General features: G+C 48.5%; 5 protein-coding genes across 9 annotated transcripts; 2 read left to right on the forward strand and 3 right to left on the reverse strand.

Annotated features, from left to right (window-relative positions):
• Positions 1–24,178: 24,178 nt before the first annotated feature.
• Positions 24,179–27,916, reverse strand: SNAI1 (snail family transcriptional repressor 1). Its single transcript, XM_054218425.1, has 3 exons — positions 27,797–27,916; positions 26,678–27,181; positions 24,179–25,400 (listed from the first exon to the last, which is right to left on the reverse strand). The coding sequence occupies exons 1-3, from the start codon at positions 27,873–27,875 to the stop codon at positions 25,219–25,221; spliced, it is 765 nt and encodes a 254-aa protein (XP_054074400.1). The 5' UTR covers positions 27,876–27,916; the 3' UTR covers positions 24,179–25,218.
• A 3,883-nt stretch (positions 27,917–31,799) lies between these two features.
• RNF114 (ring finger protein 114) lies at positions 31,800–38,548 on the reverse strand. The gene is made up of 6 exons (XM_054218616.1): positions 38,382–38,548; positions 37,626–37,776; positions 36,427–36,533; positions 35,029–35,143; positions 34,014–34,121; positions 31,800–33,788 (listed from the first exon to the last, which is right to left on the reverse strand). The coding sequence occupies exons 1-6, from the start codon at positions 38,507–38,509 to the stop codon at positions 33,723–33,725; spliced, it is 675 nt and encodes a 224-aa protein (XP_054074591.1). The 5' UTR covers positions 38,510–38,548; the 3' UTR covers positions 31,800–33,722.
• Positions 38,549–38,743: 195 nt separating this feature from the next.
• Positions 38,744–46,361, forward strand: SPATA2 (spermatogenesis associated 2). The gene is made up of 3 exons (XM_054217978.1): positions 38,744–39,126; positions 42,010–42,435; positions 44,224–46,361. The coding sequence occupies exons 2-3, from the start codon at positions 42,118–42,120 to the stop codon at positions 45,475–45,477; spliced, it is 1,572 nt and encodes a 523-aa protein (XP_054073953.1). The 5' UTR covers positions 38,744–39,126; positions 42,010–42,117; the 3' UTR covers positions 45,478–46,361.
• LOC128916398 (opsin-5-like) lies at positions 42,359–89,410 on the forward strand. Of its 5 annotated transcripts, XM_054217981.1 has the most exons (8): positions 58,157–61,168; positions 61,349–61,403; positions 68,659–68,829; positions 78,011–78,098; positions 79,739–79,901; positions 80,537–80,664; positions 82,604–82,932; positions 83,761–89,410. In XM_054217981.1, the coding sequence occupies exons 3-8, from the start codon at positions 68,761–68,763 to the stop codon at positions 84,313–84,315; spliced, it is 1,332 nt and encodes a 443-aa protein (XP_054073956.1). In that variant the 5' UTR covers positions 58,157–61,168; positions 61,349–61,403; positions 68,659–68,760; the 3' UTR covers positions 84,316–89,410. The 5 variants fall into 5 exon arrangements, with proteins under 5 accessions (XP_054073954.1, XP_054073956.1, XP_054073955.1 ...); XM_054217979.1 differs by lacking the exons at positions 58,157–61,168; positions 61,349–61,403 and adding an exon at positions 42,359–42,435; XM_054217980.1 differs by lacking the exons at positions 58,157–61,168; positions 61,349–61,403 and adding an exon at positions 62,238–62,817.
• A 2,879-nt stretch (positions 89,411–92,289) lies between these two features.
• On the reverse strand, positions 92,290–121,654 carry SLC9A8 (solute carrier family 9 member A8). Its single transcript, XM_054217977.1, has 16 exons — positions 121,519–121,654; positions 120,557–120,735; positions 118,116–118,196; positions 113,176–113,234; positions 109,574–109,657; positions 108,519–108,620; positions 107,798–107,832; positions 106,586–106,729; positions 105,161–105,299; positions 103,189–103,294; positions 100,233–100,349; positions 98,624–98,706; positions 97,082–97,193; positions 96,428–96,648; positions 95,181–95,327; positions 92,290–93,912 (listed from the first exon to the last, which is right to left on the reverse strand). Exons 1-16 carry the CDS (start codon positions 121,524–121,526, stop codon positions 93,805–93,807), a joined length of 1,725 nt encoding a protein of 574 aa, XP_054073952.1. The 5' UTR covers positions 121,527–121,654; the 3' UTR covers positions 92,290–93,804.
• Between the last annotated feature and the right edge of the window lie 242 nt (positions 121,655–121,896).

The raw sequence follows: 121,896 nt of genomic DNA on the forward strand, positions 1-121,896 counted from the left end.
AAAAGGCAGATGACTTGCAGCTGCTCCTGTGCCAGGGTGTGAGCAATCAAGCCCTGGAGCTCCTGAGAAAGTGTCACTGTGCTTAAACATCACCCTGGAGGCACCATCAGTTACAGGCAGTGTGGCACCCTGAGGTGTGTGTGCCACCAAGGAGGGGCTCCTCCAGGCATGAAGAAATCGGGTGGGTGGCACTCAAGGGGAGGCTTGTCCCTGGCACTCAGCCGTGCGTGCAGGCTGGACTGGACTACAGGAGAAACCCATCCCTGCTCCGCTCCAGGCAGTCCCTTTCCCTGGCACCCTGGGCTGGATGAGCGCAGCCAGGAGGAGTGGATGGCTGTCCTGGTTTCTCACCAACCCTTGGCTATCACAAATGTTTTCTTCTGGCTAACCACAGCCCCGGCCACGTGTGAAGGTCCCAGGCCGCGGGGGAGGAAAGCCTTTGGTGATTTCCTCCTGTTTCATACAAGCTGGGCTCCTGTGAACACCACATGAAAGAGCTGTGAGGGGCAGAGGGCACAGGAAAGGTCCCAAGAAGAAAAAAACTTTGCACCCTGGAAATGGGCCGTGTTGCTAAGCCAAAATAATGCTGCCCAGCCAGAGCTGCCAGGTTGTTTTTCCTAAACCACCCGGGCAAGAGATGCCCTGTGTGCAAGGCTGCTGTGATGCCTCAGTGCACAGGTTTCCAAGACATTTATGGTGTGTGAAACAGAAGTGGTGTCTGACGCCAAACACAGGCTTGGGGTGAGGTCCCTTGTGGGGCTGCACCCTATGGAGTCACCGCGTGCCCCAGAGGAAAGGCAGGAGCTGGGGAGGCCACTCAGCATCGCGGGACAGACCGAGGTTAGGTGGGGATAAAGGGGTTAAAAATCCAGGAAAAAGCTGCAAATGGATTTCACAGATGGCCCTTTAGCCAGGACTGCAAACCTTCACAGGTTGCACGCTCCAGTTGTGGGGGTCCCTGGACACAAGTGCTACCCTGTGGGTGCTGGGACAAGGGGGGCTGGCCAGGTCTCAGGGACCCCCGTCCCCTCCGGCATCCCCAGGAGACGGTGTGGGGTAGAGGCTGGGACGCAGCAGCGTGGCCTTGGTTTCAGCAGGAGGCATGGAAAAAAAGAAAGATGAGGTCACTGCAAAGCGGTCGTGTAGGATGTGATACAGGAGAGGAGTGGGGCGTGTGGAGGAACAAGGAGCTATTGTAACCTTGTAAAGCAGGGGAAAAACCAGCTGTGGGGATGGCAGGTCACCTCCTGCTCACGCCAGACACTTGGGGGGTTAACTTGGCTGAGGTCACGCAAAATGGGTCTGGAAGAGGAGCGGGTAGAAGGAGGTGGCGGAGGCAGGGTGGGATGCTGCGACAGAGGCACAGGAACAGCTTTTCTCTTCGTTGCACCAGCCCTGCCAGGGGGAGGTACAACCTGCAGCCAGCTCAGGTACAGCGAAACAGCTGAAAAACACCTGGCACAGCGCTGGGAATGCCCTGTGTGCGGATCTGCCCTGTTTAACCTCATCTTTTGTGCCCCCAGGGTGTTTGCTGGGCCTTGGGACAGGGCTGCTCGGAGCCCATGGAGCATCTCTGAGGGTGGCAGGGGCTGGAGCCAGCTCTTGGGGACAAAACCAAGAGCCTTTCCCTCCTCCCGCCACCCTTTGGGCGTCCCAATTTTATAGCTGTGGCATGCTATGCCCGGCTGGTGGAGCGTGGCTCCATGTCGTGGGGTTGAGCTTGCCTGCCCTGTGGCCTGGAGGACCCATTGGATCCGTTATCCTGGGATGCGCGGGAGGTGCCCATTGCTCCATCCAGGGCCACACACTGACCTGGGGCTCCAACCCCGCAGCAACCCCCTTCCCTCCCTCTGCCCTGGCACCGCCGCAGCCCTCCCAACCCTCCCATCGCCGTCGCCCCGTCCCCGTTCCTGGCCGGCCCCGCGGTGGCACGGGGCGGCCGTGGCAGCGGTGCTGCAGACTTTCTGTCTGCACGGGGACTTCCCGTCCCCGCACGGCGCTGCCGGCGGGAAACCAAAGACCGGCTTGTTCGGCTGCCTGAGCCGCCTCCGCGCTGACTGCCCTTCTCTGTTCCCGCTAGGAATAATATACCCAGAGCTCTGAGCATAAATTGAGTTTCCCAGAGCCAGGCTGGTGGGGAGACTTTAATGGGAAGGAAAATAAACTGTGTACTCGGCATGCGGGGAGAGGTGTGGTGCTGGCGGAGGGGCGCCGGGAAAAAGCTCCTCTTGGTTTTCTTTTTTTTTTTTTTTTCCCCTGACTTGTTTGCTGAGGGAGCACACGTATGCATGCCCTCCTGTGCAAGTTGTTTGCTTCCCAGGATACCAAGAAAAAGAGAGGCGTTTTAAAGTAGCTGGTTGAGAGCTCTAGGGCCTCTGGTCTGCCAAAGTGTATCGGTGGCTCAGCACCGAGCCCAGCCCTTGGAGGAGACATTTGCTTCAGGAGAAGCTGCTTCTTTTCTCCCCATATTGCTCCTCTCAAGCCTGAAGTGCGGGGCTCCGAAGAGGCTATCGCGGTGTGGGCACCAAGGAGGGATGTTGCTGTGCCGGGAGGGTGACAGCACGTTTCTGATTTCTCAGTACAATGCTGCGATTCAGGGACTTGGGAAAGCGCGTGAGTCACGCTGTGAACTTCCCCGGCCAGTCACCGCTGGGAAACGCGCTCGCATCTGCTCAGTCACCCTCAAAATACCTCCTGCTCGGGAATAATCCCCACCGCTTCTCCCTTCCCACACGCTCCCGGTGCCTCTGGGGCTGCAGCCCAGGGAGGAGGGTGCGGGGGAAGGGTTAGAGCACCCAAGGCGGGGAAACAGCACAGGATTTGGATGTGGGAGAAGAAAAGTGCCTGTGTTTAATTGCTTGGCCATGCATGGCAGTCACCAGCAGCCCTGGGTGCTTTTGAGGCGGCTGGGACCCTCACCCCCCACATTCCCCCGGCAGAAGAGGCTCTATTGACTTAACTCTGGGGCTGCACCTATTTATGTTTGCAGAGCCTTTGAAGTCCTCGGGGAGAAGAGCAGGGCCTTTGGATGTGCCAGTGACTCAGGAAAATCCACCCCCTCTATGACGAATAATTATCCCGAACGGGAGCTGGGAGGCCGGGGGGGGCGGCGGGCATCCCCCGACCCACGGGCAGCCCTGGGTGACAGGAGGGACAGGGACGGGCTTCCCCGGCGCTGAGAAATATCCGCAGGTTTGGGAAAACGTGTTTCTCTTTGAAAAGTTCACTGTCAGCTTTCACCAAAAGTCAGAAACACAAATGGGAAGTGAAATCCCACTTTTATAAAAATATTTGCTTTGAGCTGCAAGGAGGCTTATTAAGGGAAAGGGCGGGTTTGAGTTTCTTTTCAGTGCGATGCTCTGTTCGTCCTGCCCCCGGGGAAGGCAGTCTCCCCGCACCCTGACATGTCCACAGGGCCATGTGCTGGTGGCCCACCTGTGTCCCCCACCTCTACAAAATCTGGCTGAGCCGGGGCGGGCGGCCGTGGGGATCCTGGGGAGCAACCGCGGCACAGCTGGGAGCAAGCTGCTGCACACAGCGGGGTGAATGGTGCTTTTCTGTCCTGCAAAGACCAGCCGACTGCTTGGGGGCATGGGGAGGTGGCCCCCATCCTGCGTCCAGCTTCCTCCGAGGAGAGCCATTCCCCGGCGCCGGTGCCTCTGTCTGTGCCGTATCCTGCTGAGTAACGCCGGTCCACATCCATACATGGGGAAGAGCTGGGCGAGAGGCTTTCTCCCTTGTCAGACCTCTCCCTCGCTCAGTAAATAACATTCCTGCTAACCCTGGTATGTAGAAAACTTTCCAGCTCTCGGGCTAACGTCAGCGCCACGGCTCCATCGCCCGCCCCCCACCAGCAGGGTCTGTGCTCCCCTCGGGCAGGGGCTGCGCCCCGGCCGGACCATGGGGTGCAGCGGGGGGGTCCCCACTCACCCACCCCTCCCGGCTGCATCCGCATGGGCGGCATTTTATTTTTTGGGAAAAATGCAAATCTCTCAGATGACTTGTGGTCCGCTGAGCCCCATCGGGGGTTGATGAGGGGATGCCTGCGAAGCGATGAGTTCTCCGAGTGATTAATGCACCAGCAAAAAGCCTCGGCTTGCGTTAGCTCCCCCAGACCAGGCTGCTCCGCCGCCTCCCACCGAACCCCGGCTCCTCCGCTCCTGCTGCAGCAGCTCCAGGGCTGTTCATGGGGTTAGAAAGAGCCAGGGAGGAAGGGCAACGGGTGCAGGAGGGGACCTGAGTGACCTGTGTGTCCCTGCCCGGCCCTGCTTTGGGCAGCCCGTGGGTGACTGAGGAAAGATTCCCTCCCTCCTGCCCAGCCTGAGCTCAGGCTCATTCACAAATCCTCTCCCTCGGTGTCCGGGGTGGGTTTGGGAAGCAGTGGGAGCTCCCCCGCATCCCCTGGCCTCTGCCTGCCATCAGCTGCGAACCACAACTGCACTGCTGCCCCGTCCTGGCATAAACCACTGGTGTGGGCTCTGCTGGAGTGGCGCACTGTCCCCGTCACTGCGGGTGGCACTTGCCTTTGCTGCTCTGTGTTTCAAAGGCTGCAGTAGACAACATCCATCTAACACAGGGCTGGTGCAACACCGTCCTGGGTTACCCCATGATGCTGTTTACACAGAGCTACGGCACTGGGCAGGTGCTGAGGTGTGGTTTTGATTGCTAATTAAGGCAGAAATCTCTACATCTTCACACAAAGAGAGTTTAGGATTGCCTGGGACAATTTAACATTGTTAATTCAAAGAGTGACACATTCTCCAAGGCTGTATTGAGAACATGACAGGAGCCAGCTCAGGTTTTGTAGGGCTGCTTGGGGTCACTCACGCTGTGCATCAACTAACCGGTGTGGGGGAAGCTAAAAACTGACCCCACGTCCATGGCGGTGGTGAAGACAGCCTTGGCAGGTGGAGGTGGGCTACAAACCATGCAGGATTCATCCACGAGGATCCTCAAAGCTTCTGGGTTTTGGTTCCAGGTGTACCCCCAGCCTGGGATGCAAACATGCCCAAAACGAAAGCTTTGGGCTGTCTCCAAACACCCAGCACTGAGCAGCCAGGCCAGGCTGATCCCCAGGAGCAGGTGCCAGGGCTTCCCCCCCCACCGCTGGCAAGCGTGGCCCTGGCCTCCCGTGGCACCTCCTCAAGCCACTGCCACATGCCGGGGCCACCTCCCTGCAGCCACGCCTTGGCAATTTGGGAAAGTCCCGGCTGCAGGCAGGGTACCACATGCAGCTCTGTCCCACCCCGGTGCTGCTTCCCGGTGTCGCTTCCTACAGCGCCCGCCCACCGGGAGCCAGGAGGGGAATTCTTGCTCTTGTTCCTCAGCAGCCATGCGTTCCCCTGCGAGGGCACGGCGTGCTGGCTGCCTTCGGGGAAATGACACCCTCTTCCCAAAGTGATGCAATGAGGCTCCTGGCTCACTTTATGGCATCAAAGGAAACTCCAGGCTGCAAAGGGCTGAGGAATGAGCCCGCGTGAGGTTGCATCCCAGCCCCGTGTCCTTGGAGGAGGGGGCCTGCCTGGTTACTCCCACCACAGATCCAGGCAAAGACAGTAAAAGGGGTGCTGACGGTCTTGGGGAGCAGAAGTGCTTCATGCTCCACCATGTGCCAAGGCGCAGTTTCTCTGATGGAAAACATGAGTAGGAGCCGGAGCTCTGGGACTCAGTGTGGAGAAGACTCCGCCATCCACCCGAGCCCTTCCAGGCCACTCGGCTGAGGAAATGTGTGCCGAGGGCTGCTGGGGATGGGCCGTTTCCTTCCCTGTGTTTTTCCTTCCCTTTCTTTGCCCTATTTAGGTACGTGAAGATCAGTGGAGGAAAGCTTGGCCGGCATGGGGCGGGGGCTGTGTGGAGCCGTGGGTCCTGGCGTGGGGCTGTCCTCCCTGTGTGAGGCCACCCTGCCCGTCCCCTTCTCTCTTCCTTCAGACAGAGATGCTGCAACGCATCCTCGCAGCAGGTCTCACCCCACACCAGCCCCAGGACCATGGAGCATCCCTGACTCCACGCTTCGAGCTCGCTTTGCGCTTCCCATGGCGGGAAAAGGCCGGATCCTGGCGCAGCGGTCGGGCTGCGCTCCCTCCTGATACGCCTGTGCGGAGTCAGCAGAGCTTTAGCAGCGGGGATCTGGCCCTCTCCGCACACCTCCCTGCCAGCTCCTCCATGAGTAATGACACAAACGTGCTTCTCGCCCTGTCCCCGGCGCTGGGCTGCTCACCAGGGCCTTCGCAGGCTCCGCTCTCACTTCCCTGTCTCTGTTTTACATCAGAGCAGCTCCCGTCCGTCTGTCTGTCTCCTCTTCTCCCCCCGACACAGCTTCCAGACGGTGTTAAATGCCCAAAACGAGAAGCCAGCCAGGCAGGCAGGCTGTAGGCAGATCTGGGGTCAGGTAACTCCCCCGGCACCGCATCCCGAGGGCCAGCCCTGTGTCCCCACCGAGGTGACAATAAGGACATTTGCTAGTTGGCAAGTGCCGAGAGCTAATCCTGCCCCAAAGTACCAGGAAACCACCTGGGGACTTGCCAAGAGGGTGAAAAGAATTGATGGGATCCCCCGAACATGTGGGGCACCAAGGGGGACGAGAGCAGCCCCCTACCCAGCAGCAGCCACTGTCACCTCCACTGCTGTTGGGGATCAGCCGTGCCAGTGTCCTGCCCTGGCTGTGCCGGAGAAGGGCTGGCTCCGCTCGCAGTGATCCCGACAGCGCAGCCCCAACCGAGCAGCTGGTGGGTAACACTTGGCCTGAAATTGGATGGAAAGATGCACTTGGATGAAAAAAGGGGCTTCCCCCAGGATGGGACTGAATGGGAGAACCCTGTGCTGCCCTGTATGACATCCCCCCCCTGCCGCTGGGCATTAGAGGACAGATGTTACAGCTTTAGGCACGACAGATCAACACATGGGCAGTGGGAGACCTGAAACTTTGCACTGGCAGCATAACAGTTCATTTGCTGTGGGTCTCCACAGTGAAATATTTGTCTTAAAAGCAGCCCCTGGAGCTGTAGGCTTGTTCTGAGACGCGCTTGGCTGTTCACGCTTGAGAGGTGGGGGAAGCACTGGGTTTCCATTGCCCGTGGTGATGCAATAACTCGGACAGTGTGATGCAGCCGGTGAGGGGTGGCCGTGGGTGCTGACCACACCGGGAGGGCTCACGGCTGGGAAGTGGGTTCGTGCTGAGCTGTAGTTACGAGGAAGGGAAATGAAAACAAAAGCGTGGTATTTCTAACCATCTCCTAATGTGCCTGAAAATCTGTTGGGCTGGCTGTTTCTGTCGGTATGCCTGCAGAGCCTGGCCTGCTACACGAGCCCAGCCTTGAGACGGAGAGGAGTGGCAACAACAGGGAAACAGCATTATTGGGAGGGAGGCATTAGAAGACCTCAGAGACAAGGGGAAAATGCCCTGCTTGTTTGGGACCCTGGATCTGTACAGCCTTGCGTTAGTGGTCAGTGCAGCGGGAGGAGCCCACTGTGCCATTAACAGCTCAAAGAGTTCATGGAGGGGTGAGGGGGGAAAGAGGGACCCCAGAGCCTGGGCAGCCACATAACCCAGAGCCATCCCTCTTCCCCAGGCTGTCTGGCACGTCTGAGGATATGGGGGACACTGGCCCTTGCAGGTGGGAGGCTTCCCAGCCAGCTGCAGCATGAGGGATGTGTCTCTCTGCCACCACGTTACCCAGGCAATGTGCTGATCCGTGCAAAGAACTGGTGCAGATGAATGACTGAGGTGTGCCTGGGCTTTTACTGATGAGAAAAAGGGCTACCATTAGCGTTCAAGCTGGGATGCTCTGTTCTGACCAACAAAGCTGGGGCTGCTGGTGGGAGCCATACATTATTGGGAAGTGGGATAGATGTTGAAGATGAGCTGCCAGTGTTTGGCTTATTCAGGAGTGTCTGACTGCCAGTAGACACATCTGTTGTGCAAGACACGTGTTAATAAAGTGCCTTTTGTAGATGGATGGCGATAGGAAGCAGTGTTGTGGCAGCTCTGAAAGGTCCAAGGAGTCGGGCACATCAGACAACAACCTGGATGGAAAAGCCATTGGGATGGAGAAGAGCCTGTGCTGTTTCTCCTGATGGTCTCTGGCAGTCCGCTGCTACTGGGGGACCCATCTGTGTAATTGAAAGGGAAGGAGAAGACAGGCCATTTCTGAAGAAAATCCCATGTGCACACCACTGTGGTGCAGGAATCAGCTCTCATATGACTCTCTGGCCAAAATTTGCCCAGGTCACCGGTACCGAGCACCCTCCCAGCTGGCATCCCCAGCCCCCGCGGTGCCCGAGGGCAGCGGGGCACACAGCCACACTAGGACAGCCGTGTCTTTCCCCCAGTCAGGCACAGCGGTTTCGGTGTCAGGATTTATCCTTGCTCACACCCAACCATGAGGACCCCTCCTGCAGACCCCAGCCCCGAACCCCTCAGCCCACCTCCACAGGATGTACTTGGCAGGAGCCGAGCATTGGACCCACAGCCATCACCTGGGGACCCTGTCCTGGCTCCTCCATGCTCATCCTGGGAGTATCAGGGGTCTGTGCGAGGGTTGCCCTGCCCAGAAGGGGCATGTCACAGCTTATCCAAACTCCACAGGGACAATCCAGGTGATGGGGCCAGTGTGGTGACATTTTCACGTGTTTCTGTAGCCCTGGGTCCCCCACTGAACTAGGGGTGAGCGAGACAGCACCCCGAGAGAGCATTTGTGCATTCCCATCTTCAAACGCCTGGGAAAGACCCCCCCAAACACACATCTCTGGGACCCACATGGGTCCTCTCCTCAAGCCCCTGTTGCAGAGGGTGACACCCAGCACCCCCCGCGAGCAGGAGCAGGGATCGGCTGGCCAAGGGCTGTGTGGGTCGGCCGGGAGGTCGAGGAATGTGCTGTTCGCTGGAGACGGCTCCTCTGCCGCAGGGGGGACGGTCCCCCCCCAGCGCGGCGGTGCTGGTGGTCCCCAGCACAAGCAGCCCTTTAAGGGCCAGCAGGTTGCACGGCTCAATCCTCCCTTGTTTGGACCCGCCGGCAGAGCAGGGCGGCAGGCGCCCGGACCCAGGGTCGTTTCCAAAGGCGGTATTTCTCTCCAGCCCTCCCTCTTAGAAAAATCAAACCTTTCCTGGCAGAAAAGGAGATGCTGAGCAGAAGCCTGCGAGAGGGGACAACTGACAGCATCTGCTGTGGCAGGGACAAGGGACGTGGGACACAGGACAAAAGGACCCTTCCTTCCAACAGACCCCTTGAAATGCTGGAGTGGCTGATGATGCTTATTAGGCTTAACAAGTATTAATTACTAATAATGACTGCCTAGGTATAAGATGCAGAGTTTTTTCATCTTTAAACTTCAAAACTCTTTAGAAAAAATAGACAGGTTCACTAAAGCTGTACTACAGATGGGGAAACTGAGGCAAGGAGTGGACTCAGGCTGGCACTGGGTCCACCTGGCCAGCCGGTGGCACCGGGGCAGGGGGGCCGACCTGCAGGGACAGGGCGCTGGGGCTCTCCCAGTAGCAGAAGAAGCTCTGGGGGTCTCACCCCGCCATGGGATCGGTGCTGAGCTCAGCTCCTAGCTGCTTCTCCTAAGCCCTGGATCAGGCTGCATTTCAAAAATGCTCTTAAGTGCTGCTGCAGCCCAGCTAGCGGGACAGGGCTGAGGGGGAAGATGTGGCTGGGGCCTGGCTGCAATCCCTGCAGGAGCCCAGGGATGCCAGCGAGATAATGAGAGGGGATGTTAAACATTACTGCAGTCACAGGGCTATTTATCTGACGCGAACAGAGGCAGCCAGGAATCCTCCAGGGTGCACAGCTCAACTTAGACCCCATTAAAGTTCCTTTTATTCCCTGCGTTTTGGCTGACGTTAAAACAGCGCCTGAATTGCTCCTGCGGGAGACGGCTTCCACGCCTGGCGTCAGGTCTGCTGCTCGCTCCGGCCAGCGGCCGCGGGGCCAGGCTGCCTCCGCTTCGCCTGTCTCCCCCGCGCCCCCGGGTCCCCCCTGCACCCAGCCTGGTGCGGGTGCCGTGGGGGCCGACCGGGGCGAGGGGGGCAGATCGATGGGGCAGGGGGGCCGCAGGTGCGGGCAGAGCACGCAGGAGAGTAGCTGATGTTCCCACTTTAACACCAGCCATCCCGGGACTGGGAGGGCTCTCGGCTCCGGCAGGGAGCTGTGGGACAGGGAGAAGAGCCCGAGACAGGAGGGAGAAGCTGAAGAGGCCGGTTTTGTGGGAGTCAGGCTCGGGCTGCCTGCACACAGCCATCTTCCCTGCACCGGCGCTGCCAGGAAAGGATCTTCCTGCACTCTGAGATTTTCTGGGGGATTTTTTTTTTTTTATTATGCTGAAATAGGAGAAAAAATGAAAAATCTTGCCGAGATCATGCTCTACCTGCACAGCCCCGGGCCGGAGCAGGGCAGACTGAGCAGAGCCTCCCACTGTCATCACTTCCAAATGTCTTTTTAAACAGCTTTTTAAGGAGCTTACCTTCCCAAGCAAAACCTGTTGTGAACTAGAAATGTGTGTAGTTTAAGGGGGCGATCACGCCAAAATGAGACAACTCGGAAACCTTCCAAACATTTTTTGGACCCCTGAGGGCCACCTCCCACCCCGCGCCTCCCTACCAGCCGCTCCTGGATGTGGCTTTGGGGTTACGAAATGACCACAGTTGGGGACAGCAGTGACACGGAGATGCTTTATACGACTGTGCTTTGTACGGCCAAGCCGGGTGCCCGCAGCAATGCCGAGGGGATGCACAGCGAGCGCAAGGTGCCACTGCCGTCACCCCCCATGCCCCCTGCCCGCACAGGCGAGCCGGAGCCAGGAGCCATTCCCTGTGGCAGGACAAGGCAGGAGGGCAGCGGGCCAGGCAGGGGAATTCGGATTCAGAAGTGGAACAGACAATTTCCAAGCCGTCGTGTCGGTGCGCGGTGATGAGCCGGGGCTGCTTCAAAAGGAACCAGCTTTAAATGGATCAAGCCCCGAGCCAAAAGCATAAACACTAGGAGGAAGTTTGGCTAAAGTTAAATCATGTTTTATTTAAAAATCTCCCTCTCCCTGTTGTAAGATGGAAACTCTCCATCTGAAAAGTGAAACTAAGATTGGAAACAGTCCGCAGTCATTAAGTTTATGCTGCTTTTTTTTTTTTTTTCTCTTCGGCTTCTCAAGTAAAATATCAACTGGCTCCACTGTCAGGGACAGGAAACATTAGTAATAAGTTCATAGATTTACATTTTCCCCAGGGAAATACAGGAATATCAGAGATCAAAAGTTGGAGAAAGGAGTTATTTTTATACAGAGTGATTTGCAACCAGCATTCATTGAGGGGAGTAAATAAATTACAGGCCCTTCACTTTGGGGTTGTTTAAGTTCTTTTTCTTTAATGCTGTCCCTTTTAACTACTGTAGAGAGTCTGTCAGGACTTACACAGAGCAGCGAGACTTCCCCGCCTGTGAAAAGGGCTGTTTCCCAGCAAAAAAAGTTACTTGCTGCAATTAGTTGTCACAGGCCAACATCACAGTGGGCGGGTGGGCATTGGGGTGGCTCGGGGAGGATGGGGGACGGGCCAGCCCGGCGTGCGGGGACAACATGGAGGAATGGCTCTGCGGGACAAAAAGGTGCTTTTTGGAGCTCTGTTGGACCCAGCAAGGTGTAGATGCGGGAGCTGACACTGGTGCTGCAGCCAGGCGCAGTGGGATGCACAGCACTAGGGCTATTCAGACCTCGCCTCCGAATAGCGATAAGATGCCCCAGGTCGGGGCTGATTCAATCAGGACAATGGCTGCGGGCGCCCTGCTCTGCAGACAGGCAGGGATGGCCCCATGGGCTTTGCTGCCGCCCAGGCTTGTCCTCGTCACAGCCTGGGGGGTGCCTCGCAGCATCCCTGGCACCTCGGAGTGTCCACTCTCTCCTCAGGGTTCCTGGTTCATCTGCACGGAGCAGGCGTCCCATCCCAGGTACAACCACTGCTCCATGCAGACCTGCTCCCCTGGGAGCCACACCATGGGGGACCGGAGCTCCTGGCAGCTGTGTCCCCCTCGGCCTGGACAGGGGGTCACCCGCTGGGGCTGAACTGTGCCGGCAGGATCCAGGGTGGCAGGGAGCCAGTCCCCCTTGGGGTGGAGACACTGGAAACTTTGACCATGCATTTCGTCTCGTGTCATCAATTAAAGGTGAGGCACTCGCTGGCTGGGCAGGATAATGAATGATGGTTTTAAGTACAACTGGAAAAACAATAAAATACTCTATTAGGGTGACACAGCTGTGAACAATGAACTTTAAACAACTTCACGGCTCGCGGAGCTGCCGCAGCAACACTTAGCCCTGGCGTTTGATGGATTCCTGTGCGGAGTGAGCCTCGCAAAGTGAGTCTCCATCCACCCCAGGCGTGGAGGGCTGGGAACCGCTCTCTCCTTCTCCTGCTTTAAAAATACATCCACATAAAATGCGCTTTAAGAATCCCTCAAGGTTCATTAATGTCACAAGCAGGGGAGGAGAAAAGAGTTGGAAGGCCTTGAAGTACATGTCGGAAACACTCCAGAGAAAACTGTAAATGCTGCTGGGATGAACTGCAGGCTCTGGAGGATCAGTCGCGCTGGAAGACTATTTATTTTTCAGTCTATTTTAAACACTGGACTGTTTCAGATAAGAGTTGCCTGTGGTGGCAGACAGGATCGTGGGACTGGTGTGCAGGAACTCATGCCAGATTCATTTCTGGGGAGTATTTCCTCCCTGCCTTGATAAATCTGCCTTGTCTGCTGTACCAGGTTACTTCCTTTGGAGTTCTCTCTCCTTATTATTACTTATTAAAATTGCCTGCAAATAGCACTTGAGCTTCATGCAACATCCTGTATGAACAATTCATCCTTCTCGTTATCTCGAAGCTGACAATTCCCACCAGGGCCAGAGAGGGTGGGTGGAAAAATGTCTTGAGAAGAAACAGAAATGGCCATCCCTTATTGTGAGGCTGGAGAAACCGCACTGGGGAGGCTGGAGAGGGCAGGAGATAAGTGGGGACTTCCCCCCTTCAGAGACAAAACCATGAAAGGGAAGAAAATGAGAAGAAACAAAGCCAGCGACGCCTAAGAGCATCCTCCCTCGCCTGCTGGCACTGGGGTCCCAGGCTGGTGGTCGGAGGGGTCAGTGAGCCCCCCGTGACCTGACCTTGCAAACTCCCCCCCCTTTGCCTAGATCTTATCTAGAAAATCACTCTCAGGTTACACGGCTTGTTCGGTGCCCGGGCTTTTAACTCCCTGGGCAGTGCAAGAAGTGACTGCAGACGGCAAACCCGTGTCTTCCCTCTGCACGTCCCAGCACGACCGAGCAGGAGAGGCCCGTGTGGGGTCACCAGCCCCTGGACTTTGAAACTGTGCTTGCATTCCTTCCTGCAGGGAATAGATACGGCGTTTTGGTGACCCTGGGCCGCATAAAGGGGGAAGGACTGGGGAGATGAGCTGCTGGCTGGAGCTGGGTGCTTGTTTCTCCAAGTGGTCTGCAAATGGCACTTGTGCCGGGGACAATTCTCCAGGAGGATGGGCTCTCCTCACCCTCCTGGCCTCCACTGCTTCATCCCTGGTGGCACAAGCTTTTGGGATGCAGCTCCCTGGCCCTTGTCTCACACAGTCCTCTCGGTGTGATGTAGCAAAAAGTCCAGTTTGGCTCCCACAAGCGCGCGGCATTGCCATCAGGGGAGCTGCACTAAGCCTAAGACCATTTCCACCCTGAACATCACTCATCGACATGCAGGGGGGATGGAGGCAGCTCCCGTGGCTCCATCCTGCCAGCCCTTCCCAGCCCTGGCCGGCAGCAGCCAGGCTGCATCCAGCCCCTCTGCCGGCTCCCATTCCAAGTCATCGCTGCCCAAAGCAGCCTTTGCTCCAGCCCATGCCCTCCGTTCCTGGGGCCGGGCACCACAGCCCCGCTCGGAGGAGAGGACGTTGCTGTCCTGTGCATGTGGGCTTAATCACAGAGCATCTGCTTCCCATTGCAGCCGCCCAGGGCATGTTTCACCCCCACAGCCTCCTGTGAGGGTGCTAATTTTATATAGGCAGGCTGCCTTCAGCGCGGCCGTCGGGATGGCTGCGGGGCTGAATGGTGGCCCGGGGACATGGAGGGCTCTGCAGGGTGGAGGGGGGCCAAGGCAGTGCGGAGGGATAGCGGAGCCTCTTCCCACTGGGGCGATGGGGGAGCTGGAAGCAAGTCTCAGAGACGTTTGGCCTGGCCCAGCAGTGTGGAGGGGTGCCAGGGACTATTTTCAGAAACCTCACTCGTGGTAACATCCCAAGCCTGGGGTGACGCTAGCCCGGTGTCGCCGGCACCGCCTGACCCATCCGAAAGCCGGAGGGTTTTGCAAAACGACTCCTCACGACTTGGTGATGGGCAGCCCCAGCGCCAGGCAAGGCAGGCATCTTAACTAGCAGTTCCCAGCCACAGCTCGCAGAAATGGCAATTGCTGCTGGTGCCAAACGACAGACAACTCCTCCAGACGTTTTGGAGAAGCCTCTGGAAAACAGCCTCTTCAAGGGAGCTCAATTTTGGCTTTCTAAATTGAGGCTCCCAAAATTACTTTTGGAAGCATTAGCCATTATTATTTTCCTTCTTTCTGTCTAATCACAGTCCTTTCCCCAACACTCGGTGATAACAGGCGTCCAAGCGCTTCATGCCCCCCAGGAGGGGCCATGCACCCTCACCCTCCCCAGCTCCCACAGTGTGGCAGCCACCACGGCTGTGCCGAGCGCTGCCATCCGCTCCATCCATGGGCAAGCCCAGGCGATGCCAAGCAAGAGGAGAGCCAGCAGCACCTCAGCAAGGGGCAGGGGAGCACCACAAACCCAGGCGCTGCCGTGGGCAGCCATTGCGGGAGCTCGGTGCCGAGCGATGCTGAGGGTCCGCAGACCCGGCCAAGCGCCTGCCCGCCGGAGGAGTGGCGATAAGGAGGTGGCTGTGATGGGGTGGGGGTAACCCCATCCCCGCGGCCGGGGACTGCTGACAGCAGCGCGTCACCCTCTGAGAGCACTTCAGGCTGTGCAAGGGAAACCTCAGAGCACTTTGATCTGTGCTGGGGCTCCTTGATGTAAAGCAGGGACTGGGTGAAGGTGGCTGCGGGATGAACCCTTTGGCTGATGCCTCTCCCAGCCGGGGAGGAACAGGGCTGGCTGCCCCAGCAGTGCTGAGCAGCGAGGCAGCGCTGGCATCGCCAACAGGGACTGAGTGGGACCCAAAATGCGTGTGCAAGACCAGGCAGGGCTGGGCTGTGCAGGGATCAAAGGTCTCAGCACCAGCTGCTTTAGGCGATGCTTTGCATCCGCCTCTGCTGTCCCTTGCAGAGCCGCCAAGGGCCACGGCAGACCTTCACCATGCGGGGCTGGGGCCGGATCCTGCTCGGCAGTGCACCCCAGGGCCAGCACCAGGAGCCTGGCTGGGGGCTGACAGACCTCGCAGTGTCTGCACCCCATTTAATGGGGGAAAATGGGTCACGGGAAGAGAAGCAGCCAGGCCTGGTGCAGCTGAGGAAGCTCGGGTCTCTGCCTGAGACCGTGTTGGCAAGACCCCACGCAGCCCAACAGCAAATGGGGCCCTTGCGAAGGGTCCTTCATGGCGCACTGGAAATCCTCCCCGCGGTGTGGCACCCAGAGGCTGGTTTAAATACCCACCATCAGCAGTTTGCTGGGTTAGCAACCAGCTCTCTTCTCTGTCCTCCACCAAGAGCCAGCTAAACCCCGGGCGAAAACACTACCAGCAAGTGTGGGTGCAAAAACTCAGTTTGCAAACCCGGTCAGCTTCTAACACAGCAAACTGCCCCCCGAGAACATTTTCACGCCAGAGCAGAGCCCCGTGTGGGGGGCGGGCGCGCCACGCGGCCGGCTCAGGGTGGGACTGAGCTCTGCGAGTGAGAGCATCTTTGTGCGGCGCCTCTGCCTGTCGTGGTGCATATGGTCCCTATTTATTTGACTTCTTTGCTGCTGGATTGCTTTCAGAATAGTTTTCTGCAATTACTTTAAGTTTCCCCGGTGCAGATTGGGAGTGAAACTTGTGCTTCGGGAGATAAACTGCAGACCGTTTGGCATCAAGGGAAGTTGTTAATTTGCCAGCAGCACAGACAGAGGGAAAATGAAAATGAAGAGAGATAATTCATTCCCATCGCAGCTTGGTTTTGAAAGAAAATAGGGGCTGCGGGCTGGAAAGACACTACTAGAGCTGGTTATTAATGGCTCAGCACTGAGGCCAGGCCAGCAGACAGAAACCCGCAGCCGGCAGAGCCCTGACCCGCAGGTATGCAGGGCCAGCGGGTCCCCGGCGTCCCCATGGGGCTGCTGGTGAGGGTCCCCTGGGAGCGTGCTGGTCCTGGTGCCCCTTCTCATGTCTTGGCTCATCTGCTGGCACATCTGCTCCCTGCTGCCAGGCTCAGAGACCTCCTTACGGCTGCAGCTGCGGTGTGATATTCCCCACTGTGCATGGAAAAGAGACCTTGTGGAGATGATGTGCCATGACTGAGGATGCAGAGTCGGTGTCGGAGCCAGGATGCAATTCCCACATCTGCCCAGCTATTCCCTGCGCTGCTGACCTGCCTGGCTTGGTGCCACATGGTGGTTTTGCACGTCCCCCCCACCCAAGGCTGCAGTGGGGAAACAACTCTGGGTGCCCAGGAGCCCAGGCTCAGGGCTGAGCGTGTGGGGATCACTGCAGGGACCACTCTCAGCACACCCCCACCACGCTGGGCCTCCCACCCGGGAGGATGCTCCTGGGGGGATGCTCGGAGGGTGACAAGAGGAGGTCTGGGGATGCCCCAAGCATGGCCATGTGTGAGCAGGTCCTTGGCACATGTCTACAGCGTGGACCCTCTCTGCTCTTCCGCTGGCTGATGTTATCCTCTGGCCGTGAGCTGGAGCATGCCGGGAAAAGCTTTCTGCATCTGCCTCGCCTGCACTTGCAGCCTCCCTCACGCTCCCTCCCACCTTCCTTTATTTATGGGACAGCTATTTCCTTTTGGAGAGAAGTAGCCAATATTAGGAAATGGCAAAAGGGTATGAAAGAAAACAAGGTGTTTGCTGAAGTCGTGGAAGATTTGCACTTTCTGATGGGTGATGGTGTGTGACGACCCAGCCTTCCCTTCCCCCCCTGCAGCTGGCGAGGACCGAAGTCTCTGCCTTCAGGCACGTGCCAGACGCTGTTTTGGCTCCTGGGATGCTCTAAAGACCATTTGAGGGAAACCAGTTGCCATCTACCACAGCGTTTGCATTTAAAAACTGGCCTTCAGTTCCTGGGCTGAGTTACTAATAACTATTAATTTTTCCAGCAAATGGGGGCCCCATGTTGCTGCCCTCCAGCCCAGTGGAAGTGACAATGGAAGGCTATTGCTGTGAAGTGAGGTTTTGGGGGGGGAAATTTGGATGATATTGATCACAGACAGCAGCTGCCGTAACCAGGGCAAGTAGACTTTCCTACCTCGGTACATCTTTTAACCTAAAATAACTTCTGTGCTTCGGCTGCATCTTTCTGAAGTCTGAGCAATGGTTATTCTTCATGGGGGAGGGAAAACCCCCAAGCCCAGCTCCCCCTGTGGCATCATGGCATGAAGGGGGCATCTGGCTGATGGACGTGCTGGGGAAGGAGGACGTGGCAGGGGTGAGGTGCCTGTGGGCTGGTGTCCCACTGGGGGCTGCAGCAGGTTGAGGCCGCAAGCACTGGCCGTGCAGCAGCCTTGCACGGGGCTGTAGCTGAGGATGCTGTGGCCATCGTGGTCGAGGGATTTGAGGGACCAGGTCCCTGAAGGGCACAGGATCCCACTGGCTTTGAAGCCAACAGGGTAGGCAGGATGTGGGGTACACTTGCCAGCCCCATGGTGCTACCCTGGCAGGGCACCTCTGAGCTGGGAGCTCCCTGCACCTCCGGGTTTTCTCTGTCACCGCCTCGAATGGAAGCAGATACCTTTATTTATAGAGGAAGGGCTCCGTTTCGCTTCCTGCCCCTCTCATCGTGAGTCGCCGGCGGGGCGGGGGCAGCTCCCGCGCTGGCTGTTGGCCTCTCGGTCCCACCGCCGCCGCTGACATCCTTTCCTGACACACATCAGTTTCCTGCGCGCGGCTCTCGCGCCACTTCCTACCCCGCTTCAGTTTCCACCGAGCATTGCATGCCACAGAGTGGAGGAGGCGGGGGCGGCGGGGAGAGAAAAAAGGGTAAAAAATATATATAAAAAGAGTAGTTTTTCTTTCTGCCCCCACTGTGGACTGAAGGGAGGTGCAGGCTGGGCAGGCAGTGCCCGTCCCCACAGCCGGTCCCCCAAGACCAACCCTGGCACCCGCTCACCCATCGCATCCAGCTGGGCGAGGAAGGGTCACAACCCCAGCTGCGGTCACCTATGGTTTGACACCAAAACTCTCTTGCTCACTGGTTGACAGCCTGATTTCTGAGGTTGGTGAGAAGGACAGGTGCTCTGCACATCCCTGAGCTGCTGGGGCTGGGCATTGCTGCCCCACCTCCATTTCTGGGGTAGTGGTGGGATCACTCCACCCTGCCCGCCACGGGGCCACTCTCCAAACCTGCTTTCTGCTTCTTCGGGAAAGCGGGAAAAGCGATCAATGGCTCCAGCCCTGTCTTTAGAAAGTGGATTAGGGCCAGTGAATAGGAACTGTCTCTCTAATGAAGTGCTATTACCAACAGGCTAATTGAGTAATGACATAATGCAGGCCCTTGAAGCTCTTTATAACGGGCCATGACTCTGTGCCACGACACGCCGCCACTTCCTCGCCTTGCCCCGCTCTGCCTCCAGCGCATCGCCGGCAAAGGAGGCTTAATGTGCAGCACCATCCTCCCCGGAGCGGCCACAGACAAAGTGTCGCCAGCATAACCCTGCGTGGAAAATGCGGAGGTGGAGGGGAACCCGGATTAATTAGCTCAGGAGACGCCAATCTCCTCGCATGTGAAATGTGAGCCTTTTTATTGAGAAAAGTAAAACAGGCCTCGCATTGCTTTCAGGGAGCCCAGTAAAACAGAAGGTGATCCATAAATATGTATGTTATGCTGGATTTAAAATACTTTCTGATGATTTTCTAGGCAGATCTCCAATAAGTTACAGCACAGCATTGCTATTGTAAAGCCGTCGGCGCAGGCTGGTAACTCCTGCACTTCTTATTGTGGGGAGGACACGGGTCACTGCTGTGCCTGCGCTTGTGTCCCTTGTGCCCAAGTCTTCATCTTCAGGTGAAGAAATTAAATGTAACGGCTTTATGGCTTTCATTTTTACCCCACTGCCGTTAACGGGTTGTGAAGTGCTGGGGGGTCCGGTGAGGGTGTCTCTGCAAGGGGGCTGTTGTTCAGCGTTACCCATCTCCCTGCACCAGCCGGGGGACAGAGACCCACTCCCACCCCACATGAGATCCCACCCACTGGGGCAGCAGCACCAGCGGCCCCCAAAGCTTCCCCCGTCATCGGGACCAGCTGAGAGCAAAAGGGGAGAAACAACCATTTAACTCACACCCATATCGGGCTTGTCCGTCCCTCCGCGGTCTCCCAGACCCCAGATAGCACAGCCGGGCCGCTGCCACGACATCTGCACAGGGGACATAAAGAGCTGGAGGGTGAGACAGCCCTGGGAAGGTGTTTCTCAGCCCGTCGGGGTGAGCTGAGCTGCCCCGTGCACTCGGGGCAAGGAGTTTGTGCTCGCGTCGCCCAGGAGAAAGCCGGCCTCCTCCGGGAGGATTTACAGCCCGGGTTCTGAGCTGTCGAGGCGTGCGCTTGCCCTGTTTTGGCAGGTGGCTGATGCTTCACTGGGACTCGGTGCAGCCCTGGGGTGGGCATCGCCCCTTGCCCTGCTGGTGTGGGGACAGGCAGAGAGGCACTCGCAGGCAGCACAGACGGGCAGAGTAGATGCCCTCAGAAAGGTGAGCACAGCCGGTGGTAAAGGCCATGGTGATGCTGCAGCCCAGACTGCCTGCACCTGCAGGGAGAAATCATCTTTACTTTCATCCTTTGGCCCCGCTCCCCTTCCCCAGGTCTCCCCAGCTCCCTCTCTCCGCATTCGCCATGCTCTTTGTCTCCATGGGAAGACTCGCACCTCCCCAGCCCCACGCTATCAGTTCATCATCCGATTAAAGATTAATTTGAGATTATTGCCCGTGTCAATAGCCCAGAGCCACAAAAACAATAACTACACCTGCAGCTTGTTTGTGAACCCCGCTCCTTATGGCAAGCTGTTAATGGACGGAGGCTTTCACCAGCGCTGCCTGTTGACAGGGGCTCGCTGAGCCCTGCACCGGCACCTGCTTCTTCTCCAGCCCAGGATAAACGCACACATCTTCCAAGGCCTCCCACAGCCCCAGGTATCTCGAGTGGGAAACCCGCGTTGTCTCTGCTGATCACCCCACGAGCTGTCCCAGCTTCAGCCGTGAAGCTCCGGTCAATCCCTTCCCCAAATCAGAAACAGCCACCCGGCGATTGACTTTAATAACGGGCCTTTCCCTTGGATCCTGCCTGGTTTCTGTTTGTTTATTCAGCTTTTTCTAGGTAAGGTAAGAGCCAAAAAAAGAATTAGGCTGCTGCGCTTTGTAGGGGCTGAGCTTTGGCTGCCTTCTCCTGGGGCTGCACACTCTGATGCTCGAAACTCCCCTCCGGAGGCTGCGGGAGATCCAGGAGATCACGAAGAGAACATTTCTGTCAGGCAGTTTTGCATTGACAGGAGAAGAAAGTGGAAAATGTTTTCCTTCCTACTGCCCTGGAGGTGGGGGGAGGCATTTCGGGGCTGTCCCCCACCTCGAGGTGATCTCTGCTGGGAGCCCCCAGCTCAGCTGAGCGTGAGACGGGCTCAGCGTGTTCCTTGTGTTTAAATGCTTTCCAGCCCTTCTTCTTTTCCCCCTCTTTCTTCTTCCCAATGCCCGGATGCCCCGTCAGGGTTTGCCAAGGACTTTGGGTGCAGGGTGGCCCTGGAGCTGCTTTTTGCCCTCACTGCACCAGGGTCAGGCGTGCCTCGTGCCCATCCCTGAGAGAGATGGGGACAGAAAGGGGCAAAAAAGGCAGTTTTGGGAACTGCAGCCCCCAAATCACGAAGCAGATGAAGTTTAGCCTTTGCAAAGGTGGCTGTAATCCACCCGCTTCCCTTCTTGTCCCCTCTGGGACGTTCCGGATGCCTGCTAAGAGAGGACAATTTCAAATAGCAGTGTGGAAGCCTGAAAGCTCTTTTTAACCCAGTATCTCTGCGTGGGTCTGCTCCAGCTCTCTGGCCCGGGGGGGCCCTGTGGCAGGGTGGGTTTCCAAACACCCTTAATTCTGCATCAGGTCAGGGAGAAGGGAAAAAAACTAGTCCTCTCTGGGAAGAAAAGGCACTTTGTGGTTTCCCCAGAGCCTTTGAAAGGGCTCCAGGAGCCGAGGGGACGTACGTGCTTGTTTAAAGGTCCTGTGGAGGTCCGTGGAAATTAAACGGTGGAGTTCAAACGCTTGACGCCGTGGCCGTGCCACCGCCCGGGGAGCGCGGCAGCCCGGAGCCGGCACAGCCTGCACCCCGGCACCACGGCCCCTGCCAGCAGGGCCCCCCGCTACCTGCCGGGCGCTTGATTGAATCCCGGCTTTTACGAGTGCTGACACCGTAATCTGTTACAGATGGTCACACAAGGTGGTCACCAAATGGTTCCTCCCGTTAATCACCGGCTGCCCCTTCCCCGCCGCCCCCACCGCTGAAACTGCAGCCTGCGCTACCTGGATGAAACAGCCGGGCTGCGGGCAGTGGCTTTACGGTGTGTTTAGTTCCTGTGGCATTAAAATGGGGAAAAAACCAGGGGGAAAACTGCTGAGGTTTTGCCGTGAACCCTCTGGCTTCACTGTGCAGCGCTTGCTGCCTGGGCAAGCGCAGGGGACCAAGGGCAGGGGACTGCAGCACTGCTGCCAGGGCTGCTGTTGTGGGGGGGGTCCTTACAAAAATGAAATGAAAAGGCAATTGCAACTCATCCTCAGGCCCAGCTCCTGGGTGCAATACTCCATCACAGAGCCCCAAAGGTGTCCGGAGGCAGAGAAAGGACAGAGAGGATTGCCCACGTCTGCAGCAGGTTTGAGCTGGACATAAGGGTGTCTCCTCGTGGTGGTCCCCACCCTCTGCTCACCCCAACGGCCCTCACTGGAGAAATAAGAAATATTTTTGCAGTGGGCAAATGAGCAGCCAGTCAGAAGAGGAGGGATCTGGGCCACATCCATCATCCTATGATGGGACAGCAACTGGTCCAGACCTGGGCATAACTTGGGGAGGTCAGAGGCATGACCCCAAACTGTGGGACAGCATCTGAGGGTCCCAGGGGTGCAGGGTGCTTGGGCAGGCTGGGGAAGGGAGCAGATGCAGCAGCAGCCCGAGTCCCAATGGGCCGCGCTTTTGTGATTCAGAACAGGCAGCATTTCTTTTTTTCCAGTGTTTTAAGGCTGCATTTGTGTTTGAATGCCAGCAGGATTTGTCAGTCGGAGCCTAGGCTGTCCTCCACCCATTTTATACCTTCTCTCTAAATGCCTTGCGTCCCAGCCAGGCTCTGGACAAAGCCAGGAACACAACCGGGAGCAGGAAAGATTGCTAAGGAGGAGGTTTTCTCACAACTCTCATCGCCTGCCTAACCACTATTAGTCGAAGCCCATTGAGAGGGAGCTGGCAGGGTTCCCCGGCGGGTGCCAACGCAGGGGAGAAGCAAAAGCCCCTGCCATGCAGGAAAGGGTCCCCATCTGAGTCTGTGACAGCAGCGGCATGCGTGGATGCGGGTGAGGCACAGCCTGTGCGGTGTGGCTGGATGCGCACCGAAGGGCCTTAAAGCGGAGCAGTGGCCAAGGGCTCTTGCACGTCAGAGCCACAAAGCCACCACGGACACGGGCTGGCCGGCCAGCCTGCGCAGGGCTCAGCTCCTACCCACTCCTTCACCCTCCTTCCCAGCTCCTGCAGGTGGTCCGTTCTCAAAACTGGTCTTTTTTTTTAACTATTTAGTTGCTTTTGCGGCTCCAGGATTTTATGGATGGAAAGCTGAAAGTAATTAGTGCCCCTCCCCCGCTTCCTGTTGGGAAAAGGAAGAAAAAAGCACACACGAGCAAACCCAAAACTTCCTGCCCTGCTTAATAATCAAGTAATGAGTCCAACTCGGCTGGGAAAGTCGGTTTATACGGTGCAAGCTCTTAATTAAAGAAGGGTCAAGCAGCAGCTCTGCTCCCTTTTACAGCCGCACACATCTTCCTGCTTCGTAACAGCCCTGGGAGAAGCACTGGGAGCTGGACACCAGAGGCCTGGAGGGGGGATGAGTGCTGGGGGGCACTCGCTTTTATGTTAAAAGCAATGTCCTGGAGATAGCATCGAGGAAATGCAGGGGGAGCAGGACAAAATCCCAGGGCGGGTGGCAGGACCGTTTGCACTGTCCCTGACGCACCCCAAATCTGGAGGTGGCTGGGAAGATGCAAGGCAGGTGGCTTGGGGCATTGGGAACATCTGTACTTTGGGCGCAGCTTCACTGGGACAATCCTAGAGGCAGGTACCTGGGGGATCCCGAAGCACCTGCCCCAGGCTGTGGGCACACAGGGGACAGCCCCACCTGCACACGCTGAAGGGCTCTGCGGTGACAACAGGATGTGTCACCTCCGCTGCCACACCACCCACATCGGGTCACTCACCCAGAGGCTCTGCTCACCGAGGTGCCTGGTGCCTTTGCGTCCCCAGGGAGGCTCCAGGGCCTGCCAGGAGCCAGAGGCAGCCCCGTGGGGCAGCCCCCCCATGCTGTGGCAGGGACCTGCCCCCCAGGCAGTGCTGAGGGACACGGCCAGGCCATGGGCACTCCAGTAGCCCCGTGGGGAAGCCAGCACCCACACGGGCAGGCTAGGAGGGACAGGGCAAGCAAGCCTTTGTGCTTTCCCACATGGAGGCAGGGAGATGCACTGCACCCCCGGCAGCCCTGTCCCCCCCCCCGAGCCTGCATCACCGCACAGCTGCCCCTTCCCCAGGAACTGAGTCAGCCTGCCTTTTCCTGCCCCAAGAAGCGACTGCTCTGCGGATACCTCCTGTGAATGCCACCCACCGTTCACCTGCAACCAGAGGCCAGGAGTGCAGGGTGGGAGCTGGAGAGCTGGGCCCAGCACCCCCACCCAGACCAGCACCCCCATCCCCACAGCATAGGAGGGAGCCGCAACACTTCCCCCTCCATCTGCTGCTGCATATTCACCCTAAGCACCCACAAAACCCTATTATAAATTAGCCATTTTATTGAATATCAATAAACTGTATATAATTATATAAAAAGTTTCATCAGTACAAAATTGTGGCACAAAAATATAAATACCAGTGTACCTTTGAAATGTAAACATCCTCTTTGTAATGATTCCATGAAAACAATGTCCAAAGAAAGATGCATTCAGGAGGCACCTGTCAATACCCATAAATAGGGCTTTTGGCACACACCTGTCGATGGGCAGCCTTGGGACAGGCCACCATTGTATCGGCTGACAAGTGCCTGCTATTAGTCACAGTTCTCTTGAAAAGCAGTTGTTAAGAGTCATATTAACAGGTGCTTGAGTGCATAGCTGCTCTGTAAACAGGGTTGGTGTTTGAAATGGCTACCCATGCCTTTTATGGACACTGTTAATCTCGCAGGCATTGCAAATTGTCATTGTGCTGGGGAGAAGCAGCTGCTTCACAACTACTGGGATACTGTATTATTGCATAGTTACACCTTCTACAGGCGGCGTATATACACTCGGGGCAGGGGGGGTGGGTGTTAACATTTTGTCCTTCATTAAAAAAATATTGGTTCTTAAAAGTTACCAAGTGGTTATGGTAAAAAAAAAAACACCAAAAAACAAACAAACAAAAACACAAAAAAAACCCCAACGCCCCCCCCACAAGCTACATGGTCGCAATATTTGATCCCGGCGGTGGGGCCGGGGTGCAGGTCCAGCCCTGCAAGGTGCCGAGTGCCTCCGGCAAGGGGTGTGCGGGGGGGGGGGGCACCTGCCGAGGGGCTGTGGCTGCAGCGTGTCGGGCTCAGGGCTGCGCCCCCCCGAGTTCCACGCACTCGCTTTGCCACCCACGTTTTGCGCCGGACTCCAGTCCTGCACCCTCGGACGCCGGGATGGGAGAAGGCATTGCACAGGAGGCACCGAGGGAGGAGCGTGAGGGTCTCCAGGGCCGGAGTAGCCACGTCCGGCCCGGTGCACGCTGCGACGGCGGCGGAGAAAACTAACTCCTACAGAAACTAGTTACAGTATAGGTATTGGCGTGGTGAGAGGCCTGGGGGAGCCGAGTCCTCAGCGAGAGCCGGAGCAGCCCGTCTCCTCGTGCTTGTGGAGCAGCGACATACGGGAGAAAGTCCGGGAGCAGGTTTTGCATTGGTACTTCTTTACATCTGAATGGGTCTGCAGGTGGGCTCGGAGATTAGAGCGGTCAGCAAAGGCCCGGTTGCAGTGTGTACAGGAAAAGGGCTTTTCACCTATGGGACAAAGAGAAACGCTCCCAATTAACCAGTGCATCAACACATGGGGAATATCAAAGAAGGAGCCATTCATTAGCCAAAGTTTGCGAAGAGCGCAGTGAAAAGAAGTGCTGGCTGTTATTGTTCGGAGGGAAAGCCGGGCGAGGTATGTACAGCATTCACTCCGGGGAAAGCCGGGGACTTGGGAATTTCCTACTCCCAGAAAAACCTTTCCTATGAACCACAGAAAATTAATGCTGGAAACATCTGCAAGCAGCAAGGCAGTTGCACATACAAACGAAGATACAATATTCGTCTCCTGCCTGGAGCCAAGCAAACCGTTTGCAGAGAGGCAGGAAAGCCAAGCACTATGTGTTAATTATATCATAGCAGGCAGCGGCTGAAAGGCGCCAGCGCCAGGGTGAGTATAGCTATTTCCTCCGCCGAACCCCGCTCTCCCCCTTCTCCCGCCCGGCTCGCATTGAAAAGCCTGGCCAGGGCGAATTCCTCCCAGAAAGACTCTTTTGGAGGAAACAAATGCGTATGCTCAATTTGGAAAGCACAATTAAGTCTTCCCGGCTTCCTTCAGCCATCGTCTTTAGTACGTTAAGAGGGTGTGAAATCAGTGCCAAGTAACAATTACACTGTCCCCGCAGCCCCACAAAGGACGCTCGGGAGATGCATTGTACAGGCAGCCGCGAACGGCGGGGTGGGCTGCAGCTGCGGCGTCCGGACCCGCACCGACAGGCCCGCGCCCCCAGCACCTGCCCCGGGCCCTGCCGAGCCTTGCTGCGGTCCATCTCGGCAGCGGGTGGGCTTTGAGCCGAGCTCATCGCTGCTGAGCGGGACAGCAGGTTGAAGGCCACGGTGGTGGGCAGCCGAGTCTGGGGTGCTGCCCTGGCTGGGGAGCTTGGCCCGGACCCCTTGGTGTGGGCAGGGAGGGATGCTTCGGGAACGGCGGTGCACAGGGAGGGAGTGCTCCAGCAGACTTGTATCCCCAATTTATGAAATTAGGCTGCAGCATGTGCTGTCACGCCGAGGCCGATGGGCTGGCCTGCGGGCAAGCTCGGCACTAACAGCAGCAGCACAGATTTACAAGCTGAGCCTTGACCCTGCGCTCGGTTCCAGCCAAGAGGATATTTAAAGGACATTTTAGAGAGATGTGCCAAGGGGGTTTGGGAAGCCCTTATCTTCCCAGATAACACCCGGCTCGCCGATTCGCTGGGGGCCACGGAGCTGGGAAGCGGGAGGCGATAAGGGAGGGAGGGAGGGAGAGAGGAGAGAGCCGGCGTTACCGGTGTGCGTCCGGATGTGGCCCTGCAGCAGCCAGGGCCGGGAGAAGGCCTTGCCGCACATCTTGCAGACGCAGGGCAGTGTGTGGCTCCGGATGTGCATCTTGAGAGCCCCCAGGCTCACGTACTCCTTCTCGCAGTACTTGCAGCTGAAGGATTTCCTGGCCTGGGCGTCGCAGTGCAATTGCTTGTGCTTGGAGAGCCCGGCGAAGGTGGAGTAAGCCTTGGCACACTGGGCGCAGCGGAAGCGCTCGGCGGCAGCGGGGGCCGAAGCTGGGCTGGGGGGCCCGGAGCTCTTGCCTTCATCTTCCTCGCTGGAGAGTGCTGTCAGGTCCAGGGCGGGGGCCGCACCGCCCGCCGCCTCACTGCCCGGGCCGCCCGGGAAGAGGCTGGAGAGCAGCCCCGCATCCCACACCAGCGGCGGGTAGTAGGCACCGGGGCCGAGCACCTCGGGCGGGGGGATGACGGGCAGCGGGCACGTCTCGTACAGTAGCGGGGTGGCCAGTACTGCGGGAGGGGGTAGCACTCAGCGGGGCCCCTATGCTCCCCGTGGGAACGGGGGAGAGGGGGCCCCGACCCACCCCCATGGGGCTTTGCACCCAGGGGAGCGGGCTGCCCAGCCCACCCCCGGGCCATGGGACCCGACCCCAGGCTAATCCTGTGGGAGCCCCACACACCACCCCAGAGAGGCAAAGGGACCACGGCCCACCCCACTCCACGGGGACTCAGAGCCCCAACCCACTCTGGGGCAAGGAAGAACCCACCCCACGGGGGCTCGGCGCCCCTGCCCGCCCTGCTGCGAGGGATGGGGCAAAGGGGACCCACGCCTCCACCCACACCTGTCCCCCCACACTCGTGCCCACCCCACTGGGTATTCTCGGTGCCTCCGCCCGCCCCGGGGTACCAGGGGGAGGCTCCACATCCCGGGATTCGGGGGATCCCGCACCCCATCCCACCCAAGAGAAACGAAATAGAAAAAAAGAACCCATCCCTGCAAAAAGTGAGTCACCCACCCGCTCCCGTGCGGGGGCATAAGGGGATCCCGTCCCGGAGCCCCCGCACCACCCCACGGAACACCCCACGTGCGTGGCCCGTCCGGTCGCCACTGCCCCCTCCACGCACCGGCCTGGCTCTCCAGCTCGCTGTAGTTGGGCTTCTTGCTGGACGAGAAGTGCTTCTTCACCAGGAAGGAGCGCGGCATCTTGCATCCCCCGGTACCGCCGCCCACCGCGGGGCCACCGCGCCGCCGCGCCCGCTAATATGGGCCCGGGGCCGGGGGGGGGCGTTGCGGGGGCGGGGAGGGCGGTGCGGGGCCGCCCCCGGGCCCCGGAGCCAATGGGTTCGGGCAGGGCGGGCGCCGGGGGCCGAGCCGAGCCACGGGGATTGCCCACGGGGCTCCGCTCCCCGCGGGGAGCAGGCGATGCTCCGGAGGGAAGCAGGGCAAGGAACCATGCGACAGACCCAGGGCTTCTGTGCCCGAGGCGGGGCGACCCGCAGCAGCGGGGCTGGAGGAAGGTGCTGTGCCGGGAGAGTGACCCCCGGGCTCCCCCACGCGTGGCTCTCCTTGTCCCTGCCCCACCGCTGGGGACTGCAGTGCAGATAAGGAAAAGCCCTGCTGCTGGGACACAGCCCGGCGGGGGAAACACGCTTTGCCGCAGGTTATCAATCCTCTGAGAAGAGGCAATGACTCGCGGAGGAGCGGGATGGTCAGCCCTTGCTGACTCCCTCCCCCAGGCAGGGTCAGCAGCACCTGCCCGGACATGCTTCTCCCTCCTGCTGGGCAGGTTTCAGGCCCCGCAGCTTTCCCTCGCAAGCTGCCCTCTGGTTTTCTTCCCTCCTGCCTTCCCCTGGCTCCTTCCCCACTGGCATGGCAGTGTGGGTCAAACAGCCCCAGCAAGGCACGTGCTCCCTTTGTCTTTCTGCTCCCCAGGGCACACATGCCCACGGGAAGGTGCCCAGGCCTTGCCAATGGACGCCTGGGGAGCGGTGAGCACAGCCAGAGCGGTCCCCCTGGCCTGGCAGTTAGAAAGCTCAGCCCAGGCTTCCAGCTCGCCCCATCCCTCCGGCTCACGTGGGGATTTCCCCGCTGGAAGGGCTCAGGGCACGGGTCCAACCACCTGCTGTGGGAGCCGTGCTCAGCTCCAAGACAGCTGCTGGCGGTGGGAGGAGGAGGAACAGGACCTGCTGGGAATGCCTCCTTGCTCCCGGCCAACGCCCGTCCCTGCCACTCCACAAAAGGGCCACTCGTGACTCAGCCGTCACACACTGCTCTGCCAGCCCCGGCTGACCACATGTTACTGTTTAGCCACAACCCGCATGAAATGCAGAAGTGAGGAGCAAAGCTTTCCACTGGCACGGCTGCAGCGCAGGGGGCTGAGCTCACTGTCAGTCTTTCCTCAGGGCAGGAACAGCTTGGAAAGCTTGGAGAGCTTGTCCTGCCAGCCACACGCAATCCCGCAGACAGGAGACGCATTTGCAAACTCTTCCCCTGCAGCCACGCGCTCTGGAGCTGGACCCGTCCCTCCTTTCCGAAGGCCTCGGGGGATGCGAATCACAGAGGCCAGGTCCACCCCTTTTCTCGCAGGGGTCCGGAGGGGCAGCACCCCGCGGTGCAGGGGGCAACAGCCCCAGTGCTGCTGCAGGTGCCTCCCCCGGCACCCCCCCTGTGCTCCTCCACCTGCCGCGGATGTGGTTACGCTGGGGACACTTGTACGAGGAACACAACTACGCGGTTTTCTTTCAAGAAGTGAAGCCTGCTCCTCTCTTCTTTCTGAAATGTTAATAATCAGATCTGTTCCAACCACCGCGCGTGGAAAAAAACTTGCATGCGCTAGAGGAAAAATCGAGATCAAGGGAGAAAGCGACCTGACCTGCCTGTGCCCGTGAGCCAGCAAGCTACGGAGGGAGAACAGGAGACCGGAGGGGAGGGGAAGCTCTGCAATGATTCACGAGCTGGAAACGGCAGCGGTTTCTCAGCCGTCCCACCCTGCACTGGAGCACCAGACTCTGGAGGCAGCTGAGTCCCAGGGTGGTCAGGGCAGCCCTGCCACCAGCCCGTGGCACAGCTCCAGTCCCAGTGCCACATGGACTGGCCGGAGGAGATTGCAGGCACACGCTAACTACCTCCAGAGCGGCAAGTCTGCTGCAAATTCTTGTTTTTGCCTTCTTTGGCCCCGTGGCTACATGAAGCATCTCAAATATTCTGCTGCGAAGCAAAGCTCCAGCCACCAAGGGAGACTGTGATGGGGCGAAGGGAAGTTCTGGCCCCGAGGTGTGGGGAGGAGGTGTGCACCCTCCCTGCGAGACCGGAGAGGCCCCCTGGAACCCACCGCCGGCCCCTGAGCCGGGTGGAGGAGGACGGGGACGAGCAGAGGGTGCGAGCCCGGTTCTCTCTAAAACGCAAGACCTCCCTCTGCTGTCGGCACACGCCACGCCGGCCACCACTCCTGCTGCTGTGGCCACGGCGGTGGCCTTATCCCCCCGGCTATGGAAGAGAACCTCCTTGCATGGGGGAACTCAAACAGTTCCCAGAAGATCCACCGTATTATTTTTTTAAAGCCCAGTGTCTGAGTACTAGGTAAAGACAGAAGAAACGCGAGAAGAACTAGAAGAGAGACCCAAGCCTGTAGTGACAAAACTTATTTTCACTAAGCACTATTTTCTGGAGTTTTGGGGAAGGATTGGGGAAGGAAAAGGAAGTTTTCATAGCGGTTTCATCAGTCTTTTCTTGTATCACCTGGAGAATAATGTAGTTTACCGATAAAAAAATGAGTTGCTTTTGAAGAACAAAGCACAGACCAACGCAACTGTGACATGAGCTCTGTGTTAGAAAAATAAACAAAACCCCACCCCCAAAGCAGGCAAATGCCCCATTGTAATTTTTAGTATATTTAAACCAAAGAAAAGCTTTAGGACTGTGAGCACATCACTCATTTACTTTTCCATGACTTAACATAGCCTTGGTATTGCATGAGAGGTTAATCCTTCTTACACTGGTCTTACCAGTGACCAGCGTCCAGGTCCAGGACCAGTGACCATCCAGAACAGCTGGCCAGAGGCCTCAAAGAAAATTTGTTGTGCCTTTGTCCATCAGGTGACATGAGGACCCAGAACATACCATTAATGCTTTATTATAGATGGGATCCTTTACAAGATCTCATCCCCCCAGTGTAATGAGACCAGGGGAATTTATTGCTGTAATTCCAGATCAAGCGATGCCTTTGTGTTAGGCAATTAATGCTGATGACAATTTATCAGACCTATTAAGGCCAGTCTTTGACTGGAGACAGATTAATTTAAAGAAACAGCTCATCTGCAAGCTTGTCTCCTCCCATTCTGTCCCTCTCCCTCTGTGCTAATTGTCCTTCTAAGGCTGACTCCCCGTGCCAGACACCGGGAATTTCACAGGTCCGAGGTGGCCCAATTGCATTATCACCAACAATGGGCACTTGGGATTTGCTGCGGCAGCAAGATCAGCTGCTGACGAGGTGAGAGCAGCTCTAGCAGAGCACTTCACTCTTCTGCAGTAACACGCCACTGGATCTAGAAGCCCAAACTAGCTTGCTCTGTAATAAGGCTTTTTTTTCATCCCGAGTTTCTGCACACAAATGAGATGAATCAAGGCTATACACAGAACACACGCTTCTCAACAGAACGGCTTTTTAAATCAAGCAGCAAGTAAGACATACCACAGCAAGACATACCACAGTGTGTGTAAACACGTCTGCATTTGCTGATGAAGTCAGCAGCATAGAGACGCAAAGCTCCTCAGCAGCTGGAGCAAATGGCTAGGTTTATCCCTGAGAGGTTCCATGGATGCTCACCCCAGCATAGAAAGCAGTGCTGTGAATTCTGCCATTATCAAGCCAGCAGGTGCCAGGCCATTGCTTCTGATTCCTACACAAACCAAATCAAAGTTAAAGCAGAACTAGCACGCGTTTTCCAGTCAGTATTTTTGGTGTGTACTTCCTGTGAAACAAGTCCCAGTTCACAAACTGATGAAATCACACCCGAGTTGTACAGTCAAGGAACAGGTCTGCACAGACGGCGGGGGTACAATCGCTCAGCACGAGCAATTTCTGACTGGTCATTGATGAGGAAGAAATGGCAAGAGCTGACACGAAGGTAGGATTTTATAAATTAAATGACCTTTATTTGTAACTTGTCTTTAAAAGTCAAAAACATGACAAAGTAATTGCTCGGAAGCTTCTAACTGCTCCTTAAACATTTTATCAGAATTGCATGAAGTGCACTTAAAATAGTAGCAGAAATCTAGATTCTGGTCAATGGGTATGACCAAACTGCGTTCTAGCTAGAACCCAGAAATCCCCATTCAACCACTAATACACTGTAATCTCTTTGCAGATCAAGCACTAAAAATAACCAACCCCAAACACAGTACTTTCTCCACAGTACCATGAGATGTTCCCCCCTCCAAGACCTAAGGATGAGTCTATAATAGCCCATACCAAGTTGGGGAAAACACAGTAAAACCAGGTTCAGCTTAAATATGTTAGAGGTCTGGGTGGACACAAAGGTTAATCAAGAGGTTTTAGATGGGGTGCGCTTCATTGTTTTAAGGGTAAGGCTATGCTGCAGTCTGCAGAGTGCGATGATATTAAATTCACTGGTCAAATAAATTAATTAGTACTCAATTCTGTGGTGGTGCAGGTCCACTGCTCCAATTAAACATGCTTAAATCAGACTAGACATCTCAACACTACTGTGATTTACAAGTTCTGGTCAGGTGTCCTAGATCATTAGATCTCAGCATCTTGACTGTGCAGTTAATGAAAATTAAACTAAAAAAGGAATGTCTGTAGTAAAAGTGTAGACTTGAATTCAGAGTATCCATTTACCATGTACTGAAATTGTCACCCTGCTTTCTGGGTTATATTTTATTTTTCCTTTGAAAGCTATACCTGCATACTACACATATAATATTATATGGAAAACAATCTAAGTACAGCTTCAGCTACTTCAGCAACATTGAAGTGAAGAACAGGAATTCAAAATACTTGTTAAAAACCCGTAATGCAGAAAGGTACAGCCATGCAAGTGCAATGAATTACTGATAAGTTTTGCTACCAGCTTGCCTTGAGAGATGGAAAAACTATGAATATATACAAAAATTTTAGTTTAAATAGAAAACAGAGGTATTGAAAAAAAATATTCTGAATTCCCCTACCAGCATAAGGCTTAAAATTACTAGAAAACCAGTTTCCAAACCACCAATTTAATCATAAAGCCAGCAAATATGATTAATATTTGCTAAGACAGTTAGAATGCATTATTTTTTAAATAAGACCAACATTAAAGTTTACTTTCCAGGCTAGGAATTATGGTCAAAGTATGGAAGAAAGTAATAATCATGCATAGAACTAAAATATTTTGAACTAGTTCCTTACACAGGTGCAAAGATTTGCTAAGAAAGATTGTAGTTTGAAGACTTATACTGAAGATGTGTTTTCCATATACTTGAGAGCCTGCGTATAAGAATTTAAACACTGGGAATCATTATGAAATCACAGACATCATTGGCCACTTCAAATGAGAGCTGGTCTGACAATTACAGTTAGCACCTAGAGGTCTCACTAAAGGAAAATAGAGCTACAAATACACCTCTCATACAATCATTTAAGGTATGTAAATGGGACTGGGAAGAGATATTTATAAACTAGTTCAGGCCATTCCTTTTGGAATGTTTTTGTTTTTAGACAGTCAAATGAACACAACTGCAAAAGAAACCAAGAAACAGGCAGAGGTAAAGGAAAACAGATTCGCCTCCTCCGTGTTGAACTACCATTAAGTTTTGTGTGAAGCAAGTAAGAAAATTAGGCTGACAGGGTCGAACTGCATAGACCATGTTAACAAAAGACTAAGCGGTACAGAGATATCAAAACAGGATTTGAAACTGAGATAGGAATTAAGGAGTTTTCTGTATTTCTGGACGCCTGAGTTCATCTTGGGATGTACAGGGCCAAGTGCGAGGACGCTGGGCATTTCCCCCTTGTGGAAGCTTGGATTTACAGTTAATCTTCTAGTTGGTTCATTTATCCCGCAAAGAACGCATCAAAACCTGTGCCATCATATCATCTTCATCAGCATCATAATCCTATGAACAAAGAGTACAGAAATTCTTTTACTGTGACAGCCATGCTGGTTAATACAACACCAAATCACAACAGAAATAAAAAGCTGCCTCTTCCTCTGACTTGCCAATAGTCCAATTTCTCTCATGATACCATCTACATGCAAGAGATCTCACAGTAGTGGCTATGTAAAAAAGCTGGGTTTTACGAGTCATCAGGCTGTATTCCAAGGGTGAGGAAACACATACCACAAAAGTATCATAGGAAAAGCGATGTCGTCTTTGAAGGTGCTCCATGAAGTTAGCACTCCTATAATTTGGATCTCCCCATGGCATTGAGGCACAAATTGGGCAAACCTTCAAGAAAACCCCCCCAAAAAAGCCGATTAAGCCCCAACAGTTCAAGCGCTTTAACATTTACAGTAGGAAGAGTAGGACAGAGACAGCATGGAAGACTGAAGTTCAAGGTTTGGGACAATCACTATTCTATATGTAAAGTGATGTCAATTAGTTTGTTGGGATGTTTAATACAAAAGCCTCAGATACCCCCAAATAATTTTAATTCACGTCTTAAACCTCTGAACTGGAATAGTTTACTCTTCCCTCTATATTCTGAGAATCAGAATTGACTACAGCTGTTTGCTTTAGAAGATTTCAGCCTTTATTTGTAACAGCTTCCTCAATCTCCTTTGCAAAGATCACTTCTCACCAAAGGAAAAAATGAACTTTTTTTTTTCCTAAACAATTTGGAATTCAAAAAAACTTTCCAGAAAAATTAAAGTTCCAAATTCAGTTCCATGTTTTGCAATTCCTTTTACATGAGAGGGAGTATCAGCAGGTAAAGAATATTAGAATGATACACTATTTTTTGCAAGCATTTTTTCCAATGGTTTATAGTGTCTTCTTGCTGAAAACAGCAGAGGGGAAAATTAAATGCCTGACATTTTTTTGAAATTATACCTTATTAATTTTATGTTTGTTACTGGTCTTAATTAACTTTGAATGTTTGCCACTTTTCAAATATGAAAGGAGGATGTAACCTAGCTGCAACAGGAACAGAGACTAGTCACCTCCAGAGAATATATTGAAAGCCAACATCAAAATTATGTAAAAATTAAACGCATGAACAGCATACCCACATTTGACTTTAACAGGAGTAATTATAAATATGTACTTAACTTCAAGAGTAAGTCTCTAATTCATTGTTTCAAAGGGATTTAAGACTAGACTTCATTGCAATTCTTGCACCAAGACTTTTTATTACCACTTGTTTTGCATCCATGCTGTGCAATGTTTTGCAGTGTTCAACTAGTCCTTCTTGATCAAAGTTTTTTTCGCTGCAATACGGACAAGGAAAGGTAAAGCGATTTGGGAAGTTCCTGGTTGGGGCGAGAAAAAGAGGTAACATCGTTGTAAGACAGTTAAAAGTAAAAGCGTTAGGATACAATACTCAAAAGTTGTCTTACCAGCTTCTAGGAATACAAATAATTTAAAGCAGTCATCTTATTCTATGCAATTAAGAAAAGCTGATTTTAAGAATCAGCTTTTTAATTTCCAGCAACAGCTTAAGGAACTCTTAATATCACTCATATTTACACAAAATGAGAGCTCCTCTACAAATGTTATAAATGCCATTTATCATCTTGTTTGTTTTGTGGTGGTTTTTTTGTTTTGTGTTTTCTGTTGGGTTTTTTTGTTGTTTTTAAAGCACAGGGTACCACCCAGTATGCTACCATGCAGGTGAGCACACTGCAATCAATTCTGACTTCCCTTCATTGTAAGCTACTACAATCAAGAGACAGAAAGATGAACTTATTTAAAAAACAGCTACTTTTACTGAGTAACCTAATCTTTAAGATGTCTACTGCATGGCTTATGTAGAAAGCACAATAGCTTCCCTGTGCACAGTCAGATTGTTGTGGTTTAACCCCAGCTGGCAAGCAGGACCACGCGGCCGTTCACTCATCGCCCCTCTACCCCAACAGCGGGATAGGGGGAAGAGAGAGAAAAAGGAAAAAAACCTCGCGGGTTGAGATAAAGACAGTTTAATAGAACAGCAATGGAAGAGAGAATAATAATAATGATGGTAAAAGAATATACAAAACGAGGGATGCAATGCAGTTGCTCACCACCCGATGATTGATTGCCCAGCGATCGTGGATCCCCGTCCCTGACCAATGCCCATTTCTATATGGCAATCTATGGTATGGAATATTCCTTTGTCCAGCTTGGGTCAGTTGTCCTGTCTATTCTGCTCCCTCTCAGCTTCTATGGGAAGCTGAGAAAGTCCTGGACTGCTTAGCAACAACTAAAACCGTTAGTGTGTTCTCAACATTCTCATCCTAAATCCAAAACACAGCACTATACCAGCTGCTGGTAAGAAAACTAACTCTATCCCAGCAGAAACCAGGACAAGACATAGGATTAAGGTTTAGTTTTTAACAATGTGAAAGGATTAAAACAATACCTAAACTGAGCAAAGAGGTAAAGTCTGCTTTTACTTTAAAATTCTACAGTTTGCTTGAAACCCCATAATGCATTTTTTTAAAGATAAAAGGATCTCCTCAGCAGAATGAAAATCGAGATTTTGTAACGATTAATCAGTAACAGCCCTGTTTTTGTGACAAAGAGAGACAAATATTTCCAGAGAAGAGCTAGTTACCTGGTGTTGTGAAGTGGTTCTTTAGTGACAGCTTTCACGCCTTCCATTATATAATTCTGGTACTTTGAACAAGACGCGGCGTGGCTGCGCATCTTGGAGAGATACATCTGTGCAGGCAACAATTGCACAGCAAGGTTAATTTAAACTATTTGCAGTTACTTCTGCACTTTCCAGCAGAAGTAGTAAACATGTAAAACAACGTAGCTTTCTGCAGACAATGTTAAAGCAGGAAAACCCAAACACTCCAGCTGGTAAAGCAGAAAACTTTGAGATTATCGATTACTTAACCTGTAACTTTGCTGCCTGTAATATTTAACAGATACGATACCGTTCAGGACAGCTCAGTTTTCTTAACCAACACTAGAGTATATATAAAAATAATGCTTCATATAAAGCCAGTTTACCTGGTCACTGAGAAGAAGAGACAGTGTATGGAAAATAATCTGACTTTTAGTACAGATCTTGGCATACACTGATTGCTAATAGTTCAATCCCACTAATTGAAATTCAAGTTTACAATAAGAAAATCTGTAATTCAAGGTACTACAGTTTTCTATCAGCCAGAATGAAGACAGAATGAAGATATTACCCAGAAACCCTCACCTTAGTGTGTCTAATTATCCTTTTCTTGTTGTTTTGCCATCTGCTAAGATACTTTCTTATGCATTCAATTAACGCTAAGACCAACTTTACAAAGAACAAGGGAATGACAGGAAGGATGCCACACAGGTATTCAACATGCAGGACACCAGCAAACAGTAAGTCTGTGGAATACACCACTCATATAAAATAACTTTGACTCATAACTATTTAAAACAAGGCAAATAAATTTATGTTTAAGAGCCAAAGAGACCACTATAAAAAAAAAAATAATTCTATGATTCTACCTAAAACCCACATGCATTGTTTCATTACAATGTTCCTCCCACAGAGGCACGTTCGCAGAAGCAACATCAGAAGCAATATTTTACTATAATTTTAAAATCAGTAACTTCACTTTGAAATTTACTTCCTGAAGAGGTAAGAATAAAAAACTGTGGAAAGAACGTCAACATTTGTTTGCTGCCTATATAAAGTATCTTTAACACTTAACAGAACACACATTTTGACCCGATTATGTAGAAAGCGCTTTATTTCCCTCTAAGCAATACGGCCAAGCAGGCGCACCTCATGCACTTAATTTCCAAATACTTCCATACTTTTTTATTGCAGCCATTGCAAGCTGTTTCTGTCGTTTCAATCTGCTTTTCCAAGTCCAGAGCTCTGCTACCGGGCGACAGGGTACTGCGGCAGACACCACAAACCGGCTTTTTCGGCTTAAGACACTCCTGCAGGCATTGCGTGCAAAAGCTGGTGTGGGAGGAAGGAAAAAAAAAAAAAAAAAGGAGTAGATGGTGAGAACATCCCTCCTGGACACACAGAATAAATGCCCAGAGCCTGTCCATGTCTTCTGCCCTAAATGATGACTGAGTCTGAAGGAATAACAACTAATAAAACAGCAGCTGATTGATGTTTGTGCATGCAGGGAGTCAGATTCTAGCTCGTTATGATCAGCGATACCAGCTTTTGGACAGTGCTCGGTTTCTACACCTTTCAGGAAGGAAAGCAATCAAAAGCGAAAGAATGTTAGCTTTTTTCCGCGCTGTTTTGATTTCGTTTTTTCCCTCCTTTCACAGAAACCACCCCTAGGCCCCACAGAGCCCCCCGCCCACAGACAGCGCCACTTGTCCCCACCGCCCCCCACGGGGACCCGGCCCCCGGCGGCGGCTCTACCCACCCCAGCCCGCCCCGCTCCCAAGGGAGCCAAAGGGGAGCGCTAGGGCCGGCCGAGCCGCGGCTCCCTCCCAAGGCCTCACAGCTACCGGCCGGGAGATGCGCCTGCGGGCCCAGGCCCAGCTCCAGCTTCTCTCCCACCGCCACCGCCCCAGCGCCCCGCGCCGCCGGCAGCCGCTCACACGTGTCCGCAGGGGACGCGCACCGGGCTCTCGTACACCTCCAGGCACACGGGGCAGGTGAAGCGTGACAGCGGGTCGTACCGCCGCTCCGGGGAGCGGGAGGAGCCGCCGCCACCGGCCACCGCCATCTTGCCGCCACCGTGCCCCGCCCCGCCCCGCCGGCCAACGGGGGCGCGCCCGCGCGCAGGCGCGGCCCCGCCCCCGCAACGAAACCACGCCCACTCAGAGGGGCGTGGTCATGTGGTATGGGCGTGGCCCGGAGGCGTGGCCCCAAGCGCGCCCTCCCCGCTCCCCAGCATAAAAGCTGTTTGCTAAGGAACAGCGGTTTAATGGTGGGGCCCGGCCCCGGTTACCGCGCAGCCGCATCCCGCAGGAATTAAACGGCCGCGCCGCTTTCGAGCGACGTGCCCGGGGGAGGTTGCCCCGCCCCCTCGCTCCCCGCCCCGCTGACGTCAGGGCGGCAGGAGGCGGTGCCCCGCCCACCCCATCCACTTCCGGGGCGCCGCTGTCAGCCGCCCCCTCCCGCCGGCAGCCCCTGGGCCGGTGCCGGGAGGCCGAGCCGTGAGGGCGGGCGTGCCCCCCTGGTGACTCTCTGGCAGCTATTCTGGGTGGGGGTGGCCTCCGCGGGGGACGTCGCCGGAGCCCGTGAGGGGCCGAGGGGTCGGCAGTCCGCATCCGGGTCACCGGGCGCTTCCGGCTGAGCGGCGGCGGGTCCCGTACGGCGGGCGCGGCCCAGAGCGCAGCGGTGAGGGACGGGCCCAGCCCGCGGGGTGGGGGGGCGGCTCTGCCGGCCCTCGGCGCAGCGCTGCTGGCTGAGGGGGCGGCAGGTTTGCTGGGGGTGGTGGGCGCTGCGCCCCGTTACCGGGAAGCCCTGGTGGGGCTGGCTCGGAGCTCGGTGGTTAAGGGGCGGGGGACGAAGGGGCCGTGCCCGCGGCTCCACTCTCCCGGCCGGGCCGGGTGTCTCTGCAACAGGTGCCTTGGTAGGAGCCGGGGGGACCAAAGGGCCTGTGGCGGGCGCGGGTCGGTGCGGCGTTCCCGCCTCCTCCCGCCTGCCGTTCCCCGGCGGTGCGGGCTGCCCTTCCGCTGTTAAACGGCCTTTACCTTCGGGTTTAATTTTCTTGTGGAGTGTTTGGTGACAGCCAGGCGTTTCTGGCGCCCTGAGCGCGGGCTGGGGGCGGTTGTGCCCGCCCCGCCGTTCTCCCCTCCCGCTGTGGAGGCGTTCGCGTGCCCGTGCCCGGCCGGGCGGGCAGCGCCGTGCTTCCCTCCGCTGAGGCTCTGGCCCTGAGGGAGGCGGATAGAAACGTTTTGTTGTCTCACCAGTGCAAGCTAGTTTCAGATCAGAACTTATTATTCATGTGTCTCCGTGAAATCTCGAGGTTTCCAGTCAATAACGTGCAGCAAAACAGCCTTGTTACCTTATCTGTTTTGCCAGCCGGTGTCTTTCTTAAAGCTATATTTATCCATGCCTGCTTGCATCCCGAGGTTGTTATTGAGCCTCGTAACGGTGGCTGTTAGCTGTTGGGAGCCTGCCTGGGCCGGGGCTGGTTTGCTTCTGGAAGCCCTGGGGGTGAGGAGCAGCGCTGTGAAGCCTTTCCCGGCCCCTTTCGGTTGTCGTGTTCTGCCTTTCAGCCGCGTGAACGCTGACTTGTGTACAAACCCCAAGTCAAAATGGGAGCTGGCAGCGGCTTTGAGTGTCGCATCCCGTAGGGCCTCGGTGAAGGACTTTCATTTGGGGACTTCCCTAGTCCTGATGTCTCATACCTGTAACCAGGTGCTTTTGTTTAGTAGTTATTAACCACGGAGGTGGAAGAACTGTAATACTTAATCCAGCTCCTTGGCAGCACAGGATCATTCCTTGTCCTGGGGGTGTATTACTGATGTGCCAGACAAAGGTCTTTCTCTGAAATTCTCTCATGGAGCCCTTCTCGCTAAGGAACAGACATTCTCTTGTCTTTGCCCACAGACTTCATCTTGCACAACTTAAGGAGGAAAGATCTGGGGAGAGAGAAGGGTTTACTCCTGTCCCTTATGCTCAGATGTTAATTTAGAACTCCACATTTCCTGTGATTCACAGCTTGTCTCTTGACATCAGTGCGATTTCTGATGGTGGAAAGACTGAGAGCAGTGTGCCTTTGAGCAGAAATTGAACTGCTAGTTAACTTTCCCCACATGGTGTTGTCATTAAGTGCAGCCTTTCATCAAGTAATGCTAACTGCTAGGCTCTTGACTTTTTTGTTTGTTTGTTTTCCTGACCTCTTGGTTGTTGGTTTGTGGTTTGTTCCCTCCTCCATGTATTTTGTGTTATGGCTTCTTTCATTCAGTTTGCTCTTAACAGTGATTTTCATTTTAATAGGAGTGTGGGGGGGCATCGATCGGTATTCTAGCAGCTGCAATTAATATTGGGTGGAAAGTCTCTTCTAAAGTGCTGTTTCAGACTGACTATAACCAAAACAGTGCATTGATTTCTCCCACCCCGCCTTCATTTTGGTTCACAGCTGGGAAATCTGTAAGGGCTACACTGCATTTTCATTAAAAAACCAAAGCCTGTGATCTGCTTTTTGATCACAAGTTCTTCAGGCAGCTGAGGTGGAGTCTGTTTGTCCATTAATTACCTTCGTTTTGGTAAAGTAGCATTAGGTAGCTTCTTTTGTCACCAGCTGTTTCTGTGTAGCGCCTGAGCTCAGTGAGGTGAAAATGTAGATCGGTATATACATAAAAGCAATTATCCCTGCAAACAAAACTGTGCACGGTGTGAAACCAGGATGATTTTGCTCTGTTCTAGTAATCCAGCTAAAAATGGCAGGTGTAGCTTTTTGCTGAAAAGATTACAATCTTCTTTGCAGCTGCCAGAATTCAGCTGAAACTTTGGCTGTAGTTTGCAGCAACCAGGGGAGCGTGTTCTCTGTAGGGGGGCTGCAGAGCTTTCCCAGCACTGGGATGGCCTGGGTGTGCCGTCAGGTGCAATGTGAGTGGCAGTCAAAAGCCTAGAAAATGTTAGAAATAGAAAAGCAAGGTTAATTAATCTGCTCAGTCTAGGGGCAGTCCTGTGCCATTAGAGGAACAAAAATTAGATGCTTTCACGAGTTGATCAAAATGAAACTTCTTGCTGTATTACTATTATTTTTTAAAATCTTCATATCATTGTGCAGGGCGGAAAAAAAAAGCCAACAATCAAACGAACAACCCCCTCCCCCCAGTGATTGATTAAAATAATGTTTGTGTAAGCTGTTTGGACCAAAAGGGCAAAATAAAATGCAAAGAAGAGACCCTAAAGACTCGTGCTTCTCTTTTTGTTTTTTTGCTGGGAGTTACTTCTGCCTTGGTTCCCTAACCCTGGGCTTGAGTGTCCACCAGCTTTATTGTATCAAACTCTCAGTGCCTTGCTCAGTGGAGGTTTGTTGTGCTGGTTTAGGCAGATAACTGGAAGAGGAGTAGAGAATGACAGTGAAAAGAAGGACAGCAACATTTCTGTAGACTCATGCGCTTTTTCAGAAACCTAACAAGGCTGTTCTGGGAGCTGCTGCTCTGTGAACCATTTTATAGGATCCTGTGAAGCAGATAGATGCTGTGGACATCTGGGATTTATGCAACTGTCATGACTTGTCTTTGTTTTCAATTTTTATTCCAGAAGAGTTGCCATTACTGAAGATTCTTACTGCCAGATAATCAACCTACTGCCGAATAACCATGAAAGAGACGAGGTAGCTGCCCAAGCGTGAGATAAAAACTGATTTCAATGGATACAAAATATAAAGACGATTTATTTAGGAAGTATGTACAGTTCCATGAATGCAAACTGAATGCCTCTGACAACAAGCAGCGTCCTATTAATGATGAGTATTTGCGAGTGGCAGCGGCGGCCTTACTTTGCCTTCCCAAAATCGATCCCTTTTATAGATTCCGGTTGATAAAATTTTACGAGATGGCTGAAAACTCACTGAGATCTGTGAAATCTTCAAGTTTACATTCTCTCCATAATGCATTCAGCATGCTCGAGACAGTTGGAATTAATCTCTTTCTTTACCCCTGGAAAAAGGAGTTCAAAAATATTAAGGTAAGACATTTTCATGTGTGGCCATAGTGAGAACATGGTTTGCTTTTCTTTCTTTTAACGCATTTCATGCATTTCCTTCAAAGACTTTTTTTTTTTTTCCCCACCTGTTAGCATGATGTGTATATTTGTCTGTATACAGTTGGTAAACAGAAGCCATAGGAAAGTTTCTATGTAAAATAAGTGAAGTTTGTGCTGGTGAGAGTATCCCAAGAGCAGAAATACAAGTACTGTGTCTGCACTTATAATGTAACCATAAAATAGAGGAAGAGCTTATTTAAGGCTTTTGTTCAGCCTACCCTGCTACAGTGTGTTAATTTTTACTTGGAGATGTCTTCACTAGGGTGAGCAGTCAAGTTGTGTTTAAGCTTACTCAAAGTTTGATTTTTGTCTTGGGACAGCTATTAATGGAACACAAGTACTAGCATCCAATGCTTGCTTTCAAGTGGGTGCTTTGCTGAGGTTCCAACAAGTTATATGATAACGGTAAAGGAACTTCTCTGAAAGAATTGTTTCCAGAATACTTTTGTCTGCTTGTCAGTTCTCAGTTCATTACGTTTTGATTTTAATGTACTTTCAAATTATTTACCTATGCCAGAATCTCAGAGGAAAAAGTATGAACTTGTATATTGCTTGGCTTGGGTGCTGGAAGTCAGGTAGCTAGTTCTCTGCTGTTGATTTTTCTAATTTATCTTTTACCTATTCTTATATGCTTATTCAAAACTGATGCAGCATTTCAGTAATGAACGGTCTAGGTGACTTAAAAGAACAGTTTTGAGATTTGGAAGTTCGATGAAATACAATGCTGTTATAGGTGTCTAAAGTCGTTTGCAGGTTATGTGCACTAGTGATGGGTACTTTTGTTTGCTTTTCTTAAAAAGACACTATTTCACTGTTTATCAGAGAATTTGAATGCTATTAGAACATTTGAGAGTTCTGTTTCCCCAAAGGGAAATTACCTTTCTTCAAGATCTCTCCATAAATTTTCTCCGTCATTACGCTTAAGTTCTGGCCTTTGAAATGTTGGCCGATCCATCGAGGATATCTCTTGATGCACTGCCAATATTGACTTTGGTAGTGCACTGTGGATCCAGTACCTGTTCCGTACAAAAACGTGACGGGCAGGCTGCTCTTGCCTGCCATTCAGAACAGTTCGAACTGGATTAAGAACATGCCTCAGGTATGCCAGATGCTGAGGATGTTTCAACTTGCACAAACTCTTATCTTTGCTTTGGGGGCTTTTTTAGTGGAAATTCTTGCCCTAATATAAAATTAAATAAAACAGACATTTGAAATTGCATAGTAGTAGTACACAAAAGTGTGCACCTCAAGTATATTTAAAGCTGAGTTGAAGAGGACTTTGGTACTCTCTCAGTAATTCTGAGTTCCTGTTATCTTTATCTAACCCCTGTCCAGGGACAATACATGAATTCTCTGCCTTTTTACCTTTCATGGTAGACTTGATTGTAAATGCAAGCATGTCTGGTATGTATAAAAGTTAATGTCAGTGTATAGCATAGTGATTTAAATCAACAGGGAGGACATTATGCTAATCAGGATTTTAATTTGAATGAAAACTCTCCTACTTTGAATTTGCCTCATGTGGAATTTCCATCTGCTGAACAGGAGGGATGCAGAAATGGAGTTCATCTGGCCATGGGAGTTGCCTGTGTTCACTGTCGTTATTATTCTATTTAATTATGTAGTATCTGTCACTGAATTATCTGAACATCTAGTCCACCACTGAATTTGTAACCTAGTTTTCCTTTTATTTCCCCCCACCCTCCTTAGACCTACACTGGACCCTTTGTTTATTATGTAAAGTCTGCTATAACTGAAGATGATGTAAGACAGATTTTGAACTACATGGGCTATGTCCAAGAACTGGGAACAATGTATAAGCTCAAAGAGCAGGTTGATGCCATTCAAGTGAAAATGGTTTCATTTGAACTCTTTTTGGCCAAAGTGGAATGCGAGCAGCTTCTTGAAATTCACTTGCAAGTGAAAGATAAAGGTTATTCAGAGATTGATGTCATAAACGAACGAAAAAATAGCACTGAAGATGTTAGAGGCTGCTCAGAAGCCATGAAACGGCGTGCAGAGTGCAAAGAAAACTTAAACACTTCCATGGCACGAATGGTACTCCAGAAATCAGCGAGCGAACGGGCCTCTAAAGATTATTTCAAGCCAAAGGTAAGCAAGCCTTCTAAATCAGTGGACACATACGATAATTATTGGGAAAGTAAGAAACCACCTTTGATGAGCTCTCTGAGTCTCAGGAAAGAACCAATTTTAGTTGATGCGGAAGATGACATTAAAGATGAAATCATCCGTCCGTCACCCTCTCTTCTGACAATGTCAAGCTCCCCACACGGGTGTTCAGATGAATTCTTGCCAACTTCGTCTCATCACAATGGCATGCTAAGAACAAATGTCCCTTACAGCTCCTATTTTTCTGCTCAAGAGGACTTAGATTTATATACTGATCCCGATTCTAGAAGTATGTTAAATTTTAAAAGACAAGATGCTATTAAGCCTGATGTATGGCTGTTAAAAAATGATGCCAACCCTGTTTACCACAAACGCACCCACCTAGCCAAAGAGACAGCTTCCCTCAAGTGCCAAAACTGTGGTGTACCTTGTGGCACTTCTGTTTGCCAAAAGTGTGACAATCTATTCAACTCTAGGCAGGAATACCCAGCAGTGAAACAGAGCACCTATTCGATCAAACCACTTCCAAATGATGGCTTGTCTCCCGCGTCTGCTTTAAGGGAGAAATCTCAGTACACGTCACAGACTCAGAGTCAAGAGAGAGCTGCTCAATTCAGTTCAAAATCCAAACCTTCAGGCACCTCGCGCTGCGGCTTTTGTAACCGATCCGGAGCTGCAAACACTTGCACGTTTTGCTCTAAAGTCTCATGTGACGCTTGCCTCAACGCTTACTATTATGATCCCTGCTGTAGGAAAAGCGAGCTCCACAGGTTCATGCCTAACAATCAGTTAAACTATAAATCATCCCAGCTGTCCCATGTAGTTTATAGATAGACTTGATTAGTCTGTCTTGGAGGGGAAGGAAAAGGGGAGGGGAAAGGGCTATCCTAACTAATATTCTGACTCCACTGATAAGAAAATACACTGACCTCTTACCAAAATGACATGTCCAAACATTTGGAACCATGGTTCGGTGATCAGGTGCCAGTTCTTGATTTTTGTGGCTTCACAGATGCTGCAGATACATTAGATTTCATGCTGCTATAATTTAGGTAATTCCTAAATGATCATTACTTTTCAATTTAAATGGGGGAGAAGAGCACATTTTTCTTTAAAACTTGGCAGCTGTTGTATTTTAGAAAAGTGACATCACAGCTTTCTATTCCATTGCAGTCATCTCCTTGCCCAAATAAAACCATTCAAGGCTTGAAAATAAAGTCTAAAGATTAAGCTTCTCATTTTCTATGAGTGATGAAACTACTGCCGGTTTTTGATAAAGTATGACTTCAAAATGTGCAAGGAATATGTGAATGGCTTGTTTTGCCAACAAAGACTATTTTTTGAAGTGTGTCTGCATTTCTTGATCTCCAGAATGCAAACACCACAGCATCTCTTCCTTTCATCTTTACATTTCTTCCTTCTCCCCTTATCTCCTGGTTGTTTATCTCAAGCTTATATAATCTGAATCTGGACAATATGTGCTTTATTTTCTGGTGTTGCCAATATCATCCTACTGGTTTTTACTGTATGGTATTTTAAAAAGGTGAACCTGTACTCATGTCACTTAAATTATGCCTAGAGTGTTGTCCTTCCAGATGAGTACCGATTTTTCTTTACTTTCTGTTGCACATGTATTAAGTACTGTTCTTTGTACTGTAAATAGGTAATTTGGAAACAGTTTATTTTTAATAAATATTTAATATGTTGAGTTCTTAAAAGTGGTAGAATCATTATAACTATGAGGTCTCTCTGGGTTATTTGTTCAGGTGACTTTTTGTTTTCCCTTGTACTGTATTCCATAGCTTATTATAGTCACTGTGGCAGACTGACGTTCTTGGCTCTGATCAATTTTTGTTTCTTTAATCTGACATTTTTTTCCTCCCGATAAGGCTACCACTAGTGTGAGTGGAGTCTTGTCTAAGAATTGCAGGATTTTTGGTTCTCAGTGCACGCTTTTCCTTTGTGGTTATGGAAATTGTAAGTATAAATGTTACGCTTGCTTCCAAATTCACTGCGAAGTCTGTAGTGTAGTCCAGCAAGTAAAGCACTGGCCTGGTTAAAAATCAGAGCTCATTTGTGACTCCTGTTAAAGTAAACCCATCAGTTATGGATGTGAGTCAGATAATAATATTTATCTGTATTAGTGTAGCACATAGGAACCCTAGCTGAGAACCAGGACTCCGTTGTGCTAGGTTCTGTACAGTTTGACCCCCAAACAACAGCTGATTATGAATAGGCTTTAGTTTTTTATTAAAAGAAAACCCACAAGAATCCTTCTAACTTCCTTATTCCAACTAGCTAGTTAGAACAAAGTATCAGGCAACCTAATCTGATGTGCAGAATTAAATGTGTTTAAAATATCTGTAAAGAACTCTAGCTGAGGTGTAAACTATGTAGTCCACTTTGCACTAAAATTATTCACTTAGGGTTTTTTAAACACTGTTAGAGTCTAGACTTCTAAACTTAAATGTCCATTGATCCCTGTGTGACAGAAACATGCATGAATGGTCGTTTGTCTTACACTTTTTTTTTTGGGTGGGGGGGAGGGCTTGCGGTAGGTAGAGGGGGAAACTATATAGGCTAATGTTGTAAAATAGCTAAAATAATTTTAGCCATAAATGGGTGTCGGAAGTATTATGGAAATAAGATGAAACCTGAGTCTTACAGAGGGCTGAGAACAATAAGTTACTGTACAGTTTGCACTAAGAAACAAAGTGAATGGCGTGTGTTTAGCAATCAGGGAAACTTCTGAATCAAGTGACTGCAACTGAACATAATTATAGGCAAGTGTTGCCTTGCTGACCCTGAAGGTTGGGGTGAATATTGTTTAGGTGGATGATTTTAAGGTTTTCAAAATCTTGTATGGTTTTTTTATAAATATATATATATATAAATATGACACAAATGTAGATACATTATGTATATAGTGAAGAATTTAAAAACAATTTTACTATTAAAATACAGTCTAAGGGTGGTTTTCATTTCAGTGGTTATTTTGTTTTTGTTCATCTTCTGAAGTGTCATGCCTGTTTGGCTGCTATACAGTGTATCTTCTAGTTCACTAGTTCGATTTCCATATGGCTACTCACACTACAGTGAATTAACTAAAACTGTGATGCCACGTAATTTTTACGGTGAACATAGCAGGGACTATACTTGCTTTGAAAAAGAAAAGTCCTGTGTATATATGTCATGGAATACTGTAGTACAAAACTGTGTTGAATTGAAGTGATACCATGCTCTATTTTTGTGTATCTTACTGTATGAGGTTGCTGTGATTGATACAGTAAAATATATGCTAATTTAAAATGCAGGTGTTTTGCATCTGATTTGTTTAAATTAATTTATGTTTTGAAGGAATTTAAAAATAAAGAGGCCTTTAAGAAAAGGCTTAACTCTTTTCTTAAAGTCGAGTGCATGTAGCTGTCTGTTTCATAACTGAGTCTTGCATGCGGAAATGAGTTGGTACACAAAGGTAATCTTGGGGGCAAAATGGGCAAAAGTGTACTTATTGTGCGCCTCAGCTTTATGAAATGGGATGTACTGCCTGCAGAATGCAGAGCTCTTTAAAAAACGTTTATTTTCAAGTCTTGGCAGCATGACTCAGTTTGTTCCATAAGAGCATATAAGCCAATATGTCAGCAGTCTGCAGCAGACAGACTGGCGTGGGGTAGAGAGCGGGCTTCGTGTGCGATGGGAAGCTAACCTGCATTGATTTCCAGCCTTGACTCTTCTGACTAGCTTCCTGATGTAAGCTGCATCTCGCAGAAGATGTGTGGCACTACTGCTGTACTTTTTGGCACTTGAGTTAGGCCTTCTGGCTTCTTTTTCATCCTGCTAGCTCTGGAGCAGGATAACTTCTCAAGTTCCAAACTAGATTTTTTTTTTTTCATTTGTTCTTTGTGTTAAAGCATGTCAGGTGAATGCTTAAACCACTGAAGCGCCATTTCTACAAGTCGTCTAATCTTACGGTCTGTTGAGGTTACTGGAAGCATCAGGATGATTACAAAAATCAGGCTTGAGGTAACTAAAATATTCTTGCAGGAAATCCTATCTTGACACGGCTGTGCTGCTTGTGCTGATGCATTTCTGGTGCATATAAAACAAGACTTTATGCTGTCTTACTGTCTGTCACTTCTGATTACAGACCTATATGTGTGTCTGCTGTGTCTTGTTCTCAACAGAAGTTTAAAGGTTCGATACACTGTCAAGTAGTTTAGATTTGACGGCTTGAACTGACAGCTCCTTAAATTTATTTTTTCTGGAAGAACAACTGTGGATTACAAGCGTTTAGTGCACGTTGATAATTACCCTGTAGAATCTTTTTAGGGGAAAAGATTCACCTTTCCAGTATTTGTTTAGAAACAGGAGCTAATCTGAGCATGGTGATAATTGATATGTTGCCAGAGTGACTGAGAGAAAAGCAGGAGGCGACTGCATGTTAAGGTAACATGTTGATGTACCTGGTTTGGCTCTAGTTTAGTTACTTCTCTGAAATCAGTGGGAGTTAATTAGACCTTTTAGCACGGCTGTTACTGTGGTATCTAAGCAGAAACTGAGTTGGGCTACAAATGTTCCTGATGGTTATTTGTGAAGTATGTTCCATGTGTCCTCCTGAAAATCATGGGATGTGGTTGGGTTTGTCTAAAGATTCTAAGCATGTAAATGTCTTGGAGCTCTTGTATAAAATTAAGTAAAATTGGACATTGCAGTTACTTTTAATTACTTTTTTCTACAGTTGATCATATTCCCCTAGAAAATACTTTCTTTAACTTGTCTTGCCAGTCTGGAAATGTAGGGGCAGGGAATCAGTAATTGAGTAGCTTTCTGGTTTCGTACTCCTACGCCCCTGCTGTGAAAAAACAAACTCCGAGGGCAACCTTTCGCATTGAACCGCCGTAGGAAAATGAAGAGACTAGTGCATCAGATCTTCTTACGCAGTGCCTAGAGGCAGGAAAAAGGTTAAAATCCTGCAGACATGAACATAATTGAAGCTCTTCCATCTGAGGAGAGGTGTAGGAGAGCCAGAGAGCAGCTGCTTTGTTTGACAGGCTTGCTGTACAGATTTCAATGTGCTAATGTGTGGAAAGCAAGGCTGTTCTTTACAGCATTGAAAGCTCTCTGCATCGAAAATATCTTAGCATATTTTATGCTGTGTAGTGGGTCCTTGGTTCAGACCGGAATCTAGAGCCCTGTGACAAGGCAGCCCGTGTAGCGCTGGAGGTGGATGCTGTGCCGATGGGCAGCTGCCTGCAGCCAGACTCTGCCGAAGCCAAAAAAGGCCGTTGCAATTCCAGGCTGTCTGTGTAGAGCTGGGGGGATGACTGACCTGTAACCAGGAATTTACGGCACCTAGCAGTGCCCAAAGTGTAGTAATCCTTGAAATTCCCTTTTTTCCCCCCTCCTGCACTGCTTTTGCGGCTTTCACAGTGTGAGACAGGCTATCGGAGCTCTGGCGTCGCTTTGAGTTGTTGCTTTTTTGGGAACAGCTGCTTTGCCGCCCTGACCTCTGCAAAAGAAAGGATCTCATCTCCGTAGGAGACCCTGCAAGCAGGGGAGATGCTGCCTTGCTTAGGGGCGGTGGGGTGCTGCCAGTTGGTTTCTGCCATTTTATAAGGCAGAGTTGCTCCAAGCTGTTTCAAATGCAGGCAAAATGCTTCCCCCATCTGGGCCATGCTGCCACAGACTGGCCCTGCTCCCGGAGAGCTGGGTTTCCTGTTTTCTTACCCTGAGGAGCAGCAGGGTCAGAAGCTGTGGTGGCTACTGCTCTGCCACTACAATCACCTGTCCCTGCCCCTGCTCCTCTCTCAGCTGGCAGCAGCAGGTCTGGCTTTCCACTGCGGCAGTGGAAATCTTCCTAACACCCAGCAGCTTCTTCTGTTGCCTGTGCTTAAAGCCAGGCATGGACTTCCACTGAACTTGGAAAGGCTTTGTGCAGAAAAGAGGTGGGCAGGTGGAAATGTTCCAGATAAAAACGAAACAACCTGCTCTGATTTTTTTTTTTTTTCCCCTTAGCATCAAGATGAAATTTCTCTTCCAGCATTCAGAATCTGTGAGGCACTGAAGTCATATTGCAGGGAACTTCAGATGAGGTTAGAGATTGTTTTAATTACTGATATTTCTTATTGGTGGTATCCTTTCACAGTGCTGCAGGTCCTGAGTGTAAGTGGTGGTGGTCCTGGTACTTCTGTTCAGGCTGGGCTCTGTCATAGCAGTTCCTGCTTTGAGATGATGATGTGAAACACCTTCTGACTTGGGTAATACCACCCATTTGTTTTTCCTTTCTTATTCTGGACTTTTAGCTAATTCTGCATTGTGCAGTTCACTGCGTTGAAGATGGTGTCAAAGCTCCCAAGTAGCTTTAAGTAGCGTGGATCAGAGCTGCAGTGTGTGGCTGACAACTTGCATGTGGCAGCTGCTTCTGCTGTTGTGGGTGTGGGGCTGTCATGCTTCCTGCTTTAGAAATCATTCTCATGATAGTCATACTGTTCTGAGATTTTTCATCATCAACCTGCTTTAAAAAAAGAAAAAGAAAAATCAACCCACAACTGCTCATCAGCTCCTTAGTGAAGAATGTTACTTTCCCCCAGAGAAAGTAAAATCTGGTTTGTAGCTTTATGTGCAACGTGCTTTAATTTAACTGTCTTACCTGAAATTTTCACAGATCGGCTTTCTAAAGCATGGCCAGTACTGATCGATTGTGTTCACCGAAGCAGTGATCTCTGCATGTCTCTCCATCATTGCACATGTGTAAACTCTGCCCTGGACTTTACCTTCCAGTTAGGCAAGACTGAGCTGCTGTAGTGATGGCTGTTGTGGATCCTTGCCAGTAGCACGTGTAAACCCCAAACCCTAATAAATGAACTGTTAATCAAAATAGATGCTACCAACCAGCAAGTCTAAAAAGGAACAGCCTGTTTTCATATCTTAGTGCGCTTGTGCTAACTAGTATATTCATGGTGGACCTTCCCACAAGGCAGCTCTGTGATGGAGAGGAGAGGCCTCTTCCTCTCCTGTGTGGTCTGCTGTGTGTGTCCCTTGCACCACCGGCAGCGGTGGGTGTGCGTGTGGTCCCACAGTAGGGCCACAGGAGCTGGTAGGAGCTCACTGACTAATAACAAGAATCTGTGTGGTCCCTTAAAGGGTACAGAGGAACCCTGTTAGATACCCATGTTAGCACAGGGTCGGAGGATCTCCTGCAGAGCTGAGTCTTGGCACGAAGATTACCTCTGCGTTCCTAGGTGGAGCATGGCTGGGTGGGAATGCTGAATGCAACCCCTGGAAATAGCTGCATAATGGTTCCTTGACAGTTTCTGACACTGGAAGCCAGCAGACACCTGGCAGCACTTTGTTGGCTTGGTTGGGATGTGTAGGTGGGGTTGTCTGACTCTGAAGTGATGGGCTTGTTGTTTGGCTAGGTTTTTTGGATGTATTCTCCATTACAGCCGAGCATGCAGTAGAGCCTGTATTTACTCACATGGAGAGGGTTGTGTTGTGACCCCCAAGGGATGGTGGGGGGAATCAGCAGAGTGCCGCTGACAGCTCGCTCTGTGCCTGGCAGCGCCAGTGCTTGGTGTGCCCAAGGAGCAGGGTGGCTGTAAGGATTTACTGGCCACAGCTAGCACGGGTTGACTCAGTGGCAGAAGCAGAAGGGGACAAGAATGCCATCTGCCACATCACCTGTTCAAAACCTGTTTCCTCAGGCTGCACTGCTGGAATTAGCCATGAGCCTTTCTGTCCAGAGGGCTCAGCTCAGCACTGCTATGAAACACCTCCCCAGGACCTCGGTTTCCCTTGGGAAGAGCTGGTCGAGGTGGCTCATTTATCGGTCCTGGGATGTACACTGAGGGGAGAATGCCATTTTCGTCTTTTTCTGCTTTGTGCTTGGTGCCTGGCCCTAAAAATGCAAACCTGTTCTAGCATCGTTTCACACAGTATTAAATGAGAAGATGTATTCTTGTAGCTGTAACAAGCCTGCTTTATACGCTGGCTTTGGGCCACCTCAGCAGAAATCAGTGGGCTGTATGCATATGCTCTGCCTCTCCTTTTTAGGGGAGAGTGGGGAGAGGGGTGTTATTCCCCACGCTCCGCCTCTCACTCCGGGAGAAGTAAAGCCCCTCTTAGGGCAGCTACTGTTACATCTTTTGCTATGATAAAGGTCTGGAGAATAAGAGAATTTAATGACAGAAGTTTCTCTGAGAGGTCTTCTCTCAGGGAGGGGAATGAGCATGCGTGTGCATTTTCTACTCTGCTTTGCTGCGAAGTCGTGTGAGATAGCTATAGATGGCACTCTGGTATTGGTTACTGCTTGTGCCTCGCCGTTTCCATGCTGAGAGGACAGAGCACGGTGAGACTGCCTTGGGAGAGTGAGATCACTTTGGCCAGCTTCTGAGAAAAGATTTATGTATAGCTTCTGCAGCGAACACACGGTGTGAGCAAGGCTACAGTTAAGGGTAGGAAGGGTAGAAATGAAGTTTAAGGAAAAAGATGAAGCCTAGTGGCAGCACAGCATCATATTATAGGAAAACTCTTTCCTGCTATACAGATTTTTATAGACAGAGTCCATGTAGATGATCCGATGTTTTGGGTCTTGTGTTGATAAGGGTTTAAGGAAACTTTGTATGTTGTTTAGGGGAATGTTTTATTCAGTGTCTGCCCTGAGAAGTGGTGCTGGAGGCCGCGGTCCGCCCCAGTACCAAAGGGACGGGCTGCTGTGCCGGTCCTGCTCCAGGACAGAGCTGGGCAGATGGGAGCTGAGCAGAGGATGCTGTTAGGTTCCGTCTCCCACTCCTAGGTTTCCAGTGAAGAATTTCAGCCTGGTAACAGAAATAATATTTAGAATGGGTGAGTACTTGAGGGTAGAAGGGGGTGTTTGCTCTGTGTGTGGCCCTTGTCCTACCAGGGAGGGTCTTACATCTTCGGAGTTTGTTCAAACTTGAAAGGTGCTCTCCGTGCACAGCCAGTCCTAGGGATCCCTTTCTTTCCCTTTCTTACTCCTGCATTTCAATAGTTGGGAGGAGAAGCACTGGTTCATTTGAAATGCATTCTCTACTCCACAGATCACTGCCAGGCTCTGTGAAAAGTCTGCCATGTCTAGGTTTTCAAAACTGCGTTCGCTTGGACTCTTTTAGTGACTTCTGCCTGTTTCAGGAATCAAAGTCTGATTCACTTTCCATTGCGACTCGTAAAGTCTTGGACTATTTAGAGGCATATCAAAAAATAGAGAATCTCTTCTGGCAGCATCAAAGCCTGTGGTGTTTGAATCTTTGATATGAAGATTTCTCCTGCTTGGAGGATAGTTCATTTTAATCCTGTGAAGTAGAGCGTGAGAGCTGTGCTGCTGTGTATACTACAGTGAGCATTATGTGCTGCCTAATAAAATGATGCTCCTGTCCGAGCACTTCCTATCATAATGAAAGAGGGAAGGTGCAGTATTCAGATACTAGTAACTCACACCTAAAACTTTTGGCACAAATTTATCTTTAGTGCAGTTCTTCTGCCTGCAGCTGGAGTTAAATTCTTTCTTCCTGGTTCAGTGCTCACTGCTTAAAATACAGCCTGTTAAATGTTGCCATGGTCTAGATACCTTTGGGAACCTCGTGTCGGTCTGGTCTTGCTCTGCAAGGAATTTGGGAAGCAGAAGCAGGGTTGAGTCACAAAGAGATGGTGTGTAGCCATCGTTCTACTTGGGTTTAGCTGCAATACAATGGAAAGCTGAGGAAGAAAACAACCTGTTTTCCGTAAAGTCATTTTTGAGATGTGTTAAAACACTGTGAGGTCTATAAACATTATTTGGGGTAAAGACAGATGAGACATCCTAGGAAGCAACATATATCAGAAGTGCAAAACCTACAGGACTTTGCCAGCAAGAACCCTACCTGCTAGGAATGGTCAGAACAAAATGTTCCTTGTCACAGTACAAGCCTAGGGTATAATCACTGTATTTTCCTTCTTGGCTGTTCCTGAGTGTGTAGTCTCAGGGCAGGTTGTAGGCATCTTCTGGTACTTTTCAGTGCTTGGTTTAAAAATCCTCTTTTTCCTTTCATTGTACTTCCTACTTCTCTTCAACAGGCTCAAAGCCTGTTGGCGAAATGACTTTTACTGAGCTTAAGTAGGCTGCTCACATATCTTGGGAGTGAATGTAGGTTTGACACTGATTTGATTCTCCTTTTTCTGCCTGCAGCTTATCACTCAAGCTCTCCAATGAAGGACTTTATTTCCTCAGTCAAATATTTTCCATATGACTAGATAATAGCTAGAGGCAGTGATTTTTCTGTCAGTGCTCGGCACTGTGAATTTTCTGTTCAGAAATCGTATGGCTATCTGAAAAGTAGTCTTAAAAACAAGCACTGCATTTGTTCTGAGTGACAGGATAAAATGAAGTGATGGGGTATTTCTATTTCCATGGCATTTAAAATTTGTCCTCTTTTTTTTCCCCCCAACAAAGCTCGAAGTCACAGGGAGGTTCATTCATTACCAGCAGACACCTTCCCTGTCAAACTCAAAGTCATGTCCCAGTTTCTCCATTTGTACTCCCTGGAATGTGGTGCTTGTGAAAGGCACTGGCTCAGCTCCTGGGGATATCCAGATCTCACCCACCTCCCTGATGGCGTGTAGCCGAAAAGTTTGTTCCCTGCTGCACTAATGTCATGGCACCCATCAGCTCTGCCCCAGAAGCAGCTTTGTGAAGAGGAGCCCCATTTCCAGTTCTGTTCAGTCAACAGCTCTCCCATCGCCAGCAAACAAAGTGGGTTTGTGATTAGTGAAAATTGCCTGCTAGAAATCTGATAGAGACACCGAACTAGGTTATGCACCGGTCGCCGAGGCACTGTCTTTTAATCATGACTGACACAGTTTTATATTAAAAACAAAGTCTGGCACCGTAATCTTTGCGCTGGTTTTATGCTAGCGGAGGACCACTGGTTACAATGCGGTTAAACCCGATCTGTACAACAGGGAGAGGAACTGAGGGTTCCTTCTTCTAGAATTAATACTAGATAAAGCCACAGGTGTGAAAGGCTCATTAAAAACTATCAGGCCACAGAGTAAAGAAATGTGGGAAAGAAATTGTGCCAGCGTAAAAGAGCAGTATGAATGGAAGATAAGGGGAGAAAGTTATTGGCCTGGCAGACCTTGAGAGAGGAGGAGAAAAAATTGTCTTAAAAAAAATTGCCTCTGATAACGAAGTGGTATCTAATGACTCTACATGCAAAAGTGACTTTTTCTTGAAATACTAGTTTTATATTCTGATACAGAAAAGCTAGGTTAGTAGCAAAGGAAGTTGATAGCTTTCAAAGGGAATATTAATTAGGAACCATTTGAAAGTCCAGCCAAAGATCTGTTTAAATTGATGCTTTTCTAATGGAAATTAATCTGCCATGTGTTTTCCTAAAATAAAATAACTTGATAAGAAACTAAGTCTGCATGTGTTCAAAGTAGACTTTGAACATTAGAAAATAATAAAATAAAAATTAAAGGAATTCACTCCAGAGTGTGAAATGCCTGGTGCAGGGCTGGTGGCCCGTCCTGGAAGCGCTGCTCTCAGGGCGAGGAAACACACAGGATGTTTCCTGTGTTGGTGCAAATTCTTGTGTCTTTCCACAATGTTTTCAGCAGCAAGATACTGATGCTTTGGTAGCTTGTTAAGGTACGAGTTAGCACAAGCTGTGTGCTAAGGAGGATAGTATCTTCCAGTGCTTTTGTCAAGCTGGTAGCTAACTTTCAGTTCTTGTGGGAGGAGCAGGTAGGGCTGGTAAGAACAGAAATATGTGGCTTTCAGAGAAGAGGGGAGGTGATATTTGGGGCATCTGTGGAAGGAAGGAGATTGAAGAATAATCAGTTTTCTAGTTATGTTTGCCTCTTTCTTTGATTTCATGTTACAACCTTTTGTCAGCTGCTATGTATTGTTCCTTTGGTGCCGCTTAGAGCTGTGTTTGATTTATGCCTGTTGTTGAGATTTGCCTTGATAGTTGAGAATCTAGTCCATGATTCCAAAGGATGAAGCCATTCACCACTACAGAGGTTATATTTCTTGTCAGGTCATTTCACACACGTGGAGCCTTGTACAAAACCACAGCATACAGATCTCCATGCGCTTCTATTTGCAAATGGGGTTTATAGCATCATAGAATTGCCTAAGTTGGAAAGGACCTTTCAGATCATCTAGTCCAACCACAGTATGTTGGAACCTGCTTGGTTTGTCATATGGCCATGTGGCATTTGCAAACTGGAGCATGATGTACAGCATCCTTGTGCAACTGAGACCCATGCTCCTTTGGTGACCTCTGGGAGACCTAAAAGTATTGAGAAAATCAGCCTTTGGAGTTGTTAATGAAACAGAGAGCCTTGCAGACTGGTTTAGTGAAGGATTTTAAAATACTAAATTTTTCTTTTCCTGGACCAAACCCAAATTCTTGGCACCAATGCCCCTTAGTGCTGGTAGGATTCTGGTGCTGCATGTGGGTGTGTTGAAAGCCGTGAGGCACGCACTAGTCTGCCAGTGCTGGGGGCACCAGTTCTACTTTGCAAGGCCAATGCGAGACATGGTGAATGTTAATGGATCTGGCTGTGGGCTTGCAGAGGTTTTGCAGAAAATGAGACTTAAAGGCCTAATGCGTTCCATGTATCATAGGAACCTAAAAGCATGCCAATCTTTTCAGTTTTGTTGGGAAAAGCTGACAGGTATGTGGCATAAAGGAGACACCACAGTTGAAGGACACAAGGGATGGCTGAACTAGTAAGTGCTCTTTGATCTTAGCACATCTGTTCCCTTTGAGATAACTTCATGAAACACATAGACCCTTTGCGCCATCCCCACAGCTCAGCCCTTGTCATTGCTATGAAATAGCCATGAGCTGGAAGAGTTTTCTCTGTACTGATGTTTAGAGGCATACTGTCAGGTACTCCTTGTTGTGACCAGGGTAACTACAGTCTCTGTGGATGGTCCTTAGCTGGTCTGAGTGCTGCCATATTTGGGTTTTATGCCCTTTGCTTTCCAGGCTTTTGTCTGATCCTAGGAAAGTAACCCCAAGGCATGTTTTAACCCTTGACTCCCAGCATTAGAGCCTGCTCCAGGACCTTCAGCTTGTTGTTCCACAAGTGTTTGCCCCTCTCCCCTCTGCTTTGGTCTCTTCACTAAAGTTTGACTGCTGAGAACCTATGGCAAGGGGTGAGGTGAGCTCTTCGTGGCAGGGGAAGGTGGAGAGGGAGCACCCTGGTTGCTCTGCCGGCTGTTGGCTCCTGGTGGTGCTGACAGCGGGTGGGATCCAGCCCCAGAGTGCTCCTGGGGATGCTGTGCAGTATCATGTCCAGGGCTGTGGAGCTGAACAGGGCTGGTTTGGAGAGAGCCTGGGGGAGGATCTTGAAAGTTAAAGGGTTAAACTCTGGCCAGCTGGACTTTAAGTAGCAGGCAGCATTCAAAGCACAGCGGACAAGTGGGATGTGAGAAGCCAGAATATGCAGGCACTGGGAATTGTGGGTGGCATTGAAAAGCCAAATACAAGAACAGAAACATATATTTTAATATATATTGCCATTACACTCACAAGCACAAATTGTGAGGGGGGAAGTGCATCTCAAGAGCAACATATGTGTTATCTCATGCCTCCGTCTAAGTATACAAGCATGGGATTAATGTCTATTTAACATAAAGCTGAAAATTTGGTGTACAGATGGTTGGAAGTTGGGCAACAGCATGTGTAGCTTGTAGCATAGATCTGTCTTAAATGAATGCCATCACCTAGCGTTGTTTCTCACAAAATGTTACCCTTCAAATCTGTCCCTAACCCACTTGCAAAGATGCTGAGCTGCCTCTTCAGCACGGGCGTACTCAGGAAATTATGGGCCAATGAGTCTGACCTTAGGCTAGGTAAGAATCTAGTGATGATAAAATGAGATGAGAGCACAAAGCAGTGGGAGAAATGTGAGTTGTTAAAAATCAGCCAGTATGGCTAAATTTTGTCAGACAAATGTAGTGGGGTTTCTCCCCCAGCTTTTAAGGTGATGATGGAATGAGCAGAGTTGCGCACAAGAGGCGATGGACACAGACGTCTGTAAGACACTTGACACAGCAAGGCACAACAGACTGATGGGTGGCATTAGTAGGTACAAAACGTGCCTGGGAGATACCAAAGGAGAAATTGTGACTGGCATGCTGAGAAACTCATGGCGGGCAGATTTCAGAGCCGTGCACAGACAGGTAAAAAGCAGAAGCTCACACCACACTGTGCAAAACAAATACTATCAATGCTGTCTGTAGGTGGGGAAACAGAGGCCCAGTGAGATGACATGATTCACCAAAAGGGAGAGCAATGGAACTGGAAGTAATGCTTTCCAGATTAGTTTCATTAGTATGATGTACTGTGGCTGTTTTGGTACATCCCTGCTTCAGGCAAGTAATTGTGGAGTACTGAGAGAGTGGACGAGGCTTTACAGAGAACCTCACTCTATGTTCAGGCAATTTTGCTTCATAATTTTCTTCTGTTCCTCTTTATGGTGATTTTCTCTGACTTTAGGAATCTGACCAAGCCTATCTTGAAAGAGAATTTATTATCTTTCAATCTGCTGTTATTGAGGTCAAATGTTACGAGCATGCTTTTAGGGAAATATCTTTGACCTCGTTGATTATGTTGTAGCTCTGTCTTTTCTAAAGCTTAGGACACTGTCTGCTTTATGAATGCAATTGAAATCAGCACTTTTATTCTCTGCTCTCTGTTTGCTCTCTAAAATTAAATGCTCTTGTGGTCTGAGTGGAAGCCAAGAGTGGTACTGTGCAGCACTTTAGCTGCAGCTGGCTGGCTTGGAGACCTCTCAACTGGTCTTCACAAATTTTCTGCCAAGTGGGACGATAATGCTTCACTAAGATGCCCTGCTCGTGCACGGCAGCAAAGCTGGGAAGTGACTTACAGAGTATCTGCTGGTTTTGTCCCTTTGAGCCTCCCTGTAAGGGGCATAAACTAGCCACTTGAGTGGAATCCAAAGCCCTCTCTTCAGCTCCACACTCTTATTTAGTGGTTCAGTTCAGTTTTTTACAGTGTATTTAAAATTAATCTGCTTGTAGGTCCCTGGTTTTAGCTGAAATAATACACAAGTTGTCCTTCATGGGCTCTGTCCTTCACAAATGATCCTCTCGACTCATCACTACTTATTTTTATAGACCTTTCTTTATACTTGATAATTCTTTGAGATATTGGACTTTCACTTCCTGAAGACTACAAATTTATTTCAAAATCTTTTTGTTCATTGTCCTGAATGAATTTTGCCTGGCAGCTGCTGACATTCCTTTAAAATTTCCTGTGGCAGACCTGGCTGAAACATCACTGTGCTGGTAGCTTTGGGGCTTCATATCCCTGGGCTAGACATGGGCTGCAGGCAAGTCATGTCAGTGTTATCCACCCTGTTGAGTGCTTACCGGTTAATGGGTTTAATAGTAGGGTTTTCACAAGGGGTTAAATACCAGCTCTGTCAGTGAAAGGTTTTACCTCTAATATAAGGAAGCACGAGTGAGAATTTGTACTGACCGAACTCTTCATCTCAATCATGGCCACTAAAGCTTTGTATCACCCCAAGAACTGCAAAGGTGCATTGTCGGTGTTGCATCATGGAGGTAACAAGGCAGAGTTTCAGTCATTTACCTGAAGTTACAGAACAGTTCATTAGCAGAGCTTGGAGCGGTTCCTGCGGATGAGTGTAGTGAGGTCTGTAGGGTGCCATGCAATGGGCAGGACAATACAAAGGCTGGAAGAAGGCAGCTGGGAGAAATGTCCTTGTCCAGGAAAATGAGATCCCAACACATGCTGTGGAATGCTGGAAAAAGGGTTTATCCAATTGTTTGTGGAGGTGATAAATGTTAGCGGGAACCTGATGGTGTGCAACCTTTAATTCTGGGAATGATAAGGGAAATCAATGTCAAGACAATGTTTTCTGTGTTTGTATAGGTTCAGAAATGAAGGCTCCACCCTGGCTGGGAGCTTGGCTTTGGCTGGTGGGTAGTGTTCCCACCACGTAATCTCTGTGGACTTCTGTGCCTTGAAAAATAAACTTCTTACTGTCCTTTGAGACAGGATGTTTTAAGAATGCAATTTGGAGAGTGGAAGAGGCATCTAGGAGCAAGGACTTTCAATGGTCTAAGCCAGCTGTCTCATGGTGGGTAGTCATTAGCCCACTGCCCAGTCACATTTTCTTTGTGTTTGATCAATACAGGCATTTCCTTTGCTTGCACCATAGGAACAGTACGTGAGTAGGTAAATAATTGTTTAGAATGGCTTGTGTGGTCTCACGTGGTCTTTTTTGCTCATATAAATTGCCGACAAAGGAGCAAGTCCTCCAAAGGGTTTGTTTCCTTCAACTCCCACCTGAAGCTTGTCCCTTAGCTCAAACAGATTTGGGCTGCAGTTCTGCTGATGGCCATGTACAGAGGACATCAAACAAGGGCAGAAGTGAATCCCTAGCAAGGATGTCGTGCGAGATTCGCCCTTTTGTTCTGATACTGCGCAGCATTGTGCTCTATGCACGACTGGCAAAGCAGGTAAGTGTGCCCATCTGTACGTCAAGACCTTTCTACCGCACCTGTGGCCATTTGGTTGCTGCCCCTCATGCTCAAAATAGAGCTGTCTCTTAGGGAACTCCCCTTCCTGCAGCTGCCAGCACTGGCCTGCACGGTGGAGATAGTGTTTGTATCTGGTACGGAGCCTTTTGCTGCCTGCAGATATCCTCGGTATCGGACACAGCTGTTTGGACAGTTCTCTGAGTCATTAATCCAGGTGAGTGCGGAGATAGTTTCCTCCCAATTGTCTCTGCACTCTCTTGTCCCATGGACAAGAGACTAATTTTTCATTTGACTGAAGGACGAGGCTCCTTTCAGCTCCCTGGCAATGCAGGACACAGCAGCATTTGGCTTGGGCAGCGCAGCGCAGCTGGCTGACTCGTATTCCTCGTGACCGCCCCTGTCCTGGCAGTAAGACCCTTCCACGGGGCTGTGCTATTTCTGGCCACTCTCAGATTCGTGACTGTGTCCCCTTTCACGCAGGAGTTTGAATTCCCATCTCCTGCTGACATGCTGTAGTGGCAGCTGCCTGCTCCTGCACATGTTCACTCTGGCTCCCAGAGCTCCTGCTTCCCAGGTGAGCAACTGTGGGGCACAACAGCTCTAATTCCACCTCTCCGTCCCATTACGCTGCTGCTCACCTGCTTGGGAGGTGGTGGAAAGGACTCGTGTCTGAAACACCGTGAAGGGCATAGCCACCCCCAGCGTCTCCATCTTCCCCGACCAACACGAAGTGATTATTCAAACCTCTCTCTCATGAATAGTTTTGATACCATGTTTTTTGAGCACGATATTATCAGAGCTGTTTTGCCACTTGAGCCCTGGATCCCTGCTCCCTGCCACTTTATTTTCGCCTCTCCTGGCTTGATCATTGACGAGACCAATTTGCAGTACGTGCTGCTTTATTCGGCAGGAACAAACTAGGTGTACAAGAGAGAAGAGTGTTCCCATCCTCTTTGTAGGAGATTGAGCAATGTGCTTCCAAATCTCTGCACGCCTGTACTGTCATTGATTCATGTTTCTGCGGACAACTCTGTCATTTGCATACAAATGACTGTGCTTCTTCCAGGCTTCGCTACGCCTCAGGCTGCAGCTGGGCTTCATGTTCATGCTATGGAACATGTTCCTAATCTGTATCTGTCACTGCTATTTAATGAACAAGCTAAACATCGCTTCTCTTGCAGCCTTCTCGAATGGTTCAGTTTTAATTGGTGTGTTGCTGACTGGTTTTCTGTTTAGGCTATGATAAAGAAAAGTTAAATGTTCAGAATAGATCTCTAGCTAGTGATGTCAGCACATCTTGCAAATTTAAATTATGCCTCACGACATCCCTGCAATCTGCTTTCTTCTGAGGGGGAAACTGAGGCAACCAGAGGTGACCAAGGAAACTGAGAGTCCTAATGCTGGAAGCAAATCTATTGTTGCCAGTGCAGGGTCACTGGGAATGGTCCAGTTGACATGTCTGTGTGCTGGCCAGGGGCTGCTCTCAGTTACCAAGGGCATCAACTGAAAGCTCTGGAAAATCTCATTGCAGTGATTTAAGGGAGACCCATCCATGACTGTCTGCTCTGCTCCTCTGCCGGACACGAATGTCGCTGCAGCAGACTGCAGGAAGCAGCATACTCCTGTATGTCAGTACCTCCAGTCCCAGACTCGTGTTTCCTTATAAGCCTTCTTTTACCTGAAACACTCAACTTTGCAAAGAAATAGTTCCTGTGTGGTAGAATTTCTTCTTTCTTGGCTTTGCACTGAGAGTCTTCTCATTTGAGAGATTTCCGTAAGACTTTGTTCCTAGAAGTCATTGGAATGGAAATGAAATTTTTCACTGGACTTTCAGATGTGCCAATTTTACACTGAAGGGGAATGGTATCTTCATATACTGCTCAATACCTGAGTTTCTAACATGCATGGATATTAGTAAGTGTTATACTTAAATAGGTGTTGTCTCCTTACATTTTTCTAATAGAAATGCCTGTCCCTTTTTAAAACTGAAATGTGTGATTTGAAGAGTTGTGTGGGTTTAAGTTCAAGGTGTAGGCTGCACCTTTCATTGCCTGTAAAGGTCACTCATGTAAGTAGGAATAGCTATTTGTAAGCAACATTATCTGCCAACAATATAGGTTTCATGGACATTTTGCCTGAATAATTGCCTCTGTTGATTCTGTGTTCAGTGCTGCCATTGCCAGAGACCTTTAAAATGGGTGTAACCATGTCTGTTGTCATAAAAAGGAAGAGAAACACCAAGGCTTAAGACTAAGAGCAGAAAATTGTGATTCAAGACTCAACTTGAGCCAAGGAGATCATCAGGAATGAATTAACTGCCATTGGTAATCAGGAACAGGCCACTTACAAAATTCCTCAGACGCTAGAAGTCTGTGGATTTCAGGATAGTCTCAGTCTCATGATTGACTGCAACAGTGTAGAGTTTGTCCTGCCTCTTATTCCCTCAGTACTTTTATCAATGATGGAAGTGCTCGCAGAGGATCCCGGATAACCATCTAATTTTAAAATAAAACATTTTTACCACCAAAGCACTAAAATCCAATAAATTCACAAATGACCTCCCAGCTGTACTGCTGTAAAAATACTAAATGGAAATCTGAACTCCATCAGCCCTTCACTTAAAAACAAAATAGATAAATACATTGAAGGGACCAGTAACAGTTTGGGAATGCAGGAGGTCTGTGCGATAAAGCTGACGCTGCCCAGGCAATGGATCAGTAACAAGGAAAAGCCTAAATAGCAATTTTATGTAGCTGAAGCAGCTTGTGGATGCATGTAGCGCATCCACAGAGCTTTCTGTTCAAAAGGCAGAGGCCAAAATCTCAGCCTTGGTCATTAAAGCAACCATCACAGACTGGAAGGGCTGCTTGATTCGCTCTCCGAGCAGCACAGCCGTAAAGGAGCCTGTTTGGCTGCAGCTCGCTCTCAAACCTGTCACCAGTGCCAACACAACCATCTTGCCATGGGACGCAGGCTGCTTTGGTGGCTGAATGGCAGATGTTCACGCTCACCAGCAGCATCCACCCAAGGAGCCGGCCGGGACCTCCTGAGCCTGGGCCGAGTTCCAGGCTGAGGTTGGAGCACTGCTACGAGTTGCTCACTGGAAACAGTAAGGGGTGAGGCCCATGGGGCATTTGCTGGGGGTGTAACTCAGGTCTGGTTGAAGGCGTCATCCCTGCGTGACAGTGACTCCATTTTACTTTGTTTACATGGCCTTTGATGGAGGAAGAGCAAGATCTGAATAAGGGTATAAAAATTCGAGCTTTAGGGGCAAGGTGCACAGTTCATGCTGCATTCTTAGGCACCCTAGTCTAGTTAGACCTGTCAGTGGTCTTGGCAGGTGGTCTAGAATTTTGTGTTATTGAGGGAATTAATGGCTAATTAAAAATTCTTTAGTCAGATTAGTACCAGATGTTTCATAAAGCACTGTTATAAACATCTGCCCAGCTGCCTTAGCAAAATCCAGTTTGATAATGCAGAGTCCTACTGGTCTCCACTTTGAGAAAACATACTTGACAAAGTTTTCATTTTTGGATCAGGTTTTTGTAAATATTTAAAGATTTATTGGATTAATAGGTCTTTACAATAACTCCAGAAGCACTCTTCTACTTCTTGAATCCAAGTAGTGTCTTTTTATACACAGCAACAGCCTCTGAAGATGGATGGCAGCTCTTAGTTTGATTGTCAATTACGTGTTTATACTCTGTTTGATGGATAATTTTTTCATGGTGATTTACTCTTCCTCATAATTAGATGTAGCAACTAGAATATCTTATGTATTATGCTGGAATTTTCTTCTAATGATGCTGTAGCTGGATGGTCTCAGACACCTGTTCCACAGCAGAGCAAGCATGGGGAATTAACTTTCCACCACACCAGTCTCTTTCTTTCTTCTTTTTTTTTCCTCTTTGAATCATTTTAGTCTCCTGGTATTGGGGAACTTCCAGTGGTTTCCCAGGATATTCCTTATGCCCAGTTGATGTTTGTTTCTCTTGTCTTTATCTAAGTTACTTCCTTGCAGATCTGATCAGCTGGCTTGCTGCCTTTTGCTGGGCAGCAGCATCCCTTCTCCTTTGTCTCAGAAAACCAGATGCTCTGCTACGTCCCTTTGGTACCCCAAGGAATGCTTTTTCATTTCACCGTCAATGCAAAAAAATGGCCAGAGATGGAAGAAACATACAGAGAACTGAACACCTGGCAACACTGGCAGCACTGCCCGCAGCCATGTATCCTCTTGTCCTTGGCCTCTTAAAAACAGCTTTCCCTGCTCTCTGTCGCAGAGCACGTACTGCAGGGAGGGTGAGAGCTCCCAGCCAGCGATTGCCGCTGGGACAGTGTTTGGTGTCAGGGTTGATATGCAGAAGAGAGGCACGGCTGTGCCTATTTTCCATGTACAGTTATTACACAAGTAAATTAACTGTAAGCACACATCTCCATAATGAACGCTTGTGTGTGGAAATGCCCAGTTTGCATGGGAAAGGTTGTAGTATTTGCACATACAAGTTAGGTGCACAATTTTGAGGTTTAAATGACTGAACGCACTGGTATGCTTACAAATGCTTGCAGTCAGCATCTTCCAGCACAGGGGCAGAACCACAGGGAAGGAAGTCCAAACGCAGCCAGACTGGCGGTTCCCAAAGTCTCATCTCCTCCTTATCTCCAACACTATCAAAGTTGTGCTGCCTATATTTTGATGGGGTGCTCGCGGGAAAGGGTTCCGTATCTGGTGGCGAGCTGGTAGTTTCTAACAGGCGGAGGGGTACGAGTTTCAGGTTACTTCCCACCATCTGGACTGCAGAAATGCTGAGCTGAGGCTGGGCAAGGACGCAGCGCGGCGAAGCCCCTCTGATGGGTAGCAGCTGGGCTGCACTGTCCTTTCTTCGCCTGGTGCAAAAGTGATACCCGCGTCCTCGCCGGGCCAGCTGGGGAGCAGGAGAGCCGTGCTGAGGAAGCAGCGACCTGCCCTGAAAGGCTGAAAGCCTGAGCAAGCAGCAGTGAATATAACGTTTCATTGCTGCAGCTGCAAAACAAGGCAACTTCGGTAGATTTTTGTCACTGTTTGTAGAGCTGGTTGAAAGCTTTAGGAGGTGAGCCATGTTGTTCTTTGCCTGTGACATGACTTACTGGGTTCCTCTGGACGGGAAGAGGTAGCATGTCCACATGTGTATGCATGTGCATTTTCTTCCCCTACCAGCTTCCCTTGGCTGAAGGAGAACCCAGATGCCCGTTTTGAAGAGCTGCAGTAATTTGGTTCTGTTAGTTTGTGTTCATTTTCAAGTTCTTTGTAAGAAAAAGAGCCCATAGGCTTCATTTCAAAGATGGAATCTGGAAGGCTTGTTCCTAGGTCTGGAGGCTGGCATTGGTAAAGGGGAGGTCCTGCCAGCTGCTGCGATGTCCTTCTGGCTCACCGATGGGCAGGGGAGTTCCCATGTCCCTGTGCTCACTGCCATTCCCCTCAGTTTTCTGTGATTATGCTGCAAATTCTGCATTCATATGCTTGAAATGTTTTATTACATGAAAAGGCTTGTTTGATTTGATTAGCACAGACTTACAAAAGCACCTGGAGAAAGTATTTTCCAACAGGGAAGCTGTTCTTGACAGGAGAACAGGATTAAACAGGCATTTAGAGAGTTAAACCCTGGTGTCTTTTGGAGGCATAGCTGGAACGGAGACCTTAGACCAACAGGATCTGCTGTACAAAGCCGCCTCAGCTGGGCCATATGGGCTCCAATGGATTGGGAGTAAAACAAAGTACTTACAGTCTTCAGATTGAACGCGAGTAGGTCTCTTCAGGAGGTGACCAAAGAGGAATCAAAAACTTCTGGTTAGTCTTCGCCCGTGGCCCATGGGTCAGAGAGGGAGAGACAGAGAAAAATGAAAAAGGATTGTAGTCCCAATGCTGTGTTGAAAGGGGAACAGGGCGCTCTGGGCTGCCTGCCTAATCACGGGCTGTAACCTGCACGGCAAGTCTTTTCCCCTTCAGATCCTTCTGCCTGGCAGCCAGACATATTAGCTCTGGGACAGGTGACGTTGTGTAGGTTTGACATACCTCTTCTGTTGTCCTTGTAATGCTGCCAGCACCCTATGGTCATTCCCTGTCGATCGGGCTCATGTTCCTTTGGGGGACTGATAGCTCAAATATTCATTCTTTCTTTCTTGGGGGATGGGGTTGGGGAGAGGGAGGAAGAAGAAGGGAGAGCTTAGAAAACAAAATTAGATCCTTAAGATAACAAAGGCTATACCAAAATGTCTAGGATTCACAGCAAAAAATTATGCTTCAGGTCAATTTTTATTTCTAGAAATCAACCTGTTGGTTCAATCCCAGATCAAAAGTACTCCCTTAAAGACTTGCTCTGTGCCTCGACCATCGCCATAAAAAAGTGATGTCGAAAGAGTGGTAGGTCTGGGTTTAAGCACAGCTCACTGTGTGCTTAGGTTTTAAGAAAAAAAGCTGTTCCATGAAGTCTAGTTTCCTGCAGGTGTGTTTTTCTGTTTCATCACCTCCGTAACCCCTATCTCCTCCATCTCTCTCTCAAAATCTCTTGCAGACAAGAAGGGGTCTGTGGGTGCTGCTTGATCAGCTGCCCCATGGCATCTCCACTGAGCTTTCTCACCTTCTCAGCCAGCTCCTTTGGGTCTTTCCCCACTGCGCAAACCAAGTGGGAACTAAATTATCTCAAAAATTTCAATCCTGCTTCTAAATCTGGATGAGAACGGCTGATGAATGAAGTGCTATTGGGGAGGAGCAGTGTTGCTGAGGAAAGACAGACCGAGATGGAGGTCTGTTTCCCAAGGAAACTATGCTAAAAAAATAATGCAATTGTGCAAACGTGCCCACAAAGTTTAGTAACCATTTGCAGTCCCTGTGTACAGTGTGATGTGGAGTGGAAAGTGCTGCTGCTCCTGTTTTGAGCTTGTGACTCTGACGAGGACTCTCTGTGTCCCACGGCATGTCACTGAATGGTGTGTCTCGGGTCCATCCCAGGTGAAAGGGAGAAAATGGGGCACGTTCCCTGATGGATGTCGGGCTCTTTGGGTTAACGCTGGCCTTGTGGAGGGGACTGCACAACGGGGCCTCAATCTTGGCTGAGGCTTTTGTGTTTCTGGAACACAAACAACAACTAACTTTCAGTTTATAATAATCTCAGTATGTATCTATTTACATAGCTGTTTAGTCCATAAATGTTCCTCATGAAGGCTCTTTCCAAAGCACGTAGAGTACATGAGGCTATTGCTGTGCTATTGCTGTCCATTTTTCCAGCTCCAGGGTTCCTTTCTGAAGCAGATATAAGCACCTGAATCCAAGCTGACTAGCAGTCCTGACAATATTTGGAGTTCTAAAAATGAGCACTAGGATTTTTGATATTGTTCCCATTTCTAACTGGCAACTAAGGGAAAGCTCTTGGTGTGGAGAGAATTAACAAAATGCATGGTTAAGTGATGGTCGTGACTCGTGTTTTGCCAAGCAGAGACAGGTCAAATGATTTGGGTGGAAAACAAAACCCAGCTCCGATTGGCAACAGGCTCAGCACATCGATCCCCACCTCCTTGTCTCCTCTGTCACTCCGAGCATGTCCTTGGAGCACCTCGCAGCACAGCATGGGGTCGTGCTGGGTGGCCAGCCAGATCTTCGTGGAGAGGTGAGTGAATTACCAGCCTGCTTCCCTTGAGGGGGGTGAGAGGAGGTGGCCAAGGGGAGAGGAAAGTGAGCCCAGGGATGCTGAGGCCAGGGGTGCTGCTTTAAAGTATGCTCTCCGTGCCTCAGTTTCTCTTGCTATGAAAATAGAGTCTCTGAGGCCAATTAGTGAGGGTGTGCGGCTGGGAAAGGAGGGTGCTGGGGCTGGGTGCTTGGTGGGGAGGAGGGTGCCCGGGCCGAGCTGGCCGTGCCAGCCCTGCAGAAGAGCAAGAGCTGCCCTGGCAGTGGGGACAGTGGCCCTCGGCTGTGCCCAGCGCCGCGGGCGGGGCCGAGCACGGTGCGGGCAGGGCAGGGGCAGGGGCAGAGCCTGGTGCAGGGCAGAGCTCAGCCCGGTGCGGGCAGGGCAGGGGCAGAGCCGAGCCCGGTGCGGGGCAGAGCCGATGCCGGTGCGGGCAGGGCAGGGGCAGAGCCCGGTGCGGGGCAGAGCCGATCGCGGTGCGGGCAGGGCAGGGGGCAGAGCCCGGTGCGGGGCAGAGCCGATGCCGGTGCGGGCAGGGCAGGGGCAGAGCCGAGCCCCGTGCGGGGCAAAGCTGATCCCGGTGCGGGCAGGGCAGGGGCAGAGCCGAGCCCGGTGCGGGGCAGAGCCGATGCCGGTGCGGGCAGGGCAGGGGCAGAGCCGATCGCGGTGCGGGCAGGGCAGGGGCAGAGCCCGGTGCGGGGCAGAGCCGATCGCGGTGCGGGCAGGGCAGGGGCAGAGCCGAGCCCCGTGCGGGGGGCAGAGCCCGGTGCGGGCGCGGCGAGAGCGGAGCTGTCCGCGGCCGCCGGTGCTGAGCCGCGGTGGCTCCCGCCGCTCTCCCGCGGGCGCGGAACCTGCGCCCCCTCCGCCCCTCCCGCTGCCGCGGGAGCCCCGGCAAGTTTCTGGCGGCGCAGAGCGGAGCGGGCAGCGCCGGGGGCTCCTCCGGGAAAGGTAAGGGGGGGACCGACCGCGGGGGAGGCGGTGCCCCGGCATCCCCGGGAGGGACACGGTGCCCTCGGACATCCCCGGCCCTGGGTGTGGGGAGGACATGGTCCCCGTGGGTGTCACCAGGTGCAGGAGGGCAGGAAGCCGAGCTGTGTCCCCGGGGCTGTGAGACACGTTTCCCGGGGGTTGATGGAGCAGCAGGGCAGTGGTGTCCCGGGCTGGGCATGGGGACCGGCAGTGCCAGCCCTGGGTGACCTCTGCTCCCCGCCTGGGCAGCCTTGGGCACCGGTGTGAGTGTGTGAGGGACACATCTCACTGAGAGCTTTAGGGTGCGTGGGGTTGCACCCCCTCTCAAAGGGGCTTGCAAGAGTCCGGGGTGGCTAGCAGGGGGAGGCAGAAAGCTGACTTGTTCTGTCTGTAACCCATGGGGATGGGCAGCCCTGGCAGAGGAAAACTCTGTAATCTACAAAGTGGTTTTGGGTAGGGGACTGGGGACTCCCTTTCCGTATGCTGCAATCTGTCTTTCAGATACTGATCAGTCACTCAGATATGCTCTTTTGCTCTCCTGTGACTTTTTAAGGCTTGCTTTATTTGCTAGGCAGGCAGCAGTGTCTAAGCTTCCCCTGTGCTAGGAATTGCAGAAATCGATTCTTGCTATTTACTATTGAAAGAGACTGGAGGTCAACTGAGTTTCCAGGCTCATCAGGTTTCCTCCTCCTCTCCAAGAAAGGCTCTGGCTTTCGTTGGCTGAAGAAAAGCAACTGTCCAAGTCTGGACAGGAAAAGGGCAAACCCAACAGCCACACAAAATAAAATGTATGTTTTTTCAGGTAGACAGTGCATGCGATCAGGCCAGTCCCGCCATGCTAGTGTTCTCTCAGGTGCCAGATACGGACATGGGATGTAGGCTTAGGTTTGATTCTTCCTGTGAACACAAGAATAGGGTCTGGGATGCAGAACACGAGGGTTTCCTGGTAATGTACCTGTGGTAGCAGCTGCTTGGAAAACTTCATCTCATTTCGAAGTCTGATTAAATTGAGGGGAAAGGAGCTTTCACAGTCTGTCTCTTCTCAGAACAGAGTCTGAGCAATGAAGCTTAAATCAAATTCGGCAGCAGCTTTGTATGCCCAAAGACTACGTGGCCAAGCAGTTTGATTTTAAGGGGCTGCGTTGTGCTGGCTGGGTAGCCCCAATGAGACATTCTTGTCTGAAGTCCCTCCCAGAGGAGTTACAGATTTAGCCTTGATTGAGCATAGTCACGTTTTTGAAATGTTTTTGAGCTGTAAGAAAACTCCAGCAGCTGTTTCTGTCAGAAATGAGTGTGGATGTGTTTAGCACCTGCACTGATGTTTCTGCAGCTTGTGGCCCCCCACTAAAGAGGGCAGCAGAGGGGGAGGCTTGTGCAAGCTTCCCTCTCTGTCGCAGGCTCACCTGAGGGAGCAGCGCAGAGAGAGGGAGGCCTTTGGGCAGGTTTCCAGCAGACAAGCAGAACCAGAACAGGTTTGTGAATTGGCAGGGAAGCAGGTTACTCGCTGTCTTGTTTCCACAAGGGTAAAGACCATGTAAGCACCTCCCGCAGCCAGGTGTGAAGAGGTCCCAGCATCCCCCTCACAGAGGAGCTCAGACAAGTGCACCCCCTTCTAATGCGTCTGGGGGGAAAAGGCTTTACAAGCCCCCAGTGAAAGCAGCAGGGGAAAGTCAGAGATTTTTGCAACAGTTCTTGCACTGATCCTAGCTTCACTGGCCTGTACGCTGCACATAGCTACAGTAAGTTCACAGGATCTAGTTTATGATTTACTTTCAGACACAAAAATGATAGCTTTCCATATTTCTATAAAACTGATTTATTGTCCATGTGTCAGTGACATCAGCGTATCTATCAGTGCAGGAGATGCTTTTTTATCATCTTCTGTATTACGATGAGAGATGTGTGCTTTACAAATAGCTCAAGCACAACCATAAAAATAAGGCCTTATCCCAAGTAATATGTCAGGAATATAAGTTCCTCTCCCCTGGATTATTGTTACTTTTTGCCAGCTTGATCTCACAGGACACTTGTAGGTCCCCTGATGTATTGCAGGATGGAGACCTGCCAGGGATATGAAGGAAATAAAGTCCTGCAAGCTTTGCCAGTTCTCTCCTTCCTTTGCTGCGTGTGTGCACGCACGCTGAGGAGCAGGAACAATTCCTTCCAGACTGTTCATGCTGGGCCTTGCCCTGTCTCGTCACCAGTGCAGCTGTGTGACCACAGTCCCTCCTTTTTCCCAGGCTCCATGTTCTTAATACACGTATGCTTTGCTGAAGCATCTTGGAGAGGTGGTGTGCGTGTGCTGTGTTCAGCATGCCTGCTTCCAAGGGCTCTTGAGGAAGAATGAAATATGGGCTAGGGGAGAACTATGCATTATGAGAATTTCAAGAATGATTTGCTCAGCCCTAAATAAAGGTTGTTTCCAATTAGGTTAATGAAGGACGTCATTCTCATGGCCAGAGTCTGGTACAGGGAGGTATAAATCACCTGTCCCTGTACCATGGACACTCTTTACCCTCCAAAGAGCACAGCAGAGTAAAGGAGATTTTCACTGCTGTGAAGCAGTTAGTGTCCAGGGTGCTCTGTGGAGGAGATGAACCCAGCAGCCCCCTTTCACCACCAGCGCTGTGTCCTCCTGCCCACCCATAGTACATGGGGGGCTGCCAGTCTCCAGCACCTCGACATCCTCCTCTCCTGCTGGATTCTCCTCTGCACCAGCTTTTCTCCCGGGGTGAGTGACTCCCAGTCCCATTCCCGGGTGCCACCCTGCAGCCTGGGACATCACTCCAGCGCTCTGACCCTTTGGCTTGTTCTCGCCCAGCTTGCACCGTTGCAGGGCTCTTGTCGCCAGAAACGGCAGCTCCCTTCCCTGTGGCCTGGTGTGTGCAGGGATGGTCAGAGCAACAGGCAATGCTGAAGGTACTTGTGTGGACAAGTGGTGTAAATCAGTGCTGCAGACAGAGCTAACCGGATAGTGTGTGCATTCATCCCAAAGGCATAGGCTCATAGCTTAGTGCCTGCATCCAAAATGTGCCTCGGGGAGCTCTGTCCATTTTTTAATCTGTTTGTGCTTAAGGGGAAAGAAAAGAGTCACTTTTCTCAAGAAATTCTGAAGAGAAGCTTAGAAGCTGATGAATATGTAGCAAAACCTCCTCCTGCCTTCCCTTTCCACATCCACAGTGTCATACTGTGGGTCTAATAACTTGGTGGTTTTCTAATAAATTTAACCTTAGCATCCATTAAAATGCTTTGGCACACGAGGAAGGGGAGAGGTGGGCTCCTAAGGACATTCATCATAGAAAGCACATTGAGATTGGATTTTCGTTAGCTGTGAAATTAAATACTCTGAAGCAGCTTTTTCACCCCGACAATTATGAATATGCATCGGAGTGATGTTCTCACCCTGCCCTGTCTGCCCCTGCATGTGCTGGTGAGGAGGAAAGCCCCTTTCCTCACAAACCTTTTAGAGAGTGGGCTGAAAAAGGGAGAGGTTGGGCTCCAACCTTTTCTGCTTCCTTGTGATGGAGAAATCTCATCTGATAACTTTTCTGCACCATCCTGTCAGTACCGCCTGCTCCCTTCAGTTAAAGCCTTAGATCCCCTAGTTCTCTGTCTTGCAGCCGGCAGACTTTAGTCTTCCACTAAAGCCCAGATTTGCCATCACTGCTTTTTCTTCAGATAAAATGACTCACAAGGTTTTAAACAAAACCTGAACACAAGCCCCATTTATTTTGCTATTCTTTATGAGTTACTGCGTAGTATGGCGAGGATTTGAGGCTAGGGGCAAGATTTGCACAGAGCAGGTGAAGAAAGGTTGGGAAATGTTTCCCTTTTTCCTGCTAGGGATTTCCAGCACTTGTGTCCAACAAGTCGGGATTGTCAGTGAAAATCTCGTGGGAGAACCTAAGTGTCCACTGGACAGTCAATAAAGGGAGAGATTCAGCTTGAATCCTGGGCACGAAAGCCTTTGGAGCGCTTGCAAGGGGCTCACATCGCAGGGGCAGTACCAGGAATGTCCTTGTATTGAAATGATTGATCTTGTAAATGGAGAAAACAACCACCTCACACCCTCAGAGCCGCTGTGCTCACCTCCTCAATGATTTTGCAGCCTCTCTGCGGTCAAGCAGCGTGTACTCGATGCCCAGAGCTTGCGCTGGGGTGTAACTCACCGGAGGGCAGCGGTTGGGCTGGTTTCTGCGGGCTGCCCGTGCAGAGGGAGCACACCTCAGTCCCGGGGCCTGGGGCTGCCCAGCTCCCAGAACAGGTAACAACGGGTTTGCTGTTGGTTTAATATCTGCTGAAAGATGGGCTCAGCACAGAGCGGGGCGAGGAGGGACAGCTTAAAGCTGCCTGGCATCACCTCTGTGCTGGTGCCTCTGGGATTCATGCTCTCCGCTCAGGATTCCTGTTTATTCGATCCCCCAAGCTCCCAAGGAGCAAATGGGAAAGGCCACCCCAGCTGGACACCAGCACGTCCCAGTGCCTCGGCTGGGCAGGCAGGGAGGAGCTTCCCAGAGCTGCAGGGGCCATCATTCATCCCGAGGACACAGAGAGGGGACAGTCACCTTCAACATAAGCCTGTAAGTGAAAGCCTGCGAGCAGGTGGCGAGCCGAGCAAACTGAGTTACTCTGAGAAGCTTTTAGTGTGGTGCAAGTGCAAAAAGATCAGGCAGTGACTTGCTGTCTAGTGCAGGCTGAGGAATGGCGTGCAGCTTCCCAAGTTCATATTTGCTGGGATAATTTCCTGCCTAAACCTTTTTCCCTCCAAGCAGAGCTCAAGGGGGATCTTGGCCTATTGCTGCTCAGACTCCAACCTTGCGTGCCCTGGTTATTATGTCGTGTAGACTTTTACAGCGGTGGCCAGGGAGTTTGCCCTCTGCCCAGAGCAGCTGGAGAGCCCAAGCGAGTGGGTGGAGGTTACAGTGACTCCTCCTCACCTTCTCATGAGCAGCATCTGCTGCTGCGGGGCCGTGCTGACAGCGCTTGGTGCTCCGCGCTGCGACCAGGCGAGATGAGAGGGTAGGAGGGGTGTAAAGCAAGTACCTTGTGAATTATGTTTGCTAAGAAAAGCAAATTGATGCAGCTGAAGTATATCATGCAAATGAGGACATTCAGATGTGTTGCAGTGGTTCAAGGCTACCCCAATGCCAAAGTAGAACGGAGAGAGGAGCATCCACCAGCCAGGAAAGCGTAAGGAAAAGCAGATCAGGGGAGCGAGTACCTGCAAAGTGTGTGCTGGGCTGGCAAGGAGAAGTCCTCCAAGTCAAGTTTCTGCTCTGACACCAACATTATAGTATTTAAAGTAGGAAGCCTCTAAGATGCAAATGTTAATATTTTCCTCACGTATTTTAGCAGGCAACTATTAAAAGGTAATGATTTTTTAAGGCTGAACATGAAAACCACTTGTATATAAATACAAGTAATGATGTATGAGAAGCTGCCGTACTGTATTTGAACGGTAACAAGACAGGGGACTTTTAATGTGTTCAAGGAGCAAACTAGCCGTGTGGCTGCCAGCCTGCTGGGCAATCACACTGCTTGGCATGTTTTCCCATAGGTGCTTGCGTATCAAACCCCCAGGGATGGCAGCCTTTTCCAAACCGGCAGATAACAGCTGGAGTTTAGCTCCTTGATAAAGCACGCGATGTTGTTAAACGAATGCTTTGCACAACAAAAGGCTGGAAAAATCCCAGGTGTGGTGGTCATTTCTCCCAAGTGAAAGATTGTGGCAGGAAGCTCTTTTGCACTGGGAAACCCAAACAGAAGAGGTTACACCTCCTGGCTGTGCGTTTGCCTTCACGATGTCTACGCAGTGCCCCAGACCAGACGTCCCAGAGCCAGGCAGGAGGCTGGGGCATTTCAAACCAGTACAGTTTCTCTTTCTCATCACCAAAAGCCAATAAATGAGTTGGGGAAAGAGGCAAGCGTGCTGCACAGCTTCCTGAGCGCCTCTGTCAGTTTAGCAGGATGATGTAAGTTTAAAATCACATTTGTATCAAGCCCTCAAACCGGTAACCTGTACAAAACATGTCTCAAGGATGTGGGAGTCTGCCAGCAGCACGAGGGCTTTGGCCATGTCTCCTAGAGTGAGTGAGCGAGCCAAAACCTGGCTCGCTGTTGCTCCTCCTGTCTTCAGGGCGTGACACCTCTTTCTCTGCAGCACGCACTTGCCAGGGCTGTTTTGCGCAGACCAATTCTCTTGCTTTCCGCCGTCTGTGTTCATAAGGGGAGCAGGAACCGTCCAGGGAGGTCAACAGAGTGAATTGAGAACCATGGATGACCATCGCCGCTCCCATTAACTAAATTAACCAGCATCCCGCCTGGCCTGCAGAGGCAACTCCATCATACTCATGGTATGTAGGCACCAACCATAAAAATATTTCATTGCTTAATAACAGATGCTTGAGATAGTCTCACTTGCTACTTTTCAGTGAGCCTATGTGAGCTGTAAACATCCCATGGGTTGTGTGCCCACCTAACCCAAGAAAGCCACGAAGCAGGCCACAGGAACCGTGGTCCGTTGGTATTGGGCTGTATGGGCCAGTAGCACAGAGAATGAAGAACTATTGGCAGGATCTCTTGGCAGTTTAACGCCAATTAGTGTCTTAAAATGCATTTACACGCAAAGCTAATTTACTCGTACTTCAGGTAATTAGCTCCATCTGTCTGAATGCAGCCTGGGATACGAGGTGGGCATTTTCACCTGGGTACAGATAGCAAGGGTAGTTGCTCTGTTTGTGAAGTCCATGTCAGCAAAACGCATGGAGAGAAAGACTCCGTCTCCCGCAGCGCTGGGCCCAAGCGAGGGCGGTTAGAGCTCGGACACGGATCTGTGCTGGGGATATTATTGTTATTCACCTCCTCCTTGTAAGGCCAAATCCGTTCCCTGTTCCAGCTTGCAGCGTGGCCCCATGAAGACTAGGCTGTGGGGCAGGAATAAGCAGCCTGTCGCCACTTGTCAGCATTAACCTGTGCCGTGTCTGGCCCCAGCTGCCTCCCCCTCCCCAGTCCTGCTTTCCAGCAGGGCACGGGTTTCAGTTCTCCCGCAGCGTGCAGGTAGGGACCTTGGGGAAGGAGGCAGGAATATTGCATGCATTAAACATCTCAGCAAGCAAGCTAACAGCTATTGAAACTTATAATTAAACTATTATTTTCTCTCGCCCCCTCTCTTTTTTTTTTTTTTCCTTCACCTGAACAAAATATTTTTCCATTTATTTGTTATCAGCGAAGGGAGTGAATATACTGAAACACGTCTGCTGTTCTGCTCTACTACCCCCTATTAACTTCCTAAGCACTGGGGAACCTTTGGCTCAGCTGCATGAAATAACAGGGAAACTAATTAGGCCGATAAAACTCAATGATTGAGTCAGGCACCCCGAGAAAGGGAATGACTTTTTACTACTATTTTGGTTTTTTTTTGTTAATACATGTGTTCACCCTCAAGTTCTCCACCGCCTGCACTGCTGGCAGCAGGGATCAGATTCGGTTACAGCTGGAGAAGGAAGGTCCCAGCCAGGAGCAGTGATGATCGGGGTGACAATTCCTTTCTGTCCCCAGCTTTGGGGTCTCCTGGGCCAGGGTTTGATGAACAGCTTGTTGCGGGTTCCCTTGTCTGCCTGGGCCCTTCTCAGCACACACTGTCCACGTCTCACAGCAGAGACAATTAATATGCCGCCGGGATGGCACCTGAACAGGTCTTGGCCGCATCGCAAAGAGAGTTTGGGCCAAGTCTCTCTGCTGGTGTGGACACGGGGACAGGCAGAGGGATGCGAAGGACGGGGCAAGCTGGGAGACTTTGCAGAACATGAAGCCTCCAGCTCCGAGCAGCCGGTCCCTGTGCCCAAACGCGCAGCGCCTGCTGCAGTCAGCACGTGGCTGAGACTGGCGAAGAAAATTTAGATCCAAAGGCTAATGCTAATCAGTAAAATCTGTGAGTTGAAGAAATGGTAATCAAGTGAGATTACCAGCCTGATCCTATTACGGGCCCCCTGCCCAGCCGGTTGGGTCAGTGCTGCCCACAGCCTTAATGAAGCCACCTCCTGCAGCGGTGGGGCTGGGGGGGTGCACGCTGCTGGCTTGGTTGTAGCACCGTGCCAGGAGCGTGTTGCAGAGCTGTTTTCCCCGGGAACCGAGAAAGCTGAGCACTCCTTGATTAGCCAAAATTCGCTCTTGCTTGTGTTTGTATCTTGCTTTGCAGATGGGAAACGCGTCCGATGCCTCAGTGTTCATCTCCACCTTATCGGAGAGAGAAGACTTGATTTTTGGCACGCTCTATTTAGTCTTTGGTAAGGAAAGATGCCTGTTATATCTCTCCCCCTCCTGCGGGCAGCCCAGGTGCCGGCCTGCCAGAGATCTTCAGGCCTTTTGCAGTCACTGGTGCTTTCAGAAGTGTTCAGTCGTTGGCAGAATAATCAAACTGGTCCTTCTCACATTAGCCCTCCCCGCGTTACTCAAAAGGATGATTTGGCCAAAGCTTGATGACTGCATTCCCCTCTCAGGGGAACTCCAAGTACCAATTATGTTTTTAAATATTTGGAAGTGGAAGAACAACCTTTCAGGAATGTGCGGTAACTCCTACTGCAGCCACCCGATGTGGTGGGGACTCTCTGTTAGCATTGCCAGCTTCATGACTATCGAAGGTGATTTGGACCTCCAGCTGGCCCTTGCTTTCAGCAGACGTTGCTGGTGAATGTCCTGTGAGTTGGAGTTAGTGGCACCAGAAAGCCAATGGGCAAAACTGAGGGGCTGGGACGTGCTCTGAGCTGGCCTGGCCCTGCTCGGTATGGGCCAGAAGTGTTTGATGGGCAGAGAAAAACCTTCCAGTTTTCTGAGCCCTGAGCAAGTTGTCTGCTAAATGCTAGAAGGTTTCTCATTCCCAGGAGGATGGGGGACCCAAGGGATGCTCATGCCACTGGGACTGCCAGCAATCCTGTGGGTACCTACAGCTCCCAGGAGTTAGTAAAGATAATCAAACGTATTTAGTACAGATGTGAGACAAGCTCTGTGGGAGAAATACTTTCTGAGGCTGGGAATAAGGACAAGCATCTCAGTACTCTGCCCTCCAGCAACTCCAAAGCCCTGGATTTGACCAGGTCTTGCGTGGGAATCCTGTTACTGAGAGGAACTTCAGTGTTGGCCATTCAGTGGCTTTGGAAGCTGGTTCTTACCATGATATTTAATTTACAGCCTAATCCATTAGGGAGAAACTCTCATCCTACCCAACCTGCCCCAAGAGCAGCAAAGATTCCCCTTCTGAGGACACTGAAACCTCTTTCCAATGAAAACACAATTACATAATTAAAAAAAAAAAAGAGAGAAAGCCCTTGTTATAAAATTTTAATCACCACTGTTGTTTTAAGTACACTAATAGCAAACAAAGAGCCTTCTTTTGTTTAGTCTGGATTTTTCTTGATCTTCATAATGCCTTTCTTCTTGTTTATTTTGTTACCATGATATTGGACAACACAGACTCACAGGAGTGACATTGCCAGAAAGAAATTAAAAAGGCGAAGGGGCCCAGCTCCTTGGCCTGACATCAGAAGAGCAATCGCACAAAGCTCCCGTTATTTATCTAGCTGGAAGGAAGTGCTCCCCTTGTTCCTTCCAGCTGGAAGAAGTGAGTCTGGCCAGATCCTGCACCCGGAGCCCATTGCAGTCTCATCCCATCACTGCCCTCCTACCAAGCACCTCTGTAGGATCTCAGGAAGGGGAAGGGATCAAATTCAATGTAAAGCAGCTCCAGATGTGCTCACAGAGCTCTGCAGGTCCCGTGGGCTCCCCTGCTCAGCCTGCTCCAGAGAGGGAAGCCTGGAGCCCTTTCCACCCTCTGTAGACATCTCTGGTGGTTGCTTCCAAACATCTCAAGATGATCCTGGCTCCTTTCCCGTCTCTGTTAGACAGCACTGTTCCTCTGCCTTCTCCGCAGGCATCGTGTCCCTCTCTGGGAACTCGCTGCTCCTGCTGGTGGCCTATCAGAAGAGGTCCATGCTGAAGCCTGCCGAGTTCTTCATCGTCAACCTGGCCATCAGTGACCTGAGCATGACAGTGATACTCTTCCCCTTGGCCACCTCCTCCTTCTTTGCACACAGGTACCTTGTGGAAGTGGCTCTGCGCTGGCCAATGGCCCCGGATGCAGTTTGCAAACCTTGTCTTGAAATGGGGAGATTCCTGACAGGGGTCCCCAGAGACCCAAGGAATCAGTCTGGTGGCACTGGGGCACTGTGTAACCTCTCAGACATCCATCCCAGAGCAGGTTGCTTTGCTGTTCCCTGTCCCTCCAGTTTATCACATAGACTTGCTGTAAAAGGGGTTTGGTGGTGGGTTTCCGAGCCAGCACCCACATGGCACGGGCACTTCAGTGTGTGTCGGTGTGGGTCAGGGCAGCTCCTGTACCCATGGCTCTGTCTGTGCCTGTCACTGGGATGCTCAGGGAACAAACTAGGGGCAAGATGATGCCCATGCTTTCTTGGGCAATCAGGCACCGGTATCGGTGCAGCCTGTTGCAGCCACCCCACGCGTGGTTGGCTTTGCTTCTGGTGTGGGACCAGTGGCTTGAGGCCCCACCACCCACTGCTGCTAGGAGAGCGGGCTGGGGAGCGCCCAGCCTTCCTGCAGAGCAGGGACCACAGAGAAAATTCCTGTCCAGCCGAGTGGCAGGGGCTGTCAGCCATCCGCCCCAGGCAGAGGGGAAGGGCTGGGTTTCCCTGCAGGCTTTCCCTTGCAGGTGGCTGTTCAACCAGGCGGTGTGCACCCTCTACGCCTTCTGCGGGGTCCTGTTCGGGCTGTGCAGCCTCACCAGCCTGACGGTGCTCAGCACGGTTTGCTGCCTGAAGGTCTGTTACCCAGCATATGGTAGGTGCTGGGATACGTTATCTGATCTATACTTACACCCCTCCCTGTTAACATAACCCTTTTTTTTTTTTTTTTTTTAACGGGCCAGATCCACCTCTTCTGGGAAAGCTTTGCCCCAGGGTAACCTATTCCCAGTCAATACGCTGGTGCAGCAGACTCTGAAGGCTTTTATCCCCTGTGTATTCACTCCCCTCCACCATCGTGGGGCTCTGGAGCCCCAGCACCCCGTGCCCCTCTGCCCATGCCCTGTGCACGCATCTCAGCCATCCCCTGCTTCGCTCTGGGGCTCAGGAGCATCATCCAAAAAGGTGTCAAGGAGGTTGTCCCCCTTCTGTAGAAAAGTCCCAGCGGCTGTATCACAGCAGGCTGCAGGGTTTTGAACGTCCGTACGCAGGTTTGAGCTTAGACTAGAGCAGACTCTGCATCTGGGAAGCCACAGGCTCTGGCAGCACAAGGAAGAGCTGTTTTCCCTTGTCCCTGGTGGGAGAGCCATAGGCCAAATGTATTTAATTCACTGAAATAATTAAAAGAGGAGGGCTGGGTTTGCAGTGTTATAGCTCAATTCTGTAGCCCTATTTTCACCTGGACTTCCTCCACACAGCTAATGCGAATGTTTGCAGCTCTAAGCTTGGGCACCAGCTCTTTGTAGAGGGCATGGAGTGCAGGGAGCGCCTGAGGAAGTGAGGGGACCCAGGATGTCCCCGACTCATCTACAGCTCCTCCTATTTGGCGTTGGATCTTAATTGCCTCAGCTCAGCTGCTCATTCTCCCATCTAGCATGTATCTTCAGAACAGATTTTGGGTTAAAGAACACAAATGGAAATAAAATGGGAAATCAAAGATATTAGTTTGATTTGCAGACCAGCACCCCGGGGTGCATCCTCACTCCCTCTCCCATGGCTCACTGCCCGTCTGCCCCGAGCCCGCGGCTGCTGCCAACCCCCAAGGTGCTTTGTCCCCAGCAGCTCACAGTGCGTCAAGGTCAATGCTGGAGCCGAGTCACCTTGGTTATGTGCCAGCAGAACACCTCAGGAGATCACTGAAAAGGTGGAAGGAAAGATAAAGATAAAAGTTGGCTCTTAAAAGGCAGCCCAGGTAGCGGTGGCTTTTCCCCGCGCAGGTTCTGCTTTCTAGATTAGCCGGCGCTTGGCAGCACGGCACCTTCAGCTTATCTCCCCATGATGGCCCGGCCCATTTTCTGTGAGGAAATGGCTAATCTCAACGTACTTTTAATTGCTTAGTTTCAAAGGAAAATGTTACTCCTGTGTATGGCTGAAGATTTAGCACTTTATACTGAGGTCTTAGAAGATCAGAGAGTTTTAGATTTGATGGGGGATGGGACAAAAAGGGAAAAATCCATGTCCTCCAGTGTTTCAGTCTCCCAGAGAGGAAAAGGTCCTTCAAATGACAGTGTCTGGAATGGCTTTGAGCAGTCTTGGAGCCAACCCTCCCTGCCCCATGCTCGGGCAGCCTCCCTCCCTCCCTCCTCCTCCCCTGGCTGCCCAGGGGTCTGTGGGTGCTGCTGTATCCCCGTGGGGCCGTGGGTGCGGTGTCCCCCATGCCACCAGCAGCCACACGACCTCCCACCAATTCCTCCTGTAGCTGAGAGAAGCTGATCCTCCTGCTTCCTGCGTGGGTTGGGGCAAACCCTTCCCTTTCTCGTGGCTCCTTGCCCTGGCCGCCCACCCAAGGGGACAGGAGGATGCCCGCGCATCCGGGGAGGCTGGGGAGAGTTGTCATGGCTCTGCCCACTCCGTGGCTGCAGTGCTGCCACGCTGTGCACAGCAGCTCCTGCCCTGCCCGGGCGGCCCCAGCCATGTCCAAGCGCGGCTGGCCTTGTCCCCAGCGCTGGAGCTGCGGGCAGTTCGGGGTCACAGCCCCTCTCTCTGCTCCCCCTCGCCCACGGGAACCCGTCCTCACCCCAATCCCTCCGCTGCAGGCAACAAGTTCTCGCCCTGCCACGCCGGAGTGCTGCTGCTGTGCGTCTGGGTGTATGCTCTGCTGTTCGCCACGGCCCCCCTGGCCGAGTGGGGCAGCTACGGCCCCGAGCCCTATGGGACAGCCTGCTGCATCACCTGGAAAGCCTCCAGCAGGGAGGCCACGCTCTACATCCTCGCCCTCTTCGTCTTCTGCTACCTTCTCCCCTGCCTCCTCATCCTCGTCTCCTACTCGCTGATCCTCTGGACGGTGCGGGTGTCCCGCAGAGCCGTCAGGCAGCACACGTCTCCCCAGCGCAGAGCCCACAGCGTGCACAGCCTGGTCATAAAGGTAGGGGAGGGCTCGGGAGGGTGCGGGGGCTCAGGGTGTCCCCAGCCCACCGCCCCAGGGCTGGCGAACATGGCAGACCCCTTCTGCCAGCCAGCGGTGTCTGCTGCTCCCGGTGAATTCTCCAGGTGTTTGTATCAGTGTGGGTAATAACACATTTCTCCTCATTTAAAGCCGTCAGGTGGGGGAGTTTTCATTTTGAATTACATTGGAAAAGATCATAAAAGGAGCTTGCATGAGTCATTGTTCCCCAGACTACAAGCTAATACTATAATTTACCAAGGATATGTCAAAAAAAAAAAAAGTGGATACCCTTTAAAAAAAACAACAAACACGAAAGAAAACAGCTTGCAAGCCTGGCCTTGAAGGAAACGTTCGTGTCTGCTTGGAGGAGGCGGGGTCTGAGCATGGCCCGTTTCCAGAGGCTCTCGGTCGCTCTGCACCCCGGCTCACAGGTTGCCGGAGGGACCTGAGCGCTGACAAAAGGCTGTTGGAGGCCGATGCCAGCCTGGTCCCAGCTGGGTCGCTGGGTGCTTCGTACCCATCTGCCATGGCAATTCCCAGGTTTTCCAGGTGGGATGGGGTGTGAGTCACTGGCAGCGAGTGCAGGTTTACGCGCCCACGCTGGGACCTGATGTCTGACAGCCCGATGCTCCGTGCGACGGGTCCAGAAGGCTGAGCAGCTTTCCCTGGGGATGTGACTGACTGTTCGGGGCCCCGTTGCACGTGGCAGTGGTTGTCAGCATCAGGCTGGGTTTTGGGGGGAGTCAGCAGCCCACGTGTGCCACAGGAGGCTCACGGCACCGCCATCTCCATCTCCTTCTCTTCCAGCTGAGCGTTGCAGTGTGCCTGGGGTTTCTGGCTGCCTGGACCCCTTACGCCATCGTTGCCCTGTGGGCAATCCTCGGCGACGCCAGCCAGGTGCCAGTGCTGGCCTTCGTGCTGTCGGCCGTCTTTGCCAAGTCCTCCACTCTCTACAACCCCCTGGTGTACCTGCTCTTCAAGCCCAACTTCCAGAAGTTCCTCTCCAAAGACAAGGTGCTCCTCCAGGCCATCCGCACCCTCCTCTGCTGTGGCTGCCCGAGGGCCACACTCCAGCCCTTCCCGTCCCCAGGCTTCGGTGACCACCCTGGGGCTTGCAGAAACTGCAATGACACTTTTGAGTGTTTCAGTAACTACCCCAAGTGCTACAAACTCCCCCAGGCGCCCAGCAGCTCGCCCCGGTGCACTCCCCTGGCTATCCTGGCCGATGGAGCTGCTTGCCAGCCGGGGCTGAAGAGGACGGTGCAGGTGATGGTGCTTGTCACACGGAAAAGGTCAGGCCTGGGCGCTGCCAATGTGGTGGGGGAAGCTCTGCCATCAGATATCATGAAAGACCTTCTCTGAGCCCATCCGTGCCCAGCTGTGTCCTACCAGCGCACTGAAAGACAAACACAAGCACTGCTTTTCTCTCACCTACGTATCTGATGGGTTCCCAGCAAGTTCTGCAGATGAAGTGACATGAAAGTTTAAGACCAACCTTGCCTCCCTCTCTACTTTGGCTCTTGTGGCTCTGCGCCTAGTATTTGCACTTGAACAAAAACAAAACAAAACAAAGAAAAAAACACCCAGTGCCTGAAATTCTGCCTAGGGTGCAAGTCCAGGGTGCGGTTTCTCCTGCAACTTGCTCTCTGGGCCCTTGGCCTTTGTTTTTCCATCCTGGTGCTCTGATGACCAAGTAGGAACTTGGTTGTTTTAAGAAACTGTGCCTGGCAGGGAGGGCTGGGGGCCAGGAGGCCCTGAGAAGCATCCTACCTCCATCGCCAGCTCCTACAGCCCCCGCTGACCATGTCCTTTCCCATCGGGGAGCAGGACCGTGCCGCTCAGCTACCTCACTTGGGATTATGAAGCATCTTCGTATACCTCGAGAGAGACTACTCCTGCGCAGGCTGGGCTACCCCACTCCCGTGGTTTGAATGCAAACCCAGCCCCATCCTAGAGATCGAAATGGGAGCTTGTCTTTAGAGTACGGATTTGGGGTTAAAGTAATCCCAGTGTGAGCAACAGCAGTCCCAGGTCGTGCTTTCCAGGCAGGGAATGCAGCAGCATCCCGCGGGCTTGTAGTCAGCATTTGGAGATCAGTGTGGTCAGTTCAGCCACGGGAGGAGTCTGGGAGGAAGAGGACCAAGAAGCTGTGAAAGGGCCTGGTGCAAAGCCGTCCATAGAAAAGTGCCCACGTTACCCGCTGTGGCAGGCGCAGGGCAGCCTTGCAGACGTCTCTCTCCAGTAACATGCGGTGAAGCTCACCTGGGGCGAGCTCGCGGGCTCCCCGTCCCACCCCCAGCGGCGAGCCGCTCGTGTGCCCAGCCTTGGGCACAGCGGGAGCTGGTTTTGCTTGGCAGGGGGTGGATAACATGGCCAGGGTGCTGAGAGAGCTTGGTTATGCCCCCCAAAATTAAGAGAGATGCATTCAAGGTGATGAGAAGAGTCAAGTAGCAGAGGTGGGAAACGTGCTGCCCTCCGGCACCCAGGTGGCCAGTTACTCCTGGGAGCGCCTGACGTTGTCACTGGTTAATGAACAAAACCACGCCACAACCCGTCGCCAGAGCTGCCGCGTTCAGTCATGGACGTGCCAAATAGGAATAGTGAATGTTTTTCTGCCCCGAGTGCTGGGAAGCGGCCGCTGCCCCGATGCCGTGGCTGCTGGGCTCTGCCTGCCTGGGAGCCGGCCCCGAGCTCTGCCGCCTCCCTGCGCTCTCCAGATACAGATACTGCTATTTTTAGCAATCGCTCCCAGAACCGGGATGTATTGCTGCCTTTTCTTAGCGCAGTCTCTGCTGAGGACACAGAGCACTTGGCAGAAGAGGCGTTACCTGCAGGGGCGTGCAGGAATACAGGGGAGCTCTGGGGGGAGCAGGCGGCAGATGCTCTGGTCATTTCAGCTACAACCTTGGTACCACTTGAACCCAGGCATGAAAAATACCGAGGCTTTTGGCCTTGGTGTCGCGGGGGCTGGCGCGAGCTCCACGGTGGGGAAAGCGTCTGCTGCGTGCGGAGGCACCCGGCGAAGGGTCCTGCCCCTGCTTTCCCCGCACGTGCCATCGTCACCGGCTGCTGCTGCGCCGCTCTGATCAGCGCACGACAGCATGGCAGTCATGGCACTCGCTTTTGTCCCTCGGTCATTTCCACTTAGCCGCTTTACCCAGCAGTTTCCCCGTGACGGGAGAGGGTCACCGGTACCTCTGGGGTGCGCTTGTGTCCTCCCCCGGATGGCTTTGCCCAGGTGTGATACCTGCAGGTGCAGACGGTTGGGGTAGGGCAGGGTTTGTGCACAAGAGCCAAGTAATAACTGAAAGGCCACGCGGGGAGCGACATTCCTGCCTTCGCTCTCTCTTCCTGCTATGCAAAAAAACCCCCCCACCCAACCCAAAGATGTGCAATATTTGCAAGGTGCTGCAAAGGAGCAAAGAAAGATCAGGGCAGCCAGTGAAGAGCGAGGACAAAGCTTCCAATGTGGGTGCAGGTTTCTAGGAGGGTCGGTGACTGCCCGGCCCGGGGCACGGCTGCTCAGCCCCTTCCCACCCCGCAGCTCGTCCCGGGCACCCTGGCACACGAGGGAATCATGAGCACTCGGTGTCTCTGCAGACTAGTCATCGTGTTCTAGAAATTTTATGTTTTCCAAGTAAATTCACTCATGCAAAGCCGGTGTTCGCCTTTGGTTCGGTTGTGCATTAGCGGCCGCGCCGCGGGGTAAATGGAGATACGGCCGCTGTGCGTGGGCAGGCGCGGCGCGGCGGGTGAGCGGTCGCAGAGGCACGGCCTGTTGGCTGGGAATGGGGGACAAGGAAACCTCTCCTTCCCCAGCAGCCGAGCCTTCCCCAGGCCGGGGGGAAACCGGTGACGGTGCCAGGACTGAGCTATGGCTCTACCTGCAGGAGAGGAGCCTCCAGAAGGGTGGCCAAGGGCTGATTTCCCACCGGAGGACACCAACACGAAGGGCTGCTGCCATCTCCTGGGGGCTTGCAGGGCATGGCCACCCTGGGATGCTCGGGGGCCAGGGACGTGACCCTGGCGGGGCTGTGGTGGGCTCAGGGACATGGTGTGGTCCAGACACGGATGCAGCGTTGGGTCCCTGCTTTCCTTACCAGCCCCCCCGGCCTGCCGCTTTGTCCCCTGCTAGCTGAAAAATACCACGGTCCAGAAATCACCTAAAGGAGACAGGAAAAAAAATAATCTGCAAATCCCCCAGGTCCTTTATTACTCCAGGAAAACCCCAGATCAGCATCTTCATCTTCAGTTCGGTGTGAGAATGCATAACATTGAGAGCAGGTAATACTGAGTATGCTTTAATCTACATCCATAGGGACACTCCTGCAGCTGGGGGGTCCGGGCAGCGGCACAGCAGCCATTTAGCAAAATCTCAATCACTTTTAATTAACTGTGGCCAGGCCAAACAGCAGGTGCAGGGTCCCTCCCCAGGGCTGCCATAACCCCAGTATTCCTGCCTGCCGGGCTGGACCCCTCCCCTGGCGCAGGGCACAGCTGGTGCCGATTTAATCAGCGTCCCCAGCTGGGAATGGTGCCATCAGCTGCCACCAATTACTTGCAGATAAGAGCTGCCCCCCAGGGGTAGTTCCTGTGGTGGCTGCTGGTGGGTGAGCCTGGGGCTGTGAGGAGGATGGAGGATGCTTCGTCCCTTCAGGGCTGAGGTAGGGTCTGCGTGGGCTACCGCGGTTGGGCGGGGGTTGGGAGGTGGTTACTGGTTGTGAGAACCCATTTCTTTAGCTTTTTGGTGGTGCCGCAGCCTGGCCCCCAGCTCCGGGCTGGGCGGGGGGCTGTGTTCTGTGTTGCTGCTTGGTGAGAGCCCGTCCTGGGGCAGGGGAGAAGCCAGGGCTGCCTTGGTGTGGGTTTGGCGCCTGGGCAGGGGCGCTGTGGTCGCTGCGATTCCCACTCGGTGCTGGCCGAGTGAAAGCACTCGCACCTTTTCCCAGTGGTGGCTTTATTTTCAAATAGTCACCATATTCCAAGCTCAATCCCCCTTTTGAGGCTGGAGATGCTGAGGCAGGCGTGGACATGTATGCTCCATTGATCTATACGTAAATAACATACCAAAAGCCCAGCCTGAGCCAGAAAACCTGCAGCAAGAAATCCTCCTCAAGGAGAGAGGCTCCTTCCCGAAGGCGAGCTGGCAGAGGCCAGTTATGACCACCATAAGGCAGCTCCAAAAGGTAGTTGGCCTACTTTGGGATTATTTTCTGCCCAAATCTCCCATGATTTCACATCCATCAGTGTCATAAAAGAAAAATGGGGAATAAGGTGACTGTTGAGGAAAGTCAGCGGAATTATAAATGTATGTGTAAGGTGGTCCTTGACACAGTGGTAGAAACTTCTTCCAGTGGCTCCAAACTATGGATGTTAATGTGTAGTTTGAGGAGAAATGAAGTCTTAACTCCAAGTTGTGACAAGTGTAGTGGGCACCTTCTGAAGTTTTAGTGCAGTTGCTTTTTTAAATAACCCCCCTCCCCCACCTCCAAGTGTTCCTCCAGCTTAATTGCTTCACCGTGAGTTCATTACTCCGGGCTGTGGTGGTTAATTGAATGTATCAAACCCTCCCAGCCCTGGCTCTGGGCGGTTGTGCTGCTGTTGACCTCCCCACCAGCAGGCCTGGGAGCAGGACCAGCCTCCCCAGCAGCTCCACGCTCTGGCAGGTCCCACACGAGCTCAGCCAGCTCCTGTTCAAATTTGAGGTGGGAATCGCTGATGACAATCCCGTCAGCTCAAATGAGAGCTGCTCCCAGCCTGCACCACGGTTCCAAGTAATGGCCGGCCGCCCCTTTCATCCAGACCCTTCGTACCTCCAAAATCAGCGGTTGCACAAAGCTGATGGTGCATGTTCCCCTCTCGTGTCTGTGTTCTGGTTGTGTCACCTCCTGTGGCCTGGTTCTTCTCGAAGGCTGGGCAGCCCTCAGCTGCAGTCTGTGCCACTGGCCTTTAAATGCAGCCCCCGCAGGTGGAAACCTCATCTCTGGGTGGGTGACCTCCCCTATGGGCTGCACGCGCGCTGGGAAAAGGCGAGGGGCGTTCAACAAGCAAAGCTCAGAGCCCTGGCCTTTTCCTTCCAAAGGTTAAGCTCCTGGAAAGGCAGATAATGAGTATGGCCTTCTGTCCTTTTACGGCAGCTTTTAGATTAGGCTGGAGAAACAGCCCGTAGGTGCTTTAATGTTTAAAATAAATGAGTGTCTCTTGGTGTGGTTGAGTTAAAAATAGCGTCTTCATCATGATGAAACCAAGGCAGGGAAAGCTGGAGGTGTCTGCTGCTGTTTGGCTGGTGAGTCACGAGCAGGCTGGGGCTGGGGTCTGGCTCTCGGGTACCCAGGGCAACGATGGGGCTCGAAGGTAGCGCGGGTAGATGGGGGTGCTGGTGGACGAGAAGCTGAACGTGAGCAGGCAACGTGCACTTGCAGCCCAGAAGGCCAACTGCATCCTGGGCGGCATCAAAAGAAGTGTGGCCAGCAGGTCGAGGGAGGTGATTCTGCTCTGCTCTGGTGAGGTCCCACCTGGAGTACTGTGTCCAGCTCTGGAGTCCTCAGCACAAGAATGACATGGACCTATTGGAATGGGTCCAGCGGAGGGCCATGAAGATGATCAGAGGGCTGGAGCACCTCTGCTATGAGGACAGGCTGAGAGAGTTGGGGTTGTTCAGCCTGGAGAAGAGAAGGCTCCAAGGAGACCTTATAGTGGCCTTCCAGTACCTGAAGGGGGCCTACAGGAAGGATGGGGAGGGACTCTGGATCAGGGAGTGTAATGATAGGACAAGGGGCAACAGCCTCAAACTGAAGGAGGGTAGATTTAGATTGGATATCAGGAAGAAATTCTGTACTGTGAGGGTGGTGAGACACTGGAACAGGTTTCCCAGGGAAGTTGTGGATGCCCCATCCCTGGAGGTGTTCAAGGCCAGGCTGGATGAGGCTTTGAGCAGCCTGGTCTAGTGGGAGGTATCCCTGCCCATGGCAGGGGCGTTGGAACTAGATGATCTTAAAGGTCCCTTCCAACCCGAACCATTCTGTGAGGTTGTACTTGATCAGGCTCTGGGCTATGGTCGCTTACCAGTGACTGCTGTGCAGCTGTCTCAGTGCCCAGAGACGTGTTGCAGTGGGGGACAGGAGTGGTGGTGGTATGTCCCCAGGAGGGATGTGCTGGAGCCCCATCATGTGCTCCACCGTGTGTTATGGGTGGGAGCTGGGGGCTCTCCTGGGTGACCGTCGGCTGGTCCCATGTGACTGCCCGGGCAGGGTGCTTGGGTGCCGTCCCAAGCCCGGTGGCATGATGGCTGTGCTCGGTGCAGCTGTCCCGATGGCAGTGCGAGGGAGTGGGGCAGGCAGGGGCACCCCTTCCCTGCCTGGCACAGGGGTTGCTGTCAGGCTGGCCAGTCTGACTGTGGTTTTAGTAGCCACAAGAATCAGGCAGCTCAGAGGGGCCTTTGGACCAGTGGGGAGACTGAGGCACAGCGCAGGCCCTGAGCTGGCGGTGGTGAGGAGGCAGAGCGGGTTTGCTGTGCTCTTGGGCAGTGGGGTGAAACCTGGTAAAAGCCGCTGCCGTCCTGGGGAGGAGGCGGTGCAGGGTGTCCTGCCCGCTCTCCCACAGCACGGCCATGCCAGCCTGCATCTGCTGGGTGATGTGGCTGGCCAGGGCACCTCCTGGCACAGCCTGCCGGGAGGGAAAGGGGGTCTGCTCCCTGCAGCCCCTGCCATGGGCTGGTCGTGTCACTTGGGGACTTTGCCCAGCTGTGCACTGCCTGATGGGAGGGGAAATGCTGCTGGAAACACCTTTTTCTTGCTTTCTGTTGCATCCTGAATCGTGCAGGGCTGCTGAGCCTGGGGAAACGCCTGCTCTGTGCCAGCACCCCGGGGAGTTTCAGTGACTCCCCTTGCTCCTGGGCCAACGCCATCCCCGGGACAGAGATGGGGAACTGGGGCTGGGTTCAGCCCTGCCCGGCTGCGGGAGCTGCTGGGTGCCATTGCTGGCCCACACTGTGCGTGATGGGCTTTGCCTTCATCAGCCGAGGCGCCTTGTTGCGGGCTAACGCAGGCTGCGGGACGGGCTGGAAGAGGGAAAAATAATGTCTGGGAGGCTCTGGGCTCCCCCTGCCTCTCCTTTGCTGTCAAGAGAAACGGCCACTGGGTTTGCAGCCCAGCAGGACTTTAGGGCCTCTGTAATCAGTAACATCTGCACTGTACTTCCTGGTGGCTCCATATGTAAGAGAGCAGAAAAAAAATAAGTTTTACACTGGCACAAGTTTGCAGATGACACCAAGTTAGGATGGGGCTGTGAGTACTTGCAGAAGGAGGACTGGAGTCTAATATTGTCCTCATAAAATAGGAAATGATCTAAAGTATCTGCAAGGCAAGTCAATAAGGAGACAGATAATTTTTCTTTCCTAAGCATATTATTCTAAGTGAAGAAATCCGAACTGTGAAATGACTGTCACAGAAAAGTCAATGTATTGATAAATGAATATGAAAATTAGTCACTGAAATAATGGTAAAAACTTCTTCTATTTGCTCCAAAATAAGGAAGTTGGGGCATATTTTGAGAGAACAAAGCTGTCTTAACTCTAACTTTCGACAAATGTAATATTTTCTTAATGGTTGCTTTTAAATGGTTGCTTTTTAGCTTTATGCTTTTTAATGCTTTAAATCAAACCATCCAAATTTTCTTCAATTTAATTGCTTTAAAGTGACTTCATTAGTTCTAGCTACATCAGTTAATTGCTTCATTTTAATGTGTAAAATTATTCCCAGCAAATGGCTCTCGTTAGATGTCGGAACGCTATCACTAATTGCCAGCAGAGGGCAGGAAACGACCAATTTGCCTTGATGGAAGTTACCAAAGGGCTGGTCTGCTTGTACCTCCCTCTATTTTCCAGATGACCTATTTCACCAGAATAACAATAGAAATTAGAGGCTATTTCATATTTCAGCATGACTATGGCATAACGCTATGGCCAGCGTAATAGCATCTGGATCAATGTTCACCTTCCAGTGACACGAGAAGGTCCCAGAGGCCTTCCAGCCAGTTCCTGGCCCTAAAACGTTCGAGTCGAGCAACTGAGTAAAACAGATGGGTAAATAAAATGTAATTAGGTCTACGGTTCTCTAGAAGGGTGAAGGAAAAGCCTGATTTTTTTTTTACACAGATTGTCTCCTCAGGATAAAGCAAGCCCTGACTGCTTTCTGGTCAACACCAGAAGGCGCGTTCATGCCCTGCTGAGATTCCCACCAGCGCGTGGCTCAGCTCTGGGAGGTGCAGAGCAGCTCTTTGAGCTAAAAGGGAGGGGAACAGAGGGGAGAAAGGGGGTCCTGTATCAAGCTGTGTTATTTTGGAAAAACTGCTCAGACAACACAGGCTCAGGATTCTAAATACATTCTTGAACTTTTATTCCTCCCAGCAGGTAAGCAGTTGATTAAAAACCTTAGTAGCAAAACCAGACCAAAAATAGAAGTCTCACACTTTCAGAAACAAACATTTGCACTTGCATGTCAGATTTACGTGCAGAACTAAAATTCACATTTCAACAGTGAAGATGCAAACGACTAATGAGGAATTCGGGCTGGCAGTGAGAGCAAACTGCTGCCTGGGTAACCATGGCAAATGTGCCACAAACACTGCCTGCCTGTTTAGGTGTATGCAGGTTTGAGCAACGGACCAGGCCATATAGAAAAAAAAATAAAGTGAAATGATACTGCTGATTTTGAAACAGTGTAAGCAGAAGAGAAAAATCATATTAACAAACAGGACAGCTTAATGAAAGCTGTTTGCCACCTCCCAACGGAGGCTGCTTCAGCAACGTGTACTATTAACCTTCTGTACCTGGATTACATTTTGTAGACTCTTCCTCGTGTACACATTTGGTTCGGCAAGCGAATGACATGCAAAATGCTGCTTTTGCTTCCACTAGAACTTAAAAATTCCCCTAGAGAATTCTGGAGTGTTAGGGACACTTCATGAATTAGGCAAAACAAAAGCTGCTGTTTTCTAAGATTTGAAGCCAAAGTGCCAGCAAGGAGCAACTGCCAGTTACAGAAACCCAACTGCAACTGGCTTTAGCCAAAGAAAAACACACATTAAAACTAGAATTTCAAATGCAGTTCTGCACTGTGTGATACAATTCCCCCCTCCCCAAACCATGCTATAATCAGTACTGTGGATTAGATACCTCAGTATAAAAAAAATAAAAATAAAAAAATCCCATAAAATAGAAATCAAGAACTTCTTAAATGACAAACCCACTAGTTCTCAGAGGTGCTTCCTTCTATGTGCAACATCTGCTTTTTGTCAAGGCGTGCATCTTCTCTGGATTCATAATGTGCAAATCCCATAAATTATAGATTTATTCCAGTCAAACTCCCTTACTAGTGCTGAAACAAATTCACAGTATAAACTGTCAAGACTCTCCATGCTGTGAATGAATATATATATTAAAAAAAAAAAAGTAAAGTGCAATTCATTCTGTTTTGCAGAGTCATACGATGGCTCTGTACTTCAGCATATGTTTACAGCAGATTTCGTAATAGGAAGAAGACCTCCCCCATTAAACAACGTCATCATTTCATGGCAGATGTTTCTGCTTTTCAATAGGCTGCATAGAATTTGCTATGCTGTAAAACCTGAACAAAAGGTTCTTCATTCAGCCCAATGTCTGACGCTTACGGGTCTCCAGCGCTGACTAGTAGTATCAAGCACAGTAGATCTGTGGTTTTATACCTAAACACGTAGCACAAGACATGCCTGAAACATGAAAGTTCAACCTTAGCTTTCCAGCTTTTGTGCAGTCAGACTCCTGATACTTAAATCCTCTTTCTAATGATAAACTCGTTGCACTCCTGTCCCGGTCTGTTATAGCAGCTCTTGCTCATCATCTTCAGATCCTGAGGGTCCTTGTCGTACCTCTTCATACCACTTGTTTGTGAGGGTTTTCATCTGTATGCGCCCGTGATGCAAGTCCTAAGGCAAAGGCAAACCAGAACAGTTTGTTACTTAGCTACACCACTACTTGTGGGTTAGAGCAAAAGACAAAGACTATTTAACATATTCCTTAGGAAACAATCCGCTCCTGGTCTCTAAGCATGCAAAGCAATTCTGTTTCCTATGAGAAAATATTTATGAAGTGTCCAATCAGTAATTATTTCCAGAGATGATATTTTTGATGACAGGTATTTTTACCTGTGTTTTCTAGACAGTCCTGCTCTGTGGGTTTCAACAACCCCAATGCTGTCTGGATGGGCTGGCTTTGAATCTCGCTCCTCCCTATGTGTTCCCAGGGACAGTGGGAAGCTTGTGGCCCGTTTTGGTGATTCACACACTTATTTTTCTAGCTTTTGGTTGCAATCTGGATGGCAGCCTGTGCTTTTGGCTACCAACTACAAGTCAGATGCTTACTCTGGTTTCTTGATTCCTTTTTGGTTTTGCAAAAAATGCCTTTAGCTTTTTGTGGGAAAGTGCTGAAAGCATTCTTTTGGGAAAAAAAATGGTACAAAACAAGAGGAAAAATAGTATGTTTGTGCAGGCTAGGAAGATGGAATGTGCACACTTGACACAAAATGGTCAACTCCACAGCAAAAATGCTTAATTCTATGGCAAACTGGAAAAACAGCCAAGGAGTCTTGGGTTTCTCGGGCATGGAGTGAAAATGGCATACTATTTGCACCTCTCGGAGCTGCTCAGTGTTAAGTTACACGTTCAGTCAGGTGTCGTTTTGCATTTACAGCTTCAAAGTATTGGTCTCCCACTGAAGAAGTCTTAAAAGTGAAGGCTGCAATTCTGGTGCATATTTCCAAGATAAAAACTGCACTCTGCAGAAGAACCGCAACTCCAGAATTCACAGGAGCACGTGCAGTAAAAGGCAGTACTTTGTGTGATAGCACTTTAAAAACTTTGCGTGAGCAGCAGCAGCTTTTTCTAGCAACAGTAGTAACTAGTAACTCCTGATACTCTTCATGGTACTCTGCAAGATTAAAGGCAAGTCCAATAAATCCATACACCTTTTAAAGTTTAATTGTGGTAGCCCTGAGAGATGCTCGTTTAATCCAACCTGCAATTTTACAGTGCAGCTTCTCATTACAGCTGCTCTACATATGCACAAGTAATATATTAGATGGCTCATGGTTCCTAATGTAGAAGCTGCATGGCTACGCTATGAGCCTTGAATGGTACAGAGTGAAGTGACAACCAACTCTACCACAGCTGCTTTTCTTCAAGAAAACAAGACTTACTTCTTGTGTGAGTCTTCTGGTGAAGAAAGGATTCAAATACTTGGCATCAAACCACATAAACCCTTTGAGGTCCTGGCGTTTTATGTACTGGGCTTCATATTCCTCCTCTGTGAGTTCTGATAAATGTTCCGATTCTATGGTATTTCCCTAGAAAGATCACAAATATTGGAATAACCAATGTTGGTGATGTGGCAGTCATCCCCCCAGCTTGCTTCAGCCCCCTGCTCTGTGCTTTCCCTTCTCAGAACCAACTCCCATGCTGGAACAATATGGAAATTATCACCCCAGCCTACCAGGGCTTATGGCTGTATTAATCTGTCCAGCTGTTGATTCCTAGAGCCACTTAGCTTCCCTTTTCAGGCTGAAAGGTAGAAGACCTCAAATATTCCATATTTTGTATTGTTACTATTGCTAAGAACAGATTTCTAGTGCGCAGGTTTTCTCTTGTGAGCTGGCCAATGATTTTATCCAGCAAGCAACGCTAATGTTGTCTCACTGAAAACAAGCCCTGTATCAGAACACACCCTACCCCTGTGCCCTTCCGATACACACCTCTCTATGTAGACAGACTAAGATAATTCTGAAGATTGCCAGCTTTTTGAACCCTCGCACCAAGAGGAGCTGTTACTCAGATCCTACAGAACAACTACATGGATTGTTCGGTGGCTTGGGGAAAAACAGGCAAAAATTTAGGATACTTTGTCTTCCAGCCTTTTACATGTCAGGCTTCAGACTGGCTGTTAGTTTTCTTCAGTACTCTTGCTTAGGCAGAAATTGCTTTAAAATAAAACTCAGTCATAGGGGTGCTGTTGCTACCACCTGCTCATGGCCTTTGCTTTGACTTTTTCAAAATAATTCCCATCTGCCTTTTATGATTAATTCATGACTCACACTGTACTAGCTACTTTCCCTCTGTATATGACTCAATCCTGTATCATCTGCTTTATGCTTTTGCAGGGGTTACTTTAATTTGTATGGATTAATTTATAATTAATTGAGTTAAGAAGCTACTTCTCCTCCCTTTGTCCAAACACTTACTTTGCGTAAATACTAACCAAGCTCTGTCTTTGGGATGTTTTAAAATTAATGTTGCTTGGCTTTTTCCTACTACCTTAGCTTTTTCCATTACTTTCATTTTACTTTTTAGTAAAAAATAATGTACTAGTCTTGGAAAATGTAAAAATGAAAAAAAAAAAAAGGAAAAAGAAAATCAGTGATCCTCTGAATAAAAAAAAACCCAAACAAACCATCTTCTCTGTCTTGCTAAGATTAATGTCCTTCTTGTTCCTCTTGCGTGCTTTGGAGTCCTCAATGTCAATCAGTCTGATAAGGGGCATGGTTCCTCCTCCCAGCAGCAAAATTGTGAACAGTACTATGATGATTGTTGTTGTCCCAATGAGCTGCCGCTTCTCTATTGGTTCCAAGCCCAAATGGAGGCTGAGGGCATAGGGAATTGCACCTCGTAAACCTTGACATAGGGAACAGTAAATCAATGAGGAGTGAATCGACAGCAAGTCCTCAGCACCCTGATAACTCAACAGGAATTCTCCATCTTTAAAAGATTTTTACAGTCCTATACTATATCCATTTAGCTATCATTTGGTTACCACCCTAAAATGAATCTGAGCTCTTCAGCTACTGTTCTTCGAACTATGAAGTTGCTAGCCCTAGAAAGAAAAGTAGACTCTTTGCAGAAAAGCTTTAGCGGGGATCACCACTGCATAGTCCTCTATCGCAAAGGGGAAAGAGAACAAATGTATTCTACTTGGGTTTGAGAAGAGTGCAAGGGTTCAGTTGAGTTTTGTTCCACAGATGGAAAACCAGTTCTTTCCAGAGTAGCCCACGCTATGAAAAAGACAAAACATTTTTTCCAGTTCTCTGTACTTTGAGCTTTAACTTACCGCTAAACCACATGATAAACATCATTTTGGGGGTGATTTTATGATCACGGAAAAAGTTGAGTAGGTAGGAAAGGGGGAAAATATTCACTGCTCTACCAAACAGAACAAGTACCTGAAAAACAGAAATAAAAGACCATTTGATGTGTTACATTCACACAGGCCCCAGCTGCATCTGGTTTGTACAGAACAAGTAATGTGAATATGCTCTTTTCACTCACAAGTCTCTGGAGTAGGTGTGCTGCTAAACTAACTTAAAAGAAATCTCTCAGCATAGGTCAGTGTGGAATTTAACTTTTTAAACATTTTGTCTGCTTAACTGAAACTAAACCAGACTTGTCACTGATGGAGACCAGACACTACTTTACTTATAACAAATAAATGAAGCCCAAGAGGCATTCCAGAGAGACCAAGAATTACTTTGGGTAAAAGTTGTCCTCAGTTCAGTCAGTTCAGCTCCTTTAATCATTCCCTTGGCGCAGCAGCTAAGAGGCTATAAGATATTTCTATTGTCTCCCCACGGACCAGTTCCTCAGAGTAAAGGGCCAGAAGCCAAACAAACAGCATGTAATCCAGTTCCTCAACACTTCCCTGGGTACGGTTATAAAATGTAACACGCGTTGAAGCAACATTTTGAGAGGGGAAAAAAAACTACTATTGATTTGGTGGCAGACAATTAACAAATACAGCAAAAACTTTAACTCAGAAAAGCCAAGCTTTTCACAATAGCGTTGCTTTCAAGCTCCACCACAAACAGACCTTGATAAGGTAAATATCCTAGAATTAGTCAGCAGGATCCTTGAAGGGCTGCGCTGTTTTCCTTTATGAATCACCCCAAAATTACACAATTTGCATTATGCCTTTGAGGGCAATGCTACATAGAAGGAAGTGTCACACCTTAGATATATATTAGATAAGGAAGTTGGGTATAATACAATGAGAGCAGCTCCCTGTGCTGATACCACTATCCATAAATTGTAGATAACAATTTTTCCCTTGAACCATGGACTAAAATGTGCTCGTATACATTGATAGTATATATGAGAGAGAGAGACTCAAAAGCTGTGGAGAGATGAAATGGAGCGGAGTTTGATACTAGTTTGCACTGTAGTTTCTACGAGCTGCCCATTCACACGGATTCTTCATATGAAGCTATGTAAGAATTCAATATTGTTTTTTGGTAAAATAATTTCTAGAATAAAGTGGCACATACAATAATCTCAGCATCTTTTGAGATTTATTTTAATAAATCTAGTAGGATCAAAACAAGCAAGTTTCTTTTCCTTGTTTTTAATAATCTTTTATAGAAGGGTTTCAAAGTTAATAGCAAATTGGAATTCCTTAAAGAAGAGTGCTGAGAACAAGAAGAATAATTTCATGCTATTAGTGAGAGTTAGCTTTGTGCAATACATAAAAAATATAAAAGTATTTTCATAAAATCCTCTAAAACATAAGAACTATAAAATATTTTAACTGTAAGGTGTTTCCCCCCTCCCCAATACCAAACCCGCATCTAAACAAGTATGGAAGAAAGTAAATACCTACTATGCACCAGATGACAAAGGACATTTCAAACTTGTGAGGAAAACTAAAAATTGACAGGCCAAGAAATGCAAAAACACATGTTTCTGAAAAAAAAGAAAGCACACCTTAAATAAACAATTCTATAAAACCTTTCCTACTCTTATAATAAGTTACTACATACGGCACATAAAATAATATTTCCTGACTTCTGAATGCACAAAATAGGCACAAATGCCATTATGCAAAAGGCCAGATTCTTCCACTCTCGCTGTCAGCAGACAGCACCTTAGTCTCAGTGCGCAGGCTTTTTCCAGCTGTAAATTACTGGTAAGTAAGAACAAAGCTAGCAAAACCTTGTTCTAAAGACTGAGCAATTTTTCACTTGAGGAATATAGGACAAGTTGCAGAACACAAGCTACAGGAGCGACTACTAATGACTTCTGTAGCTTTGAATCAGATTCTCTATAAAACTGACATGTCAGGCACAATCTCATATATTGCAAGTCGAATACTATTATAAAGTATTCAACTCATTCAATTCTTGTAAATGGCAGCAGTTCATTACTTTCTTCATAATAAAATGCTGCACTGTATGATCTAACAACCCTTGTATATTCTAATAACCTCTAGAAGTGATGTTTGCAAATCTGAAATGGTACCACCACTGCACAATGACTACAGTCATCCATTTTATTTCCACAGCACCTACACGTTACCGTCAGAGAATTGCACAGTCAAGATGTTTCAGCAGTTCGCTCCTGTCCTAGCAAGGTAGGTTGCTTATCATAAAGACGGTTGAAAACAGGATAGTTTTGGACAGACAGTAGCAATACCTGAGTTACTGCAGCAGAAGAAATTGTTTGGTCACGCTTTGGGTACTGGCTACTTACATTTGCACGTTCAAAACCTGCTGCAAACGTGTACGAAATTGCACAGCGTCTTAAATAACTCCTTTACAGTGGGTTGAATGAATATGTGTTTTTTTAGCATTTGTAATAGATTAAGGCCAAACCCTGGTGCTCAGGTAATGAGTGGTTAAGTTTAGTTTGCAGCAAGGCTACTCCCTGACCATGTTCCACATGCATCTTCCTGCAAATTCTACAGAACATATTCATGCCATCACCTAAAAAGCAGAAGCATGTCATTTCTTCAAAAGCTTGGCTTGTAAAAGGAAATGGAAAGGCTATGGGACTCTGAGCTGCTTGTATCACTACTGCCAAAAACTTTTCAATTTCTGAAGCTATTGTTTTTGCAAGTAGCTTTTTATATCCAAAAGCATTTTTAAAAGTACCACTAAAAATCCATCTCCTAAAACTAAAAATAGACCAGAGGAATGTAGGAGTCGGAGATCTGTATTCAGTTATCAATCTTGTGGCAAATCTTAGCAGGAGCCTGCAGGATGGGAGAGTGAGATTTACTGTATGTTTTATGCAGTATGGCAGGAAAGGTGACTTTTGACTGCCTTCCAGCCTCCACTATTAGGAACTATTCTCTTAAAGACATGTACCACTGACATACAAATGGCTAGAAGAAAATCCACACTTCTGCTGCTCCCATCAGAATCAGTAGTTCAGACAAATAAAATTTTACACTATTAATATTAGATATTAAAATAGTAAGTGGCACCTACCACACATGAAAGCAACTGTTCTCAGTGTCTGCTGCATTAAAATCTGTGTAACTGGGGACAAGTTATGGTGCGTATAGTGAGACATCACGATGCCAGAGAAGAGGATTGCCATGATACCTGTAGAGAAAAATGTGGCAGTCAACAGAAGAACAGCTTGCACTCTGCAAATATTTGTGTTTATAGCCCTTACTAACACAAAAGCTTATGAAGCAATAAGTGGGGTTTCTATTACCGTTGTTACTCATACCAGTTTCATGCCACCGGTCATATTAAGTACTAAGAGGTCCAGTATAGGTCACTGGCAAGCTAGAATAAATCCCTGTTATGTCACATTTTCCCATAAAAGTGAGGGAAATAAAAAGCCAAATCTTGCTTTTCACTCTCCTAACAGGTAGAGAGATGAGATCAAAAGAAGAATAAAAACAATCTGAGAATAGCAGGGCTAGGGAACTGTAAGATTCTGTTCTCCCAGAAAGTGTGTCATTCTTTCCTATCTGCTGATCAGCCAGGCTCAACCACTCCACCAGAAGCAGAATGAGACCAACAGGGCATGGGTGTGAATCCACTCCAGTATGGCGCACTACGTGTAATACCATAAAAAAGTAAGAACGAATAGCACACACAGGTGTACCCCCAATTTTTTATCAACCTGAGAATCAGAAAAGCTATTGAGACTTGAGAATTCAGGGCAACAATTACTGTTGTAGGAATCATAGAATCATTTAGGTTGGAAAAGACCTTTAAGATCATGGAGTCCAACTGTAAGGAAGGTACAGCCTGATACATAGGGCCTGCAAGGAATGCTGCTGTGCAGAATGTCCCTTGCCTCCAGCAGAAAGGGTCACTAAACCATCTGCTGTAAGTTACTACAGAGATTAATCTCAGCTATCAACTATGGGAAAAGCCACCAACTTTTCCATTACAGAGTTCAGTTGCCCTAATGACATGCACGGCTTGGACAGAGGTACAGCAACTGATATCACAGGCCAGAACAGCTACCTCAGATTTCACTATATTTCACAAATCTTTGATTTGTGTTAGGGATTTTTTACATCTACCTTGCTTCCCAGCTCTTGGTTATTTATGGGAAGAATCTGAATTTCAATCTATTGCGCTAACTGCTCAAGACACATCACAGACGCTGTCAGTTGTTCAGTGTTCACAGGGAGCTGGGTATCTTAAAGGAAGTTTTAAGCATTTCCATGGCTGCTGCAAAGGATGTCATTTGAGATGATGGTTAGGATTGGGGAAGGATTTAGCAGTCCACTTGAAGAACAACTGAGTTATTTCCTTGTAAGTTATTTCCTTGTAAGTAACTGACCAAAACTGACAACATAACCCAGAAGGAATCAATTGCAATGCAGATCTTGAGAGGACAGGATGACATGTGGGAGTATGCCTGCTTTGCCCAAAACAAGGAAAGTTTAAAAGACTAGAAGTATTTGGCTGGAGCTACGAGCCCAGGAATGGCCCAGATGAACGTAACTGGAAGGATTAGAGTAGCAGAGCTACAGTCAAAAGAATCCTTTGTTTGAAACACGGAGGTGACCTGGCTAAGGTCATTCAAAGTTTGTATTTCTTGAGAAGTCATTCTTGAAGGCACTTGAACAAATTAGAGAGGTGGTCTTTACAAAAACAATGACAAAGAACCTCTACCATCCTGAGAGTAATTAACTAGGAATCTTACTATAAATTCTTTTTCATTGTATACCAACATACAGATGTGTTGGTTACATCATGCAATGGCACTATAATTCTATAATATTTTATTATAATTTCATATTAATAGAGCAATATAATTAGAACTAGAACAGGCCACATGCTGAGACCCTCCAGAGTAATCTTCTCACAAGGCAAAACTTGTTTTTATGGCAATACAAGTATTTTAACATAGCAAATTGCTTGCTCGGGTTTCATTCCCCTACATATGTGTTGGCCTGTACACACATAGAGTGTGTATCCACTTCTGGATGCAAGTGGGTAGACTGGAATGTTTGCATTAGGAGTATACATCTTGATTGTGTAACTACCATGATTATAGGCCACATAAAAAAAAAATACAACTCCACTGACATCAGTGAAGGTATTCTGATATACACTGCTACAGATCCATCCCAAAATATTCACATTAGCTTATATGTACATTTTCAGAAAGTCTTATTTCATACCTGCAGCTCATTTACAAGAAATCTAGTCCTGCTACTACTCCTCACAAACATAACATAAACATACAAACATAAAGTTGTAGAGCAAATACATCTTTTAATGCACTTAAAAAAAAAAAAAAGGAAAAAAAAACCCCAAGGAGATTCCCTAGCTATTTGAATTATACAAAGTGTTGCATCCCTTCCCACTTTTCTTTGAGAAATGAGACAGGAAGCCAATTGTCTTAAAAGACCAGTTCATAAACCACCTGACTATGCTGATAAAAAATCACCAAAGGCCAGAGACATTGGGCATCCAGCAGAACTGGACCCTGTCTTTGTACTTGGTTCCACAGAATGATGGAAGAAGTTCACGTGTAAGCCTCTTCTTGTGGCCTTCAGCAAAACTACCAGCTTCTCAGCTGATTTTCCCCAATGGCACTGAAGGATGGGCAGAAAAAATGGGTTCAGGGTAGCAGGGTGGATGTTACCTAAGTTAGCTGATGTGGCTGAGATCTACGGTGTGCAGCTGAATTGTTAGTTCTGTTAATTCTCCCCAGTCTAATTAACTGGGGAGAATACTAGTATTTATGTTAGCTACCAAATGCTTATGAAAACTGAAATTACCTTTTCTATACTTTTAGAACATGAAGTAGAGAATAAGCGTATCTTTAAAGTAAGTCAAGGTTAAAAGTAAGAGCACAGGTTAAACAAGAAAACCTGTAAAAAACCCAGGGGCCCTCTTAGACACAAAAAATACCTACTCCCTAAATTTATCAAAGAAACTTGCACATACTCATTTTGCTACTCACCTGAGAGCGAGATACCCTCTGCAAGTCCATAAGGAAGGTAAGCAAAGATAATCATCATCCCAAACTCTAGGGAGGGTGTCTTCCTTAAATCAATGTGCTTTAGCACGTATACAAGAAAACGTTATGGAAAAAGTAAATTAAAAAAAATTTAAATCTGTGTCATTCCATTATAAAACAATGATTATGCTTAATGCACTTATCTACTGAACAGCTAATAAAGTCTACACATTGGCCTTTGACTCAAGTATGGAAAGATTAATAATTTCTTATGAGTAGCTTCTCATAACAGCTTCTTATAGAAGCTACTGCTGATAGAAGTGTATCAGAATGGACAGACCTCGAGACAGAAAAGACCTGCTACTGATGTTCCTATACAGTACCGATAACAACATGCCAAATTGTTTGTTTGGATCTAGAAGGGCCATTTTCCTACATGTTCAGTCTTTGGAAACTGCTCCAAAACTGCAGAAAATTTCTGCAGAAAATCCACAGAGAATCATTAAATAGTAAAGGCTTTTCTAAAAATAGGGGAGAGCTATGAAACAGCAAATTAAAAGTAAGGTAGCTCTCATTTATGTTTTAACAAAAATAATGTCCTTTTGATACTCAAGATATTTAAAACTTACTTTACGTTTTGTAGTCACGAACATGGACATTTGCCAAAGGCCACAAGTTCTGCTTTGCATCTCATGCACAGTTCTGCAGCACGGCTGCCCAGTACAAGTAGATTTTGCCTCGGACGTTGTTATTTGCCACACTAAGCATGCAAGCAATCTCTGTTCCATCACTAGAGTTCTAGTTACTTTCAAAGGGATATGACAGATTTGCAGTAATATTCACAGTGAGAAATATTCCCTCAATCGCATCCTTGCCTTAATGCTTAAAACACTCCACCTACCATCTTTGTTAAGATTCAGAGGATTAGATGCCTGTGATGTGGAAGTTCAGATTCCTCCTGGCTCATGAACCAGCAGCAACTTTCAACTATATTTATCTGCTGGCAACTAATAAGAAATGCCCTTTGCTGCATTGAAATTTTGCATACTTAGGGTAAATCAAATACTTTGAGGCACAAATAATTTAGCAGGGGGAAAAGGTGCTTTTCTCTTTGTCTTAATATCACTTAGATACCAGTGAAAGCAGTGTTAAACATCTGTCTCCTTCTTTTGTTGTGACGTATGGAATAATTTAAAAGTTCATGGAATCAGGCTAATGAACCAAGAAAGGATATATGTCTATATTTAACCAAACACCCTGTTCTTGTTATTTACAAACAAAGTGCTTAACAGTACGTCCCAGATGACATGAATAACTGTTGAACAAGACTAGTACAAAAGATTGCCTACAGTGAAGTCAGTATTAACATTAAACAAGCTCCAAAAAGTAACAAAGGTGTCCGACTTACAACAAACATCCTTCCTTATCTCAGCAGAGAAGCTTCTGGGTTGTTTAGCAACCAATTCACGGAAGTGGAGGAGGCAAAACATACCTCATTGTAAATCCAAATAGAACAGTATCTGTATTCAGCTGCCTGCACATGATACATAGGGACAAACGAGCTGGTCTGACTCAAAAGCCCTCAGGAAAAGCAGCTTTCTTTTTCTTTTTAATTAATAGTTTTATGCATGTAAAAAAAAGAGCCATATGCTTGTAAAAATGGATCAGTACTGAAATGAAATTAATATATTTTGAAATTACAAAACTATTACCATATTTTATAACACTCCAATGCACATAATATAAGCCACTATATGGCATTTCAGACCTTAATTATGTTCATAAAAATCTGATGCAACTTTTTAATACGCACACTAACATGAAAACAGAATAAGCATGAGAAAATCCTCAGCCAACAAAATAATATCTAGTAAGAAATATCCCCTAAGAAATGCTGGATGGGAAAGAAAAATACTATTGGAATGTTGAAGTTAACCAATTTATACATGTGTTCACCACAATTAAAAAAGGATATTAATGCAGAAATAAGACCAGTAAGTGTGCCAAGTGCTGCAGAGCCAAAGAACATCTTAAGAAAGTATCCCAGTGCCTGTAGAAAGGTTTGCCATCCGCTTACATCTGACATATTTTCTCTTGTCAAACCTTCTGCTGTGCTAGATATAATTAAGAAAAGAAAAAAAAAGAAACAGTTATAAATTCTAAGCCTGGATCCAAAAATACCAAACATCTTTCGAGAACAACAACAAAAGAGACTTCCATTTCTTTGTTGCTGTCACTCTTAAAAGGCTTTCACTGTGATATATATAACAAGAGGAATGTCAAAAGATGTTAAATCAAGTCTTAGTGTAATCCCCAAAGGGAAACCTAATTCTGCTACAAATCTGGAAATCCAGCATTGCTCTTCTGAAGAACCCCCAGAATGGCGTAAATAGGCTATGATAATGCCCAGCATTACAAAACAATTTTCAAACTTTGAAAAGGAAAACACATTTTGCAGTGGTAAAAGCTCAAAGCATGAAAAAAAAGAGACAGATCATGTGATCCTCAGAGGAGAACAAATGAACAGGAAGACCTCTCATCAAATATTTAGGTGTGGATGAGAGACAAGAAGATCACTGAAGAAAAACAAAGAAGCTCTTGGGAGGAAAGGGGAGAAATCTCTTTGAATTTCAGGAATGTGTTTCATAGTTCCATGCAAAGAAGACATGGATTTTAACTAGTGTTCCTGTTGACTGCCGTTAGCCTTCATGGTCTTCTATAAAAGAATCAAGACTGCATTAAAAGCAATTAGTTAATTGAAAACTGACTCTAACTTCACTACCTTCTTAGTGTATCTACTCCTATACATTCATAGTCACATTGTTTGACTTCAGAAATAACATGAAGATATATCTATATTTTTTTAAACTATTTCAGCCCCAAAGAATCATCATGGGCAAAGGATAAGGATATTGGATGTTCTTCTTTCCTGTGATAGCCCCAACATAAATATAACACTATTGCATGGATGTTGATGTATCCCCCTCGAATTGAAGTGCGACTCTGGGTATAAGCCAAAGATACAGGAGACACAACTGTGTATTTGGCAAGGTAAATATTTTTGTGGAAGCCTGAAAGGCCACATGTTGGTCTTCTGTTGTCAGGACCCTCACATGGAAAGAGAGCTGGTAAAAGTATGGGCTTAGAAAGCAGTCAGTCATCTGGGATCAATGAGATGAGGCACTGGTAATAAGACATCCATTTATTGTCTTCTTCCCATGCAGTTTATGTTATGGATTGCTTTTAACAAAGAAGGATCATACAACATTCAGCTTTACACCAGAAATATATGACTTGTTCCAAATGGAGATGGAAGAATTACTGTATATCTGAGTAACTAATTAACAGAAAATAATGTGGTTGCTGTTGCCATAAACATGTATAGTTCAAATGCACTTACTTGGTCAAGACAATAGAGACTGCATCATTGAGAATGCTTTCTCCAAAAACCAACATATTAAGTACAGGATCCACGTTGAGGGCATTGAAAATGGCAATGGTAGCCACAGGGTCAACTGCAGATATCAAAGAGCCGAACGCAAAACTGGGAGAACACAAAACAAAAAAGAAAACTAGATGAAAGAAAAATATGTACCTAGTAAACTTATATGAACTAGTAACAAAGACATTATGTATTATAGTTTCTAAACAGTGAAAAGTTATGCTCTCTTCTCATTCATAAGAACCTGAAGTGACAAAAAGGAAGTTTCTCTTTCATTTACTGATATACCAAAGAGAAAAGCTGTCATCCAGCTGGAAGTGATGTTGGAGAAATACCTGCCTCCCAGCACTCAATAACAGTATCAATGTTTACTCCCAACTAAATAAGAAAAAAACAGAGGAACGGGAAACCAACTTTACAGAGACAGCCCAAACCATTCATGCATAGTGTTACCTGTTCAGGAGTACTTAGAGAGGAACATTTAAAGGGAACTGCTAAAACTTCATTACTTTGGAATCCAAAGATAGACAATAGAGAGGCAATGGGACTGCTCAGCTGTGTAAAATCAAACACTGGAACCAAGTAAGGAAGATTTCTGCCGTTCATGTGTGTTCTACTTTGTATGTTTCTTGCTTGCCACCCAACTTATTTAAGGATTTTAACAAAAAACTCCTGTATTGGCTGTACAATAAACAAACAAAAATCCCAAATAAACCAGGAACGAACTTTATTTAACGTTAGGATGGTGTACTCCTAAAAATAACTGACTAGATCCTGTGTCAAGTTCTGGAAAAATCTACATTATTGATACTGAAAAACTCATTCTGTCTTTTAAGAGAAGATTTGGACAAGGAAGTTATGCCCTTATTATATATATGAATACTACCAACTAATCAAAGTTTACATATTTTAACTTTAGGGTTGGTTAAAAAACCACCGTATCTTTCCTGTCTAGAACAATCACTGAGCATAGAATACTATTTGGAAATAAGGGTATAATAAACAGGGTTTAGAAGTGTTCGATCTATTTATTAGTTTCACGTACCATGTTGCATCTAAGCAATCTAAACAATAACCAGAAGAGCTGGCCAATTACAGTGCATTTTCCATATACAGTTATCTTGAAGAATGCTTCATTTCATATACTACACCATTTCCCCAAGAGCTTACCTGTCTGTCATGTTGAGTTTATAAATTACATCAGCCTGAAAGAATAGGTAAAACATAAAAGAATCACAATCAACTGTGTTTTTCTGCTGTTTTTAAAAATGAAACTATTCATCAAATCCTAAATTTACAGTAGTACCCGGTCTAACACTGCCCTCCAACAGTGATCTACTGATAAAATTCTAGTCACCCAAAATCAGCAAAAACCAGATGAAACTGGAACAGATACAAGTGAGTAGAGTAACTAAGGAATTCAAAGGAATGGAAATCTGAAAGGCAAAGAGGAAAGCATGGATTGTTTGGCCTACCAGAATAAAATCTGAGAGAAAATATAATTATCTATGTTTATATCTAATCAATGGGGAAACAACAAAGCAGGGAAGCGAAAAAAAATACTGACAGAAGAATAAGGAAGTTTAATACTGGAAATTAGAAGATGGCTCTAGAGAATACAGGTTTTGGACCAGCCTTCTGACAGGAAGACTGGTAAAGTAAAGAAGGAAGACTGGAAGTAAAAAAAATATTAAAACTCAAGTCTTAATTACTTTTAACAGGGAGCATGCTATATCTATGGAAGTGGTTCTCTAACATTGTCTCTGTGATAGCAAAGAACTGGACTCTGTGACTCAGAAATTCACTTTTGCTGTGTTTGTCTGCTCTTGAAAAATGGACTTTCAAAGAGCAAGTCAGATAAACTTAAGTGTTTCAAAGCAGTTACTCTTACCTGGCCCAGGAAATAAATTCCTCCACCTACAATGAAAGCTGATATTGCAGTGCCAAATACAGAAAACAGAGTGATGGAACCAATGTTCTGAAAAAAATTACCCTGGAATACAATAATAAAGAAGTAAATCAGTGAAAATGATCTGAGGGAAAACTCATGTTTAGGTTTGCATCTAAATTAGATTTTGATTCACAACTGGGTTTCCGATAATAAAGCTTCATTAGCTTGGTTACAGGTACCCCAGGACATACATCCACACCATCTGCCTAAAGAGCCTGCTCTCTTGAGGATGACAGCAAATCCCTCTGATACCCAGGACGTCAGTCTGGTACCCTAACAACAAGCCAATCCTCGGACGAACAGCTGTGTATTCACCAGCACTTTGACACATTCCCCACCGGGCAGAACTGTAAATGAATCCATCTCTTGTAGACAGGGCATGTGAAAAAAGGCTTGTAAACTTCCCAGTTGCTAGTCCATTTCTTAGGTTGTGGTTTTGTATGAAAAAATCTTCAGTGCTGATACCAATTCGTGATATTACTATTGCCCAACTGCTCACCCCCTCTCCTGCAGCGCAGCTCAAGTAGAAAGGCAGCACGCAGGGAGCACCAAAACCACTTCAGCCAGGACCGGCACTATGAGAAACGTCCACAGAAACACACGCTCCCAGGCAAGGGGTGAAAACCCTTGTAAACGTTTTCCTCTTCTTTAGCTATGGAGTGACCCCACCTTTCCCACTTCTGATCCTACTCCTTCCCATTTTGCCTCCTTCACATCAGCCCTTGTACAGCTCTGATGAGGTAAGAAACCTCTCCAACCAAGGAGAACAACCCCCGCGCAGTACCTAAAGCCTTGCCAACACGCAGTCAACAGTGACAAGCTACATTCCCTGCATTCTGGGTTGAAGAGGCTTGAATTTTTCATTCTCAATTCCTTGATGATTAATATGATGGAATTTAATGCAATTATTCTAAACTTCATGAAGATAACTAAAAGCAGAATGTGTTCCAAACAAAACCTCACACATGTAAAATGGGTGTCTGGCAGGGGCTAACCTTGTGCAATGAATATCCAGATTCAAATATAATAGGTGGAAGCAAAAGCAGAAAAAACATATTCGGACGAAACATTTCTTCTTCCTGCAAAACAAAAATGAAGTATAATTTCAAGGATATCATCATATCATATTGAAATAACATCAAATCTTCCAAAAGGGAAATTATTTTTAAAAAAAACAAACAAAAACGCTGGAAAATGAAAATGGCATTAATCTTTTTCCCTTCTTATCACAAAATAAAAGGATGAAGAATAGTAAAATATTCCAGGGCTGCTACTTCTATTGTGGATTTTTTAATCCAGTGAAATAAAACTAGACATTACTTGTTTTAAGTTACCGTCTCCAAATAAGCTGCACAGAACCCAGGTTACTTATGGCAAAGGAAAAGTCTTTCTGTTTCCAGAAAAAGTATTCCCATTTTATCTCACGGTCTCAAAATAAGGACTCTCAAGGAACGGTGATCTCTTGGCCACTGGTTTGAATATAATCTAGGTTAACTGTGGTGAACTACAGTTTCACTAAAAAACTCATCATTTGACAAGAAGAAATCAGGTTATCATCTTAGTATACCTGCAAGTGAACAGGCTCAAGATATATATCACTGTTAAAGTCTGAGGCTTGATTCTTCTTACCAAATGTATTTTATGCCTGTAATTTAATGGTACTATTTTGATGGTTCCTTTTTACCACCAGAGTGATATAAATGAAACCTACTGTGAAGTAAGATGTTATTTTTTTGGTGACCTTACTCTTTGTCGCCTATCTCATTGCTTGGCTAACACTGCTTTATCGAGTTGTACCCCTAAACTGGCACCCTGTTTTTTTTCTGCTGGCAGACACTAAGCTCAGAAGGCAAATTAATGATGGCTGAATGTGCCCCTCTCTCTTTATCCATCAGGCTCCCTCCTGGTCCCCACAGTTCTGAATACAGCAGAACTTGTCACCTTTGGAAGCAGCGATTATTTGTTTAAATCCAGGTTAAACAGGTGATTGACTGTTCTCTTAAAACACCAGCTTTCAAAAAAGTACTCATCTCTTTAAAGTCTCATTCCTGTCTGTACCAGCGATAATCATCTTAAAGGATTTGGGGGACTTAGAAAATAAAACTCATCCTTTATACGGAAATGCTCTAGTCCATTATTCTGCACGCACAATTCCGTGCATCGATGGCTAACACTATCTAGTTTCTGTCAATACAGTAACTGCACTAGAACAAAAACCCCACGTACTTGATTAACTACACTGTTTAAAAGCCCCTGAAAGCAGAGCTGGACAGGGAGGTGAGAAATAATGAAAAGGAAGGACTGCATTTGTGCTGCAGTGAAGCAGAGACCAGGAGAGTAAAACATCAGGACTGTAATTATCAGCCATGCAAGCCAGCAAGAATCACCAGCAAGTACAAGGTCCACTGAAGACTTAGGAAGGCATGATTGCAAGAAATAACATTACAAAGTTCTTAGGGCAGGCATACGATTCAAGATTTGCTATATACACAGACATAGCCTGCAGTTATATATTCTGGGGTTTTTTTTCCATATCAGAGAAGCAAAAATTCCCTAAATTTAAAACCATTTAAAACCATTTTATAGAGCACATAATAATTATTGATTTGAACATTTCACATCTGAAATTATGACAGCCTATGTTAAAACCTAAGCTTTAATACAGTGAAAGTAACTTAAATAAGCAAATAATAATGTGATATCTGTGACCCTTTGCCTTAGCTGATAACGTGACCAACCGGACACAGCATCCCCAGTGCCTCCCAAGATGTGACCAATGCTTACCAGAAATAAACTACATAATTCACTAGCTATGATCAATATTTCCTTTGTTTATAGAATCAGTGCTCAAATCAGAGCATACTTTAAGCTTGGGGTTTTTTTCCCCTACATATTTAATCTTCTTCAGATTATTTAACCAATAAGACGCTACTTTAAAATGCTGATTTTGTGGCTGTTTAACTGACTTTCAATTTTAAGTCAAATCCAGTTGACACAAATTAGGAATGAAAAAACACTAAGCAGTGCACCACCCACTGTTTCTAATAAGCAAATATGTAAAAATGAAATATCACAGCGTGACTCTTGAACTACGTAATTGCTTAAATGAATGCACACAGAATTAGTGTAGCTAGTTGACAAAAAAAGAAGTACAATATGTAATTAAAAAGCTACATCTGATTGAAAATCTGTGCATTTTAATGTATTTCAACTAAGGGGGAAGAAAATAATATCTTCCTTTAGGGAAATAACTGCCAAGAAATATTAAGCTGCAAGCTAGGATTAAAATTCACTACTCAGAGCAAGATTTTCAGCTTGCTAATATAAATCCTGTTTAAAAGTGGCAATTCAAATCACCGTGATTTCAATCAACTCACTGATTTAATCCTAATAAACTGTTTGATCCTATGAAACAAAAATCACAATATAAGTACTGCAAGATTTTAAATTAAAGCAGGAAGAGTGAAGAGTTCGTTGCTTTGATGATGTGTATAGTGTAGGAGGCAAAATCCTTGCTTTGCTGTAGCCTTCACCTCTTGGAGACGCTTCTGCCAGGATTCTACCTCCCTAGGGAAGCCTCTGTAACTCCACACATGCACAGATAAGACCTCATAGCATCACACACTAATTCAGATTGGAGGGGACCTCTGGAGGTGTCTGATCCAAGCCCCTGCTTAAAGCAGGGCCAACTCAGAGCAACTTCAGCTGCTCAAGGCTTTATCCAGCCAAGTTTTAATATCTTTGTGGATGGAGATTCCCACAATCTCTCTGGTCACATGGTTTGGTGGCCACCACTGGTAACATTTTCTTCCTAATATGTAAGTCCATAAAGCACCAGGCAGCAGGACAAAGACAAGCTTCTGCACAGAAGCTTTGCCTGTATTTTCTGCTGTAAATAAAGCTTAAATCATGTTTCCATTGTCTCAGCCAGCGTGAAAAATGCTGCTGCTTGAGGCACACTGGCTTCAGCAGTTTTTCTACAAGCAGCAATGGAGTACCCAAGGAACATGCCACGCTGAATGGATTGCTTTGTGAACTGTCTGTTCTTAGCACCACAATTTGTTACAGTTTTAAGCATAAGTAAATAAAATAAGAGAGTCACATGACTTTTAGCACAGCTATTCTGGAGAAGTGCTGCTTTTTACCTCTGTGAAGTCAATGTTAACATCTTCAGGTAAAACCAGTGACTTTACAACCTATCAGAACACATATTTTTTTCTATGAAAACCTACAAAACTAACTCCAAAAGGAGGAAGAGGACTAAATACAGTCAAAAAATATGCAAGACAAATAACTGAATATTTTTTACTGTAACTGATCCCAAAGATGCCCAGCAGCACTTCCTACCATGTATCTAACAGGAACAGATTTGATACCATAGAAAGGATTACTCAGGGGAAAAAAAAAAATCATGTAGAAAACGTCCAGCAGGATCAGGACCTCAAATTGGCTGTATTATCATTAAAAGAACCCCAAACTTTGGCATCAGTATATAAGTTTTTCAAAATTACATCTAAAGAAACAAAAATTACAAACAGTCTTATTTTAAACATTTAAGGATTGCTCTATGATTAAAAAGTAATTGCTTCAAAAATACCTTCCAGTTGGCCAGCTTTTGAGCCTCTATGATTTTTATAAAAGCTCCCATAAGGATACCTAGGAGAGAATGAGATAACATTCTGAAATATTGACAAAACACACCACTGTTTCTGTTACCTGTTTATTGACTCTTCATCAACAAAGATTTAAAAGTGAAAACAAGGCAAAACATAAAGCAAAAAGTCTTTCATTCCTAAATCACAAAAACAGAAAGTGGTTTGGGGTCTGATATATGACAGTGTCCAATAAATTACATAATTACACAGCTTCCCTATGCAAAAGATTGTCACTTGGGATATCCAAATACTGAACACGCATAAATGATTCATAAAGGTAACAGGTTTAACTACTCAAAAACACTTCTCATCTAAGCTGCATTCAAATAAAATTCCACCTTTCTTGCTAAAGCATCAGGAAGTTATGAGTTATATATCTGTGTGACAAAACAAAACTTTCATGTCACCTCAATGCTATTTGCAGTGTTAACACAGCTTAAGGGAAATCAATCTTCTCCACAGAAGTGAATTTTGTCCCAATGAAATCATAGCACTTACAGGCAATGAAGTAGGCAACAAATTCCAATCAGGGTGGAGACGCTGTCAGAACTACTTCCCAAATGAATAACACATCTTTTAAGTCATGTAGAAATACTAATTTGACTATAAAAGAATTTTATCAAGGGTCCTGCAAACTCAATGCTTAAAGGTTATCGTGCTTAAAGGTTATCCTCCTATACATCTTCAAATAGATAAGACACAAAACTCCAAACCAACAAGATTTCTTCTGTAAGTCATGAAGATAATTCATGAACTGTCATTAATTGCTTTCAAGGAGTTATGAGGAATTTGTCTTCACTCAGATTCCAGATCTGTGTTTCTGCATAGTTGTATTTTATTATTTACAGAATGGAGACTTCATAGTCAAACACTGGGATTTAGAAGTAACATACACTGAATGAAAGGAAAAAAGTGGCTAAGAAGCTTAAAGCATGCTTTTCTGTAACTCATGTGTTTTTATTCTCTCATGCTGTAGCTATCAAAAGAGTCTTACAAATAGCATCACATGGATTACTGCTGATGGATGTGTCATACACACAAAGCCAGGAGGCTTAAGCCTTCTTTCATACAAAAATATGCGAAGGCATTGGTCCCAGAGGACAGAAATAATTGTTCCATGAAATGGTTTACACGGAAAGGAAGAGCAAAACGTTAATGAAGGAACATCAAAGGTCTGCTGTTCTTTGAAGGAGGATAGAATGCAGATACAGCCACTCACGTGCCATATAAACACAGGTCTCGGTACTAACAGTCAGGCTTTCCATTCTGGAATGGGCACTGTGTCAGAAGCCAAGGACCAGAACATTTCTAATTTTTGCAGAGCAGCAACATTGTCTTCAGCTGGTACAGGCAGTACTTGTATCACTTAACAAGAAACTCACGTGAGGAAAAAACAAACCATAGCAACCAGAGCCTATACATCTGAAGGCACAGACTTCAGGAAGTGTACTTCCTGAACAAACTTTCATTATTTTATGAATGAGTATTGAGAGCCCTCACGTGAAACTGTGTTTAGAGGGAATGTAAAAGAAAAGAGAATCTCTTAACTCATTTCTGCTGAAGTGGAAGGGCTCCAGCACAACTTTGTGAAATTGGACCCCTGTGAGTAGGCCAACCATGGCCTGTGGGCTACAAGCTGGGCATCGCTATCCTACAAGCTCCAGAGGCTTAAGTAAAAGGCTGGTCTCAGTCTCTTTCAGAGGAAGAGCTAATCACAAGCTGACCCTAGCAACAGCATCATGGACAGACAAGGTCCTTTTATGATATCAAAAGTTAAATGAACAATACAAATGTAAGGCCACAGCAGAGGTTAAGGGAAAAGGATGAGCCTGAATCATACAACTTACACCTTTACATAGCACGAGTTACTTCTAGCTGCATATTACACACAACAGTACTACTAATATAAGATTATGCTAAGCAAAGTCACGAAAGAGGGCTGCACAAAATAATGCATCACCAAGAGGGTTTAATAGCAGCAGAATCAAACTTTGACGCTGTTTTTTAAAATCTGTCCCACACATCCTTACAAACTACTCTTCTTATATGACTTGATTAACGAACGCAGTTTTTGTTCAACTGGTTCCATCTATTAAATCAGGTAGATCAGTTTTGTCAAAGGGCTAATTGGAAAGCTAAGGTTAATCTAAACCTCATTCTTTTGAAAATGCTATTGAATTTTCTTATTACAACCAACTTTTGTTTTTCCTGAGAATGTGTTAAAAGTCAGTAACAAATCAAAGAAGAATTTTTCTGGCAACCACTTTTACCACCAAAATTCCAGTAAATTTTAGGGACAAAGATCAAAATCCAGCCTTAGAGAATGCACTCCCATCCTGTCCACCAGCAGAGTAACATGCCCTAGAAATTGTAAACCAGAAGCTGCTGAGCAGCTTAGACAATGGGAGGAAAAACAGTCATGAAAATCATACTTATCTTCTCTGCTGCCATTTTTATTAGCCCTCAATAACTGCCTGAGAACATTTGCTTAATTTACAAGTCAAAATAGCACAAACTTCACTTCTGGCACTGAGAGCAAAACTGGATACCTGAAACTCAAGCTGCGCTCTTGCAGCTGTGTAGATTGTTACCAGTAAGAGGTTCACTGACCAGCAATTAGCTGGCAATTCCAATGATCATACAGATGCCACGTCCTGTCAACAGAACTGACAGTAGTTTAAATATGACTGAGTCAATAAACTAAATAAATAAGGCTTAAGTGACACAGGACATCTGTTAGCTGGGCTGCTACTACGTATAACGCTCTCTTGACTTAGTGGAATTGCATTTGCTGGTATCATCCCATCTGGTTTGGGAGACAGACTACAGCTATATGTGGTTCACACCGAAAACCAAACTGTGCAAGTTTCCTATATGCCCTCTATGTGAAAATACAAGAGACGCAATGCTGCTCCTTCTTGCCCATCTTGAGTAGCAGTGACAGGCCCAGCACATGAACAAGCCTTTGTTGGGACTGACAGGAGCACTGAACATACCAGCACCACTAAGAGCCTTGTCCGGCTGCTGAGATGCCAAGAACAAGAAACAGAAAGAGAAGAATGTCTGTGCCTCTGCTGCTCTCTGCAAAGCCCGGCAGGAGCAGTGATGCAAGCTTGCCTAGCACAGCTCAGCACTGCCCAGTAGCTGGCTTGGGGCAGAATATAAGGAATGACAGTAAAGAAAATCCAAAACTATGCCAGCAAGAGCAATCAACATACTGCTGCATTTTAAATTGGGAATTATGCTTAAATTTAGCTACTTAAAAACAATGGTAACTAAACTGATTAGAAGCCAAATTAACACCTTTCACACAGATTTCTGTGTGCAAAGAAGACTGATACTGAAAGGATAGTAATGTCCTTTTGGAACCTTTCAAGACACTGGAAGATATACTACACAAGACATCTCACCTGTCCATGGCAATAATGTAAGGGAAGGAAAGAGAAGTGTGTCAATAGTGAATCAAACACTCCATGGTTTCTATGGGGATGACAGAGTAAGTCAGGATGATGTGCAGCAGTTCTGATCTTTCTATGTCCTACTACGGTAGGCAGAAGCATAAACGCACTGAGGTCTGATGGATGCTGCTCCTATAAAGATGAGGTGTGCATGCAATACCCAGGAAATCCATACCAGCACCATGACAGATTTCTTACAGGTCTATTTGTTTTTCAGCTGCATAGCAGTATCAGAACTCAAACAGGGCCTTGCAAGTGAATGTCTCTTTCAGCTTCAATGCCTTCTACTATGCTAGCAATGTGATGTGGTCTGCATGAGAGCTATCTAAAAATTCAGGGAGTCACGCCTGCAGGAAAATATGTTTTTCTTTCTGCTAAGTAACGGCTCTAAGATTTTCTCAATCTAGCATCAAAGATGCAAGAAGATCCTTGTTTTCCAGAAAGCATAAGGTACTGACAAGCACCAGAAAGCTTACTTCCTCCCATTGAGAAATTGTGTGAAAATACAGTTAAGAAATATGAGAGAAGGTGGTACCAGCAAAGTCCAGGAGAAAGTAAAAAAATCTACCTGCTCAACAAGTATTACACTCCTCCATGCTATGTTAGGATTATAGCTAAGCATCTTTCTCTTTTTGTTGTATTTTTACAATGGCTGTCACTGAAAGTCTCACTAGTAATAGAAGCAAAAATGTGACAGATTCTTGTAAACAAGTAACAGAGACAGCTGAAAAACTGTTGCTGGCATTAGTTATACCGGGTTCTTTAAACATTATGTTAGACAGCATGTAGAGAAAAAAATAAATGTATTTGGCCTGATCTCCTCCCCATTTACAGCATACAAATAAATTAAATTATCCTAACATAAAACTACCAGTTTAGGAATACTCCAAATTTAATTCAAACTAAGTAAGCACTTGATCTTCATTAAAGGTGGCATTCTTACAGCTCAAGTCATAGGAAGAGCTCTTGTCATGGTACTACAGGGATAGTTAAGCATCTGGCCAACCGGGCAAGTTTTCAGGATACAATTACAGTCCCCAGCTAGATTAAAATCACATATACAGACATAATTCTACCAAAACTAATACAAACACATGTACCACTTCAAAGGGAAGGCCACAGTCTCGCTGGCAGGGAGTGATACAGTATCTTGTCCTACAGTGCAGATGCAAAAAATAGAGGAAGCCGCCAAAGTACTTCATAGTCACATCCCTATCATTTTACTGGGCCAGTCTCTACATATACACTCATTTCTTGACTTCTTCCATTAATTTCATTCTATGAATTGGTTGTTTTCTTCACTGCATCCAATTTTCTGCATTTCTGGTGATGGTTAACACACATCAGAGCATTATTTCAAGTACAGACTACTGAGAGATTCTGAATTAATACAAATTCAATATAAAAATGTCATGGTTACTCACCCAAAGAAACAACAGCTACACTTTCTGGTAAAAAATGAAGACGGTATTTTATCAGTAAATGCACCAATATGATGCAGATAGCTGTGAAGGAAAAAATATAAATTGTAGATTTAGAAATGTTAGAAGAGAATAAAATAGGCTTTTAAGTACTATTTCTAAAGCACACGCAGCAAAACTACTCCTAATGATTTAGTAGAAATACACTGTACTTTAATGCAGACTCAAACTGGTGTTTACTTTAAAATGCTGTAATAGAAACTGCAGCATTTCAGAAGCTGACTAACAAGCAACTCACACATTTGGCTGCCAACTGCCAGACTACAGGAGCAATAGCTTCATCGTGTATCCCAAGCAAAGTTTTTATTCACCTGTCAATCAGTATTACTGAGTTTCGTATCAATTTCCTGCCTGTTAAACATGAAAAATATGCATCCAGTAAAGACATCTGTGTTAAAAGCTATGGATCTATCTTTGGGATAGATCCATAAAGACATCCGGACAATACAGATTTCCAGCAAACTCCCATGCAAGCACAAACATGCTTTCTATTTAGCAGATCTAATCATCAGCTCCTTTCTACCAGCTTTTGACTACTTTCCTTTGGCAATAAACCAAAAAGCAACCATAGTCTAAGAAGTAACTCCCACCACTATAAATATTATGGCAGCCTGGTATATTCTTTAGCTGTTGGTCACCCATTCCTTGAGTGACACTGCTCAGTTTGTATCTGGCAGCATACCATCTGCTCCAGGCACTTGCACATATCAGGAGTATAACAATCAGGCAAGTGTTCTGGACAGGCTAAAAGAACATTTGAGTGTTCCCTTAAGGAAGAGCACAGTAAAAGCATATAACATAACAGAAGGGAATTCATGGATCACATGAACATGGCAGAATAGAGGCATGACTTTGAAAGTGAAGTGGTGTTTGAACAGATAAACAAGCCATAGAAATCTGAGGTCGGAGACCTACTCGTGCTACTTCAGGCACTTTAAATGTGGGGCTTGGCTTTGACACAACACAGTTCAGAATGGATCTGCTTCTGGGACTATTCCAGTTTAGAAAATGTTAAAGGCCATTTTACAGCTCGTGACATTCAGATTTAAGAGTATGGTATACACATGCATTTGCACTCTTCCTACACTCTTAAACCAGAGATTATGAATGGGAATAACTATGAACAATAAGCTTTTATACTGGCTTTACTTTGTTCAGGGAACTCCCCTGACCTGAGGGTGATGCTTTTAAGATCCATTAAGTTATCAGACTAGCATAAATACGCTGGAACACAGCCAAAAAAAAATCATAGCTCTGTTCTAGAGAATACAATTTTACCATGAATGGCACTTTTAAAATCCACGAGACACACATATTCAGAAATTGTATTTTAATCTTAGAAGTCTTCCAGTCTACTGCATTTTACTTTGGTCTCTCTTTTGTTTGTGTTCAAATCTTAATATGCCATTTAACTCTGGGAAAACATTAACCCGTTTTGAAGACAGACAGATACTTCAGAAATAAGCAGAAGCCTTCTACTTTTTGCTGCACTTAATAATAGTTATTTATAGGAGACAAAATTTTATTTTTTTTTACACCCAAATGATTTGCTGAAGTTTCTGCATTGCTGTCAACTCTGTACCTATTATTTTCTCCATTTGCTACTGGAAAGAATAACTACTTAGAAGACTAGGTGGCCTGTCTTTCATAGAAAAGTCTCTCAGTGTAGCTTGCTTTGGAGGAACCAAGCACACAAACACACAAAGGAGAACAGAAAAACCCTTAACCCTCCATGAAAGTTATGTTATTGTTACAGTTTTGACTACAGCATTGCTCTAAGCAATGAGAGATAACTACACTCTATTAAAGAAAGGTAACAGCCCAGACTTATAGAAAAGTTGAGCGTGCATCTGCCATTCAAAACACCTCTATGTGGCAATCCATATGTTATTATTGTACTCTTGTAGGAATGTTAGACAGTAAGAACAGACAGGAAGATACTGAACTCTAGTACTTGTGCATGTAAATCTGACTGCCTTCTATTGGCTTATATAATGAAATATCTGACGGCTGTCCATAAGTACTAGAATTAGTTAAATTGATGTCTAGTACGCTGTCCTCAAAGACAGCTGCAAGCACTGTGGAGTATTCTGACAGTGTCTTTTTCATACATGAACACATGCCATGTGCTTGACAAAGAAGGCAAAGACAATTAAACGTCGTGTTTGCACTTTGAGACCACAGTGCAAAAGTTTGTAATGGTCCTCAGCTTGGGAGGATCAGGCAGTTATATACTCAACTTTCTAAATCCCTGTGCCTGTACAATATTCAACTTCACAGAGAGAAAACCACAGGAGAAATAAAATGCTATGATTCTGAAAGCTGGCCTATGTCCTCAGATATGGCGTATGATTAACAGAGATTAAAAAACTTTCATCATTCACCTAATACAAGAAGACTAAAAAAAATTGTCATGCCACTAGATTGCTCCTCTTGCTGTGCTTGGACTCCAGTCTGAACTGGAAGGATAGGTTTAGCAGGTGTAGGTACCACCAGTTTGGTAGTAGCAGCCAGCGTAGTGTGGAGGGTGACATTGATGACTTCATAGGTGGCATTTGCAGACCTGTCAGGATAATATAATACGTGATTATACTGGATGGGAGCAGCGTGATAAAGACTTAGCCTTCTAAAGACATGCACACATGAAATCACCACCAGATCATGCTGAATTTGTACTAGTGACCAACATGTTACAGTTGCTTTTTAAACGTGTTCTCTGATTACAGAAAAATATGAAAGTTCAGATTCGTGGCGCTGATTATCGCTGAGTTCCTTCACACGCTGCAGACACCAAATACTCTGCACTGCAGCCTGGGATGCAGGTGAAAGCCTGACACAGAGAGGATGCACTAGCTCGTTTAGCCTGTCGAGTGTAACAAACCCGCTGTGTCAGGCCAGCGGCACCCGCAGGGACTGCGCTTGCCAGCTCCCGCAGCCCTCCCTGCCGCGCAGGGTCGCTCCAGGGCCGGCCTCCCCCTCCCGTGGGCGGGATGCTCCCGGACCCGCTCCAGAAACAAATCAAAGAGAAGAGAACCCCGCTCCAGCCCAGGGGTAGGCACAGCCCCTCGGGCTGCCCCCGCTACACGGCGGGCCGGGCGGCCCCGCAGCTCTCAGCCGCCCCTCAGGCCCCCGGCGCCGCGCTGAGCGGAGAGGCCGGCAGCGAAGGGCTGGGGACGCTGCTCCCCGCCGCAGGCCCTCGCTGAGGTGAAAGGCGACCCCGCCGGGCACACGGCAGCGAGGCCCTGTCCCGGCAGCGACGCCATCCCGCCAGCAGGGCCCGGGGAAGTGGGCCACCCGCTCCCGCCGCCCGCGGCCCGCCCACCGCCACCGCCGCCGCCGCACTCACTCCGCCATCGCGCCGACCGCCGACTCAAACCTCCCACCGCGGAGCCGCCCCGCACAGCCACTTCCGGGGCTCCTGGGCGACGCTCTAGCGGGCGCGTCCGCAGTCTCGATGGTCGGCTCGCGGGGAGGGTGGCGGAGGGGCGCGAGCGCGCATGCGCGCGGGGGTGTCGCCGGCGCCCTGCCAGCGGGCGCGTGATCGGGGGGGACACTCGGGGGGGACACTGCGGGGGGAGGGGGCTGTCACGTGAGCGCGGGGGCGGCTGCGCGCGCGCTGGGCCGCGAGCTGTCCTGGCGTTGCGTGGCGACGCCGCGCCGTCATGCGCGGGGGCTGCGGTGTGATGTCACCGTGCCCGCGCGGCGGCCGCCGTCGCCCTCTGTC

The sequence above is a fragment of the Rissa tridactyla genome, chromosome 12 (assembly GCF_028500815.1).
Source record: "Rissa tridactyla isolate bRisTri1 chromosome 12, bRisTri1.patW.cur.20221130, whole genome shotgun sequence".
Classification (NCBI taxonomy): domain Eukaryota; kingdom Metazoa; phylum Chordata; class Aves; order Charadriiformes; family Laridae; genus Rissa; species Rissa tridactyla.

Excerpts from the sequence above, each read along its gene's own strand:
- RNF114 (XM_054218616.1), bottom strand. The coding sequence starts at position 38,509 with ATGGCGGTGGCCGGTGGCGGCGGCTCCTCCCGCTCCCCGGAGCGGCGG. Across the intron at positions 37,777-38,381 it reads CGCGTCCCCTGCGGACACGT|CTTTTGCACGCAATGCCTGC; the intron begins GTGAGCGGCTGC and ends CTCCCACACCAG. Across the intron at positions 33,789-34,013 it reads TTTCCTATGATACTTTTGTG|GATTATGATGCTGATGAAGA; the intron begins GTATGTGTTTCC and ends CTTTGTTCATAG.
- SNAI1 (XM_054218425.1), bottom strand. The coding sequence starts at position 27,875 with ATGCCGCGCTCCTTCCTGGTGAAGAAGCACTTCTCGTCCAGCAAGAAG. Across the intron at positions 27,182-27,796 it reads CGAGCTGGAGAGCCAGGCCG|TACTGGCCACCCCGCTACTG; the intron begins GTGCGTGGAGGG and ends CCCCTCCCGCAG. Across the intron at positions 25,401-26,677 it reads CCACATCCGGACGCACACCG|GTGAAAAGCCCTTTTCCTGT; the intron begins GTAACGCCGGCT and ends TTTGTCCCATAG.
- SPATA2 (XM_054217978.1), top strand. The coding sequence starts at position 42,118 with ATGGATACAAAATATAAAGACGATTTATTTAGGAAGTATGTACAGTTC. Across the intron at positions 42,436-44,223 it reads AGGAGTTCAAAAATATTAAG|ACCTACACTGGACCCTTTGT; the intron begins GTAAGACATTTT and ends CACCCTCCTTAG.
- LOC128916398 (XM_054217979.1), top strand. The coding sequence starts at position 68,761 with ATGTCCTTGGAGCACCTCGCAGCACAGCATGGGGTCGTGCTGGGTGGC. Across the intron at positions 68,830-78,010 it reads AGCCAGATCTTCGTGGAGAG|ATGGGAAACGCGTCCGATGC; the intron begins GTGAGTGAATTA and ends CTTGCTTTGCAG. Across the intron at positions 82,933-83,760 it reads TGCACAGCCTGGTCATAAAG|CTGAGCGTTGCAGTGTGCCT; the intron begins GTAGGGGAGGGC and ends CTTCTCTTCCAG.
- SLC9A8 (XM_054217977.1), bottom strand. Across the intron at positions 118,197-120,556 it reads TTTTAGTCTTCTTGTATTAG|CTATCTGCATCATATTGGTG; the intron begins GTGAATGATGAA and ends TTTCCTTCACAG. Across the intron at positions 93,913-95,180 it reads CCAGAAGACTCACACAAGAA|GACTTGCATCACGGGCGCAT; the intron begins GTAAGTCTTGTT and ends CCTTTGCCTTAG.